This window comes from Pithys albifrons, chromosome 11, assembly GCF_047495875.1.
Source record: "Pithys albifrons albifrons isolate INPA30051 chromosome 11, PitAlb_v1, whole genome shotgun sequence".
Lineage (NCBI taxonomy): Eukaryota > Metazoa > Chordata > Aves > Passeriformes > Thamnophilidae > Pithys > Pithys albifrons.
The window spans coordinates 26811004-26951650 of NC_092468.1; the positions used below are offsets into that span (position 1 = coordinate 26811004).

At 45.5% G+C, this 140647-nt stretch overlaps 5 protein-coding genes across 21 annotated transcripts; 2 read left to right on the forward strand and 3 right to left on the reverse strand.

Moving 5' to 3' along the window:
* Nucleotides 1-2073: 2073 nt before the first annotated feature.
* CP (ceruloplasmin) lies at nucleotides 2074-23069 on the forward strand. Of its 3 annotated transcripts, XM_071566201.1 has the most exons (20): nucleotides 2074-2133; nucleotides 2221-2390; nucleotides 3998-4242; nucleotides 5410-5622; nucleotides 6132-6305; nucleotides 6886-7140; nucleotides 8319-8484; nucleotides 9848-9987; nucleotides 10542-10682; nucleotides 11461-11672; nucleotides 12166-12316; nucleotides 13239-13451; nucleotides 13810-14017; nucleotides 15226-15365; nucleotides 15838-15966; nucleotides 16510-16616; nucleotides 17378-17594; nucleotides 18175-18314; nucleotides 18772-18934; nucleotides 19954-23069. In XM_071566201.1, exons 2-20 carry the CDS (start codon nucleotides 2236-2238, stop codon nucleotides 20022-20024), a joined length of 3240 nt encoding a protein of 1079 aa, XP_071422302.1. In that variant the 5' UTR covers nucleotides 2074-2133; nucleotides 2221-2235; the 3' UTR covers nucleotides 20025-23069. The 3 variants fall into 3 exon arrangements, with proteins under 3 accessions (XP_071422302.1, XP_071422301.1, XP_071422303.1); XM_071566200.1 differs by lacking the exon at nucleotides 2074-2133 and having other exon boundaries at nucleotides 2142-2390; XM_071566202.1 differs by lacking the exons at nucleotides 2074-2133; nucleotides 18175-18314; nucleotides 18772-18934; nucleotides 19954-23069 and having other exon boundaries at nucleotides 2142-2390; nucleotides 17422-17534.
* Nucleotides 21400-40990, reverse strand: HPS3 (HPS3 biogenesis of lysosomal organelles complex 2 subunit 1). Of its 2 annotated transcripts, XM_071566204.1 has the most exons (17): nucleotides 40634-40989; nucleotides 39091-39585; nucleotides 37713-37899; nucleotides 36640-36725; nucleotides 34732-34924; nucleotides 34396-34477; nucleotides 32490-32644; nucleotides 30925-31033; nucleotides 30535-30716; nucleotides 30025-30202; nucleotides 29172-29402; nucleotides 27277-27462; nucleotides 25958-26146; nucleotides 25324-25425; nucleotides 24753-24959; nucleotides 23415-23505; nucleotides 21400-22308 (listed from the first exon to the last, which is right to left on the reverse strand). In XM_071566204.1, exons 1-17 carry the CDS (start codon nucleotides 40854-40856, stop codon nucleotides 22181-22183), a joined length of 3024 nt encoding a protein of 1007 aa, XP_071422305.1. In that variant the 5' UTR covers nucleotides 40857-40989; the 3' UTR covers nucleotides 21400-22180. The 2 variants fall into 2 exon arrangements, with proteins under 2 accessions (XP_071422305.1, XP_071422306.1); XM_071566205.1 differs by lacking the exons at nucleotides 21400-22308; nucleotides 23415-23505 and having other exon boundaries at nucleotides 24877-24959; nucleotides 25313-25425; nucleotides 40634-40990.
* An 866-nt stretch (nucleotides 40991-41856) lies between these two features.
* On the reverse strand, nucleotides 41857-46837 carry LOC139677205 (tubulin alpha-3 chain). Of its 3 annotated transcripts, none has more exons than XM_071566986.1 (5): nucleotides 46103-46152; nucleotides 44193-44415; nucleotides 43517-43665; nucleotides 42522-43202; nucleotides 41857-42292 (listed from the first exon to the last, which is right to left on the reverse strand). In XM_071566986.1, the coding sequence occupies exons 2-5, from the start codon at nucleotides 44293-44295 to the stop codon at nucleotides 41996-41998; spliced, it is 1230 nt and encodes a 409-aa protein (XP_071423087.1). In that variant the 5' UTR covers nucleotides 44296-44415; nucleotides 46103-46152; the 3' UTR covers nucleotides 41857-41995. The 3 variants fall into 3 exon arrangements, with proteins under 3 accessions (XP_071423087.1, XP_071423086.1, XP_071423085.1); XM_071566985.1 differs by lacking the exon at nucleotides 46103-46152 and adding an exon at nucleotides 46021-46099; XM_071566984.1 differs by lacking the exons at nucleotides 44193-44415; nucleotides 46103-46152 and adding an exon at nucleotides 46312-46837.
* Nucleotides 45295-79305, forward strand: HLTF (helicase like transcription factor). Of its 8 annotated transcripts, none has more exons than XM_071566976.1 (26): nucleotides 47615-47758; nucleotides 48296-48656; nucleotides 52864-53074; nucleotides 53653-53819; nucleotides 54264-54397; nucleotides 55386-55486; nucleotides 56186-56260; nucleotides 56463-56654; nucleotides 56772-56867; nucleotides 57852-57891; nucleotides 59907-59994; nucleotides 60688-60767; nucleotides 61668-61754; nucleotides 61951-62048; nucleotides 63351-63494; nucleotides 64278-64416; nucleotides 66335-66470; nucleotides 66783-66962; nucleotides 67407-67528; nucleotides 68761-68939; nucleotides 72595-72723; nucleotides 74101-74213; nucleotides 74400-74580; nucleotides 77418-77498; nucleotides 78136-78309; nucleotides 79163-79305. In XM_071566976.1, exons 1-25 carry the CDS (start codon nucleotides 47704-47706, stop codon nucleotides 78286-78288), a joined length of 3342 nt encoding a protein of 1113 aa, XP_071423077.1. In that variant the 5' UTR covers nucleotides 47615-47703; the 3' UTR covers nucleotides 78289-78309; nucleotides 79163-79305. The 8 variants fall into 8 exon arrangements, with proteins under 8 accessions (XP_071423083.1, XP_071423082.1, XP_071423077.1 ...); XM_071566978.1 differs by having other exon boundaries at nucleotides 48296-48355; nucleotides 48479-48656; nucleotides 78136-79305; XM_071566982.1 differs by lacking the exon at nucleotides 47615-47758 and adding an exon at nucleotides 45295-45390 and having other exon boundaries at nucleotides 48479-48656; nucleotides 78136-79305.
* Nucleotides 79306-82345: 3040 nt separating this feature from the next.
* GYG1 (glycogenin 1) lies at nucleotides 82346-97151 on the reverse strand. 5 transcript variants are annotated; one of them, XM_071566990.1, is made up of 10 exons: nucleotides 97047-97117; nucleotides 96313-96516; nucleotides 96046-96175; nucleotides 93820-93955; nucleotides 91770-91944; nucleotides 91274-91436; nucleotides 87440-87566; nucleotides 84068-84287; nucleotides 83363-83413; nucleotides 82346-83138 (listed from the first exon to the last, which is right to left on the reverse strand). In XM_071566990.1, exons 4-10 carry the CDS (start codon nucleotides 93822-93824, stop codon nucleotides 82977-82979), a joined length of 903 nt encoding a protein of 300 aa, XP_071423091.1. In that variant the 5' UTR covers nucleotides 93825-93955; nucleotides 96046-96175; nucleotides 96313-96516; nucleotides 97047-97117; the 3' UTR covers nucleotides 82346-82976. The 5 variants fall into 5 exon arrangements, with proteins under 5 accessions (XP_071423091.1, XP_071423088.1, XP_071423089.1 ...); XM_071566987.1 differs by lacking the exon at nucleotides 96046-96175 and having other exon boundaries at nucleotides 97047-97118; XM_071566988.1 differs by lacking the exons at nucleotides 96046-96175; nucleotides 96313-96516 and having other exon boundaries at nucleotides 97047-97151.
* Nucleotides 97152-140647: the final 43496 nt, after the last annotated feature.

Sequence of the window (140647 nt, forward strand, 5' to 3'; positions counted from 1 at the left end):
AACCAATTAAATTGGGTCTTTTTAAGTCCTGTCTATGAGAGGAGAGAGATTCCTGCTCTTCAGACACCCTCTGAAGATAATACAGGCTTGGAAAACTCAGGGCCTTTGATCAGGATTTTGAATTCCTTAAGAAAAAGATAATAGGAGTGTGCTTGTGCACACATATCTGAAAGCTTGGGGGAGGCTGATTAAAAGCGGGAATGGGGAAATCCTGCCTTTCAGAAGTTTCTGTTATATTTTAAATAAGAACACCGTGCAGTTCTTTTGCAAACCAGGCAACAGTAATTTAGAGGACTCAAGGGTCTGAGGCAAGGAAATGCTCATATTTTTACCCTGAAATAAATGTGGAGATTTCAAGGGTATTGCTCATGTGCTTTTTTCTTTTCTTCAATCTAATGGAAATCTGAACAGAAATAAGCCAAAGAGCCCACCTAGGCATGAACAACTCTGTTACCTGAGAACTGACTAATGACTTTGAATTTAAGTAGTGTACCATGAGGTGAGCATTTTCTCATTTTTACTTCAGTTAATTTACAGGTGGGTCGCATGCAACTGGGATAAGCTGATTTTCCACTGCACCACTGGCCTTCATCCATGGCAAAGAAAAAGCATTCCTACATAAATCATTTTGAGCATGTGTCACCAACCCGAAAAACTCCAGAATTTCATCATAGATTTGGTCAGATTTCAAAATCTTGGCTTTGACCACAGTAATTTAGGCAGAAACAGTGTCCTCCATTTAGTGCAGATATGTAGAAGGTTCCAAAAGGTGAGATTATGAAATTCAGTATTCTGACAGTGCCTGATCTTTTTAATATGACTAAAATTGGTAATTTACCTCTATACCACAGTCCTGTAAATAAGGCTTAGATTTGTGTGTCATGAAAGGAAAATTCTGTAGTTATGTTCTGAAGCTTAGTCTTCTATCCAAAACCATCATAGTTTTTCTGACCAGTATTAGAATATCTTCAAAGAAAATTGTGGTTATTACAGATATTTTAAAGTTGCCGTACAAAGGAAAATGTAGTTTAGAATGAGGGATTGTCAGTGCTCAGAGCACTGGCAAGACTTTTTTAAGAATTCCCAAGTGACTGAAAATAAGTATTTTTTAATAGAAGTTTACAGGTGGCTTTGCGTGTGTAAAGATTCAGACACAACCATGTTGTAATGGATATATGCTCAGAAAAAGTGCCACTGCAAATTTTAGTTAGGTGGTTTTTAAACATTCCACATTTAAGGTCCAATTTTGTTCTTATTTTTCAATAAGACTAATGTTTACAGAACTCAAATAAAGCAAAAGAAGCCTCTGCACTGAGTAGTACATTTTGATAATGGTAATAGTTAAGATTATCTGGATCTCACGCTTTTAGTCATTGCAGAATGCGGCTTATCCTGTCTGCAGCAGACTAGGAGGAAGATAACACAGGGAGGTCATTTTGTGGAATTTCTAAGCCTTGTTTGAGGAATACTAAAACTGCTTGGAAAGGGGATGAAAACATTCCCCACCTCCATCCCTGAATAGCTGGTTCTTTTCGTCTCTAGCAACGTGTGTCACACTTTGTGCTGAAATGCCATTTCCAAGGGAACTGTGGTGGGTTGTGGTGCTGCCCCAGGTACGTCCCAGGGACCCCAGTCCTCCCTTGTCTGGCAGTTTGGTGGTGGCTGTGCAGGAGGGAAGAGGCAGATCTGTGGGAGCAACCAAGGGGAACAGACAGATGCAGGCACACTTTGGGCTCCTTGTGTCAATGCAGAGCAGACACACAGTGCAGAGGTGTCTCTTAGAGCTTTTCACAGCATGCTTGAGAAGTGCTCTTGTGCCACATGTCACAGGAATTATTTTCTCAGTAGTATCTCAGCTATAGAGAGAGTAATGAAGATAGTGAAGAATGTAATTAAGCTTAAGTCTGTAAATCCATTGAAATCTACTTTCAATTCAGTGACAAGTTTTACAGTCTATGACAGTGTAAATGGTAATGTGCATGATTGTAGGTTGGCAGAAATTGAAAAAATTCCTTTGAAGATTATCTGAACTGACAAGCTTACCAGAATCTTTTGTTTGCTCTTGACACACAGAGACATTGAGCAATTGGGTTTAGTGTGTTCACCAGAGCAAACAGCAGCAGGGAGGGGGAGGTAAGAAAGTGGGGAGTGGGAGAGACAGGAACATATAAAGGGAAAGGATAGGTCCGTCCAGTGTTTTTATTTCACATTTCCTTCAAGGTTCATGAATACAAAATGAAACTATTTCTCCTAAGCTGGTTGCTGTTTTCTTGCTGCTGCCACGCTGGGGCAGTGAACCGGGAGTACTACGTGGGCATCACAGAGACTGTCTGGAACTACGCCCCCGGCAGTGCCAACGCCATCTCTGGGCAGCCCTTTGCAGAAGAAGAGTAAGTAAAGCAGCTTACGCTGCTTGAGTTTGATTTTACAGTATTGTCTGGTTTAGACATCAGGGCCTCACTGAAAACACGGTGAAGGCAGTGAAATGAGTCGTCTTGGTGTCAGTGGATTTTCTGTCAGACATATAAGGGAATTTTGATTTTTTTCCTGGCTTGGTTGAGAATTTCATTCCAATGTTCTATTAATTAAAAGCATTGGAATATGTAGGGAGGGTGTGAATTTGTTGTAATGAAATATTTACTAAGAAGAGACTAGAAAAAGATCCCGAGTGTCTAATGATGTTAAATTTTGAATGTCTAAGGTGCCAGTGCCAAAGAGATCACTTTTGCTGTTGGTTTTAAATGCAGAAGCTTGACAAATTTAAAACTTTCCTGCTGTGCACAGGTTTCCTTTTTAGCTATTCATTGCTGGCAGGGGTGGTTTTCACTAGTGCAGCAGCACAGCTTGGTCCTTCCACCGCAGTGGACGAGCTGGGTTGCTTGTTACAAGGCAAGGAGAGTCCTGTTCAGGGTGAGAGCAATAAGTAGGCTGAGGATTATTATGATCAGGAGAAGGGGAGCACCCTGAAGGTATGAATAATCAATAAAGAAAACTCAGATATAAAAGGCATTGGAGAAATATTTGAGAGAGAAAAAGTGTTCCTTCTATTTTTTCAGTGCCTTTAAAACTAAATAGCACCATACCAAAATAAAAACAAGAGAAATCTCAAAAATGCAGTTCTCATTTAGTCTGTGGATGAGGAATTAGATGATTTCCTGTGCTTTGTTTTCTCTAGTGAGAGCCAGCTTTCTCAGCCATAATCTGCCACTCCATCAGGTGTGAGATGAAGCAGTCAACTTTATCTTTCTTTCACTCTGGATCTGTGTGAGGTGTAAGACACTGTCAGTGCTTCAGCAGGCCAGTAATTCTGATCAGGGGTGGAAACAGGGCATCTTGTCTGAGAATTCTGGAGCTGTGTTGTACTACAGTGAACCACTGCTGTTTGCTTTCGCTGCTTTGCTCTGCTCTGTGATGACCTGCAGCTTGCTGCATTAATTCCAGTTTTCAATGGTTGTATGCCTGCAATGCAGCTCCCCCCTTTTATTGTACTTTTCATTTTCAGGTTCTTTGATTCCTCTTTTCCTGAGCCCTTTAACTTTGAGGCTGTGCTCATGTGGAGGTTGATGTTCACAGGGGCAGGGAAAAGCACAGTGCAGAAGGAATACTCTTCAACTAAATGGTTGCTTTTTAAACAGTCCAATAAGTATTTGTTTGATTGAGTTTGCAGCTCGAAAACCTCATGCACTCAGACTTCTAGTAACTGTGCCTCTGCAACTGAGTTTATGCTCCCTGAGTTTCAGGGAACCCTGAATTGGCACTTTAATTACATTTCAGGTCTGTGCTTGCCAAGGTACATACAATTCCTTCTCCACATGCTCAAACAAAACTCAGCCTCGTAGAAAATGCTTTGCAATTTTGGGCAGTGTTAGCTCACTTCACGTGGCTTGCTCGTAGTTGTGCACAGAGGCCTGGTCTTTATTTGAGACTGTTAATTTAAACCATTAATATATAAAAAAGTATCTGACACTACAGATGTGTTTCTTTATTTTCTTTACAGGCAGGCTGAAATCTTTCTCAAAAGAGGACCACATAGGATAGGAAGCACTTACAAGAAGGCTGTCTACACTCAGTACACCAATCATTTATATGATGTGATAGTTGACAAACCTTCCTGGCTGGGTTTTTTAGGTCCTATAATTAGGGGAGAAGTTGGCGATTCCATTACTGTCCACTTGAAAAACTTTGCTTCCAGAAACTACACACTACATCCACATGGTGTAAGATACACAAAAGAAAATGAAGGTAAGTTTGATTCCATCCTGTGACAGAATCTAGCAGAAGTTAATCACCCTTGTGAGTGTAAGTGATATTCTCTCATGAGAGAGAACACCGGTCAGGTAAATAAAGATTTAAAATAAGACACAATCAATTTAAAATAGGAGCTAAGAAGCTTGATAATTTTTTCAAGAGTGAAATACAAAACAAAAAGTGGCAGTTTTAGATCAATATTAGATTAATAAATACATAACAGTATTTGTGTTTCAACTGAAATAGGGGAATAAAGGTTTATAAGAGATTCAGGTATGGATATATAAAAGAAAAATTGATGCCGTTGTAGAGAAGATATTAACAGTGATAACATACAGTTCCAAATTCTTAACACTATGTTTGTATATATGGTATGGAAGAGACATAAAAGTCTCTTAAAGTGGAGAAACAGATACTGCTTAGTAATTAATTAATTAATTAGATGAAAATGTTACACACTTTAAGATGTATTTAGAGGTGCCGTCGGGATTAGTGATGGCTTGTCCTTGCAATAGCCAGTCTTGCCACACTCAGGCAATGGGGGATTTTCTGCACTGGATGGCACCAGAATATTGTTCTTGAAAATTCTATTAGTGGACCTTAAGAACTGTGTGAATTGGTGGGAATATCATGTCTCAAAATCAGTCTTTAAAAATATTTCATTAGAAGAATGTATCACCCTAGCTTGTAATGTTTTGTGAACTTTTTCATTATAACTAGCGTGTGTCTTGATATAGACGAACTTGATGGGATCAGAACAGTGTGTTATGTAGCAGTAAGTGCAATTTTGGAACTTTTTTCTGTTGCTATCATTCCAGCAACACCTATATTTCTTCAAGATATATGCAATATTTTAGAACTGTTTCCAAGGTAAGTATTAAACAAATGTTTTGCAAATATGTGAATTGTTATCTTTTTACCAGAAGTACGTAGACCCCTCCCAATAAATTAAGGACTAACTTTACTGTGCCATTAATTGAAGGAAGATTCCTAAAAAGAAAACATCTGCTCACCTGATTTAAAAGCTGTGGATTTTGAACCTGTATTCAGATGTTCAGTCCACTGTACTGCAACATCTAGTGACCCTGAAGCGTGGCAAGTGCTCTCCTGACACTCTGTTGTGAGGATGTTGTGCTGACTGTGGCTCTGTGGCATCTGCAGGGGCTTTTTATCCTGACACCACCAAAGGTTTGCAAAAGAGAGATGATGCTGTGGAGCCTGGAGGCCAGTACACGTACACCTGGGACGTGACAGAAGATCAGGGTCCCTCCTCAGGAGACTCAGACTGCATAACCAGGACTTACCACTCCCACATCGATGCTCCCAGAGATGTGGCCTCAGGGCTTGTTGGGCCTTTGATAATTTGCAGGAAAGGTAAACCATAAATAAGTAAGTGAGTAAATAAAAGCATGTGCAAGGTGATTAATAATGGTCATTGATAAATATCAGTCAAATAGTTTATTGGAAGAGAAGATTACAGTTATTTGAAATAACAGCTTGTGGTCTTCTCAATTAGCTGCTTTCAATGGCATAGGAAGTAGTTTGATTTTGTGTGTGACCGGGAATATAATTTGCAGAATACTTTGTCCACAAATCCATGAGTGAAATATGTTTGTGACAGTAATGCACAAAGAAGTGTAAATACTTAAATAAGAAACAGATTTACATGCAATATTTATTCTCAGTAAAGTTATTTTATAGTATCAAAAGGGATTTTTGTTTCCCGAGTGTGTAAGTTTATGTGTACAGTGGCACTCAAGAAAAGTGGCAAAACATGAAGTAAACAGGGTCCAGCCCTACAGAGACTACAGTTAAAACTGACCAAAAGAATCAGTTACCAAGGACTTGGAATATGAGTTTGAATATACCACTTCCTTTTCCAGGTACAATGAATAGGGACGGTGATGAACACTTTGATGCTGAATTTATCCTTATGTTTTCCGTGATGGATGAAAATCTCAGTTGGTATCTAGAGGATAATATCAGAACATACTGTTCTGAGCCTTCCAAAGTGGATAAAGATGATGAAGACTTCCAGGAAAGCAATAAAATGCACTGTGAGAGAACATGATATTAATGTTGCTTGTCATTGATAGGGTGACGTAATATTTTTATGTCTTGTCTCTTTTAAAGATGAATTGTTGATAATTTTTTTCAATCAAGGCTTTTTCTTGGAGGATTAAGAAAGATACTTTTAAATGAAAACAAAAAAACCCTGAAAGTGATGGCAAGTATTGCACAATCAAACCTTTGGAATTGTGACACAAAATTCTTATGGGCCAAAAAGACTACTACTTCTTTGCCAGTGTAGTTTCCCAGGCACCAGAGTTGTGTTACTTTGTTCTGTTTCATAGTCTTGAACTCTGTACTGTAATATCACAGTTTAGAAAAACAGTTTTTACTGTGAATGTAAACAAATAAGATACTTTTGGCTCTGTCCAATGGAATTCAAGGATCACAGCTGGTAGCTGTGCAAATGAAGTGTGTGTCTGATACTGGCTCACTTTCAAAGGTTAGAGATTTCTTTTAAGCCTCTTTCTATTTTGAAGAATAGAGCAATGGTTGTATGATACCTGCTTTTGGAAAAAAGACCCTAAGACCTGTGAAGTTAACTGTGATAAACAACATTTCTTTTAGCCATCAACGGGTACATGTACGGATACCTGCCAGACCTCACGATGTGTGCAGAAGACAATGTGAAGTGGCATCTTTTTGGCATGGGGAATGAAGCTGATATCCATTCAGCATACTTTCATGGACAGACCTTAATAGAAAGGCATCATCGAGTTGACACCATCAGCCTCTTCCCAGCCACATTCGTCGATGCTGTCATGAGGCCGAGTAGCCCTGGGGAGTGGCTGCTCAGCTGCCAAGTGAATGACCACATCCAAGGTACAGTAAAAGTTTCCATGATCAGAATTTCTTTGGCTTGAGCTGAGAGCTTTCTGACTCACTTTGGTGGGGCTCCTGACCTGGTTATATGCCTGGCAATATTCTCCTCAGGGTAACAAAACTCCCTTAGTAATTGAAATGCCTCCAAGTGCATGAGATGAGCATGTGCCATGAAAATCAAGGGAATTCTTATCTCTAACAGAAGTCATTATCAGCTGGCAGCAATTAGCACAGCTGCCCTTCTGCAAACCTCAGCTTTGGACAAAAAACCAGCACAGTGTTTGCCTCTCACTGAAAATAACTGACCACTATGTTAAAAAAGATGGGGGTCATTCCGTGTTTGGCAAGGGGCACAGGACAGGCAGGCTGACTTTGCTGCTGACAAAGCCATGTTCTGGAAAGGGCAAATAACCCGAGATGTCCTTTTCCTGGTATTTTCAGTTTTTGATAACTATATGAAATACTTAGAAGCTAATTCCATGCTTTTGAATGATCTGTATCACTACAAGGGAGAGAAGTAATTTGTCATGAAAGTGGGAAAGAACATATGACTGAAAATCATTCTCCAAGATTTAAAAATTCTAATATAAAAAGGAGTATGTAACATACAGATTCAACAGCACAGAGGTTATAAGCTTTGAAATAGTTGCCACATCCAGCAACATCCTGGTTGAAGCATCCTGAATCCTGCAAGTTGGCCTAATCTATGTATGTAAAAGGGCTCTCATTACTGTATTATTTGTATCTCCAGCAAGCAGATTTGCTAACAGATGGTTCCCTTAGGGTGCAGAGACCCAGGAGTTTGACAAGTAAGCTGCCGGTTAGATTTAGATGAAAGATGGTCAGTCTGGTAGCATCTCACCTTGACTGAAGTGCTCATTGACAGGACTGTGTCCACCCCACCCTGATCTTCTCTGCCGTGCCAACTGCAACTTTACAAGCAGAGAGCCCTTTACCACACCTGTTTACCTGCTGTAGATACCAAAGCTGGATCTCTCCTAGCTCAGTTGGCCTGTATTCTTTTATAACATTCATCGTTCTCTTTGTTTGTGATTTGCATGTCCATCAATGGTGTGGGAATTCTTCAGGGAAGAGAAGAGCTGTAGGAAGCAGGGAAAGAGAAAACAAAGTGCGGTTCCTTCTCCCTAGGTTTCTCTACCTCCTTTGTTTTTTTCCAGGTGGTATGCAGGCCCTTTTTAAAGTAAAAGATTGTAAGAAATCCACACCAGATCACCTTGAGAGTACAAGGATTAGACAGTACTTCATTGCTGCTGAAGAGATCATCTGGAATTATGGCCCATCTGCAATGAACCATTTTACAGGACAAGAATTAGTTGTTGACAGGTAAATGCTTCTAATTAAAGAAGTTTTATTTTACAAGCAGAATTGATTTAAACATGCTAAATAAGGTAAGCCATATGGGTAGAACTGGCCTGTAAGCTGAATTGCTCCTTGTCCTCACCTCTGCTTAAATATTGTATTGTATTGTATTGTATGTATGGCTCAGCTTCGTGAACGAGAACTGGGGAGGGCTCACCCACATGGTGTGTCCTTGGATCCTGGATTTGGGAAGGACTGTATGCATGAGGGTGTGTTGTTGGAGCTGGGATTTGGGAAGGGCTCACCCACGTGGTGTGTCCTTGGAGCCTGCGGTGGATGTTTCTCGTGAGGCACAGCGTGCACGGAAGTGGCCCCATCCTTTGCTCCTGAGGTTCCTCTGCCATGGCCGAGTGAACTTGGACAGTGACAAGGAAGTCCTCAGAACTAGAACCTACAGCACCCAGTATGGTATTCCCAGGAGGTCTCCCAGCCAGTATTAACCAGGGCTGACCCTGCTCAGCTCCCGAGAGCTGACAGGATCAGGCACCAGGGTGGCATTTAACTGCCTGCTTAAATATTAATGGGAGAATAAATATCAGAACAAATTAAGCCTGTTTCCTTGTAATTTTACTATACATTTTGCTGCTATGTTAGTCATTTCACTGGGATTAACTATTACGTCCTGTGTAGGCAGTGACCTCCAAAGATTCAAGATGGTTGATTATTCCAAGTTAGAGAACAAAGCTAGGAATTCACGATTATGGCCTCAGCTGATGGAAATTATGCAAAGGGCATCTCATGTAGGAAACAACCTGCCCAAGATGGCTTTGCCCTTGCTCTGTGTTAACATATTTAAAACCTGGATCCAATCACTGAATACATTGATTCCTCAAATTTTTTATCTGTGAGTTAAACGTTTACCTCCTCCACAAGGGGACAAAGCACAGTTCAATAGTGCTTGTAAAACATTGAAGGGTCCTTGCTTGAAGAGTACAAGTGTAGACTGAATCTTCTCACTTTGTGTTTAGATGTTACATATTCTTGGTATTTTTATCTGCTGTTGTTGAATCATTTATAACATTTAATTAAACGTAAACTCAAGGTTAGAAAATGTTGACTAGAAATCATTATTAAAGAGTCTCCAAGTGCACTGGCTTTGTAATGGCAACACAACAGAGTGGCTTTTTCTTAAACAGAAGCTAGTGAAGGTTAATGGATTCCTGCACATCATAATGGGACTGCATGTAAGTGTGTGGCCAGACCACTGAAAAGAGACCCAAAAGAAACTCAGCATGTCACATTTCAGAAACCACAGTTGAGGTGCTGGCTGCCTTTGTACACCTGAGCATCATGACTCGAACTGTTTGTTGCAATTTCTTTTACACAGTGAATCTCACATCTTTTTTGAACAAAATGAGACAAGAATTGGTGGCTCTTACAAAAAAGCAATTTACAAAGAATACACAGATGCTTCTTTTACTGAACATAAAAAAAGACTCACAGAGGAAGCACATCTTGGACTCTTAGGTAAGATAGTCTTTCATTTCAAAGATTTATGAGAGTAAACAGTCACTTCCACTAGTTAGTGAGCAGTGCCCTCACCTACAAGGAGGGGCCCTCAGCTGTCCCTGCCTCCTGCAGATGCTGGTGCATGTGGCTTCCCCCAAGAGACACCCCAGGGTGTAAGGAAGCTCTTGAAGACAATGCTGTGGTGGGGCCCAACTTCCCTGTGGGAGCATTCCATGGTCTGCAAAGGTTGGGGTCTGAACTACAAGTCCAGGCTGGGCAGGTCTAGTCCTGTTGATAACCTGGCTGTTTCTGGCAGAGTTGGTGCTCATGTCTGTAAATCCCTTTCCAAAGGGAGAAACTGCCCTGAAAGTTGCTGGGCCTCCACATGAACTGGGAATGGTTGCTCCTGGGCTTCCCTGTGATTCAGACCATGGTCCAAGGACCTGATCAGAGACCCAGGGGCGTCCCCTGCAAGGGGGAGAGCAGCAGCCACCGATTGCCATTAAGTTTGTGGTGACCTGGGCACCACTTTCTAGAGGTGTCCTGTAACTGGCCCATGAGCTCTTTTGCAGGCCCTGTGATCAAGGCTGAGGTGGGGGAGCGCATCAGGGTGACCTTCCGGAACAACGGCAGCCGCCCCTTCAGCATCCAGGCCCACGGGGTGAGCTCCGGCCAGAGCATGGCGGGGACACCGCTTGGCCCCGCACCTGGAGGTGTGACATGGGCTGGGGGGGCTGCAGCACCTGAGCACAGGCTGGAGGGGCTGCAGCAACTGAGCTTGTGCCATGGGCTGGGGGGGCTGTACCACCTGAGCATGTGCCATGGGCTGGGGGGGCTGCAGCACCTGAGCATGTGCCATGGGCTGGGGGGGCTGCAGCACCTGAGCTTGTGCCATGGGCTGGGGGGGCTGCAGCACCTGAGCACAGGCTGGAGGGGCTGCAGCACCTGAGCACAGGCTGGGGGGGCTGCAGCACCTGAGCTTGTGCCATGGGCTGGGGGGGCTGCAGCACCTGAGCTTGTGCCATGGGCTGGGGGGGCTGCAGCACCTGAGCTTGTGCCATGGGCTGGGGGGGCTACAACACGTGAGCTTGTGCCATGGCCTGGGGTCCTGCAGCACCTGAGCATGTGCCATGGGTTGGGGGGGCTGTACCACCTGAGCATGTGCCATGGGCTGGGGGGCTGCAGCACCTGAGCACAGGCTGGAGGGGCTGCAGCACCTGAGCATGGGCCATGGCCTGGGGTCCTGCAGCACCTGAGCATGTGCCATGGGCTGGGGGGGCTGTACCACCTGAGCTTGTGCCATGGGCTGGGGGGCTGCAGCACCTGAGCATGTGCCATGGGCTGGGGGGGCTGTACCACCTGAGCTTGTGCCATGGGCTGGGGGGGCTGCAGCACCTGAGCACGTCCTGTTCCACCTGCCCACACCCACATGGGACAGGGCATAAAATAATGTCCACCTGACATAATTCCCACTGGTGGTTTCTGTAATAGGTACCCCATCTCCAGCCTCGCACGTGAGCCCTGGTGCTACGTTTACGTATGAGTGGAACGTGCCAGAAGATGTGGGTCCCACAGATCAGGACCCAGACTGTTTAACCTGGCTTTATTACTCAGCTGTGGATACAGTCAGAGACACCAATTCTGGCCTTGTGGGTCCTCTCCTGGTGTGCCGAAAAGGAGCTCTTCTTTCTTCTGGGAAACAGGTCAGTCAAAGTAGAAAAATGGAAGCTTTTGCATCATCAACAGCTGTATCTGCTTTCTCCTCCTGAATTGTACCACTTCCCCTCATGTCACAATCTCACCCATGTGCTAAGGGGAATACTCAACATAAAGAAAGGGAGTTTGGTTTTCAGTCTGGCTCCAGATACCGAGTCACTTCGCTGTGAAAACACCATTGTTGTGAGCAGCCACTGGCATTTGAGACTCACCTAGGATGAGAATGTCTAGGAAAATGTAGATTTTAAAGACCAAACTACAAATTCCTTTCCAGAGGTGGTTCCTGCTGATAGAAAGCATTAGCAGCAGAGAGTCACCAGATACAGCAATTACAGAACTTTGAGATTATCAGAATGAAGTACCAATGTATGCATCTACTCTACGTTGTGACTTATAAATTATTTTGAGCATAGAATTTTTTTCCCTGACATTTTTTGTCCACTCATTTTTGTTTTTCTTTGTGCTATTTCTTCTCAACAGAAAAATGTAGATGTGGAGTTTTTTCTACTTGCCACAGTATTTGACGAGAATCTGAGCTGGTACTTGGATGACAATATTTTGATGTTTACATTAAGTCCTGATAAAATTGACAAAGATGATGAAGATTTCCAAGAGTCTAACAAAATGCACTGTAAGAAAACTGTTAGTTAGCCAAATATTGATTTTTACAATAAGGTTTTTGCTTTTATGATTTCATATTTGCTCGTAGAAGAGATGCTTTCTTGTCCTTTTTCCAGCCTTGTGGCCCTTCGTTGCCCTCTCTCCAGTATGTTCAGTCTTCTGTACTGGGGAGCCCAGAAGGCAGCACAGCCCTGTAGATGTGGCTTCAGCAGAGCTGAGTAGAGGGGAGGGATCCCCTCCCTCGACCTGCTGGCTGCACTTTGCCTCAGAATGAAAGGCTTTGCTTCTTTAATAGAGCAGAGTTGAGTTTCACACTGATTGGATATTGGTACTGCAGAAATTTTTTTTATGATTCCTTAAAAAAATTTTTTTTTTACTTCCAAGGCTCAGTTCTGCCAATAAGTTCTACTCTTTAAACACATTTAGTTGAGTGCTTTGTTAAATTTTGCCCTTAGGGCATTCCTACTGTTTACAGACCCTTGGTACTGAGCATCCCGTGGTACCTGTGAGGCCCAGGATTTGAAAGTTTTGCACAGGAGTAGCTAGAAGGGGTTAGTAACTCAAAATCCCTTGTGATTTCCTTAACTGTTATGGCTGGAGAGGGTCACAGGATAAAGATCAGGATGCTTTATGCATCCTGAATACTTGAGAGGTATAAAGTAGGGGAAATTCCAGTTGGTCAAGGCAGCAACCTGAGCTTTAGACATTGGAAAGGGGAACAGTTAGAAATTATTTTTCAATACTGGAGTTTAAAAGTTGTTTTGCTTGAGTTGATTTTCTAGTTTTGTTGATGTGATAAAGTATTTTATCACTGATATTTCTGCCAGCCTAAGGCATCACATTACATCCAAAGTATTTATTAATTCATCTGTATTGCAGAATTGAGTAATATATTAATCAAGGTGGGTTTTGCTTTCTCAAATATTCTACAGCCATTAATGGTTATATGTATGGAAATCAGCCTGGTCTTGAGATGTGCAAAGGAAGTGTGGTTTCTTGGCATTTGATGGGCTTGGGTTCAGAAGCTGATGTCCATGGGATATACTTCTCAGAAAACACATTTGTAACTAAAGGAACAAGAAGGGATACAGCAAATCTGTTTCCACATACAGTTCTTACAGCTATTATGAAGCCTGATTCTGAAGGTAAATATCTTGTTGAAAATCCTGTTAGTAATGCAGAAACTGTTCCCAGTGAATATTTTGTGCTTATAGAGAAGCTTTAAGTAGCTGGTACTTTGATCCTGGTGCTAAAACTGTGCACAGGATGCGTTTGAAAGACAACAAACTGTAAGGACATGTTCTTAATGCTAAAGTGTTCACTTTCTACCTTCTCTGTATGCTGAATTTTATTACTACAAGTAGCCACACTGCACAGATTGTTTAGAACTTATATGAGTAATAGCCTGTGTCTCAGTCTTTAAACACTAAATCAACATTGGTAATACAATCTTAAGGTAACAGGCTTTTGTCCTCAAGTCTTTGTGTCTTGTATGACCTCTAGGAGTTTTTGAAGTGTCCTGCCTGACAACAGACCACTACACTGGGGGCATGAGACAGAACTACAAAGTGAAACAGTGCCACTGGTGGAATGTAGATCTATCCATGTATTTGCATGAAAAGACTTACTACATTGCTGCAGTGGAAGTGGAGTGGGACTATTCTCCTAACAGGACATGGGAATTTGAGCGGCATCAACACTGTGAGGAAAGGTACTTTGAAATACACACAGCAGGAAAAATGCAAAGCAAGCAAGGGAGCAACTCACTTCTCCTCTGAGGCTTTTCCTCCTCCAGATATTTCTAGACATACTTTCTTTTCATATATATTTTTAGGGCTCACTTGAATTTGTGGTCCTTCCCCTGTACTGTTGCCATGTAACTGAGCCAGACAGCATGAGTGATGTTCAGTAGTCCAGCATAGATATTCTGTGGGACAAGTGGATGTTTTCATGCTTCCTGGATAGTGCATGTGCATTTATTATTTACTGATATTGGTAGTCCTTGATGTGGAAAGCTTAAAACTTTCATCATCACTGCATCTATGATGACTATTTTGTCCTGATTATTGATTGCTTACAATCTGTAACAAATCTTTGTCTTATGTTTATTTATAGTCTGAGTAAGGTTCTTTTTTACTCCTCTCAATTTCATGAGCTTACACAAGATATGTCCATGACCAAATCCACCCACTGTGAAGCTTATTGCCTTCGTGTTTGGTTTGTAGTGTTTGAATCTCAGTGAGAACTGATTGGATCAAGTAAGTCATTCCAATTATCAGAAGAGGCTAAATGAGAACTGACGATTTTCTGTGTTCCACCTGAATAACTTCAGTTGAGGTTAAAGTAGCACATTGTAACTGCCAATATTTTGTTATTAACTTAATTGTATTTTCTGTTTTTCCTCAGCTTGATAGCACATTCCTTTGCCCTGCGTGCCACACTGGACTCTGGCATAGTACTAAGCACAAGTAATATGGACTGTGCTGTTATCATACTTTTTTCCTCCCACTGTCTCCAGCCCCCATGATCTCAGCAGAGAATCAGTCCCTCGGATTGCATCTCAACAAGGCACTTAAGCTTTACAAGTTTTAGGCTTCTTTTCAGATTACAGAAGTCATTGAGTGCTCTGTTTTTCAGTATACAAGTTGCTGTGTGACTTCTTGCAATTTGAAATATGTGCCAGGCCAAGCACTCAGCATTCTTTCAAGTACTATGTAGATTTGGTCTGTTTATAGTGAGGTTTTTAACCTTCTAAAGAGAAACCTCCCAGCTTAATAAGAATGTTTTCATGTTGAAGATACCAGCAGTTTATGAGATTACAGTTTCACTGAGCAAGACTCTTGTTTGATAGTTAATTGACATAACTTTAAAAGATGTTTTAAAATACATGAAGAAATGTATTTTTTTTTCTTTTGGCAGCCCTGGCAATCCATTTTTAAATAAACATGACAAATTCATTGGCTCAAAATACAAAAAGGTAGTATATCGTGAGTACACTGATCAGACATTCAGTACTCCCAAAAACAGAACAGAGGAGCAGCAGCACCTGGAAATTCAAGGTAGAGTCATCATAAAATTCAGTTTTGAAAATGTGAAACATGCAGTGACACAAACCAAAAGATACTATTTGAATAACACTGAGTATAGTTCCACCCACACGAAGTGCCTAAACCTACATGGAAAACCTACCTGGAATTGCTACTTTATTACAGTGTTTTCCCTGCAAGATTACACTGCTTGCTCTAAAAGTGAAAAACCCTTTGGGTTTGCTGCCTGACCAAAGGTCCGTATTTCCAGGATAAAACTGAGTAGCAACATCCAAACTGACTTCAGGTACATAGTAGGTGCTCAGACCTTTTGAGACCTAAGAGGCTTAACTTCAGCATCTCAAATTAGCAAGTCACAGTGAACAACACTGTGCATCATTTTCTGTTTGATTATACGCCAACGCTGTGAATTTGAACACAACAAACTGTCTGTTTCCTCTGATCTTTTGTAAAACCAAGTTAATCTTTCTTTTCAATCCAACAGGGCCACTGCTTATGTCAAATATTGGAGATAAAGTTATAATAATTTTCAAGAACTTAGCATCAAGACCTTATTCTATCCATGCCCATGGAGTGAAAACAGACAGTTCTGCTGTTGCTGTAACTAACCCAGGTATCAAACCATCCTTTATTTCTAGCAGGTGATGTCAAAACTTCTAGTGAGGTTTAGCAAGCTTTCATTTTCAGATAGCAGGAAAGACATTTTTGTGTGTTTTATCTCAGGTTCCTAAATTTTTGATGGTGATTATGACAAATATTTCTACAGTTTAAATGACCCTGCTAACTATGGCTATGTATCCTTGTTCTTGACTGATCAGTAATTTTCGGACACAACGTGGCTTTACCTTTCATGAAAGAAAACAGCTTTGGTTACACAGGGAAGGCATAGCTTACACCATTACTTCTGAAGTTTCTCTGTGATCTTTACAAAAGATACAATTGTCTTTATCCAGTATGGTAAACTGGACAAGGAAGACACACAAAAAAACCACATTGTCAATAAGAATCAGGGATCTGCAGAAGGGACCATAAGTAGCCAGTGCAGTAATTGGAAAGGGGAAGTTCAAGACAAATATAAGCTGTAAGTAGAGGTAATAACTGTTTCAGGTCAGCACACTGAAAACTTCTAAAATTCCTTGATACTTATTTAATTCAGGTGAAACAAAAACGTATATCTGGAAAATCCCAGAGAGATCTAGTCCTGAGAGAGGAGATCCACATTGCATTGCGTGGGCGTACCATTCCACAGTGGACATCGTTAAGGTATATCATTAACATCAGTTTAAAGGAGTTTTATGACTTCAACAGGGATATACCTATAGAAAAAGGGAGAAGAGTGTGAAATTCTTCCTGCTTTCTCTGTCAACTTATTTCCCCTATTACCATACCTTTGAATTTAGATACTTCTTGAAGTCAAGTTCCAGGAAAGTCAGAGCATAATTTGAGAGCCACAGCCCTCTGTGTTCTTGCTTCCTGATTCTTGTGCTGCTGGTATATATCACCTCGCTCAGATTTCCTTCCTAAAGCTATCACTTTATAGCTTGCTCAGTATCTAATCAGTCATGTGGGGAAAAACTAACATGCAGCTGTTAAACACAACTCTGCCATTTCTTATCAAGCACGCATTGCCTTAATGACTAATGATTTGTAATGGAAATGAACGTATTCTTGCCTTTGTGTCTCAACAAATACAAATAAAGTGTTAAGAAGTATCTTTTGAATGAAAACCAAACTCAAAATTATAAGATTATAAAAATAGTTTGCTAAAAAAACAAAAGCAAGAAAGTAATATTGAATGAATGTTTAATTCTAGCAAGATATGAAAATGAGGCAGTTAGTCTTCATTGAACTTGCTCCATGGGTACCATGTAACAGGGGAGAAACAACCTTGTTTGCCTGACACTGGCTGCCTTTATTCCCAGCTACTGACAGCTGTAAGGATTGCAAGAGGATTCATGTCTGTCATTAAATGTTCTTCTGCTTAGTTACATCCTGCAGTTACATGATTTTTCATGTCATTTCAGGACACTTACAGTGGATTAATAGGCACACTTGTTGTTTGTCATAGACATTATCTGCCATCATTTCATACTGAAAAGAAAGTTCAATTTGCTCTTCTTTTTATGGTTTTTGATGAAAATGAATCATGGTACTTGGATGAAAACATTAAAACCTATTCTACAAACCCACACCTTGTTGACAAAGAGGATGAGGAATTCCTTGAAAGTAATAAAATGCACGGTATGTTTCCCAGTTTAGTTAATATAGCTCTGTTAATTCTGAAAAATTTTGTATTTGAAATTACTTCACATAAACGTGACTTTCTCACTGTCCTTGAATTTCCAGTTCAAGTACAGAAGGCCTGAAAAGTTTTACTCAAACTGTTTGAAAACACTGTTAATGCTACTGAGTGACTTTTTTCCTCAGAGATTAACAAAAAAAATCTCCAAATAAATACTTGCTCCCGACCCCCTAAATATTCCCATGCTGCACTTTTTTGATGTCAGCAAACAACTGTTCTGGATAAGCTGGGAAGGCTGTGTGCATTCTGAAGGCCCATCCTGGTAAACTTACCCTTTGCAAAGAGCTGCGAGAAATGCAAATGTCTAAGAACTGCAAAGTTAACAATGGTGCACAGCAAAGAAATTGTATTTACTGTGTTATTCTTTCTAGTTAAATGTGGAATATCAAGACATCCGTTGACAATGTGTTGTCCAAAGCCGTTACTTTTGGCTGGCATTCGCTTTCACATCTTGTATTAGAGATCAACAATGCACAAAATTGATTTGTTTTCTCTGTCGTTTTCTTTCCTTCTTTTTAGCCATTAATGGAAAGGTGTTTGGAAATTTGCACGGCCTGAATATGCACGTTGGAGATAAGGTCAGCTGGTACCTGGTGGGAATGGGCAATGAGATAGACATTCACACAGCACACTTCCATGGCCACAGCTTTGACTACAAGGTATCAAGTCTTTTCGTTTATTTCTTGCTGTGTTAAGAATGAGAGATCAATTACCAAGGACTATAATCTGGGGTGAAAAGTCATGTTACAGTATTAAGCAGGGCTTGTAATTTGACCATAATGTTTTCATGCCTCAAACCTTTATTTCATCAACACACAGGAGCCAAAGAATATCTGAATGTAACTTCACAAGTTGCTTTAACAAGATAGCTATGAACTTTTCATGACTGTTACAAGACAAGAGCTGTAGTTGTCCTTCATTTCCACTTAGCTGATAGTTTATTAAATTTGGAGCATGAAATAGATGTACAAAGTGATGCTTCTGTAGAAATGACATACACAAGGTGTCTTTTCATTTAACTGTGACTAAGCTGTTTGGTTGGTAAAGAGATAAAGCTTAAGTTACTGCTATCTGGTAATGCCACAGTCTAACCTGTTGCTTCTTTTTGTCCTGAAGCAAACTGGGGTTCACCGGGCAGATGTCTTTGATCTGTTCCCTGGGACATTTCAAACAGTGGAAATGACTCCCCAGAACCCTGGGACGTGGCTCCTGCACTGTCACGTCACTGACCACATCCATGCAGGCATGGAAGCCACCTACACCGTGCTCCCACGGGAAGGTAAGAGCTCTCAGGAACAGTTGCTGTGTTTGAAGGTGCACTGTGGGACTCAGGCAGTGTACTCAGAACCAGTGCAGGCAACCAGAGATATTCCATGTCCATGCCTGGTCATACTTCCCTCAGGGCTGCTCAGGAAACTGAAGTAACTAAAGGACTGGACATTACCTAACTGCTTCAGCTTCCCATCCATGAAATTAAAGTGACAGATTTTTATTTAAAAAAGAATTCTTCATGAAACACTACTTCTGTACCCAGGAATTGCCAGTATTGTCAGAGTCCATCTCAAGCTTCATTTAAAACAATAAGAAGAGTTGGTAAATAAAGCTGAATTTATCATTCCTACACAGCTGAAGTACTGAAAAACTAAAATAGAGTGAGTTTTAGCTTTACAGACACTATTTCCTTGCTCTAGCAGTATTACCTGTAAAAATCTTGAATCTTGAAGAATTTTGAAAGTTCTTGTTTCTACAAAATTCATACAATTTTTAAAAGCAACTCTTTCCAGTACTCAAAAGACAGAGCACAGCAGGTATTCCTTGTAACTGACAGAAAGAGAATAGGAATATCTCAAAGTATGTGTCTGTATATGCATATACAACTATACGATGTCTGTTTGTATCTGTACTAAAAATAAGAGACTGGAATGTTAAACAGAATCTAATTCTATTTTATAAGCCACTGGAATGTGAAACACAGTCTAGTTCTATTTTATAAACCATACTGATGTACATTGTGCCAAACCTGCACAGACAACAAAAAGGCTGATTTGACAGTACACAGAAAGAGACGTAGAAAGAGACCATAACTTGTAGCAGCAGTATGTTGGTTTTTTCATCATTAGCCATCTAAAGTGCATCAAAACATACCCCATTCAGTGACTCTTAAAGCTGTTTTTATATCTAACTCACAATGTCCAGTTGCCAGGATCCACTGTGCTCAGTTTTGGACCCTGTGGGCCACATGAACAGACTATTCTTTTGATGAAATGTGTGTAAAAAAAGCTATTTTTCCCCTTACAGATAAACGGCCTTTGTTCCCAAGATTATTCAATCAGTTCAAGTGCAAAGGCATGGCAGGCACACAAGAATGATGAAAGCATTCTCAAACAGTGATTCTCCAAGGTCTATCTTCAGTGAAGCATTTCTTGGAAAATACTCTCTTCTGGGCAACTCCTCGCCATGTATGGTTTGGAAGAGTTCATGGATTTCATGCAGTGGCCACAGATACCAAAAGGGCCATAGACTAAGATGGATGATTGAATATAACAGCTTATAAATATATTTTTCTTCAAAAAATTGTATCTTGCAAGCTTAACATATTCTACATGATGCCTAATACATGTTATTTAACAGCTGAGGAACGTGGACAAGTGTAATCAAATACCTTTTTTTTAAAAAAGTTTGCACATAATCCTGTGCAACAGTAAAATTTGTTTTGCCCATCTGCCATGGCTTGTCACATTTTACTAGGCAGATATGGTTGTAGTTATTGCTTAGAAAATAGGAATTTGGTTATCACTTTATCTGTAAGTTCACACTGAAAATATATATTGTATAATTGAACAGTTAACAAAGTAGTTCTACTATTTCTGTTGAATTATTTTATAATTTTATCCAGTAGCATCTTTCAGGATGGTACATTTAAAAGATGTGATGAATGAAGGGTCATGGTTGCACAAGATGTTTTTAATTTTTCTGTTATGAAAATAACTCTAAAGCAGACAAAGCTATGCTGAAATAATGGAACGAGACAGTGAAGGGCAAAATTTGCTGACATCTACACTGAAGAGCTTTGCTCTGACCACTCGTAAGTAACTCCTGCAGTGGAATCATTTTGGTGTTAGTTATGTTGCACAGCCCTTGGCAAAGGAAAAGGAAAGTGTTCCCAGCCAGGTGGAAGCAGCAGGATTTTAGTGCATGGCTGATACTGGTTAAAAATGAAAGCAGGAAGAGCAGATATGGTCATGCCATCCAGTTGTTTTGACAGCCAAACTCCATGCACATGAGCCCTGTGCCAAACAAAAGGGAAGGACGGATGGCACAGGCAGGCAAAGCAAAACATCTGGTCTTTACACCTCTCAGAACAAAGGAAGTTGCTTTGCTGTAACAAACCTAAATTGTTTTGGCCTTTTCTTAAGGTAGAGAGATTATACTGAAACCCGTATAATACCTACCCGTAAATCAGATCATTGGTTTTAGCTGTAGCAGGGATGCTACATGGGTAACTTAAGTTACTTTCAACTTATCTTCTTTTTGTTGTTAGTGTATTTTAGCTGAAATATAGATGACTTTTTCTGACTGGCTTCTACAGTTTTAAGTAACGTTATAACTTCAGTGAAAACATTTAATAGAGTCAGTGTCAGCTAATTAGGACTTTAGATGATTGAGATGGTTATGGGTTCATGGGAGTCATTGTATCTTTGGTAGATTTCAAAAATCCCAAACTACATTCATAAGAAAGTCATAAACATTGTGACTGTTTATTAAACTGAATTCCAGCTCTGAAGGAACAGAAAGATGCGTTCTGCTCACGAGACACACAAACATCAGTACACACACACACATGTACCCGAGATGCTCACCAAAACCCCTAGAAGGAATAAGAGTTTTCAGCTGGATTTATGGCCCAGTCATCTTCAAATGCTTGTCTACTGACTGAATACAGCAGAACAATGAGAACAAAACCCAGCAAGCAAGCAGTAGTCTGTATCTTCCGTCTCTGTTTCTCTGACTTATGACCTTTCCTTGTGAGTTGCTAAATGAAAACATTTTCAGTGTAACACTTGCATGGGTATATACTTAGGACGACAGAGCAGCTGATTGTGACAGCTGGAATTCAAGGGAATGTCTGTGTTGCAGAATGAAGGTAGTAGGGCCCAATTCCACTTGGAAGAGTAAGGTACTTTTACTCATACAGTTAGACACATGCCTGAGCTTGAACTCCCCAGGGTCAGTGATCCAACTAATACAGATTTTAGACTGACTTCCTGCTTTCCTTTCAGTCCAGTTGTACTGTACAGTCTGTATTTTCTAGCTGCCTTGACACCACAAGTAGCTTCAGAGCAGATGCTTTGCCTCAGACAACAGTTGCCCTTCAATAGTTGAGATAAGATTTCAGTGGAGAAGTAAGATGATTTATGTCAGGGTAGTCCCGCAGTACCTTAACGTGCAGCTATACTGTTCTTTTCATTTGCTGTTTTATTCCAGCACATTCTTTGGATTTGAGTGGATAGTAGACTTCACTGGTTTAGGTCAGCAGCTTCCTCTGGCTGCAGTGAAGAAGATGTGGCAGGAAAAATGCTGCAGTTCCATCATCTGGTAGAAGACTGACGAAATCCCTTAGTTCCAGTTCCATTGCAACAACTGATAAAGTTTCTGCTCAGACCCAGGGAGAAAAATCTTGGTTAGTTTTTTTGAGTTTAGGACAAAGAAACAAAAAAAGGTCATTAACAATGTAATTACTAACTGAAGTAATCAAATCATCTAAATACTGCAACTGGAAGGAAATTTGAGACATACCCTTTTGGATGTAAATACAACTGTAGGAAACTTTAAAAGTATCTGAAATTATAACTTAACTTAGATTAAAACCATACCTCTATCTTGACTCATCGGGTCTACACATGGCACTAATGCTAATGAAAGTCTGATCTAGTACTTCACATGTTTTGTATGAAATGCAAAGGAAGCCTGGAAATATTAGTACCCTAACTCAGCACTTTCTGTAAAATTGGATGTTTTGCAAGCAGCTTCTCAGACCAAGCTGTTTAACATTATGTTCTTAAGCGATTACAGGACAATTAATACATGAAAAAAATTCCAAGAAAAACTGCTGGCATCAGAAACTAGAACTTTATGATAGAGCACAGCAACCTGTGCAGCCCAATGCAACCCCAAGAGGCTGATTTTCTCAGGCATTCCATTGCCATACTTTTAACAGTACGTGTGCTTTATTCAGTACCATTAATTTGTCAAAATAAACACACTGGCCCTCACCTATACACAGTATTATTAACTTCCTACAAACATGTAACAATAGAACTATGTAACTACTAAGGTGGATTTCTCTACTTCTAGTAATAACACACTGTGTTTTTTCAGTCTATGACCTAATAATAAATACATACTTAAGCCTCCCCTGTGTTATCAATAACAGCCCAGAAAAAACCCACACCAATCACATTTAGCTCTGTTTAGTAAATTTTTTTACTGGTGTCTATCCCTGATCCCTACAGAAACAGTATGATGACTACGATTAACAGAACAAATGCCATGACTTTTAGAGAAGGGCACCCTGCATACATTGCAGAATCCTCTGCTAATGACCAGAAAGACTCCTAAACTGTATTAACTTTAACTGGAGAAAAAGGTCCCCTTATCTTCCAAATTATCATATCAGTTGTCCTTAGTCTGAACAGTTATTAAGAATGTTCACTGACAAACAAAGGCTTCTGAAGTTGAGTTGCAACCAACTGATTTACCTTTGAGTGATGAAATGAGAACAGGGCAGTCACTTCCAGTAAGTCTAGTTCTCTTGCAAAGTTCTGGAAGCAGCTTGTTCCACCACAGAGCCTAAATCCACAAAAACCCACAGCAAAAGTGTAAATCAACAAGGACTGCAATTAAGAGTATGAAAGAGCTGCTAAAAATACACTGAACTAAGCTCGCATATGTACAAATACAGGTCAGTTACGACAAACTCTATTTATATAATGCTCTGAAATGCAGTCATTTGCATGTATTGTATTTTTCAATCTTCAGTACAACCTTTTTCTGCTAAAAAATCTTATCAAAGTGCCTTTTGTACCTCTATAGACAAAAGTTTAGGAGACAGAAGTCACTAAAGTCAGAGAATTGATTTTTTTCCCTCAAAACAGCTCCATGCAAAGTGGTGACCAGCATTACTATAAGAACATTGCTTCGTCCCCTGACCTCATGTCTACTCCCAACAGCTATAATAGTGAAAGAGGTTTTGTGTACAATTGTGTTGGGAAGAATGGAGGAAAGGGAAGGATTTCTTTCCTCCTTCTTTAAACTTGGTAACTTTTCTTTCACCTCTGTTCAGAGTCAGTACTGCAATCTCACATTCAGCTCTAATGTGGAAGCAATCAAAGAAACTATTTTCAGAGCTGAATAAAAAGTTCAAAAGTGGTTTTGAACAGAGTTCCAGTAAATCTGCCTAGTAAGGGATCACCTCTGCTGACTGCGGTCAGTAAGGCTGTGTACAATTAATTGAGTGGCTGTGATGGGCAGTGGAAGTAAATTCCTGTAGTCCTGGAACACTGGAATAATGCCAGTTTGAACATTAAAACTGCATAGAGGGAAAATGGGACATGAAGACAATCTTTCCACTAATGCATCAGTACCAGTCTGATGTTATCAGATCAGAAGATGTCACTAGAAGACAGGAAAATGGTATTTAAGTGCGATTTTACTGAAGGACCATGTTTTTCTTATCAGTTAGCTTGTTGCTAAGATTTCACCTATACACACTGTCACTTTAGAACACCAGTTACTGAGAAACTAGGTAATTCTTCATTTACAGTGGAAAAAACAATACTCTCCCTTTTCTGAGGCACTGCCATCTGGAAAGACTATGCTTTAAATTTACTATCATGAATACTGTGACAGAAGAAACTGGAGGGAAAAAGTTTGCATTGAAATTTAAAATACCAAACAGAAGGTTCACTGCAAGCTAAGCAGTTTACTTTGTCTGAAAGCTGGGCTGTGTAACCCACCCAGATGCATCTGTACACAACAGCAGTGCAGTCAGGGAAAAGCCCCAAAGACAGCGAGCAGCTCTACTGAGAGGAGCACACCTGCTTGTCCCCCTGCAGCTCGTGCTGCGCGAAGGGCACGGCTGCCCCAGGACACCCGGAGAGCAGCTGGTCAATGGCCGCCTCCCACTGGCCCAGGCGCGTCTGGCACAGCACACGGACGGAGAGGCCCACACTGCCCCCCTCCGGCAGGGGCTCCAGCGCTGGCAGGGCCGAGGCTACGTTGACTGACTGACTACATAAGAGAGACTGAAGACAAGAACAAAAAGTATTGTTTGGATTTAAGACAAACTTTGCAAAAAATGCTAACTCTAACCTTAGAACAGAAGGCCTTACTTGTTGGTATAATTCTGAAATAATACTTCTCTTAAAAAATGTTGCTGAAAATTAAGAAAGCAAGTTTAGAGAGGATGTGAATGTAAATATCACGGTTACCAATCGATCTCTTCAGTACTTTTTTCATCCATCATTTCAACTGGCCTTTTATTTCAACTTGGCTAACTCAGGAGGGAAGGAGGAGAAGAGTCTGCTGGAGAAAACTGTTCATACCTACACAAACATTTGCAGAATGACTCTAAGTTGTAAGCACTAAGATTTAATACCTGTTTCATACCTGTAGTCTTGAGATGTCTTCACGGTAATCAGATGAACACTCCACTGACATTATGGAAGATACCCATGGGAAAATCAACCCAAAATGATTACAGGAGTTTATCTATACAAGAATCAAGTTGCAATAAAAGAAACATTTCTGTTAGTGACAGTTCCATGTGAAACTCACTGCAAGTGAAGAAAATTTTGATCTCTAATAGTATAACTTAGAAGAGCAACAAATCTTTCTTCTGGTTCATACTCGTTTACAAATGAACTGGAAACTTTTATTTAGTTCTGTATTTCTGCTTTCCCATTCATAATTCTTTAAAAGTCATCATTCACACAATTTTCTCATTCATTAAGCTCTGTAAGATTGCAAACACTCCACCTGACACATTCTCATTGTTTCATTTTAGCCCTTATTTCTATCCGGAGTTGAAATTCCTGTTGGAAGTATATCTGCAAATGTCCCCAAGGGGTAGGACTGCCCAGAGCCAGCAATACCACTCTGGAAAGCACACTGCCTTATTTGCTTTCAGTCTTGCTTCTTTTAACAGATAAACTGTCCAGAATTAAAATACGAAGGATGGGATTTGGATAGATTTTGGAGGAACACTGCAGACCTATAAAATCCTGAGTGGTTTACAACTTACAAGATCCTCTGTTGTTTTCAATGGCTTAGTCTCAGGAAGTTGCTTTTTTGATATCCTCCAAACATACTGAGAAATAACCCTCAATAGGAGCTTCTCAAGTATTTCTTCCTGAGAGCAGACTACAAGAAGAGCTTCCCAGAAATCCACCAAGAGCTGAGGAACAGCGTTTTCACCATTACTGCACAACATCTAAGAACAAAAACGACAGAAGACAGCAAGTTAGCACAGACTGTGGTGATTATTAATATTAGAAATTAGAAGAGACAGGAGGAACAGTCTTTCATTAGAAGCAGAATTCTGATTCCTTTTTTTGTCCTGTGATGCTATGTAATGTACTGCTGAGCAAAGTAAAAAGTTCATGGAATGATTTTAAGGTAATCAGTTCTAAACAAGAGATTTGATTTCTTCTTCAGGATTCCCTGTACTGCCAGAAATGTCACCACTGCTGTCAGCAAGTATTTACAGACTGCCAGTTTGGAGAATTTTGATATATGCCAGCAGCCAAGCAGGTGTCTAGAGAAGAAGACTAGAGGCCACGATGAGAGATGCTGTGTGGCTCAGCTGGGTGTCACAGCAGGACCCACAAGAGAGATGTGCCAGCCAAAAGGAATTTTACTTGGTTTCCAAATGGTTTTAAACAATAACACCTGTTCTAATTTGGACTTTATGACTTGCTATTTTTGATACAGATCTTTCAGTTAACAGGTACAGTAAGACTGCAACATACCTACATAACCCAAGTAAGTTATTCATTGTAAAGAAAAGAAAAAAAGGTTTGTCTATTCCCAATCAAAAGAAAGAAAACTTCAGGGATGCTAGAAAAACTATTCTATTAATATTGCTTCTCATAAACTGCAGATACACTTTCCTGTAAGGAATTTATACAGAACATCAGAACATTATATACCTTTATATTTAAGTCCCATTCTTTAGAAGTATGTTTTAATCCCAGTGATTTCTTCAAAAGGAGCTTATGGAATTAATTTATCTAAATTCTGTTACATTTCAATAGCCTTATGAAGCTCATTCACTCGGAAGTCACTGAAAGACCACTGAAATCAGGGTATTCTCTATTCAAATGACAGGGTAACAACAAAGAATCTAATGGATTTTTTTTTATTTTGCTTCACTTAACCAGTATTTTTTTCCAGACGGTCCAGTTTTTGACTCTGTCATCATCCATCATGATTGGAATATCTCCAACTCTCTTTCTGAAGAAACGTTGCAATGTGAGTGAAGGAGTAGCCGAGTTTGCTTTTCTTACCCATAACAACATCACTATGAAAAAACATAGAAGCAAAAAATAATCACAGGCCAACCTTGAAAAAGGTATCTGCTTCTTCCAGTTCAATTTTGCTGTTCTCATGTAAAGCTACAGTGGCAGCCACCAGTAAACCAGGCTGCATCTCCTTCAGGTGAACAGCAAACTCAGTTGGCATAACAATTCCTCCCTTATGCTGCCTCAGGAGTCGTGGTTGCCCAGTGAAGCCACAAGCCAGCGTTGTCTACAAACATAATCAGATATAAATCAGGTAAAGAATTCAATACATACATGATTCAACCCAATAAACTCAGTATTTCCTCAGGCAGTGGAGTTTAGATGGAAGAAATGAAGGAAAGTCAGGGGAAGAAAATAAATCCTTTCTACAATTCATAGAGCAGCTCTTCAGACACCAAGCTCCAAACTGCATGAACACTCCTGAAAATCAGGCCTGGTGCCTGAACACTGAAAGCAACATGCTGTGGAAAGCTGGATTTCGTGAAGAAATCCATGACATTTGATGCACATGGTGCTTTGAAAAATCACTGGCTGAATTTCCAATAGATTAGTTTGCTGAAGTATGATTTTTATTTTGAAAATACACCTGAAACAACGATCAAAATGTGCTGCACTTTGTGTAACACTAAGTTGTTTCCAGGTATGTGAGTGCTTTTGAAGGCAAACATAACAAGGTGCTACTCCCACTTTAAAGGCAGTGGAGAAATTATGCCCAAAGAAATTAATTGAATTACACAAATATGCAGACCTAGGAGGAAAAATCAGATTTCACCCCACCATGCATACAAATTATTTTTCCTTTCTTTAGCTTTCTAAAAGTGTTACTTTTTTCTACTTTGACATAAAATATTTTTTAGAGGTGAAGTGCAATAGAACATATTTAATAGATCAGATTTAAAAAAAAGAAAACCCAACCAAAAAACCCAACACGCAAACCTCAGCCACCTTCTATAAATAAATTCCATTCTATTCTATTTTCTTCTGTTCTGTTCTATTCTATAAATAACATCCATGCAATGGAATGTGTATGTTTGCTCACAACATGGCAATTTCACTTGATCATCCTGCAAAAGCAGGTGGTGCTGAATATAATTTTTGAAACAGGTCCCCACAGTTCCCACCTTGCAATTCAAAAACTGCTTATTGTAAAAGCTCTCCAGGACTTCTTCCACCAAAGCAGGACAACGAACTTTGGAACAGCTATCTATTTACTTCAAAAGTTTTTAGACTTCCAATATATCACTCTAAGAAAAAGTCTGTTTTTCAACCTCTGTCACCTTTGAATATTCCAGTCCTGATCAACTTTAACAAGAAGTAATTTACAGATTGGTCTCAGTCTAAAATCCCATGTGAACATCTATGGGAGAGACAGCTCCACTAACACTTTCCCCCCAGTTCACAAGGATTTCTTACTGTGATGGCACTGAAGTAGATTCTGATCTGATCTAAATAAGGGTTAAGTGCTGTGATTCCACCTAAGAAAGATGTGACAATGTATACACAGATTTCAGTTTGCGTGGACAGTGGATGAATATCCTGCTTCAAGAGCAATTTTATAACAACTCTTTACATACAAATGCTTTTTTCATGGGCATATCACATATTAATTTCAGGTGGAGGGGTGTAGAAACACTACCATACAACCCTCCCAGGCAGCTGAAGAGCACTGGCAACCAGCACTTAATTCATCAAGAATTAAAAGCTTAAAAACTTTGACTTATTTGGTAAGGCTTTGCCAAGACAAGATGTCCCCACCTGCAGGTAAACCGCACAGTCCCAGTGTAGCCAGCCCTCCACTCTGCTGTCACTGCGCCCGTTCAGTGGAGCCACCACAGCACGTTGGGAGGAAAAGGAGTTGCAAAATGCAACCACAAGTCGAACTACTGACCTGGACTTTGCAAAGCATGAATAGCTCATGCTCCTGGCATACTTTACCTCCTTATAGGAGTGCATTTCATGTTCATACATTATCAGGTCTCCCATTTTCAGAGCCAAGAAAGCCTTAGTAAGTGTCAGGAGCACTGATGGCATCATCTTTTCTACTTTCTGAAGGTACTTCACAGCTGTCAGAGGACACACGTTTCTCATGCAGGGGCTGCAAAGAATATGAGGCAGCTGCACAGGGTCAGCGAGATGGAATATCTCAAGAATTTTATTTCCTGATTCCTATTGAAATAAAAGCCATTTGACAGTTTAGACCTTTTCAGATATACAGTCTTCTACGGCATATGAAAGTAGTGTACTTTGGTTTTTGTGTTTGTTTTTTTAAACAGACAAGTACAGCTTTGCTCTCAAATCACCGTGCCTGTCCTGTCTCTCCCCTACCTACTGGTAAAAATAAAGGATCACTAACTGCTAGTGATTCAACCCATATTCTGGAGTGCTGGGAGAACCCAACAGTGAATTGTTTTTACCAACCTCTACAATTTGGCAGTGTTCAAAGAAACTGTTCATTTTGCTACAGAAATGGGAGGTGAAAGAAATGTGAGGCAGAGCTTTCCTAAAACAGAAGTGTCTCTGTGTACAAGTGGGAACCAGATCACTAGAAGTATGCATCATGATAGCCAAACCCATCACGTGTTGCTTGAAAGCAGCCCAACGCATCACAGGTGCTGCTTGCTATTTTTGAATTGAAAATGTGAAAGTAAAAATAATGTGAAAAAGAATAACTGCAAAACTAAATAAGCAGCTCAGCATTTTCAGTGGGAATTTGATTTAAAATTAGATACACAGTTCTTAAAATCAGAACTAAATCAACAGATTACAAAAAAACCCAACTTGTCTCTACCTTGCTTAATTCTTCATTCAGGTCTTCATTAAGGGAGTGAGTTAAGTAAAATATAAGTCCTCTCTCATATGTCTGTATTTCATCACCTTCTGAAACTAGTCTCTCTAAAACTTCAGTCATGGATAAACCTGACATTCTGTAGTATGGCAAAGCAAGGTGGTAATCCTTTGTATCAAACCTGAAGGCAACAGAGAAGGAAAAAGAATAACATAACAACTAAGGGCAACAATTCTGCCATCCCTCTTGCTAAGAACTAAAACAACATGTCAAACAGAGTCACAGACACATCAGTAATCTGCACATACACAGTTCACATGCACATAATGTGGCATTCTGTGTTTAATGACAATAAAGACACACAGATACTGAAGAGATGACCAGATTAAGCTGTTTTCATAAAACACATACATAATACTAATGTAAAACAGCAAAGAATTATGGATTTTCATTTTTAAGGTGACATTATTGAAAACACAGCTCACCTATACCACTTTGACATCTAAAGCATACCTGCTGTAGCAGTCTCCTAAGAATGCACAACTTTCTCTGAATGCTCTTAGAAGTTCTTCTCTCTCATCTGATTTAAGGGAATGAGGGTCCATTATAGCTGCTCTGACCAGTAAGTGAGCCTCACTTAGAAGATGGATGCAGCTCTCCGTTTTAACATTTTTGTAAGTTCTACTGTAATCTACCTAGGACAGACAAATGATACACACTTGAGCTACTGACAAAAACTAAGAATATATATAACAATTCTAATGAGGAAAGTAGCCATATGAAATAGTACTGTGGGCTATTCATGAGAAATACGTAACATATTCAGCAATGGCAAGCATTGGAGATTAATTAACAGTACTTATTTTTAGTTAGCAAACAACAAAAGGAGGGGTTGGGCAATACCATTTCTCTGTAAAGCTGAATGGTTGAAACAGTGTTTATAATATATAAATTCCAACCAGGCTCTGGCTCAGAATTTGTTCTGGATTTGATGCTGTCAGCCTTTCTGGAACTGGAGAGGAGAAAAAGAGTTGAGTTGTCAGTAATGAAATAAACACTATGCAGCCAAAACCCCATTGTTCATTTCATAATTCAAATGCATAAATAGGTATGTTTGCAAACCAATAAATGCTGGAGAGTTAAGCTGTTAATTTGTCGTAACAGCCAATACCAAAAGAGGCATAGCCATGGTTCATACACCAGAACGTCATCAGAACTGTGTACTGCACCTTCTCCAGTGCTTAACACCAGGTAGTACCAGCTACTTAGAGGAATCATTGAATCATCAAATGGCTTGGCCTGGAAGGTACCTCAAAGGTCACCTAGTTCCAACCTCCCTGTCATGAGCATGGGATGCCACCACTGGCTGCCCAGGGCCCCATCCAACCTGACCCTGAGAATTTAAGTACTTTAAAATAGTTAAGATCTTTACTTGCCTTCTGTAATGATTTACTGCACATTTGCCCCTGCAGCTCTATGAATATGTTTGCCAAGACATGGCTTGAAGAAATATCAGAATGCTTTTACTCACACATTGGCTAGACCTGTAATGCCATTAAAACACTGCAGGAAAACACAGACTCTTTTTGTTTTGCTTTTTGGTTTTAACAGTTCTGAGATATTTACATCTTTATTTTCAAATTACAGTGCTAAGTAGCTTAATATTCGTTCAACTTATGTCCTTTACAGAACGCAAAAAGAGTATCTTCCTCAAATGCCAATTAGAGAACTTGAAGCAACAAAACTGGCAGAGGAAAACTACAGTATTTTGAATAGGCATTCTACCTGATGGGCTTATCCTTATCTTCTGAATGTCGGCTGCAGGCTTTAAGAAATACTGGTTCAAGTAACTGCTTCAATCAACTACAGCTGTCCCACTCTTGTTAATTAACTTGAACTAACTTTAATAAATGTAGTTTCTGAATAGCTGTTTAGAACAGTTCCTTAGCTGTTTTATGAAAAGCCCTCAGAAAGGACGGGGAATAGCAGTTCCCATGGAAATCGATAAAAAGTCACATATACCTCTGGCTACATATACACTACAAGAGTAACTTGGGCCAGTCTTATCCAGCTTTGGTCATGGATAACTACAGTGATGTCCATAACATTTCTTGGAAAGAGCCCCAAAGATAAGACATTTTCATTTTATGCTACAGCATATTTTGTCACTTGTAGCTTTGGTACTCTGTATACTTTTGTTTCTTGAGATAAATATTTTTTCTTCTCCAGATAAGTTCTTAGTAATGTTAACATTTTGTTGATTTCAAGCATTTTTGATCCTACTCTCATTTCTTCTGCATCAGTTAATACTCAAAAAACAAACTTGGGTTCTGTAATCATTCACTAAGAACAGAATTACTTCCAATCAGTTTTTCCACAGATGAACCACTCCTACTACAACACCCACAAACTCAGGACTGTACACAAGAGCTGTAAGTACCATCTCCCTAAAAGACACAAAGCCTTACAGCATCCTTCTTGTAGGCTTTCTTCTTTCAGTAATATCTTCTGTGTCTGCCTTAGTCAAAAGAATTATATGGTTTTTGAAATGACAGATAGCTCTTGGTCCTATAAAAAGCTGCATTCTTAATGTACAGACATCCAGTGTCACAGGTGGACAAGCCTACAAAGGAAAGGGACTGTTTTGTCATTTCAGTTAGAATGTACATTGAGTCTTTAGATAAATCAGGAAAAAGTAACCTTTGTACAATGATCTGATATTAAAAACATTCATGGGCTTTCCTAACTTTGAGTGCTTCACTTAAGTAACAACAGAAACACTCATAAAAGCATGACAAGAAACACTGAATGAGTTAAAAAAAATCACTTCCCTCTTCAAAGCAACTACAGTTTTTGCTGTGTGTCTTAAAATAATGGAGCCTGAGGCAGATCCCTTACACAGAAGACTTAATCCCAAATAGTCTGAATTTGGCCAAGTTGTAAAAAACTGCCTGGTTATAAAAGTCTTGATTTCAGTTGCTTATAAAATGCAATTACAGATACAACTATTATATTTGCTTGCCTATTGTTACATTATATCCCCCATGTTATAGCCCCGATTTGTTCAATGTGCGCCTCTCAAGTAAAGCTTACCCTGTGGTCTGTACTGGACTGAAAACTGAAAAATGCAACTTCATTTGCAAGGAAATATTCTGAAGTTACAGCTTTGAAAAGGTAAAATACTATATTTACAAATTAACATACACAGTGGGGCAAGGCAACACAGCATTGTGTGTGTAACCTGCTTATTGAAGACACCTCAACATTTCTTGTAAGAGGCAGAGGCCTGCAGGGGTCACCTGGAGGCAGAACCAGGCACCGCTAAAACTGGTGTTAAAAAAAACAGCAGAAAAAATAGTAACAGCAAATAATAAAAATAATCATCCTCATCCTCACACTTCAAACTCCCCACCTGGGCAGGGCAACCCCTGGGGGAACGTGGCCCATGGAGTACTCAGAGCAGTGCAGGGCCTGGAACCCAGGGAGGATGTGCAGCCTGTGCACAGCAAGCTGCAGCACGCACATCTCTGTGGGGTGCAGCTTGCACACCGTTCCAAACCTCTTCTGGAGGCAGGAGGCAGCCTTTGGCTGACTGGAGACATTCTGATGGACCTGAATGTAACCCACAGTGACAACACAGAAAGCTGAGACTGGAGAACGGACAGTCACGTTTGTATCAGTTATCTAGTACCTTGATGGAGAGCAGAGAATAAGTGTTTGGTCTTGAAAATTTTATAAAACTTCAACTGTCCTGTGGTATCTTTACATCTGCCGTCTGCAAGCTCAAAAGAAATCCTTGAGTGCTAACTTAAAATACACCTCAGTCTATCTTTCCTGCTACGTTCATTAACGTGTATCACCTTTACAATTCAACAGATTTTTACTGATAAGCAACTTAAGGAAGGGGAAAAGTTTACACCTCCAAGGATCAAAAGCCCTCCTCCTGAAAAGCATGCCCTGAGTATCTGGTAGCAGACTTGTTCAATTATCTACACTCCTCCTACAAAAACTGTTTATTCAAGGACAGTTGAGAGAAACATCATCAGCTACAATAAGGGGAAACTCTGCACCCTTCATTCAGTTTTATACAGAAAAGCATGCAATTGAGTTTGAAACCAAATTGATTTTATAGCTTTTGGTATTTTTGAAAACATTCTACTAATGGTCTAGAATTTAAAATGGCAATAATGGATCGTTTCATTAAAACATCTGCAGACCACTGCAATACAATATGCCATAGATTGAAGTAAAATACTAATTTTGGAGGTTGGCGGTTCAGCCAACAGAAACTAACAGGATTTCAGAAGGAAATGTAAGTCAGCTAAGAGCCATACCACTACCCCCCCAGTTTCAGTGAGATAACGAGAGGTGCACCTTAACCGCCGTGTCAATACAGGGATCCTCGTCACGAGCTGCTGCCGCGCTGCATCGCACTGTGAAACACTGCAGGTTCTCACTAAAGAGAAAAACGCAAAAGTGAAGGAAAGAAATTAAGACTTGCAAAAATCAAGTAGCCAAAACTACACAGAATCAACTCTTTTTGAAGAAATGGGCTTTGAAGCCTAAGCAAGGGGGCCTGCTGGTCTCACACGTGAGCCTCCCCAGAGATTTCCAGGAGATTACGAAGGAAGGACCCGTCAGAGGGGGCAGGGAAAGGGCAGGAGAACAGAGAAACATAGTAATATATCAACAAAATCATAAACTTAGTACCTTGTAATGACGTGCAGGAACTGTGGAGTGAGGACTGCCTGCTCTGACTTCTCTGAATATTGGTAAGTAGAAATTAGTTCTACCAACTTTCCAATAGAGTAGAGATATCCAACATGAGGTAAAGAGAAAAAGCAAAAGAGACTCAGTAGTTCTCTCTTGGTCTCAGTTTCCTCATAGGCTGTTGCAGAACTTCCTAGATGTAACAATGAGAAAGGCATTTTACATACTTTATAAATCCAAACCTGGCAATTCCATTACAAGCCTGATGACTAAGATGCTATCAAACCCGCCCAAGTTGCAGACTGGTTTTGTTAGTAGCTAGTAAAAAGAACCATATGACACTCAGTGCACAGGTCAGCAAGTTATGCTACATTATCTCATTTGGAGGCATTTTCACAAAAGTAAGGAGATACCATTGAGTGAAGAAATTCTATAGATTTAATAGTATTGGACTGCCCTGGCAAATACACCACAGCTAAGCATCCATGGCTGGAAAGATCAGCCTGATCTTAGAATTACCTATAGGTTCCAACGAATGCTCACCTAGAACTGCAGCTCACCAAAATACAGGTCCTCACTTAAGGGAAAGAAAGGCTGGCAATGGCAGAATTTATTTAGAAAGCCACTTTAGCAGGTAACAGCTGTGTTCATTTTCTACAGACCCTCTTGTCAGAGCCTGTAAATCACAGGAGAGCATAAGATACTTGGAGTTAAATGGCAAGTACCTCATTCTTTCCAGTCCACTGCAAGTTAAATGAGGCTTTGCTACTGAGCAGACAGAAAACCACCTCAAACTGGGTGAGCAATCAGTAAAGCCAAAAGGGCCAATCACATCCTGGCACGCACCAGACACAGCGTTGCCAGCCAGGAGAGGGAGGGGATTGTCTCACTCTGCTCTGCACTGGGGTGGCCTCACCTCGAGTTCTGGGGGCAGTTTGGGGCATCACAATGTAAGGAGGATACAAATCTATTAGAGAAAGACCAAGGGAAGGCTACAAGGGTGGTAAAGGGCCTAGAAAGGAAGCCATATGAAGAGTTTCTGAGGTCACTTGCTTTGTTGAGCTTGGAAAAGAGGAGTCTGAGGGGAGACCTAATAGCAGTCTGTATGCAATTCCTGAGGGAATGACAGGAAGCTCTCTCAGGGGAGGTTTAGGTTGGACATCAGGAAAAGGTTCTTCCCCCAGAGGGTGGTGGGCACTGAACAGGCTCCCCAGGGCAGGGGTCATGGCCCCATGGCTGCCAGAGTTCAAGGAGTGTTTGGACAACGGGACAGGGACAGTGTGGGATTGTTCGGGTGTCCTGGGCAAGGCCAGGGGTTGGACTGGATGATCCTTGTGAGTCCCTTCCAACTTAGCATATTCTATGATTCTATGAAATCTGACTACTAACATACAGCATTAAATTCTTCCGTGGGTCTTTTGGGGCTTGAGCTAGTGAATCCCTAAAATCTGCATTCATCTCTTTCTTTTCCAGTTTTTATTAAAGCCTGTCAGAAAGGTAACCTGTATCTTCCTGACTATTACAATTTACTACCCCGATTTCCTCTTTGGACTAGTGAGCAGCAGTCTTATAACACTGACAATAATTTTATTAATGCAGTGTAAAGAGTGACTGTTATGCAACACAAAATTAATCAGCAGAAAACTGATAAAAGCTGATTTAGTCTTCCTCTCTTGGAGTGATAAATTGGTATTTTAGTTTAAGGCTTATGTGGAACTTGGAGAAATTTAAAGGCTTTTCTGTTAATAGCAGCTCAGCTTAAATCATGGAAAAGGGAGGAAAGATCTCGATTTGAAAAACAAATCATACAGAAGCAGTGTACAAAACAGGATACACAAAGAAGCTCCTTCCTTTCACAGTCTCCTATGATGCCACCAGCCCATTGTGCCTTCACACATATCCTTATACCTGTCTGGTATACAGGCAGCAGTTGAACAGAGTGCAACTTTGTCTCTTCACAAAACCCAAAAGGTGACTGGTCAGGTGTAAAACGTCTAGAGAAAAAAATCCAAAACAACAACATGGGACCTCAAGGGAGAGATCATGATGATCTACAAGTAAATAGCACTGGCTGTATCAGGCACACCTCATGCTTTAACACACAGCAACAGTTCACATTCCTACAACCAATGCCATTAGCACAGTGATGCCAAAAAGCACATGGCACAGCTAGAAACAACCATCTGGAATTCCTGCAACCAAAATCCTCCTTCTTTCCTTGTCTACAAGATGCACGTCAAACTTTGAGATCACTGGAAGACATGTTGCAATTGATTTGGACCTCAATTTAACCTTCTTTTGTCCCTCTCTTTTTATTCCACTGAGCTGTATGTAACATCATGCCACCTCCAATCCTACCTTTCTTTCCTATTATGTCTCATCCCTTTGCCTGCTTTGCTTTGGAATTTGCTGCTGGACTGTGACATCAATTCTTCCTCCATCTATGACAAAAATTTTAATAAAAGAGGAAGACTAAATTAGCTGCCTATTCAGGGGACCTGGAGAGGGAAATGCTGAGCACTTCTCCCCGTGATCATCGACAGGACACGTGGGAAGAGCTCCAAGCTGCATCAGGGCAGTTTCAGGCTTGACATGAGGAAACATTTTCTTCCTGAGAGAGTGGTGAAACACTGGAACAGGCTTCCTAGAGAGGCAGTCAATGCCCCACGCCTGTGACTGTTTACAAGGCATTTGTACTGTGCCTCCAGTACTACGCTTTAACAGTAGCTCAGTTCAGAAGTGGTCAGGCAGATGGAGTAGATGACTGTTGCAGATCCCTTCCACATGAAATACTCCAATATACTAAAAAAGGGCTTTCTTTGGTATCCCATTATTTCCTCAGTTCAAAAGAACCCGAACCCTTACAAAAATCCCGAAAGTCAAATTATCAGTTTTCTATCAAAAAGACCACACAACAATCCACAACTCATTTTGGTTTCTTGCAGTAAATTAGCCCATAAAGGGGAAAACATTTGTAATACCTGAAAAGCAGATACTGCACTTGGAAGTGCTTTGTGTCTTCTGTAGGTAACTCTGTGAATTCCAGTGTGATGGGTATCTCACACAGTTTACTTTCTTCCCCAAGCAGTTCCACTGGCTTCTGACATATGATGAACTCATCTAATTCAAGCTGCGAAGTATGTGCTGAAGGGCTTTCATCTTTCACACCTGAACAATGAAAATGTTATCTTAATTGTTCCAACCATTCCATTCTGCAGCAAGAAACTGGTATGACAATTAAATACTCCAATTACAGCTACTAGAAGATAGGCACAATTCCTTATTTAAGCCTCAACAACCTGAATACCTAACAGTCAAGACTGCAGGGAAATAACTCATGTACTGTTCATAAGAAAGTGAGTCCAAGACAACTTGTGCTGCAAGTGGTTGGTCATCAAAAAATGCTGTCTTTTGGCTGGAGAGGTTTTGAGAAGGAAAAGGCAGCAATCACAGAAAGTGGTGTTATATTACACTCACTGAAGTTCTGGAAAGCAACTCCTAACAACACTCAGAGAGAAACTGTAACTTTTCTATTTAGTTTTTAGTAATAAAACCCACTAGGGGCAGGAAGCCATTATCTGAGAAAAGATCCATCTTCACTCAGCCAAGAACATTCCATTTATATTTTCCCTATCTGACAAGTTTTCTTTACATCTTTTTCTAGGTGCAGTCAGTTTCCATTTCTAAAAGACTGTCCTTTTATTTAATTATAAGGGAAGGACTTGCTGCAACTTTGTTGGTGTTCATCTGATACGTGTACTTTTGGAAAGGTGCGAATTGATAATTGATTACATGGGGATTGATTTCTTGCAATACACAGAAACAAAACCTACTGAGTACATCCGTTCCTGGGATTTCTAGGACTCTAAGGCAAGCCCTTGATTAAGATAAAGGGCTGACAAACGAGAATTTGCTTGATTACACGGGTTCTGAGCCTACTAACAGTTACAAAAGTACACAGGCATCGCCACAGAAATATTCTTAAATGTTTAAGGCAGTTACTTAGGCAGAGACACTGAGAGAATATTTCTGAACGTAGCACAATGAACTACTACCACTTTAGTTTGGCCCATGGGGGCAGGTTGAAAACAGGGACCTAAATCTCTGTCTGTAGAGGCTGCATTATCCTGAAGGTGTGCAGAATGATGGCATATTCCTTTGAGGTGTTACCTTCAAATCAAACGCAGGTTGGTACAATTCTTTATGTCCTAGAACATTCAGCTGACAGTCATAGGACGATCTAGAAATATTTTCTGAAGGGCAAAGACCTTGTTTGAGGCTACTTTCAGAATAACAGGAATCAGAGAGCAGATTCTTAGAGATTAAAAAAAATAATAAAAAATTTATTTCTGCACTTACCTCCATCCACAGTCTTCTCTAATGCACTAACTCCCTGAGCACATTGCTGTGTTCTGTCTGCACTTGGCTGGACCAGTTCCAGTTTCAGGATTAGAACTTCCAGATCTGTTGTTATGGCTATATGTCTGGCACAAAATGCAACTTCAGCAGGAATGAGGTTATCAATGTGCAAAATTAAGGAGCGTTCAAAATCTAACACAGTCAAATTCTGGTTTATGACCAGGTATTTCAAACAGAATATGACTAGTTTATTCTTGCAGCCCACAAGAAGATCTCCATTTATGGGACAACATGAAATGCACAGTGGAGGGTCTGAAAGTGGCATTTCAACAACTGACATCTGTTCTTTCAACGTTTCACTGTATGACTCTTCCATCTTGTGACCAACCATCCGAACACACACACGAGAACTCCCCGCAGACATGCATCTCCAGTTCACATATGCTCTTAGGAAAGTTGCTTTGCTTTTTTCTTCAATTGTCACCAGATAGTCTCCTTAAAAGAAAGCAGTGCTACTGATAAATCATTAAAGAACAGATGACACTTTTTGAGCTCTTTACCTCCTGTAGTTCATTACAAAGAACATCCTAAAGTCTCAACTCGTACAGAAAATTCCAAAAAGCAGTTTTCACTAATTTTTCTCCAATTAAATACAAAGTCCAAGTTTCTTTGCTGAGTGGCAAAAAGGACTTAAGACATCTAGGTCCAGAATAACTCCTAAGTGAATCCACTTTCTGAGTTGTGTTTGCAGACGGTTTTCCGCCCCCGCAACCCCGGTCTTTATAGTCTAAAGACCAGGGAAAGCAATAGATCAACAGACTCACGGACACTTGCGGGATTGGCAGGACCACCCGCCCCGTGCTCTGAAAACAAAATCCCAATGAAACAAAGGCAGAGAGGGAGCACTGACCCCAGTCTGGGCGGAGGCAGAAAGCAAACCAAGGGAGATGCGGCCTGCGCCCCCCGAGGCGCCCGAGCCGACCCAGGCCCGGGGGGAGCCTGAGGAGGGGGAGCCCGAGGGAGGGCCGGGGGCAGCCTGAGGAGGGGGAGCCCGAGGGAGGGCCGGGGGCAGCCTGAGGAGGGGGAGCCCGAGGGAGGGCCGGGGGCAGCCTGAGGAGGGGGAGCCCGAGGGAGGGCCGGGGGCAGCCTGAGGAGGGGGAGCCCGAGGGAGGGCGGGGGGCAGCCTGAGGAGGGGGAGCCCGAGGGAGGGCGGGGGGCAGCCTGAGGAGGGGGAGCCCGAGGGAGGGCGGGGGACAGCCTGAGGAGGGGGAGCCCGAGGGAGGGCGGGGGACAGCCTGAGGAGGGGGAGCCCGAGGGAGGGCGGGGGACAGCCTGAGGAGGGGGAGCCCGAGGGAGGGCCGGGGGCAATGCCAGGCCTCCCGCGGCGAGGCCCGGGCGCTGCGCCGGCCGGTCACCCTCCCCCCACCCCGGGCCCGGCCGCCCCGGCCAGGCGAGGCCCACAGGGCCTCTCCCCGCACTCGAGCAGGGCACTGCCCGGCCTCCTCAGCCGAGCCCTCCCGGAGCGGGGGCCGCCGGGACTGACCTGCCGAGCTGTGCGCCATGCGCAGCACGGGCCCCAGCGTGGCGAAGGAGCCCAGGGGCTCACAGCACCCCTGGTCGCGCAGGGCGAACACCTCCACCCTGCAGCTCGCCGCCGCGCTGGCCACGAACAGCACGTCCTGGCCGCAGCAAAAGTGCGCCGGCTGCTGCTGGCAGGGCACTACCCGCTGCGACCCGAAGGGGTGCAAGTTGTAAAGCTGCACCATGGCTCCGGAACAGCGGCGTGAGCAGCGGCGAGCTCTCGGGGCGCCGCCTGCACTTCCGCGGGCAGAGCCAGAGCCACCTCCCCCGGAGGGGCGCGGGCGGGAAGTGCGGGGCCGACAGAGCCACCTCCCCCGGCGGGGCACGGGCGGGAAGTGCGGGGCCGACAGAGCCACCTCCCCCGGAGGGGCGCGGGCGGGAAGTGCGGGGCCGACAGAGCCACCTCCCCCGGAGGGGCGGGGTGTGCGGGCGGGTTAGTGTGACTCCGTTGCGGTGTTAGCACTCCTGGGCATGCTCTGCGGGACCTCCCTAAGTGGCAGGGTAAATTGGAAGTGATCGTTAGGTGAGACGGAACTGGGAAACAGTGGCTCAGAAACAGAAGACGTCGCAGTCGAGTGTTTGGGTCGGACGTGCGTGTGCGGAGCAGATTTCCCTTGGGCGCGGCTCAGAGCTCAGCTCAGGCTGCTGAGACACCTGGGATCCTCCAGTCTCCCAGATAAAAACGCAGACTTTTTTGTGTTTAAATACAGCAATTCTTTCTTCACAATTCCATATGCTGGGTGTACACTGCATGCTCCACAGATAAAAATACTTCTGAAAAAAAATCATTTCTGTCAATCTGTAACAGGTGTTGCCCCTTTTCTTGCTCCTGGTTTTATGTAGAACATGTAGAAAAGAACCAAAACGAACCACCCACAAAAAAACCTCAAACAAAATCTTTAAGTTTCATCCCCTTTTCTGGATTCAGGAGTGAAGAAAATGCATTTCACAGAACATTCCGAGTTGGAGGGGACCCATAAGGATCCTAACTCCTTAATACGGAGATCAAACCCGCAACCTTGGTGTTAACTGGGTTTTTTTTTCCTAGGCCAATGTAAGAATGTAAAAATTACAATGCACTTTTAAAGCAGGTAACACATCTGCTACCAAAACCTGTAATCTCAAATGGTCCTTCCTTAGTGAATGCACACATTAATAGTGAAGAAGAAAAAACCAGAGACAATAGAATCTTTAGAACTCTATTTGAAAACACATTTGAAAACTTTCTTTAAAAACAAACAAGTGAACAGGGTTCTGCAACTGTTTGGGTTTTTTTGTAAAAACAGGCTTTAGGGTTTTTCTGTAAAAACAGGCTTTAGTTTTCTCAATATTCATCTCCTTCTTCAGCCTCTGCTTCTACTGAGTCTAGGCCAACTTCTTCATAATCTTTCTCAAGGGCAGCCAGGTCTTCTCGGGCTTCAGAAAATTCTCCTTCCTCCATTCCTTCCCCAACATACCAATGCACAAAGGCACGCTTAGTATACATGAGATCAAATTTGTGGTCCAGCCGAGCCCACGCTTCAGCAATAGCAGTTGTGTTACTCAGCATACACACAGCGCGCTGCACCTTGGCAAGGTCAGCACCTGGCACCACAGTTGGAGGCTGGTAGTTAATGCCCACCTTTGAGAAAACAAATGGGAAATTTTCTTTTGCAGTACTAAGGTTAAAAGACTAATTTCTGTTAAAAATCAAAAATCACCACAGTTACAAATAAAATAGCTTAGTTATTTTGCCCTTTATCAAAATATTTAACAGTGACATTACAATATTTTAACCTGACTGCTACATCTAAAAACTACACAATTCCTAATCATTCAGATATCAAGCACTTAATTAAAAAGCTACATACCTTGAATCCAGTTGGGCACCAATCCACAAACTGAATGGTACGTTTAGTCTTGATAGTGGCAATGGCTGCATTGACATCTTTGGGCACGACATCACCTCTGTACAACATGCAGCAGGCCATGTACTTGCCATGGCGAGGGTCACATTTGACCATCTGGTTGGCTGGTTCAAAGCAAGAGTGAGTAATTTCAGCCACGGATAACTGCTCATGATACGCTTTTTCAGCAGAGATGATGGGGGCATACGTTACCAAGGGGAAATGAATTCGTGGGTATGGAACCAGGTTAGTTTGAAATTCTGTCAGATCTACGTTAAGGGCTCCATCAAAACGCAGTGAGGCTGTGATGGATGAAACAATTTGCCCTATTAATCGGTTTAAATTTGTGTAAGTAGGACGGCCAATATCCAGGTTACGTCGACATATATCATAAATGGCTTCATTATCTACCATGAAGGCACAGTCTGAATGCTCTAATGTTGTGTGGGTAGTTAGAATTGAGTTGTAGGGTTCCACTACAGCAGTGGAAACTTGTGGTGCTGGATAAATTGCAAACTCCAGTTTAGATTTTTTGCCATAGTCAACAGAGAGCCTTTCCATGAGCAGTGATGCGAATCCCGAACCAGTGCCTCCTCCAAAACTATGAAAAATAAGGAAACCTTGCAGCCCTGTGCACAGATCAGCCTATAATGGGGTGGGAAAAAATGGGAGAGAAAAAAAGTTATTGATGGTTTTGGAGATATCAGTATTAAAATAATAATTCCAAAGCATTTCTGTCATAAGTTTGTTAATTTTACATTGTTATAATAAAAACTGAATTTTTATTTAAAGGGCAGTGGGGCATGCAGGGAAATAAAAGGCTTATTTTGTTTTGGTTTAAACAATTAAGGATACACAAAATTCTTAGTGAAAAAACCCAAACCAAAAGCCCATCAACAAACACAGCTATACAGCTGTATCAATTATTTTAAATACTAACTTGCAGCATGAATTCTTACCAGTTTGCGAATGCGGTCTAGCACAAGATCAACAATCTCTTTTCCAATGGTATAATGGCCTCTGGCATAATTATTGGCTGCATCTTCTTTCCCAGTAATGAGCTGCTCAGGATGGAATAACTGCCTGTATGTGCCTGTACGTACTTCATCTACAAAAAAATCCAAAACACATCATAAATTTGATCTCTTCCGTTCTGTGTGTGCAGCCTACTGCCTACACACAGTGTAGTTCTGACATGGGTCAGAAGAGCGTAGGCAGCATCTCTGACTAAACACAGCTTGTCTGACCAGTCTAACAAGTTGGCACAACTTCAGCCCCTTCGTTTAGGGGTAACTGTCAGGCACACACATAGCAGTATTTGTACTCGAGTAACACAGAGTTCACTCATACAGGTACAGACAAGATACTTGACGGCAATCAAAGAAAACTCTGGATGCAGTGCAGCAGTCTGGAAAGATTATCCAGATCGTAGAAAAGTTCTATCTTTTTCCAAATAGTTACCTCTAGACCATTATTTAATTTCTTTCAAATAACAATAACCTCAAATGTCAAAACAGCATCCAGACACACATCTTTTAAAATCTACAGTGTTCTTAACAGACAAAAAAAAGACAGTAAGGAATGCATACAGGGTGCTCACTTTTCCACTGAAGACCTTTAATGCTGGGTACATACCAACTACGGTTGGCTCCAAGTCCACAAACACTGCTCTCGGAACATGTTTACCAGCTCCTGTCTCACTGAAGAAAGTATTAAATGAATCATCTCCACGTCCCATAGTATTATCACTAGGCACTTGGCCATCAGGCTGGATCCCATGTTCAAGACAATACAATTCCCAACATGCATTGCCAATCTGAACACCAGCCTGACCAACGTGGATGGAAATGCATTCACGCTGCAAAGTTAAAACAGAACAATAATAAAACATGGAGCTACCTGCTTCTAGATTTTATTCTCATACTTAGCTATCTGTGAGTTGTATCTTTCCATGATCTTTCTCTGCTGCAATACTCCCTAGTTGCTCTTGAGTTACAATCGAAGAAAACAATTTTGTCTGTTGCTGGCAATACACCACTCACCCTACGGACCTGCACTGACTTTGAGAATATTGGAAGATCCTAAAGGCACCCTAGTCCCTATGAACACACAGGGTGAATAAAGATTTGTCATCCCTTGCGATGCCACACATGGATCTTTAATATTCAGCCTACTCCCTTTTTCACCTTCTTTTAGCTTTTGGCAGACTTTTTAATATAATATTCCAAAATTTCCTTAACTTGTTGCCAAAGCACGTACTGAGTAACTGTTGTAAGAATTTTTCTTGCACAGGACCACTCAGTATGTTTTCCTTTATAATAATCATAGTTGTATCTAGCCTCTGACAATTCATATGTAATTTTTTTCGTACACACTTTTATGTGAAATCGTTTGAGACTCCAAATCAAATGCCATCTGCCCATTTCTAGCCAGCTCCTTTGATTCTAAGCAACTGTGCCATGTGTGTTCCATCTCCCAGTACCTCAATTTTGTCTTATATCCGAGATAGAAATCAGCCGCATTTCGAGTTTACTGTTACAGTGTATCTAGGGAAAAGCTGGGCTGGAAAAGCAAAAGCAAGGAGTTCGGGCTGCTCCTTCCCATTTCTTTGACAGCCGCCCCGCACTCCCCGCTCCTGCAGCGCCGCCGCCAGGCCTGGGCCCCGCCCCGCCCCGCCCCGCGATTGGCTGCGCCCCGCGCGCCGCGCTCGGCACGCGCTCCCTCAGGGCCGCGGCTCCGCGCACGCGCCGCCCCGCGCGCCAAGGCAGCCCGGAGGCGGCGCCAAGGGTGGGCCCGGGAGCGCCCTGCGCTGTCCCGCTCTCTGCGCATCCTGGTGCGTATTTCATTTGCCTCTCGCCTCTCCCCGCGGCCAGTGCCTACTACGAACAGCCTTCCCTTGCACTTCCACATATCCCTTAATAGCTACGGGCCACCTTCTATGTCTCGCCTTCCCTGAACTATTCATCTTTACGCCGATTTGCCTCCTCCTCCCCAGCCGGCCACAGTGCTACCGCGGGGACTTCAAGCAGAGACTGCCCGCAGGCCCTGCGGCAGCACGTGCACGCACAGCCTCCCGTGACTGCCGCAGCAGAGCCCCCTCCCAAGCGGCCGTCCTCCCCCGCAGCCTCGAGGATCCCGTTCCCCACCATGGTGCCTGGCTAAGCTGACGAACTCCGCTGCGCCACCGCACGTCCTGCACCGCGCCCCGCCCGGCCCGGACTGCGGCCGTTAAACCGCCTCGCACCCCTCGCGCCAGGCGCTGGCTCCCCATTGGCCCGTACGCGCGCGGAGTGCGCGCGAGCGCGCCCCGCTGATTGGCCGTGCGCGTTCTCCCAACACGTGCAGGCGCGTGTCCGGCTGAGGGGGGAGCAGCTCGAGGCGGGAGAGCGCGCGGGGCGACCCTCGGCGGCGGGCGGGCCCCTTCGGGCGGAGCGGGGCCCCCTTCGGGCGGAGCGGGGCGAACCTCGGCGGCGGGCGGGCCCCTTCGGGCGGAGCGGGGCGAACCTCGGCGGCGGGCGGGCCCCTTCGGGCGGAGCGGGGCGAACCTCGGCGGCGGGCGGGCCCCCTTCGGGCGGAGCGGGGCCCCCTTCGGGCGGAGCGGGGCGAACCTCGGCGGCGGGCGGGCCCCTTCGGGCGGAGCGGGGCCCCCTTCGGGCGGAGCGGGGCCCGACCCTCGGCGGCGGGCGGGCCCCTTCGGGCGGAGCGGGGCGAACCTCGGCGGCGGGCGGGCCCCTTCGGGCGGAGCGGGGCGAACCTCGGCGGCGGGCGGGCCCCCTTCGGGCGGAGCGGGGCGAACCTCGGCGGCGGGCGGGCCCCCTTCGGGCGGAGCGGGGCCCCCTTCGGGCGGAGCGGGGCGAACCTCGGCGGCGGGCGGGCCCCTTCGGGCGGAGCGGGGCGAACCTCGGCGGCGGGAGGGCCCCCTTCGGGCGGAGCGGGGCCCCCTTCGGGCGGAGCGGGGCGAACCTCGGCGGCGGGCGGGCCCCCTTCGGGCGGAGCGGGGCGAACCTCGGCGGCGGGCGGGCCCCCTTCGGGCGGAGCGGGGCCGACCCTCGGCGGCGGGCGGGCCCCCTTCGGGCGGAGCGGGGCCCCCTTCGGGCGGAGCGGGGCGAACCTCGGCGGCGGGCGGGCCCCTTCGGGCGGAGCGGGGCCGACCCTCGGCGGCGGGCGGGCCCCCTTCGGGCGGAGCGGGGCCGACCCTCGGCGGCGGGCGGGCCCCCTTCGGGCGGAGCGGGGCGAACCTCGGCGGCGGGAGGGCCCCCTTCGGGCGGAGCGGGGCCGACCCTCGGCGGCGGGCGGGCCCCCTTCGGGCGGAGCGGGGCGAACCTCGGCGGCGGGAGGGCCCCCTTCGGGCGGAGCGGGGCCGACCCTCGGCGGCGGGCGGGCCCCCTTCGGGCGGAGCGGGGCCGACCCTCGGCGGCGGGCGGGCCCCCTTCGGGCGGAGCGGGGCCGACCCTCGGCGGCGGGAGGGGGGCCCGGCGGGCGGAGAAGGGGTGGCGGCTGGACAGGCGCCGCTGGTTGTCCAGGCTGGATGTCCAGAGTTGAAGTGAGCAAACTCGTTTTCTCGATTAGCAGCCATGCCACCTGTAGGGGTTTTCCCCTTCCTTTCTGTCCTCTTTCCCCCCCTTCTCTCCTGTCTCCTCAGAGAAAAGGAAATGACAGATTTGCAATTAATAATGAGAACTGGTAAAAATAAAAATTACGAAATTGCTATTAATTATAATAGACAAGATCTTTTGTGTCTCTCATAATGCACTTTTTCCCCTTAACACTGCCCAACTGAAGCTTATCAAATTTATTTCTGATGTACTTCTGTGTTTAGAATTCTGCACAGAATTGTATTCTGTTCTATGGCCAAAACTTTTGTTGGGCTATTAATTCTACTGTCTGCTGGAAAGAGTTGTGTATACATAGGCCAAGATAGCTTTTGAATGATAAATTATCCTTTTACCACTAACTGGCTTGACTGTGTTCAAGTACTAACCTTTTATATGTGTCAAACTTGTTTATATAGTCTTTGTAACTAAATTTCTTGTATACCTTAACCATTCTAGCCTGATAGGTCATATGAAGTCAGGAAGATTTTTTTGCCTTGACTCTTCATGGACATAAATCTTTATTGAAAGGGTGTTGACCTACACCTAAAGCAATGACTGGCCCACAGAAGAGAAAAAAAGAGGCCTCTGCAGCATTGCCAGCTTATGGTAAAAATGGAAAAAAAATATTGAGCATCAACAAAGGGAGAAGGGAGAGGAGGTGTCATTGTAGACCACTTCTTTCACTTTACAAAATGAGTCTTAAGAAAGTAAGTTCTCAAAGCTATAATTTTTAAGTGCAGACCTTCTAAGAGAGACTGTGTATTCAGCCTTTCTCATGTATTCTTCAAAAAGAAATTACCATAGAAAAAGAAGTCCCTTAAAAAATTCTAAAAGGATTCAATATTCCATCACTGTCAGATATTTTGTTTGTTGTGGTGGGCAGACCCTGGCTAGATGCCAGGTGCCCACAAAAGCTACTCCATCATTCTCCTACATGGGACAGGGAAGAGAAAATACAACGAAAGGCTTGTAGGTCGAGATAAGGGCAGGGAAAGATCATGCAGCAATGACCATCACAGGCAAACCAGGTTTGAATTGGGAAATTAGCTTAATTTATTACCCAAGAGATCAGAGTAAAGTAAGGGGAAATAAAACCAAAATCTTGAACCATCTTCCTTTCACTCCTCCCTCTCTTCTTCCTAGGCTTTGCTTTACACCTGAGTTCTCTACCTCTCCCTGCCCCAGTGACACAGATTATCACAGGTTCTCTTGTCTCTACTGCTCCCTCCTCAAGGGGAGGACTTCTCACACTTCTGCTCCAGCATGGGGTCCCTCCCACAGGCTGGAGCTCTTCACAAACTTTGCCAACATGGGTCTCTTCCATAGGCTCAGTCCTTCAGCAACTGGCTGTTCCAGTGTGGCTTCTGTGGGGGTCACAGGTCCTACCAGCAAACCTGCTCCAGCCTGGACTGCTCTCTCCTGTTCCAACGTGGACTTCCCACGGGGTCATGGCCTCCTTTGGGCCCCCACCTGCTCTGGCAATGGGCTCCTCCATGGGCTGCAGGTCAGTCTCTGCTCCCCTCTGGTGCTTCTGGGCTGCAGGGGCACAGCTGCCTCCCCATGGGCTGCTCCCTGGGCTGCAGAGGAGTCTCTGCTCTCATGCCTGGAGCACGTTCTCCCTGGCCTATGGCAGGTCTCTTGGAGCCAGCTGGTGTTGGCTCTGTCGGGCATGGGGGAAGCTTGCAGCAGGTTCTCACACAAGGCACCCCTGTAGCCCACGCCCCCAAAACCTGTTCACGCAAATAGCCATATTGATCATGTCAGATTGGAAAATAACCAGACTGGAATATGCTGTTATTTTATAGATGACTTAAGTCTGTGTTTCTGGTATATTCCAGAGAAGGTAACAAAAATCTTGCAAGCTTTGTATGAAAGAAGAAAAATTACTGGAGTGAGAGGTGTTAAAGAAACAGTATGGGGATAATAAACAGTATAAATGAATGAGAAAAAGTGTTTGTTTCTGAAAGGATTTTGATATTTAAAATTGTTCCTGTTCAAATGTGCAGCAATCTTGAAGTGATATGTAAAAGGAAAAGCAGTGAACTGTACCAGTCTTAGCATTTCTGACAGCAAGACATTCTCTGTTGTAAGTTTTCATGAAACTGTGGATGTTGGAAGCTCAGTGTTAGACTCCATTTCCCAGGTCTCCTGGCTGGCCCACGAGTAATATTCCCTTTGGTCTTCCATATGCATTGCTTAATAGTTAGGAAGAAGTCCAATTTGAGGAAGAGCTTCTGTTAGAAAATTACTATAAATGAACTCTTTGTGATTCTTGGTTTTGATGAATGTGCAAGTCCTTATGGGAGAATGATCTATCTATTTTATCCTCAAAAAAATATCTCATAGTTTTCCAGAATCCTGCCTTATTATAGCTTTCCCTATAAGTGTATAGCTTTAATTGTAAAATCTAGAGCAGAAGTTTTATTTCAGTATTTGTGACCTGTAAATTTGCACTGACTAAAACGGGTACATGGACAGATTTTAAGCTCCATCTTGAACCACTGAATCTGTAAGAAAGTGTCAGTAATCGAATGAAAAACAGTCTTGCATAGAAAACTGCACTTCTCTTTGAGAGATCTTTATAGACCAAAATTACAATTGGCTTATAAAAGATGGAATAAGGACCTTAAACCATCTAAGACCATAACAATATCCATATAAGTTTAAAGAGAAGCAATTATGTATTCACATAGAATTTGGTCAAAAATCAACCTGACAGAGTTGGTCTGGCAAATCTACTATTAAACTAGACTAATTTCATCAGACTTTATATATCAGATACGTTAGATTTTAATGCTGGAACAGTTTGCCCTAATGATAATCTATACAAAATTTATTTGCATACTTTGAAGGATGAGTTAGTGAAAAGCTGGGATTTTGGTTTTTTTTGACATCAACCTGCATCTTTAGATAAAACTGTATCATTTTCTTTTATCTAGCATCCAAGTTCATCCAAAAAGACTGCTACATAAATGTGTGTTTTGCAAAACATTTATTTCAGTGAATAGTAGTGTCTGCCTCAACGAATTTGTGAAAGAATTTCAGTTATTTAACGGAATGGAATGGTACCCTGGAATGCTGGGTGAAAGTATTCAGTTTTTAGAAGAAGAAGCTTTTAAAACTCACCCTCTTTTTTCTTTTTTTCCTTCTTTCTTTTTTTTTAACATTAGCCCAGCAAAGAAGAAAAATTCTGTTTCACTCATCTGTTATTGGTTATGGCAAGTATCTGTTTGATTTTAATTGCAGGTGACTCTTACAATTTTTGGGAAAAGCTGTAGGAGACTTCAGAGTGGTTTCAGTTGTGACATGAAAATACTGCCTCCAAAGGCTCTATTCTGCAAGGTTATAAATGTTTTTGATTATCACTGACCGTGACGATCATGGATGAGCTCATAGATGCTTCAATGATTGTTAACATTACTATTTGTGCCTAAATTAGTGTACCATATGCTTTTTACCTATAGTGTGGCTGAGATGCTGCTTCCTAAGTCAGATTTTTATTACAACATAACCCTTCAGAAAATCACATTCTAACAACCTCATGCTTTGCCCTTTGCATCCTCGTTCATTTTCTTGGCATCTTTGCAAACTCGTGGACATTCTGTCTGTAAGTGACAGCTGATTGCACGCGTTCTTTGCCACTGTACAGGTTCTTTTACCACTAGCACTTCTCGGGTAAAGCGCGTGGCACGGCCCGGTACCCCCGAGAGGGGCTCGGTACCCCCGAGCGGGGCCGCTCCCTCCGCCAGCACAGCCCTGAGCGCGGGCTGAGGGGCGCGGAGGCGCCGCCTCTTCCCGCCTGCGGAGTTCATTGGGCAGCGCCCGGAGGCCCCGCGGGATCCGGGCCGCGGCAGCGCCGGGGGAGGCCATGGCGTGGAGCGGGCCCGGGTGAGCCGGTGGCGGAGCCGGGCCGGGGCGGGGCGGGGCAGGCCGTGCGGGCCCCCGGGGCCCGGGGTCGCGGGGCAGGCCGTGTGGGGCCCGGGGTCGCGGGGCCGCTCCCCTCGGGACCCCCGAGCGCGTCTCCGCCAGGCAGGGGCATCCGTGGCTCCTGAATAACCCCTCGCGGGCGCATTTGCAATGAGCTTGTTATAGGTAAAATTGACCGAATTATTGAGTCGAAGTCGTTTTGAGTAAAATTTGAAAGTATTTTATTAATAGGCAACTAAGCAAAGTCACAGCGCTGGGCTCAGTAGGGAGAAACTTCCCTTTTTCTCCCTGACTGGCAAAGATTTGGCAGCTTGCAGTCACAAGTTATAGTCCTTTTACTTCCTCTTTTCAGCTGGGGTCTTTTTCCATAACCGATTTCTTCCACAACATCTGCCTTGTGACTGGGGTCTTCTTTTCCTCTTCGGAAGATCGTATAGTGGTCTTGTGATGTTTTCAGATACGAAAATGGGATGGACAGTCTGGCTGCACGTGGTTTTAGGACACGCGGGGTCCACGCTATCCACCCATCCCCGATAAATGTTGTTTTATATTTAAACCTTACACCTTTTATGGAAATCACAAGGTACATTACAAAATACATTTGAGGACGTTCCCAAATAGTGTACAGTCCCATAGGATACATGAAGCAAAAGTATTTCAATCCTATTTTTGCAGTTCAGCCTTAGTTCCTCAAAACCAGGTAAGCTTTATAAATTTAACTTTATTAGATAGCCACAAAGCTTCTATCCCATAACAATAAGCTTTATTATTATTCCTTTTAATTGGTTTCGATGAGCAAATTTACTTCAGGTGTTCATTACAAGCTGAGTGCAAAGCCTTTTAAATGGTTGATTTTTTTTTCTGTCAAATAGAATGCTGATAATACGGTAATTTTAGGTGTAATTCGGAGAAAAATCCCAAAGTTTGCTGTGCAAGGCTCTGAATAGTATGGGGGAGCATTTTAATTGATTTTACTCTTAAAGTAATCCAGCAGCACAGTAGGATAGTTTTGAAATCTACCAAAAGTCGTTACTGTTACATACTGAGCTTTCACTGTTATGTATTACTTGATTGAAGCAGTCCATTAGCGTTTCAATCTTTGCTCACACATTGGTTACTGAGCAGGAACGTGTCCATCTCTTGGTAGCCAGTGATGTGAATTTCCAGGTGTATCCCTTCCCCAAAAGCATCTGCCCTGGCAGGAGTTTGTATGAGACATGCGTAGGTGTAATTACCCCGGTTAGGCTGCAGTAAGGGATTATCTCTAAAGTTTATAATAAAGTTGTAATGGATGTCAAGGTGCACAGGCAAGCTAAGTAAATATGCAGGGAACAGTTGTTTTAGCATTGCAGCATTTGTGGATACAGATGTAAAGTCATACGGAGTTAATCAGTTACAAACGGGTCATTTTAATCTTTTTCTTGGATGAGAAAAAGTTGTGTTAAGAAAATACAAGGAAATTTTGCTGTGCCAGATCTAATTAGAGATACAACTAAATGTGAATTCGTAATGTTCACAAAGATCCTGTGAGTAAAAGTAGGATGGAATGCACAAATACTGCAGTTTGGTCAGTTGTCAGCTCCGTATTATAGTTGGCTTAAATTAATTGTATTTGGGATTAAAAATGGCAGACAAAGTTTTCACCTAATATAAAACTTTTTTAAATGTTTCCAGGTAAGTGTTATGTGAGGAAAGTCATAAAATGAGTTTATAGATAGCCATACATAAAGAGGTAAATGATTACAAGGAAATTATTGTCCAATATGTTGCATTTGTCTTTGCAGAGACTCTTCAGGAGAATGCTCTCAAGATAACACCTGGAGTGGAGAGAGAAATTATTCCTGCTTTTCCTCTTCTGACTTTTGCTCCAGTCTTGGATTGAAAGACTTTGACTCTCTAGGTGACACCTCTGGAACAGAGGAGGATACGGACTCAGCTATCTTATATGGAACTTTGCGAGGAAGTGTTGTTGGATTACGATATTACACAGGGGTTGTAAGTGCTTGATAAATTACAGAGCAAAAGATAAAAGTTGTCAGCTTCAAAAAATAAAATTTAAATAAATTTCGGAAATTCATAAAACTCCTGACCAAGTATAATTCTAAGAGTTGGTGGTTTTTTGCATTTTTTCCCTAACTTACATTCTTAAAGAGAAGTTCTTAATCTGAAAACTTTTGTTCAAAATTTAATTAAGATAGCAAGCTTTCAAATCTAGTTGTTTTGTAGCTCTGCTCACTCACATAATGCTAATGAAAGTGACTGAAACCAAGAAATTAGGTTTTTAAACTGTTTACATGAGCAAAAAAAGGATGTTTATTACCTTTTACAACATGTTAGCTGTTGAAGGTAGTTCTTGCTCTCAGGAATACTTTTAAACTCACTGACATTTATCAGGGAACTCTTCTGTAATGTGTTTGGTATTTTGAGGAAGTAGTAGTTTATTAGGTTGACTGAACAGAGTGCTCTGGCAAAATAGTCTTTTAAGCTTCATGCTGTTTAGGTTTGTTATATTTCTTTAACTAATTTGCAATTAAATGAATGTATTTGGGTCTTTGTTTGTTTTGCCTTCTTAGGTTAATAATAATGAAATGGTTGCACTTCAGAGGGAGCCAAATAATCCTTATGATAAAAATGCAGTGAAAGTAAACAATGTGAATGGAGACCAGGTAGGCCATATCAAGAAAGAACTTGCAGCAGCATTGGCAGGGATCATGGACAACAAACTAGCAGTAGTTGAAGGGTAAGTGTGAATATGATGCTCTTGGTTCCATGAATATATGGAAACATTTTTGTTGCTACACTAGCAAATTCTGAAAACTATTTGTAAGTGTTCTCTTTTGACAGAAATTACAGCTCTTAGTAATGTGAGCAAAGCTTCATTTTTTCAGATTCTTTATTCTGTTGAACTATTTGAATACAGTTCATTCTTTCCCATATATGAGAAAATGTAGAGACACTAGTGAGAGCAAATTCCTAAAAGGGTTGTTGTGAAACACTTAATGGCATATTGTGATTTGTGTAAAAGGTTTACACAGTGTGAATACTATCACCTTATGTGGAACATTCTGTGTTTTGATGAAAATAAGCACTTTTGAGTACCTCTTGGTGAAGAAAGGTTTACTATAAAGAAATTTAAACAATCGAAAGATTGCTCCTGTGGGTTTTTTTTCCTGCTCTTTATCAGGGTTGTCCCTTATGGAGCAAAAAATTCCTTCACCATGCCTGTGCAAATGAGCTTTTGGGGAAGAGAAGAAAACAAGGAAGCAGTGCTAGCTCATCTAAAAAGACACGGATATAATTTAGCTCTTCCTCTGAAAGGTAAGCTTTTAAGTTTTGGGCTATTTTCATTTAAAGATATTTTGACTGAACTTGACACTGATTGGAAGAAATGTTTATAAGGTCTTAATGTTCATGCTAGACTTGTCATTCATAGAATGGATTTTTAACTTACTTGGGGCATTATGCAGAACTCACAGCTATTACTTTCGAACTTCATAAGAAGTATACTTTTGTATCCTGCCTTATATGTTACCTGCCAGCAATTAGAGAGGCACTTGAGCATCCTCAGAAATACACTAGCTTATATGAGTTCCTTAAAAATCCACAATGATCCCCTGCATCTTTCTAGATTTGTAAAAAAAAAAAAGTAAGAAACAGGTTAGACTCTTTCAGGGTGAGGGTTTCAAGGAAAGTGCTGGTTTTAGCAGAATCCTAGGACGTGCCAGGACTAGTGAGAAATGAGCGAACATTCAGTTTATTTGAGATGAGATGTCTCTGAACAAGTGAGTGTAGCAGACCTGATGCTTTGCAGAGTGAGCCTGACACAAAAAAACACCTGTGGCTCCTGGAACTAGACTTTGTTGAAGCTGTGGTAGTCAGGAGTAAGGATGCTGCAGAAAGAAATGTAGTGAGGGATAGATGTGTTTTACATAGAGCAAGATTTGAATTTTTACCTTGTAGATTCTACTCTGCATTGTTAAGAGAGAAAGAGTTTGGAGTGAAAAATTGTTTAGTGTCATCATACTGTCACCAAGCCAAATTTCACGTGATAACAATTTTTAAGAAACATGGTTGCCATCTGGAAGGATCCCAAGCCACAACTCATTGGCTGTGAGTCTTAATAAGCTTTGTGGAAAGCCTTTGTTGCCATGGAAGGTCAAGGATAAACTGAGGTTAAAAGGCAGATGGTGAAAAATACTTTATAGCCCACAATCTGACCAGCGTTGCTGCTCATGAACTAGAGAGTGTGGGGATTGGGAAGTTATCATATTCTGGTATTTTGAAATACTGTCTTTTAAATGGCAAGTAGGTTCAGAACATGGTTTTGGATCCAAGTGGATTTCTGGGAGAGCTGGTCCAAGCTACAGCGCCCCGGTTCATGCTGCTGTGCAATTGACAACTGAACAGGTTTGCATTTCACACTTACTCAGTTGAAAGATCTTTCATTAGTAAGATAGTGCTTATGAAGTGAAAATCTGTTGGTTTTTTATTTCTTTTCTTACCACAGATGTTCTTTGAGGTTACCTTGAGCTTTTGAACTTTTTTCATTTTTTATACTGTAAGCACACATTTTAGCTATGACAGCCTTGAGTCCTATGTAATTTTGGAAGGTTTTGGTTGTTCAGTAATTTTTTTTAATTGTTGTTGTGGCATGTTTTCTTTTCTCTGTCCTAATGCTTTACCAGCTAACAAGTACATTCAGTTCTCAAAATAAAGTCAGACTTGCATATTTTGCCTTCAGATTTGGCCGAGGTTGATAAGTGAAGGGTTTGGTGGTGCTTTGGTTTTGCTTTTTGTTTACTCTTTCAAACTAGAGTGAAATAGTTTCTTTAGTGAGTGTTGGACAAGGATATGAATATATTTAGCAGTTCCTTCTGAAGCTCTTGCTTATATTGGCCTGTGTTTTTCTCAGTAAAACTGAACTTAATTTTTATTTGGCTGTAGTGTAGCTGACAGATTCCAGCAAATCAGATCTAAAATGGTAGACCTCTATTTACTGATTTCCATATGTCAGGTAATTGTAATTTACTACACTCATTGTTTATTTAGTGAGGTTATTTTTAATTGCAATACTTCTAATTGCAGTTTTTGTGTTCATTTATGCAGCTTAAAGGTGAATTTGACAAATTGTTTGAGGACCTAAAGGAAGATGATAAAACTTCTGAAATGGAAGCAGTAGAGGTATTTTTTAAGCTAGAAACTGTTTTCTTTAAAAATACAGTTACTTAAGGATCTAGATGTATATTTACCTTTGTCTGAATACAGGACATATTTGAATCAGAAAAAAATCTAGTAGATCAGAGGACTTTAAAAAAAGTCTCTGGAAAACAGAATGTCGTATTTAATCTGACAATAATACATAATGTACCTCTTGGGTTTGCAGGCTGTTGGTACACTTCTGCTTCCCCATCAGAAGCAGGCTTTGGGCTGGATGGTTTCACGTGAGAACAATCATGATTTGCCACCGTTCTGGGAAGAGAGAAATAACTTCTATTACAATACACTGACAAATTTTGCAGAAAAGAAACAGCCCAAAAATGTTCTTGGAGGAATACTGGCTGATGATATGGGACTGGTAATACTTGCCCAGCTTGAATTCTTTCTAACAGAACGTATATGCATGCTTCTTGGCAGTCGGTCATTTGGTTTGGTTTTGTCTGTGGAAAAGATGATGTTCTTTTCTATTATGCAGGGTAAAACACTTACTACTATTGCATTGATTCTCACAAATTTTGAAGATGGGAAACCCCTTCCTGTTGAAAAGATCGCAAGTGATAAGTTTTATGAGGTGAGATGAAAGAAGAAGATTGTTTTAATGGTTGATAGAACAGTTAAAAATACCTCTGCCTAGCAAACTTCTTATTGTGAAATTTTTATATGTTCTGTAGAAAAAGTTATTCAAGTAAGTGAGATAAGAGGAGCTTGGGTACATTAGTTGAAGATGGGGGACTGTGCTACTTTAGAGTGTATAATTGAGCTGTAGACTGTGTTATTCCAGGAGTGTATGCTTAAGTATACTCTGAGAATTTATGAAGACATAAATGTCTTCATTCTTAAGTTTTTAGACATTCAGAATTTTCTTACAGATTTCTCCTATAGGCAAGTTGTGGCTGCACAAATAGAAGTGATGTTATTTCTGGGAATATGCTTGTGTAATTCCTGTGTGCTTTGGAGGAGGTACCTGAAACAGCCCAAGCAGCAAGCAGAGGGTCTTGATATAAAGTAAATAAATAAATCTCAGTTTATATTTTTGCCAAATATTTGAAAGGAGGAGAGGAAACTAAAGTTGGCGAACTATGACCAATGTACAAACTCTTCTTAGGTATTGTAGTTCAAGTGCTTTTTGCTTTCATTATGACGTAATTTGCAAGATGGTGAAGTAAGCTAAATGTTAGAATTAGTTGATGTTATGTGCAACATTCCCTGATAGCGTGAAGGCTGGGGGGTTTGTTTTGTTTTGCCATACTTGTCTAACTTGAACAAAATAATGCTTTGTGTTTGGCCTCAGAATGTTAATTGGGAAATGTTATTAGTGTGTTTTCTTTCTGGGACAGCTATGTAGGCTGAGTTTCCTCTGCTACTCCAGAGTTTCATTTGAACTCTATATGTGGCTGCTAAAAAAAAAGTTATCAGCACCTTTAAATGAGTGACTGACTTGGCACTGGGCAAGCCTTTCATGTTTCAGAGCAGTAATTAATCAATGGTCAGATTAGTATAATAATGTTGGCATTTCTTCCAGCCGTTACACTAAAAAGTTTGTGTTTCTCAATAGGAACGTGATACGAACAGCGTTGGACACAAACTGTGTAAAGGTGACAGCAAACTCATCTACTGGTCTAGTAATGTTTGCATGATAATTAATGTTATTACCTGGGGCGTTATTCATCTCGTCAGTGCTAGTCTTCACAAACTCTTGACAAACTATCTTGAAGAAGTAAATAAAAGGTGCCTTTAAAAGTATTTCAGTTGACACATGAGAAGATAAAGTGCCTTGTGATAGAGTTGCACCCTTCTAGGAAAGTTACCATGTTCAGGATTCTGAGATCTCTGCTTTCCTTTTTCATTCCTTGCAGTAAAACAGGAGTGCTTATGCTTCTGTTAGAATCTTATTTATTTAAACAGTAAACTTTAGTAGTTAAATTGTAATTAGGTTCTGTATTAAGTCACTTTTTTTGGAAATACTTTAAAGTAATGAGGAAATTGCAGGTATTTAGAAGGATTTTATCCCACCTGCAGTTTTCAGGTTGTATTAGGAGAATTTGTAGATGTATATATGTGGTAGTTTTGGCTTTAGGCCTCAGCTGGGCCTAGATTTAGCAGGCCCAAAGGATGTGACATAGATCAGAAGGGACAAGCGTCACCTGACTTAAGCAACCAAAGAGGTATTTCATATCATCTGACATCATCAAGAAGTGTCAAGAAGTATAAAAAGAAAGAGAGGAGGAGCTCCTGTCTCTTTTGGTCTTTGCCTCAATCCCATAAAGATGCCCTGCCCTGCCAAGATCAGGCCTCGCTGCCATCCCCGCTGGGTTATCCAGGGAGGGGACATTTGCTTGTTCATTTCCCTCCTCTCTTGCTGGGAGTTTTCTCTGGAAGAGTTTTTGAAAGGTTTTGTGGGGTTTGGGTTGTTGGAATCTGTGTTAGTTGGTTGGGTGACTCCGTAGTTATTGTTGTTATTCTGGTTTGAAGTTTTCTTGCAGTAACATTTGCTCACTGTCCTCCCATGCAAGGAGTTTTAATATGAACGGTCTGACTGGAAGCAGATGAGAAATAGAACAGGCCAATAAGGAGAGAGCACATTCCTATGAACTGCCTCTGTGACAGTTTTGTCCATACTTTGGAAGGGAGAAAATGCATACTTTCATGGGGGTCAATACAATCTTTACCAAAGCTGAAATGCCTAACAGCATCCAAGATGATTTTTTTTCCACAGCATCGAGCATTTTAACACATTACTGTTAATAGCAGTGAGGGAAGAGCCTGTTTCTACTATTATTTAATCTGTAAAAGTGGTGATAATGTCTTTCAAAGCCTTAAGCCCTCCTGCCCTCATTTCGCATTCTATTGGACATTAAATTGATATCTATTTCTTGAATCTTTGCAAATTTTGCCGTCTTCAGGATTGTATTAAACTTTCTTTTAATTCTGCAAATACATATATATTTACTGAAGTATAAATCTGGAATTCAAGCATGAATATGAATTTACTTAGCTGAGTGACAACGAAACTATTTCTGCAAGCAATACTGCTTTCAGTTTTAATATCAACTCTGTTCTAATACCTTTTTTTTGTTTCCTTCTGATACACTGTTTTTGTCAGGGTGCAGAGGTGACTTTTTGTTCACTTTCTAATAGAAGACCTTAAAAAACCCTCAACAAAATGAAATAACTTCTCCCCTGCAATCTGTGATGTTTTCACATTGTTTTCTGTTGACATTGCTGTTGTTAGTTTAGGCAATATAGGTATCATTATTGGTATTCACAGGTTTGACCTGTAAAAAACCTTTACAATTTAGTGTTATTCAAAACTTTACTCTTACTGTTAATGGCACAATGCTTACGTTTGCTTTTTCGTATTTTCTCAACAGTTTGCTTTTGACTACCTGCAAACTCAGTACGCATTGTATTACTTTGTAAATATCTAAGACTGTTTTAAAGGTATTTTTCATTTGTGATCATAGTATCAGTGTGGAGTAACAAGTATCATTAAACAGCTGAAGATTGTTTCAGTAGAAGTTTGTCCTTGATCCAGTTATGCTGAAGTTGGTTTAGTAACTAAGCTAAAAACTGTATATTTTTCATAAGTACCAATTTCTTCTTTATGAAGACTCTACCAGTGTGATGGAGCCTGATGTTTCTAATGTGGAAGAGTTTGGAACTACTCCGTTGAAATACTTGAGTTGTCCTCCTATGAGGTATATAGCTGGAATACTCTTTTTGTTGGTTTGCTACATAGGTTTTGAGTAAAAATAAAGTGGTACTTGGTTACGATTAACCTTAGTCTAAAATGTGTACCTTCCTCTTCCTCATCTTTCAGCATGCTATGCTTCTGCTTACATTTATCATGTGTTCTGTATTTGAGTTGCACTTTGAAATATATTAAAAAAGCATTAACCCATTCTGTGTGGCTTGTGTCACTGCATGCTTGGATATCTCTTTCAGAAGTGAAGGTGCCTGGTAACATCTGTGTGTGGCATCTGAAAAGCTGGCTATGAAGTAATCTTCTTCTGGTATCAGTTGGGTATTTAAGTGATTAAGAAATTCTTTGCAGGCATGCTTCTGACAGAGACAGCTTTGATCTGATGAAGTTGTGAAACTTCTTGTGTCTGAACCTTCCCACCACAATAGCCCCTTCTAATTGGTGTGAACTTTGGTGATAATCTGGAGCAAGTTTTATGAGTGCTGTTCACCCTGCAGCTCTGTGTTCTGTGCTTTCCCTTTTTCTAGCCCTTCTATAGAGAAAATTTTCAAATCATGGTATCTTACTTGCAATATGAAATTAATTTGCTTTCTGCTCATGAGATTTAATGTGTAAATTCAAGCAGTAGTAACTTGTGTGTTTACTTTGTTCTGTTTTCATTTTTTCTTTCTTAATAATCTTGTGTTAGAAATCAAGCCAAGAAACCCAGATATTTGGGAAGCAGTGATTTGAACGAGTCTGAACAATGCCTGCTGCAACAACCAGAAAGTAAGTTGCAAAAATGCTTTTGTGTTCTTTGTAACTGGTTACAGTTACACCTGGTGTCTTCCTTTTGGAGATAAACTGAAAAAGATTTCTAATTAACTGGAGAAGGAATGAACTGAACTACTTGGGGGTTTTTTGTTCTTGGTTGGTTGGTTTGGGGTATTTTTATTTTTGTTTTTCATTTAACCAGAACTTTAAGCAGCAAACTGTAGAAATTGCTGAATGGGAAAACAATATTTCAGTCCTAAGTGTTGTAGTTTCTGTCCTTAGCCTGAAGGAGCAGTGGTGTAACAAGGTATGAGCAGGGTCAAATGGACAATGAAAACCAGAATTGCTAAGATTTTTAGAATTTGACATAAGACTTGTTGTGAGGGCAGTAGGGTTGGAAAAAAACCTTTTGTCCATCATTTTTGGCAAATACCTGAAATGTGATCATGAAGAGGTGATAATGTGTCATTTGTTGAACTAAGTATCTTGCATGGAAAGAAATACTAAGGTCTGCAGGTACTCTGGAGTAAGTACAGTTTAGGCTTAAAGCACTTGAAGTGAAACCTGTGCTAAACTATGTATTTTTAGTGATTGGTAAACTGCATTCCTCTGAAGATTTATAACATAAAATAGATGTATAATATACACTGTTCCTGCATACATGCATGTCCGAGGTCAAGGAATGTCTGGAGGACAGTTGTAGCCATGTGGTTTAGTTTAGGTAGCTGTTCCTGTGAGGAGCAGTGAGTTGGACATGTTGATCTTTATGGGCTCTTTCCAACACAAGAGACTCTATGTAACTATATTGGAGAGGTGAAGTAGTTTGGCTAACAAGTTTGACTTTGAAATGTGTCATAAAAATAAATGTAGGCATATGCTCTGCATGGTGTGAAAAATCTGTTTGGCTTTTTACAGCAACTTCTTGTGTTATCCAAGATCCAGGTTTTTCATCTGTTCCTCTACCTTCATCTGGTCGTTTAAAAAGACAAACAAAGAGAAAAGGTAATGAAGGGATAAATAGATAATAGCAATTTCTGAGGTTTTTTATGCTAAAATGAGTTAATAAATGAAGCTTATCTCTTTTTTAATTGCTTTAATGCTCTTCAAGTGAAGAACTTCAGGGATCTATAAGTTCCTTGAACTTCTACTTTGCTTTAGAGTGAACTGTTTTGCTACTAAATGGCTTCTGTTTTCTCAGGTACTGCCTGTGTTCAGTCAGTTGAGAAGAAATATTCTGATAATGGCCCCAGAGCAACACTGATTGTATGTCCACTATCTGTCCTAAGCAACTGGATTGTAAGTGCTAAGCTGTTTTAATATGTAAATGTAATCTATATTGATTATGATGATGTAGAAATAATACTCCCTTTAGTCTCTCATGATAATAAAAGGTCGTGGTTTTCCTTTTTATGAAACAAAGCTGCTTTCACAAGGGAGATTGATTTGATAGAAATACAAAACTAGACTAGTATAGTAACAAGAGTGCAATTCCATGCTTTTGACTAGGCAGATTCACTTTGGCACTTTTGGAACTTATGTGATTTAACTCCTTAAACGAGCTGAGGAAGGGGGAGGAAGGAGGCAGTTCCTTTTTCTTACATGCTCAGAATCAAATATTAGTGTACTTCACTGATAATGCTTGTGACAGTTCATTTACTAGAGAGTTGAGTACTTTGGTGGTACTGGTGGTGATTTGTGGGAGTAAGTCTGGTGAGGTGAACAGGCTGAAGGACCCTTCTCAGCTCAGTCTCTGCATTAGTTAACTTTGTTTTTCATGACATTTTGAATATAAATACTGAGATATCTTTAACTTTCAAGTTATATTTCATTTGGAAGATTTTGCTGTCTGTGGTTCGAACATTAGTTTAATCTTTGTAAGTAAAGCATGAAAGTCATTTAATTGAGCAACATCAAATAGTGTAAATAAAGTACTTTTTGTCAATTCAAGATGAATTAAGTATTTTGAAAGAAAACTTGAGTCTAGTATTTCAGAAATAAAATTGTTGATTTTTATTGTCTGTCAAGATTACTATATGCTGAGTCTTTCACAGAGCAAATGTAGGGAATATAAACACTGATTTCACAATTAATAATTGAAATTTTCTAAGTCAATTTTATGTTAAAAAAAACATGAGGTGGTTGACCCAGTAAGTAGAAGAAGCAGTAAAAAAAGCAGTGAAAGAATAAACAAAGAAATGTTGAATGTAGAAAGTTAAAAAGAACACCAAAGCTCTTCCATTACAGTTTGTAAGGAACAGTGCATTTTGAAGTGCATATACCATCAGGATGTAAACCAATACAGTGCAAGAAGTAAAGCTAGAGTTACCAGAACGTGATACTGTGTCTGTTACTAGTGATTGAGGTGACTGCTTCTGGTCCCTCTTCACACCTGGGTGGAGAGGTAAAAAGCAACCCAAATTCAAATTGCTTTTTTATGTAAGTGGATGTAGAATGTCACAGAGCTAGGGGAAGTGGGTTTTGGGTAAGGCAACTTAGAAGAATAATGTTACTAATAATAAAACTTACAAGAAGAATAATTCTAGCAATTATGTAGAAACACAATATGGTTTTGATGACTTTTGACAACTTTTCTTTCAGGACCAGTTTGGACAACATATCCGCCGAGATTTTAATGTAAAGATTTATGTTTATTATGGTTCTGACCGTAGCAAAGACGCGTCGGTTCTTTCAGAACAAGACATTGTCTTGACAACATACAACGTCTTAGCTACTGACTACGGAGTAAGTAAATGAGAATATGTTTGAAGGTTTCTTGCTGTTTAAGACTTGCAGTGTTTGGGCTAATGATGGCAGTATATTCAAGTGTTATTCTGGTAGGCAGCCAAAAGATTATAGCTGTGGTTTTGCTTTACATACTTTCTTATGTGTTCATTGTGGTAACAGAATGAGGTTTTTATTAACTGGTCCTGTAGAGAAAATTATTTGATTGCAATTATGACAGCTTGAGGAAAAGACTTTTTCAGGATAGAAAAGAGTAGCAAGTATGCAAATCTCCCCAGATCTTGATGGTACAGAGCTCCCATTTCTGCTTTCCCCTATCAAATTCAAAGCATATGGAGCATATAAAAGTATGATTTCATAGTTTTTATTGCACATGGGTTTCAACTAAGTAGCTCATTGCCTGAGACGTATTTGCAAAGTCATGTTTTCATAGAAATTACAACCATTTTTAAAAGCCTGAAGAGTACGTCTTTTAATAGGATAAAAACTTTTCATTTGCTCTATGATCCATTTTCCATATTGAAACGCTTCTTTTCAGCCTTAGCTTATTTTTGCTGTAGCTCAAGTATGAGGAGATCAGTAACACTTTCCAGGAATCATTAAATCTAAAAGCAGGAAGGCCTTACTCTTAGTTTTGCCTCTCTGTGCTAATAAGTAAACAAGATGCAGATAAATACTATCCATTTTTACTTGTGGAATTGTTGTATTAATATGTTGCTTAATCCAAAATGCAAAAAAGGTATTTTAATTTGAGTCAAATACTAAAAAAATACTGTTTTTCAGATCAAAGGTGATAGCCCTTTACACAAAGTCAAGTGGCTGAGAATTGTGTTGGATGAGGGGCACACTATACGAAACCCAAATGCTCAGCAAACTAAAGCTGCCTTGAATCTGGAGGGACAGAGAAGATGGGTACTCACAGGTGAAATATTTGCGTCCAGAGGAAATGCAGTGCAAATTACCTTAGTATAACACCATCTTGTGTTTCCCACATATTGTTTCCATTTTGCCTTTTTTGGAAATAGTTAATGTCTGTCTATCTCAAATTCATTTGGAATGTTATCTTTGAACACTGATTCAGTTTTGTCTTCATTTAGTGGTTTTTGATTTTGTTTGCTTGGTGGGTTTTTGGTTTTTTGTGGGTTTCTGGTTTGGTTTTGTTTATTTGTTTGTTTGGGGCTTTGGGGGGCGGGGGTGCAAGTTTATTTTTTTGGTTTTTTCGGTTATTAAAATGGATGGAGAACTTTCTGAACAGCAGATCCTAGTGAGTCGTAATCAGTGGCACGGGGTCTAGTTGAAGGCCCATCACTGGTTTTGTGCCCCAGGGTTCAATACTGGGCCCAGTGTTGTTTAACTTGTTTGTGATTTGGATGAAGGGGAAGATGCCTCCTCAGCAAGTTCTCTGATGACACAAAGCTGGAGGAGTGGTTGATTCCCCAGCACTGTTCTATCCTTCAGAGTGACCTCAGCTTGGAGAGATCACGGAATCACAGACTGTTCTGAGTTGGAAGGGACTCGCAAGGATCATCAAGTCCAACTCTTAAATCAATGGCCCATACAGGGGATTGAACCCATGACCTTGGCATTATTACAATCAGGATTTAACCAAGTGAGCTAATCTCAGTGATGGGCAGGGAAGAACCCCAAAAATTCAACAAGGCCGAGTGCAGAGTCCTGCACCTGGGGAAGAATAACCCCATACACTGACACAGACTGGAGGTGACCTGCTGAGAGCAGCTCTGTGGAGAAGGACCTGGGAGTGCTGGTGGACAACCAGCAGCTGTCCATGAGCCAGCAGTGTATCCTGGGGTTCAAGAAGGCCAACGGGATCTTGCTTGCATTTGCAAGAGCATTGCCCATGGGTCAGGGAAGTGATCCTGCCCCTCTGTTCAGCCCTAGTGAGGCAGAGCTGCAATGCTGTGTCCAGCTCTGGCTCCTCAGCACAGCAGGGACATGGAGCTCCTGGAGTGGGTCCAATGGAGGCTGCAGAGACGCTGAAGGGACTGAAGCATCTCTGTGATGAGGAAAGGCTGAGGCAGCTGGGTCTGTCCAGCTTCAAAAAGAAAGGGCTGAGAGGGGACCTCATCATCCATGTCTGTCAGTGTCTGCACGGAGAGGTGTAGGATGGACCAGGCTCTGCAGAGGGATGCCCAGCAATGAGACAAAAAGGAATGGTCAGAAACTGATGCGCAAGAAGTTCCACCTGAACATGGGGAAGAACTTCTTTCTTGTGCAGTGACTGAGCACTGGAACGGAGACCACAAAGGGTGTGGAGTCTCCTTCATGGACATATTCCAGAACTCTGGACACAATCTGGGGTGACTCTGCTTGAGCAGGGAGGTGGGCCCAGAAGACCTGCTGTGGTCCCTTCTAGCTTGACGTCTTCAGTGATGACAGAGAAAACTCAAAATAACAAGTTTGGTGGAAGCACAAGTGAAAATGGACCTATTTATGAACTTAGCAAATTACGTCTGGATAGAAGCTCACACCAATACATACTTATCCAAACCTCACTAGCTTTGTGAAATGTAATGGGCATCATAAAAACTGCCAGAGACCATGCAAGCATATGATTCTTGAATGTAATTTAAAGATCAGGACCACTCTTGGTGAAGCTGAAATGGAAAGATTAATATCAAGGTATTCCTAACACTGAGTGCTGCAGTTTGCTCAGTGTTAGGTATTTAAGTGTATTGTAATATTTTCCTTAAAAAAAAAAATGCGTTAATTACCTGTCAGCCTAGTTTTGAGATTAGGAGAACACTCGCAACTTGCACTTCGGCTAAAAATCTGTGAGTTTTAGTTTCTTTGTGGTATTACAGTCTTTGTTTTCTGTTTAGGCACTCCTATTCAGAATTCTGTAAAAGATTTGTGGTCTCTTATTTCCTTCTTAAAACTGAAACCTTTTACTGATCGAGAGTGGTGGTACAGAACAATTCAACGTCCAGTCACAATGGGAGATCCAGGAGGACTTAGGTATGAAGTGTTCCCAAAGGGTTTGTGAATGACTATGACTGGCAGTGCTTGGGAAAAGTGACAAATTAGTGTTTCACATTTCAATTTCAAATGAATGTGTCATCAGTTCTTATGTCAATTTTTTTTGTTCAAATTTAATAACTATTAAATAATTCAAATTATTTAATATTTCAGATTAATGACTTATATTGTACTACTGGGCTTGGAATTTGTACAGAACATGGATTTATGCAATAAAGTGGAGGGAAAAAAAACGCCAACAAACAAGCCAACCCCAGCTGAGCAGTATATTGTCTCTGTATGTATTTTTAGGCGTTTACGGTCTCTGATGAGGAGTATTACCCTGAGAAGATCTAAAACAAGTCAAGTTAAAGGAAAACCCATTTTGGAGTTACCAGAACGTAAAGTACTTATTCAGTATGTTACGCTTACAGAGGAAGAGAGACAAATCTACCAGTCTGTAAAGAATGAGGGCAAAGCTACTATTAGCAGGTAAGTCAGAGGCTTTCTTTATCCTGAAGGTCAAAATTCGATAACACAGACTTACATTTCAGAAGTTTTATGTTAGCTCTAGTAGCCAAGTGTGTCAGTTTAAATACTGTAAGCCAATAATCGCAAATTAACTTGGCATCTGCTCAGCTCTGAAGAGTGAAGCAGCGAGTGTTAGAGAACTCTATATTAGAAGTTCCGTCTTGTGAGAACGGAAAAGAGATGCCACATATGTAAAGAATAGCATTAAAACTTTTTTTCACCATGCATTAACATTTCTTCTAGTAGAACATTTTGTCCCTTGTTTAAGAAGAGGATATGAGAAGATGTAGTCTGAAGGAAAAATAAAGAATCAGAACGTTATTGTAACATCTAAACTCTATCATGTAGTATCATCTGTTAGTTTGGGCTATAGTATTTCACACTAACAATAAAATTCTTACTCAGATTTTTCAGTGAAGGGAACGTACTAGATCGCTATGCTGACGTCCTTGGTGTTCTGCTCAGATTGAGACAGATTTGCTGTCATCCCCATCTTTGTATGAATACCTCGTCTAGTTTTTCAGCTGGTAAGTGAATACTTTTGGCTCATTTGTTTTTAAGAACAAGAGCTGACACTTTTTAGTCAAGAACAGAAATATTTGTGTTTTCCAAGCTTTCTAGCTTGAGCCATGCTCTTCAGCGTGGATTATTGAACTTCCGGCTTCCTTCAGTTACCTTTATTTTTTTGTACTGTAATAGGTTTGAATATGTTTGAGGAGGGGATACTTGAGCACATACTCACATATGAACGAAGTAATGAAGTATGAGTAGTTATGAAGGCCAGAAGCAGGAGTTAATAAGCTTTAACAGCCCATACAGAAATAACCAAAGAGGATCTCTGCATAACCAAATGCAGAAGGCTTGTTAAAAAGCAACATGTCTGTTATTGTAATAATTTACAAAAGTGCTTTTGCGGCAGATTTTTTTCTTTGCCTCAGGAGAGAAGATGTAGAGATTTGAGAAATGGCTTGTAGTTTGGTAGCTGTGTCAGCAGAACCACTGCCTTTTCAGCAGAATAGGACACTGTTGACTTTGTCATGCCTGTAAGGAAGGGTGAACACAGAGCACTGAAAGGAGAGTAAAATTTTATTTTTGACAAGCCAGAACTGTACAGCTGCTCAGTGTTACAAATTTGTGTGCATTTCTTTCAGAAGCAAGTATAATCTGTTGGAAATACTCTAAATTTGAGAATTCACAAATTTAATATTTAGAAAAAGCCAATTTTGAGATGTTCTTGGTGTATAGGTGGGATTTTTCAGGAAACTGAAAGACCAATGAGTTATGGTCAGAACCATTTTTAGAAAGTTGCTGTTTATCTTCCTTAAAATTATAGGATGGAGAAATTATTTCATAATTGCTCAGTAATTATTTAGAAATTAATCAGTAACTAGTAAGTATGACTTGAATTTCTTTACTGAAGAAAGCAGTCTTAACTAGAAATAGTGTCATATTCATAAGACTGTTGCTACTTGAACAGCTTCCATATGAAAATTGCTTCTTCCCATTAGCATACAGTTGAGGGTCTTTGAATTCTAATTACTGTTTTTCCAAGTAAGATTACTCTTAATGTGTTTTGAAATAATAGGTCAGAATTTTCTGTATTATGAAGCAGCCTGTGTTTTTGTACATTGTAGGCTACATCCTCGTGAATAAACTGTTCTAACTGCATTTTGATCAGTGGAACTGTTTTGATGCATGAGAGCTCAGAGTGTTTCCTGTAGGCAAATCTCTGGGTTTAAGTTTGTTTCTCTATTTGCAGATAATAAAACCCCTGAAGAACTGCGTGAGACATTAGTGAGTAAAATGAAGTTGGTTCTGAGCTCTGGTTCAGATGAAGAATGTGCAGTTTGCTTGGAATCATTGACTCTTCCTGTGATAACACACTGTGCACATGTGTTTTGTAAGCCATGTATTCTTGAAGTCCTCAGAAATGAACAGGTTGGTTGTTCTATGTTTACAATTAATTGTAATAGCTATTCAAAAGCAATGAACTGGTATCACCAGAAGGCCATCTAGCTATTGTTCTTCTAAATCATGGCGAACTAGTTATCAGCTGGCTTATAAAAGCTATTGGCCTGAAGTCAAACTATGGAGAGTGTAGCTGTCAAACTAAACAGTGGTAAGGTCCATCAGTATGTTCAAAGACTATTCTGTAGTTCTCACCTTACTTTGTCCCTGGCGTCAAAGTGTGCAGCACTGTACACCTCCTATGCTGGATGCTTCTTCAGTGCTTGTATGGGATGTAATGTATGTGTATGTTGTTGTGCTTAAAAGAGACTAAAGCTGTGTATTGGAAGTTGACTGTTGAACTGAAATTATGTCCACACTCCATCTTGCAACCTGATAAACTTCTGCAGTGAAATAACTGCCTTGTTAGAGGGCCATCTTCTCTGGACGGTATCCAGAATAAGCTTATGGATGGGCATCTTTTGACTGCTTTTTTGGAAACCGCACTATTTGTTTTCTTGTATGCTTCTAAGCCATACTTTTCCTTCTCTTTTGCCCTTCTTTCTGGAGCAATATAACAGTATGGTAGTCTTACCATCTGTAACCAGTGCTGCTGCACTTACTCTCGGGAATTGTTCTGCCTCCTCCTAACCAGAGAAGAGCTGCAAGTGCCAGCCTAAACCTGGGTGGTGTTCCTTATTAGGAGGCAGCAGGGGTCAGATTAGTCCATGCTTGCGCATAATCAGTCAACAAGACAGAGGTTGGAAGTGTTGTCTGGCTTGTAGATTGACTTTTTTCCATTTCCAGATACACAAGGTTCTGATGCAGATATCCCACTCCAGAGTTTCTGAGAAATTTGAGGGAAACTAGTGATTGGAAATTATTCTCTGAGGAAAGAGCACTTGTGCTTATTTCCAGTGCAAAGGTTCTTGATATGTCTGTGGCAGAATCAGTGCCCTTATTGAACCTTCAGGTGTTATTAATGTGCAGAGAAATAAATTGCGATATGATATGATGGAATTATTATAGTATATTACTTGACTGTAAAGTCAAGTTCCTTATTATGTTTTGCCTAGAAAGGACTGTGGAATCTCCAGAACCAGTGCCTTTGCCCAGTCCTGTGTTGTTCCATAGATTACTTTCATTGTAGTGAAGTTTAAACAGAGGTGGGTGTAAATTCTGCTCTTTTGAATTATTTCTGTTCACTGTTTCTAAAACAGTGAATTAATAAGCCTTTCTTACCTTCAAAATTATTTCTGATTTATATCAATTCCCAAGGAAGTATTTGCAGCTTCCAGCCAAAACACTGACTGTATTGAACACTGACCGAATGGGTTGAAGGCAGAAGATTTGACAAGGAGGTGTTTTTCTTTGGTTGTTTTTGCTCAAGATACCTTTGCAGCTGAGAGTGCAAGAGTAGTGTTTCAATGTGGGAATTTTCATTTTCATACCCTGTGTTTCCTTTGGATTGTTTTCTGTCTGTTGAAAGAAATGGAATTCTCTCAAGGAAGATAACAGAATATTGTTAAAGACATAAGAGCATTCTTTCCCTCTGGCCTGACGGGAAGGGAAATAAAGAGTTCAGAATTGAGAAAACACAGGCTGAAGACTCTTTTGCATATGCATTAGGCTTTGGTACGCAAGTAGGGCAAGGCTGAAGCCTTCCTGGTGCCTTTTGCCCCTGCCGAGTTTGGACTTCGTGTATGTGTGTTCCTGCAAATGATGGAATAAATCTATCTTCACACTTCAGTTGTGAGTGGTGGCTGTCTTGTTAACCTGGGTCTGTCAGTGTCAACACCGGCACACATGGAAATTCCAAAGGCAGGGGAATTCAGTGTTTCCACATGGTAGGTATTTTTGCTAGTACTGCATCTCAGATGGTTAATTGTGTGCCTGAATGGTTATAAAACAAATCTCTCCTAGTAAATAGCTCGGGGAAGTACTTTCAGGTGTCACCTTAAAAGCAGAGGAAACCAGCAAAGTGCATACCCTCTCCCCAAAACAGCTTGAGTTCAACCAGGATTCTTCCAGGCAAGATGCCTGTGGTTTTCATTATGGATACAAATGACAGTGTGAAGCCCTCAGTGAGGAATGAAATGTGAAGCTGCAAACACAAATCTGCTGAGGGAAAATTTAGCCTTTCATTGCATTGTGAACTTTGAGACCGTTTTGTCTTTCTAATGTTAACCTAAAAGTATTTACTGAAATTGGAAAAACTTCTTAGTAGTTAACAGCTAGAGAGTTAATACCGCCTTCCTATCAGTGTTCTGCTGACGCTAACTTCAGACTTGTGCAAATAAGTAAAGATTCTATGCAGAAGTCCCAATAAAGCTCTTACATCTCTACAGTAATCTAATGCCTTTGTGTATTAACTGCATTCTTGTAAAAGCTTGCCACATACGCATTAAAACATTTTTTCATCTTGTAGCTGTTGATCATGACACATTTTTTGTCATTTTCATATGCTTTTACTACAAGTGTTCAATGTCTGTGTTGGCATTGTTCAACATTGTTTTGTGTTTCATTTGTAATTGCAATACTGAAGTGGAGAAGGGATGCAGAAAGATGTGTGTCTTTTTTATTTAAAAAAAGGCTCTATGTGCATTGTTAGGATTTTTTTTCCCATAAAACTTTTTACAGATTTAACAGAGTTAATTTATTTTGTGTTGTCACTGAAGGATTTCTGGATTGGTGCCAGATCAGGAATGGTTCATTGGTCCACTACATTTGGGAGACTGTTATTTCAGATTTGTTTGTATTAAGATTCTGTCTCTTGAAAGGATTGCTGTAATAAAATTAATGTATTTAGACTGTGACTGCCGGCCTCTTTCATTGGCTGGCGCTTCATTCCAGATCAGCAGCCCCCAGGATTCCCGTGCTTCGTGAGGTCTGTTTTGCAGCCTACTAAAGATGCCTCGGGTCTGTGGCCAGGTTGCTATATAAACAGAACTAGCTAATTTTAAAGGGTTGCTCTGCTAGGCAAGGTTTTTCATGTCTGTCATTTTTGCTTGGCAAAGTTGTGTATTTGTACAGTGCACACAGTCTTTTTTTAAATTTTGTGAGTAGTCCTGTGAAAGTGCTATTATATAAATTTTGCTTTATCCTGGAGTACGCTACAGAGAAAAAAAAAAACTTTTGGTGTTAAATTATGTCTCATTTCTCATGTCTGCTGGGGAAAAAGAGAAGATACTCTGTGTCTGGTCCTGACAAAGCAGGTTTCATCAGACTATTATTTCTGTGCAGGCTTTGAAGAAAAAGGGTAAAAGGTCATTCTTTGTTTGTAACTAAGAAAGATACTGGTTTTGAAAGATGGTTTATTTTTTTGATATTTTAAATAGTCTGCCCTCCGTAGCCCAAGCATTTGCTTGCTGTAAAATACTGAACTACTAATTTCAGAAAGAAGACCACTTTTAAGGAAAGCTGAGTGTTTTTAAAACATAGAGTGTTTTATGTCATGTTAATGTTGCCACAAAATATTGTGACTGTCCTGTCAGAAATGACAGTGTGTTACAAGAATGAATCTGAGGAATTTTTAAAAGAATCTCAGCAATTTCTTGAGAGGTGCTTTGTAAAGGTGTTCTTTAGTATTCACTATAAATAATTTGACTTAATGTTTCTTGTAATGTTGGTTTGGGTTTTTTTGTAGCCAAATGCCAAATGCCCTCTCTGTAGGAATAAACTTCAAGTAGAGCACTTGGTGGAATGTCCCCTGGAAGAGAAAATAGACTCCAGTAGTGGGAAGAAGCCTGATCAGGAGTGGATATCCAGCTCAAAGGTACATTCCATTGTGTTTTATTTGGCTTTCATTATGGTTTTATAGGGCATACTCTGTTGCTCTTACGTAAATATGCTGAACACATTATACATGCGGGTAACATACTTTAAATTATTATTTAAAAGTCTGCCCAGCATGTGTAGCCAGCACAGAAGAGAATGTGCAATAAAATCACACTACAAACAAATTTTGCAGCAGGGAAACAAGACAAAAGGAAGACTAATTGTATTCGATGCTGGTTCTTGTTCAGTGTATAGATGTGTATTAATTAAACAAACTTCAGTAAAGGGCTTTGTCTTTTGTTTCAGTTTCTAAAGGTAGAGCAGTTTTGTAACCACTTACCCAGATCTTAATTTACTTCTGGAAAAAAATCCAAATAAATCCTTATTTCTTAAATCTTGTATAAAGCATATATATTCTGCTGTAGAGCAGAAAGTTAAACGGGCATCATATGTCCAATATAACACTTGCCAGGTAAACTAGTGAGATATTGTTGTTTTACTTTGCAGACATGTTTGTCAAGTCTGCTACATCATTTTTTTGCCTCACTCTCATCGTGAGCACTTGCTGCTAGAAATTAAATCTTCCTTCTTGTAGTTTGACCTTTTTGTTTTGAGATTGCTTTTCAGCAAGTTACTTTTTATGAAGTAATTGTTCTTTCAAATGCTGGTTCAAATTTATTCCCTAAAAATCTTTCTGTGAAGACCTAAGAACTAATTTAGGAAATTTTGCTCTAGAATAAGTAAAGATTTTTTTTTGTTGATTTGTTCCCTAGTGCTGTCACTTGCATTTTCTAGTTAGTGATTCTTTACCTCGTTATAGCTAAACCTGACATGAGAAAACTGGTAGTGTTATGCTGCCTCTGATCCAGTTCTTGTTACTTTTGTTCTCGTGCTGGTTCAAGAGTGCTTCTGGTGCCTCCTTTTTACCTTCACCCTCAGCCGAGGGTCTTGCATAGCTTATTTGCCTGAGGGTTTCTGGGGGAAGCCTTTCCCACTTCCTGAGTATTGCTATAGTAGAGCACTTGCCTTGTGGCTGTCCATTGCTTAAGCCTTAGTTTTTGGAGTTCCCGTACTTTGTTCCTATCTCCCATATACCCTGGAGATGGGGGACTTACTTGCTCCTGTCAGTGGGAATTATGTCCTCGTCCCCAAAGCACCCTCCATCGCCCTGTAGTTTGCGACCATTAAAAATGCTCAGCCCTTAGTTTCCTATGGAAATTGAAAGAAACCCTACCCAAAGAATTCAGGGGTAGTCCATTTAAAAGGTATTACTGAACAGGGATTTCTTTCAATTGATATGAACTATATGGAAGCCACCTGTAGGAGTGGAATCTAAGTTCATTTCATTTTGGATAAATGCTTCATTTAATTTCAGATAAATGCTCTTATGCATGCTTTGATAAAACTACGGAGGGATAATCCAGCTGCTAAATGTCTGGTTGTTTCTCAGTTCACAACTTTCCTGTCACTGATAGAAAATCCTTTAAAGTAAGTAGAACTGCTGTTCTTTTTCATAAACGTGTTATTTTTAATAAACAGTGTTTTAGAAAGATCTCTCAAAGAAAAAAAAATTTAAATATACATTTCAATGTAGAGATCAGGATTTTAATGTATTTATTTCCTGTTGTTGCAGAAGGTAGATTGTTAAAATGAACATTTTTACTTTCTCTTTAGAGAATCAGGATTTGCCTTTACTCGTTTGGATGGATCAATGGCACAGAAGAAAAGAGTGGAAGCAATTCAGTGTTTCCAAAGCAACCAAGCAGGGTCCCCAACGGTAATGCTTTTGTCTCTGAAAGCAGGTGGAGTTGGATTAAATCTGACAGCAGCTTCCCGAGTGTTTTTAATGGATCCTGTGAGTAATGGGTTGTTCATAATGATCTGGCTTAATGTAGGTGAAACTCCTTTGGTGTTTTCCTAAGAGGTAGAAGGAAAGCCCCTCTAGGAATGAATTACTCTGATGAGTTGCTTTAAAGGGCAAGTAGGACTTTTCTTCGTTTCCCTGGCATCTTTTTGTTTCAACACTGTATTTTTGTGCTGTCCACTTATTTACTGTGAATGAAAAGAATGTTAGCAGCAGTACTACTAACAGAGTGCTGTGACACCTTACGGTGTAGCATATGCTGTCTGTTCCTTTTTTATTTCTTTTTCTTTCTGGTATTTTTGAATGTGGTTTTCTGTTTGTTGTTTAATAACTTCTAAAGCCATGAAGTGGAATTTCAGGAACAGTATATATTTAATGTAGTGCTTGTCTGCTCCAGTCTCTTTGGTTATTATTGTGACTTTATTTATAAAGACATTAGTTGGAGGTTACTTTTTGTGGCCTTAAGAGACTGCTAATATTTAAACTTAGGATGTTTTTTTCCTTTCATTAAAGCATTCGGGAACACAAAATTATTTGTAAGGAATAAGAATGTAAATTATATTTATTGATAGCAAAATGGTATTCTTAACAAAATTGGTTCATGTGTTGTGTCATTGTACAAAATCAAACGTTTTCTGTTCACGTCCTCCCTTCACCATTGATGTCCTACTTTTTTGGCAGTTGGGAGCTGAGACAAATTCTGCACTCAAAGACAAAACCAAAGTGAATGAAAATAATGGTGTAGCTTTGGACTTGGGCATCTGTTAACACTGATAGGAAAGAAAAAGTACTAGTCTGGACATCAGATTAGTGATACTAACAGCATGAAGACAAAAGCTACTTATTTAATGAACTAAAGGAATTTGAATAAGAATATGGAGATTTTTCCTGAATCACAATGCATCTTCACCCACATTGTTTGTGTGTGTGTGTTGCATTGATGGGTTCAGCTGGAAGGGACCTACATGACCACAACGCCATCTGGTCCAACCACTGCCCTTTGCTTTTAACAATTCTCTGAATATTGGTGGAAACTGCAGGAGCATTTTGATTTTTTGTGAAGATAATGAATGAGGTATAATGCCTTGAGTATTGCAGCAAGCAGTTTTAAGAAAGTATGCTAAGCCGTGTTAACACTGAGACATCTACAGTACATAGTTCTACCTAACAAACCAGAGCCCAATATAATTGCAGCCTTTTTACACCACTGAACAGCATATTCTCATTCTGCTGGTAACCATCTAGGGATGGTAACCATCCCAAGTGGCAGTGTTTGAATACTTGTATTTGATGGAGGGGTAGTTGGGACCACATGAGCCTTTATGATCTCACTTTTGAATAGTCAGTGCTGAATGAGATCCAATCATACATTAGCATTCCTTGAAGTGCATTAGCAGCCATAATAGGATTTAAGAAGCAGAAATAGCTTGAGCCAATGAAGTAACCAGTTTTTCAAATTCTGTGGATTTGTTCTAGCACTGTAGCTTAGAGGTCTGCATTCCCTCTCTGAGAGGTGTAATAGCATAGTGCAAGGAAGGAACATTTATCCAACCATAGATTATTTCACAACTCCCCCTTTTTAAATTACTTTTTCCTTATTTAAATACAATCATACCTGCTGAATTCTCACCTTTAGAAAGAAATAGAAACCTTTAATGTGAAAGTATCACAAGTATACAGGTGCTTCTCTGAGGCTCAAGTTTCTTTATATTTTCCCATGTAAAACACAGTGTCCTTTGTATGAGATAATTGCAGAAAGGGATAGAAGTACTGCAATTCAGTTTTCCTTTGCAGGACTGATGAGAGAAGAGTAAAAGTAGTACATTCTGGTCTTCCTCAACTACAGTAAACATAGAGTGGAATGTGCTCCTGCATGTTTGGGCCAGGTCTGTCCTTCAGACATCATCTTGTTCGTACAGTGAGATTAATATTAGAATGGTTTGCCATACATAGCTCACCAGGAATGTTCATCTTGCAGTGACAAATACAGAATTTGTTACACTTTTGATCACTACCATAGATTGGAGAAACAAGACTTGATGGCTCTTACCTTGCAACTTTGATGTCTGAGTGCATATAGGTATCAGAGGTTCTTAGAATCTAAAACGAGTCATTAAGAGTTCTCAGATGACTTGCAGTATGTAGGTGACATGACAAGGTGAGCCCACTGAATGAGACTTGCTAATCAGAGACAGAACATTATTAAAGTTTATATAGATCTAATGATCTGTTCTGTGAGAACTAGTAGTACTGTACCTTTAGATAGAAAAAACATGCTGGAAAAATGCACAGACTAGGCATTTCACAAACACTTAGTGTTACATCCTAAGCTAAGTTGGAACAGCTACACTGTCATTTTGTGTTCGACCAAGTTTCTTGTTTATGTAACATGGTTATTATTGTATATACTGATGAAAGTATAAGTGGGTTTTCTTAACAGTTGAGGGACTTGGTTTACTGCTGAGTAACTGCCTGTGTTCAGCTGGTTTAGATTTTGCTACCAGGAAAACAATACTCAAGCAGTTAAGTATATGAAGTGTTTATGTCAGAATTGAAAGAACGGGATTGTTTCGATGTCTCAGACTCCTGACAAAGTTTGGTTTTAAAGCATTTTCTTGACGTTCTTGCTTGTTATGAATATATAACTGGAAGTTCTCAAAGCTTTCTTTCTAGCAGGATACTTAAGGAGTGAGACATTAGGCTGGGAGTAATTAATCTGCTAGCAATATTTATTGAAGAGGTGATGGTGCAATATCTGCTTTGTGATTCCATGTTATTAGGTACTTTGAAGGGAGGTTAGTTAACTTGTTCATTGCTGCTACTGCTAGGCTTGGAATCCTGCTGCCGAGGACCAGTGCTTTGACAGGTGCCACAGGCTGGGGCAGAAGCAGAATGTTGTTATTACTAAGGTGAGTGGAGAGATAATCCCCAGAGTTCTCTGGCTATGAATAAATATTTTCACAAAAGCTTTAATGTATTATAAAAATAATTGTGACATCATAGTCACACCAGTAAACATAAATTATGTTGTGACTGTTGAAGGGTGGGCTTCAAATTTTAAGATTTTAATATTAGAAGTTAGATGTCCCTGTTGAGCTATTTGGAGTGACTCTTACTTAGCCTGGCCATCACCGTTCGTGACGTTCAAGGTACGGGGAACACTTGCCGTGATTGTAGCAGCTTACTAAGCTGTGGAAGAGCAGCTGGTCTGTCTTGTTAATATGCAGTCACAAAAGTAGTATTTCAAAAATTGAAGACAGTTTCTCTTCTAATATAGGTAGCAAAGAAGACATAGATATCCTGACAATGAATTTAAAAAAAAAAAGTGAAGAAATTAAAATGACAAACCTTTTCCTTCAACTGCTTTACAACCGTTTTCTTTGGGTTTTCTTTACAAAGTAATGACTAAATAATGTAACTGTCCTTTAGGCTGCTCAGCTTCTTAGCATTTTTTTCAAAATACCTAGGTTTCTCATTCTAAACTTTTATTTAAAAAAAAATCTTTATTTCAGTGCATTTTTGTTTGCTTGTTTGTTTTTATTTCAGTTCATTGTGAAGGATTCAGTGGAAGAAAATATTCTGAAGATTCAGAACAAGAAGAGGGAACTTGCAGCAGGAGCCTTTGCTACCAAAAAGCCTTCAGCAAGTGAAGTGAAACAAAACAAAATGAATGAAATTAAGGCTCTGATTGATTTATAGCTTGATCCTGTGATATTTTCAGTAAATAATATATTTAATATTTTAGATAATACTACTTTTCTAGTTACATGTCCCATGCTAAATTTCAGTTTTGCTCTTTGTGCTCAAAACATAAATGCTTCAAATAAGTTATAAAAACTAATTTGCACCTAAATGTTAATTTAGAAGCACATGAAGTCCTGAGATTTTTCCAGTGTTCATTTCTTTAAAAGGGTCATTTCTTGAAAAGGTTGCTTGTTATGTACAATGCTTAGTACATAAAAATCCCTCAAAACAGAAATGCGTATTCGTGCATTCTGACTTGCAAGCATTTAATCTCTTTTTAGAGGTGAAAAAGTAATAAACGGTAAATAGTGTGTGTAAATTGGTTTTATGTTTGTCTCAGTGTTGCCTGATAAACAAACAGATAAACTGGATTCTTTGTTTCAGAATAGATGGTCAGTGACACTGTAAGGAGTTCTTATTTTGCAGGCTATGTCCAAAGGTGGTATTTAATTACAAATGTAAGAATATTTTTAACTGTTTGTGAATAATACACAGATGCAGCAGGGAGCTGCTCTGTTGATTACTTCCCTGGAGTTAGTCAAAGGAGGTACTTAAACGTGTAAAACTTCTCTTAACAGAATAGCATTTATTTTTGTAAAAGTGAAGGGGGTTTTGTTCAGATAAAATGCTGGAATCATAGGCATGTATTGATAACATGCTGTCTGGTAATTTCAGTAGACAGTTTGAACAGTAAGACTGTGCTAGATTCAAAGTAGATTATAACCTACTCACATGTGAGGGAATCAGTCCACATACAATGATTTAAACAAATTATTTTAACAGCTGCCAGTTTTCTAACAGTTTTCTTGTACTTCTTTTGCACTTGTAGTGGGAAAACTATGTGTTCTTAACTTCCAGACACATGTCTTCGTGGAGTGCTGACCTGCATGCAGCATGATTTATTGAGGAGGAATTTGGTAAACTACTCATGTTCATGTACCACAAACTAATAAATAGCATGGAAGAATCTCAGTTGAGTATTAGTTGAATATTCTTGTCTGTTCCTTTCTTTCTTTCTTTTTAATTCTGCGCTTCTGATAAGTGTTTACCTAACATTATGCTGCCTTCACCATAGTTCAGACCTCAGATTGGAGGCAGAGGTTGCTATGTCGAGGTTCTGTTTAGATTTGGGAAGCATATTCGGCATCGGAGAAATGGAATCTGATTTGCTTGTAATGCCTTTCACCTCTTCTTAAGTCTTAAGAATACTGGCCAGCTGATTGTAAGATGAATTGCAAACATAGGAAAGGGAAAAGGACTGAGAAATAAAGGGAAGATGTATCCTGTTTGGAGGAACAGTGAGCTAATGAAAGGAGTGAGAAAGGAATTAAAAATATGGAACCTAACAAGCTGATGCAGTTTTTGGGGAACCAACATCTTAGCTAGGGAGATAAGTGTGGTTTAAATCTGTTAGAGAAAGAATCAAAAGGGCATGAATGATGGAAGACAGTGTGAACCCCACTGCCTGGTTGTCACTGGAAAGCTGACAAAAGATCAAGAAAAAGAGGTAAACCTGATTGAAGTTGGGGTTTGGGGATTTTTGAGGTGTTTTTTTGCATACAGTTTTTCTGGTTCAGATTCTAATATTTAGAGATAAGCTGGAGAAATAATTTATGATTATGAAGGAAAAAATTGTCTTTGTTTCATTGTTTCTATTTTCTAAGTTAAAATTGCACAGGAAAAAGACCCATTTCTTTGGCTAGACAAACTACATCATTACTTCTGTGAAAATTTGCTGACATTTTGCAGAATGGCTTAGTTACGTGTATGAAAACCCTAATAGAGTATCTTTTTCCTCTATTAGATAATGGCTTCCATGTTCCGAAGGCAAATAAAAACCTACTGAAGGTAGTGCTCAACTATACTGTCTCTGCTAAGAAAGCCATTAATGTATCTGAGAGAACAGAGAGAGGTCAAAGCTGAGAACAGAAAAGTCCTATCTGATTTGATGGAGCTTTTCCTTTACTCGAGTGGTTAAAAACCCCAGGGTTCTGGTTGTTTGGAGTTTATTTCTTCTGCTTTTCGTGATCTTGATGCAGTCTTTGGCTATTGGCATTCTCTTTTGTGGTTTGACCAGTATGTTCTAGGAATGGGCTTCTGGAATTATTTTTAATTCCAATGACTGAGTTAGTATCTGTCATTCTGATTTTTTAGGGTCTTTTTTTACCCTGTACATAAAATAAAGATATAAATGGAAAAAATCTTCTAAATTTATAAGAGTTGTTCAGAGTTGTCACCATCTAAGGAACACCTTAGATTTTATGCTTTATAAGGGCAAACAGAGTTCCAATACTTGAGTTGCAGTCTAAGCAGGGCTATGAATCTTCTGAATAGAGATGTTTTGAGTATAGTGCTTGGATTCAGTTACTGCTTTGAGTTCCTTCAGTTTAGAGCAGAAAATTGCTTGATGAATGAAGTGATACTATTGCAAGGGAGGAAAAGGGATCTCTGCTTTTCTGTAAATGCTGCCTGCAGGAATTATGAAGGGAATACTGGCAGATAATGACACAAAGGTCATGTTATTGAGAATAGGCTGCATAGAATTTAGTATAGATACTGTTCACCTTCCTGAGACTGTTGGTAAACATTTGACCATAGTGTGAGTTACAGAGGCTAAGACAGAATGATTTTTACAGGTTTTCTTTCTTTACTAACTGTATTTGTTAACTCAAAATATTCAGGTTTTCATCTTATTCAGCATCTGTCCTTATCTTACTGTATTAGTGTAACAAAACTTAGATGCTAAACCAAATTTTCAGGCAGGTAGTAAGTCACATACATTTACTTTCTTGGTTCTCTCCAACTAAGCTTAAAAAGAAGCAATGTGCCTATTCTCTAGTATGAATACAGACAAGAGGAGGAAAATTAGAACTGCTTAGCTGTCTTTTAAAAGAGTACTTTACTATTTTCCGTAGACCATTCTGTGAGCGTGCAGAACTCCAGCACTTGTTTGATAAAGTGTACTTTTGTCATTACAGACTGTAACTAGTAATTCCTCCTGCTTTCACACAACTTCAGATTTATCTGTTTAAAAACAAAACAACCAAAACAAAACAAAAACAAAACAAAAAAATCAAACCCCGACCCCCCCCAAAACACAGCAAAATAAAAACCCACACAGGAAAGGGCTAGTTACAATTGGGAGTTCAGATACTATGTACTTCTAAATAGCTACAAGCTGCTTTTGTTTGGACCTCATCTTTTAGCATTTTTCCTAAACGACTAACTGATCTTAGAGCAATTAAATAGTGAAAACAAGTTAAAACAGTCTAACTCTCATATTATGTCTTCGGCTTTACCAGCAAATGGTGAGAGCTTGTTGATTATTCATTTTATCTCTAAGTTAAAAGTTTAACACCCTCACTAGGTTCCAGCCAAAATCCTCCTCTATTCTGGACTAGTACAGGTATACCTGTCAAAGAACTAATTTTGTTCTGTTTAGACTTTTGGCTAAAGGATAGATCTGAACCTTAGTACAGATATCAGTCAATCTCTGCCCATCAGCATGCTTTATTTTTACTGCTTTTCCACGTGTCTTGGAGTATGTGTAGCCTGAGAGTGGCAAAAAGCACTTTTACTCTTTGCACACATGGAAAGAGTAGTTTTTCTAATCAGAGTAGGTACTTAAGCAGCTGTGTAATGTTTCTTTGCCAAAATAGCATCACCGTTTTAAGACTCAGTGTACAGGGCTTCCATTAGAGTTGATGGTTTTTTAGTCACTTGAGAGAACAATGCCCTCTTCCCAAACTAATGCGAGGAGCTTCGGCAGATACTTTCTCCACTGCCCTGTCCTATACTTAGGGGAAGCTAATAAGGAGATTGGCCCTGAACAGCTCCCTGGCAAATTACTATCTACTCTGTAAATAATTACTGAACTAAAAGCTCGACATTTGCTAATGCGAGCTTGAGGAGCATTAGCAAAGCTTAAGGCTTATACTTCCTGAATATTTTAGTTAGACTGCTTTGGAGCTCCCTTTTTCTTAATTGCTCAAGAGTTTATGGAAGACAGAAATGCATGACAACTTTTTATTTTTGTATCAAGTGCAACATTGCAAGGAACAGATAAAACTCAGTTTACTAGTCCCATAGTATACAGAACTGAAAAATGCTTTCTGCCATGCTGTAGACACTGTGCGTAAGAACCTGGTCAAAATTTCAGTGCAATTGTGACTGGAAGAGCAAAGCAGTGCTATTACTGTTTCAACTGTGTGTATCCCAGTGTCATTAATACATTTATGGTAAAGCAGAATGGCTACCACTCCAGTGTATGAGCAATCCCATGAATTAGATTTTACATCTAAAACAGCAAGCAAAGGAATCAATGCTAATCACCTTAATGAGGTGAGGTAACAAACCCGGTTTCAGGAATATGTTGAGCCAATTGATCACAACGGAAGAAATGTTAAGCTGAAAATACCTGGTTTTATCTAGTAGGGAGATTTGGAAATGGGGCAGTAATAGGTGGCCCAAGGAATTCTGCTTCCTAGCTTTTGCTCTTTCTTCATCTGTAGCACTGCAGAGGCTTTCAGCCAAGAAGTACTTCATCAAGCTACTAGCAAGTGTAACTGACCACCATCTAATACCTTTCTAGCTGTTAGTTCTGGAACAAGTCCTTGCATCACCACTGTTTGAGACAGGCATTTCTACTGAAGGTAGGTATCAAGTTTCTTCTTGATGTTGTCAAAGGAATCCACTCCCATATAGTCAGCTTGGCCCTGTTCCCACCGTTCCTTGCGTTCTTCTGAAGATTCAGTTGGTAATACTGGTGATACTGATAAGTGGGACACTGCCTCTGTAACCTCTGCCTAAAAGGAAAGGCAGAGTAAAAATATGGAAATACTGTGCATGGCTAAAGTGAGCAAGAGGCCACAGAATGGGACAATGAAGTAGATGTTCTCATGTGCAGTAGCAAGCATTGCCAATGGGCAGGGATTGTGCAGCCTTGATAGCAAAACAAAGCAGAGTTACAGATGGTAGCAAGGGGAAAATTAAAAAAAAAAGAAAAAAGTAAAGTTTAAGTTCTTCATACCTCTCTACAGAAGCCACAAGAGAAAGCCAGAGTATAGACCAAGCCCGATAGCTGCAAATAGTTTGTTAGAAAGATGCAAAATTACCAAGAGAAAGCACATCTTAAGAGATCATTAACTTTAGTCTTAGAAAGGCTGAGAACTTAAACTGGCCCATGTACAATGCTAAAACTAAGAAGTCTGCAGTCAGATGCAAGCTACTAAATTCTGAATGAGAGTTAGAATCATTACTTTGGCTTTAGTAAGTGTTGGGATTATCACTACCATTTTATGTAAGTATTAATTTTCTTGTTATCCTAGGCTTACCTAAATTTGTTTCACCATGCATGATCTGTATGTACATATTTGCATGCTGAACTCAGGTTCTTCTGCTTGAGAACCTTATTAGCTGCAACACATTAAGAGTTAGGGCCCTTGTCTATATATCAAAAAAGTTACTATGATATAATGTCTGGTGCAAGGTTAGCTACTTGTATAGTTTGTTTTAGGCAAGCATACAGCTATGTTCAAGACCACTATAGCATGTTTTTCTTCTGTAGTGGTTTTTTTCCAAGCTTAAAAGAACAAAACCAAAATACCCTGCATCTCACAAACTAAAGCACACCCATGCTTTGAGAGTTGGACAGAGGGAAGGGAAATGGCTGCAATGGTTAATAACCCATCATCCATACTTGGGTATGGACATACAAGATTATTAAAGTACGTACCATGTTTACACCTGTAGTAATTTCTTTAACAATTCCATGCTGTTCTAGTAATGGTAAAACATCAGTTATGTAGGTATCCCACCACATGTTGAGGAATTCTGGGTGAACTATTTTAGGGTCGTCCATGTTGCCTGTTATGCTTTTTGTTCTGGAGTCATATGTGTAGTTCCATGGCTTTGTGCTTCCCAGGAAATGCACCACTTTAGTATTTGCACCAAACCTGTTGGACAGAAAAGTTTTAGAAGCCATTTTGTACATGTGTCTAGACAATGAGGTTTGTCTGGCAGACAGTTTTTTTAACCTGCAGTTTCCGTATTTGTCCAGAAAACATAAATATGAATATCTTTAAGAGACTAAATGCTAAATGATCAAACTGCCCATGCCTACTGGGACTGAAAGCATTGCTATGAACAGAAAAAATACAAACTGAATTCTACAATACACTAGTCAGAATACAGCCAAAACCTAAGGGTCTGGACTATTTAAATACTTACAGCCAACTCAAGTCTTTAGAGTGATGTCCATGGCTCAGCAGAGAACAGTCTCCAGCAGCCGTTGCAATCGGAACTGGTTTTAGAAGTGAAAAGGATTCTAATCCAAAGTCAGCAAGCCAGAGAGTTAGGCATTACGGGCATTATGTGGAGAAGGGTCAGCGTTAAGAGTTACCCTTTAGGTTTACAGCACTGTGGAAAAGGATCATTGGAAGGCCATGCTGCAGGAAGATCATGTCCCTGCAAAATAATGGCTTTGTGTGACCTAGGCATGTCAAAGGACTCCTGATCTCAGTGCAGCAGGGCCTTGCTTGTTTTGTAAATAACCTTAAGTTTAGCCATGGGTGAATTTGGTCATGGGTTGTTTTTGTTTCTTTTAAAAAACCATTTTAACTCAGTTTTCAATATGGACTTCTAGCCTTATCCCAAATGTTACCAGTGTATTCTTTTGCATTGAAAGTGTAAATGAGGTGCACCTCTTCTCAAGTAAAGAACTTAACACTAGCAGAGACGACAGTCATTTTATTCTTCTACAATTCCAGAACTAGATTTCAGTTTGAGTCAATTTTGTGAACAAGCAATATTAGCCTCTCTAGTAACAGCAATTATTTCACCTAGTTTAGTTTATATCACGTTAGGATTTCTTCTCAGCATAATATGACTGAAATGGATAATAATGCCAAAGCAGTTTGACATTTTATTAAGCATGTGCTTGTCATTTTGACCAGGACTTGGTTGTTTAAGGAGTTTTACACATGGAGACAATACGGGTGTGTTTCCAAAGCTGTGGAATGTTCAAACTAAGACAGTATGCATTGGAGTGGGAGGGGGGTTCCATACTATTCTAAGATCCTTGACTATATTTCAATATTCATATTCAATGTTTTGGACACAACTGATCTTATTACAGAATGAAGACCTATGTGTGTGTAAAACAAGCCCAAGTATTTGCAGTAACTGCAAGGGGAAAAAAAGTTTCTTTGAGATGTCAGTTGCTGGGCTTTAACTTTAAACTCTGCATGTCAAGATTTTGTCTAAGAGGACTACATTAGTTTTATTAGCTGCTACAGTACTAAACAACCTGAATTTTCTTCATCTTAGGCTGCTGCTGTTCTGAAGAATCCTGTCATTGTTCAAAAATCAAGGCTATTTAAGCAAGGGAATGCCTAAGAAGTGTTATGTTACACTTGCTGCAAACAGAGAAGTGTACTCTTAGTATTCTGTCCACTTAGAGCCAGAACAACAGTTGACAGATGCCAAGCTTCTCTGATGTTTTCAGTATCTGCTTTCTAGATACTTTCTGGATCTGCAATACTTTATTTTGACATTTAAGTTCAACTGTTAGGAAGCATTATGTCCACTCTGGCTTCAGTAACTAATCTGTCTTTCCCCATCTCCCAGAAAAGTCCTTCATCAATGTTTTGAAGTTAGAGAGCATTTGTCATGAATTGGCATTTTCCTTTGGAAAAAGGATTACTGAGACTGCTGTGAAATCTAGTCTCGCTATACAAAGCTGCAACAAAACTTAGCTATTGATGTCAGTAGGTTTAAATTTCAGTATATTCCAACTGCTGATTATTGAGAGTGTAGGTTCTGATCTAACCAAGGGAAATTGTTCCACCCGTCCTTGAACAGAGAATTTTACTTAAAAGGGCTGTACTTCCAGCATTCTGTGTTTGAAGGTCTGCTGAATTCTGTTAGGCAACTGATTCAACCAGTTAAATGCAATTCTTATCAGGAGCCCCCAGATCCAACTAGTGTTTGATGGCAATAAGGTAATTTGTAAAATTAAGGTCATGTGACTAACAGCCAGCCAAGGAAAGAGGACATACCTTACAATAGATGTTGGTTTATCAAATGCTATCCAGCCCCTTAGTCATTCTGAGGCTTGCATGTATTTCTTTAAATAAGTGTTCCTCTTTTAGCGTGACAGGATTCCAGATGGTATTCTGATCACAAGACATAGTTTGATCTTGAGCCAGCAACAGTCCTGCTTATGCTAGCTGCTGCTTCAGACACTAGTAACCTGATGTCATTCAGAGATCAGATTGTTTTTATGCAATTGGTACTTTCCCACCCCTTGCCCTCAGCTTCTGCAACTCTTAACAGATAAAAGAGTTTCTGCGTAACATTTCAGCTTCCCTTGCTTGCCTCCTCCTTCCTCCTGTGTTACAGCACTTTGACCCTGTCTCTGACATACCATTTACTCACATGACAAGTCTAATAAGGCTAGCTAGGGAGGATACAGTTTTCCTCACAGAGGAAATATGCAATGGTATGTGGTTGGCTGTAGACTTTGTTTCATAATGCTGTTACTTAAAGAACTGACAGAGATCTAGAAAGACTGTTGGGAGAGAATTCTAGCTTTCTACAAGTCTTTATTCACCATATTTATTTGAATCGTATAGGCTGATTAGATTAACTACTGGTTATTAAATACTCTTAAGTAGTTTGATTGAGAAAAGGACAAGTTACCTCAGTGGGAACAATACCACCAGTGACATGCTGAAGTTCAGCTCAAGCTGATTCAAGAGCCTACTGCCATTGGTTAGAACTGTACTAGACTGTATCCCATACTGGAGGAGCGGTTCTTCCGTTTACAAGTGACCTGCCAAAGCTGCTTACTCTAAACTTCAGTGTTACAACCAGGGAGGAGTGGTTTAAGCTACAGCTACAGAGCTCTCTGCAGTTATCTTGAGATGACTAATTTGCCTTACATTAATTCAAGGGTTTTTTTTTAAGGCAGAAACTATTATATATTCGATGACAATAACAGTCTCCTTGAAGAAAACCTATGTAAGCTCACATCATGCCTGTTCATTCAGTTACAAGAAAATAGTTTATATAAGCTCTGAAAATCTTCTTAAAATTTTGAACTTACGCTTTAAATGCTGGAAGGTAGGAATATATAGAAGTGCTGCTCAAATTATAAAGAAATGGTAGATGTTTGCTCATGTCTGTTGTTGCCCAGCTGCTGAAGAAGGTGTTTAATAACCCCTGATCTGCACCTAAAAGAGAAAGCATTAATAGGCTACAAGCATCAGATAGGTGTTTAAGGATCTTTTTCAGTCACTTCAGTAAGTAAGAACTGGTAATGCAGTTGTCATGTCCAGTAGAAGTTTGGCACAAAGGACTAAATTTCTATTTGTGAACAATCCTCTAAACCTTGCAGCCTTTGAAAATAAAAAAAAAAACAGAGAATGACATGTGGGGTTACTTTTGCTAAAAGATGGCAAGCTGCTCACAAACTCTGCCAATTCAGTTTCTTTTAGAGCCTAAGTTCAAGCTGTATAAGGCAGGGGAAAAAAATTGACCAGGACAACTGAGTCCTGTTCACCTTCAGGAAAGCTGTAGCTCAGAAGATCAAGTGGCAACAATTAGTTTTATTACTTATGCTTACAGATGCATAACCAAGATCTCACTGCCAGTTAGGGTATCAGTGGCCTGTTAGACCTGCAATCCCAGATGCATCTACCTCCACAATGATCAGATTAAAAAAGCACCGTTCAGTCTTGGTGACCATTCTAGTAAAACTTCATCAAACCCCATAACAGACAAGAGGTGTTCCTAGTTCTGTACTAAAAAGCTGCTAACTGATAAGTGAGGATAATAATCTGGGTCGGGAGGGGCCACCTTGGTTTGCAAGTAGAGGTTGTAACAAGGTTAAGTGAGTCCATTTGGTATCGCAGTAGTAGAGTAGCTAAAAAACCCCTCAAAAATAAGTAAAGCCTCCGGGCCCAAAGCTTCTAGGCAGCTACTGCAGAGCAAACCCCTATTTATTAATATCGATTTCTTGTTTATTGCAGTGAATATAATTAGTTTTTAAGTGGTAATAGTTCCCCCTATCTATGAGATTGAAGGTAGTGCCTCAACTTTCTGTATTCCTTTCACCTGTAACTGCATTCACAAGTATTACTAAAGAGTAGATAAATGGATAGCTTCCTTAGTAGTTTATTTTAATCTTTAATTTTCTCAAGCACTCAGTCTCTGCTGACTCAGAAAGGGGTTTTTATTGGGTGTAATTAGAGTTAGAGCAGTGTTAAGGTTTACACTACCAGTGCTGTTTGAGCAGAATTTGCTTTTTGCAACTGAAGTATCTCAACGCTGGGCACAAACTTAGATGTCCAGACAGTACACTGACAAATATAAATTCTAGGTATCCTGTTACAGCTGTCAGCATACATAGAGATTGCAGAGTGAGAAACTGCCTGAGGACTCAGTCCAGTAATTTCAAAACTCTGACTTGCCTCTCAGCCCCTAAAGGAAGGAAAGCACTTTTGAAGGAGTTATGTCTATCACAAGAGAACTGAAGGGGCAGCAACAGTGTATTTAACTTAGTCTACAGGACTTTCTCTCACTCAGATTCTTTTACATACTCAGCTGCTTTTTTTTTCAGATTGCATGTGTTTGTGCTAAAGCAGACAATGAAAGCAGCATTTAGCTGTCCTGGTCCAGACTTCAACAGCAGTCTTGTTACATAAACTGGATCTTACACATAAGGTAAAAGAACCAGGCAGTACTTGTACTAACTACATATTTACAGACACATAGAAAGATACGATACAGCAAGACTGTAAAAGCAATTATTTTGGATCCCAGGCTAAAGAGCCAGAGGATTTTCAAAACAACAGCAACATTCTTAAAATACCAGTACTATTAGATTTCTTTCAAAACCTTTTCCCTTCCCTCCACTACTTTTAGATGGTATCTAGAGTTAGTTGCATGACATATTCCTTTGTATCTAGAAAGGTGCAGTTCAGATAGACAAACTGGTTGTCTATTTAAGTAGCCATTACTCTGCCATTTCTAGACAACAGCATTACATAAAAAGCACCAATCTGCTGTTATAAACATGAAATACTCCCGAAAGTCTTGCAGTCCCCTGCTTACTACTACTGCAGAGGAGGTACTTGCAGCTTGACTTCAACTACACATAGCTTGGTAGCTTAAGTTTGGATCCCTGTTAAAAGCAGTGACCCTTCACAGGTTTGCTCTTATTGAAAGTTTTCTAGAACCTTTTATTACTGGCTAGGTCAATATAAGTTTCAATTCCCTTTCTCCCCACCAAGTTCCTGAGCTCAGCAGTAGCCTAAGTTGGCCTAAGTCTCTGTGGTCTCATTACTCAGATCAGTGTTATCACTTAATGAAAACTAAATTAATTTTAAAGCTGAAGTACAAATTACAGTTCTAGAAATTTGGTGCATTAACTATTAACCCACTATTTTTGCCGTTAAGTGCTGCAACAATTACTTTGCCTTTAGGACATTGAAGAACTTTCACCATTGCATAGCTTTAGCTTTCATGTCAGTGAGTGTATTGTGGAAGCAGTTCTACTCTTTTAAAGGACAGGGTCCTTCAACCTAGAAGACCCTGGGGTCTGCTAGCAGTCAAGCACAAAGCTTGAAGAAGACAACCACCGGGTCTCACACATTCCTGGAGCTACTCAGGAGTCGGTTCGCATAAAGATGTGGGTTTGTTCAAGGAGTTTTTGGTTGATTGGTTGGTTGATTGGATGGATGGATGGGTTGGGGTTTTTTTGGGAGGGGGAGAGGATTGTCTTTTTGTGGATTTTTTGGGTTTCTTTTGGTTTCAATGCAACGATTCAGAACTGTGCTAGAGATTTTGCCATAGCTGGTGATCAGTTTGCACCCAGCATCTGAAAGTGCTCACAAAGCTACGAACTGCTACCTTGTCAGTAGTGAGGTACAGACCCTTCACTACATGGCCGTACTCATATTCATTAGAGCTTATTCATATGGTAGGTAGCATTAAGCATCCAGCTGTGACTAATGTTCTTTAGAAGACCACACACAGGAATCCACACAGTAACAGGGATTATTCTGCAGACTAAGAGTGAGTAGTGAATTTTTACTTTTTGAAAAGTACTGAAAGGTACGTCAACAGGCTGACTAATTACATTCTACCCAAGAGCTCCATTTTATGGTCTTATTTATGTAGCGTTCTGTCATTTTTTAAGTTAGACTTTGTTTTGTACCACAGTAGTTATATAATGAAATTTAGTGACAGGAGACAGGGATATTCATAAGCCTTTAACTATAGCAGTCTGCAAACAAAAGGGGTTTTTACTGCAATGGTAATAGATACAGTAGACTTGCAGGACAGCAGAACTTGGCTTCTCGAGCTTAAATCAGGTACAGTGGCCAATCCCAAGTGACCTATATTGGGAAGCAGCGCAGGCTACATGCACTTGATATTGGGAGAGACAGCCATCAGCCTATAATGATAGGAAGCCATCATATGGCATAGGAAGAGATATTTGTATCTTCAAATATCTGATTCTCTGAAGCTATGCTAAAGTTGACCAGTGTTATTTTTTTCTGCATCAACCTGAGTAAGCACAGAACATTCAAGCCTCGAGTGTTAGGAATGCACGAAGCATAGTAGTGCAGTTTCATTTGCTGATGCATGCACTGTGCTTGCTACATCTTCAGATTTCTTGTTATATGATTTTACACTGTTAATGCTTACAACTGCTAGTTTGGAGGCCAAACTCAGGTTTATTTCATGAAGTCTGAAAAAGGTAGTTTCCCTACATATTGTAATGATAGCCTCTATTTCTGAGAAGGATACAATTTTTGTGTAGTTACACTGAATTGAACACAGAGTCCTCATGATATGCCTGTAGTTACTGAGCCATCCCAACTACTGTTACCATTTTGGTCTAACTTATATTGAAATACAAATTAATACGTACCATCAAAGCTGCCTTTCTCTGTGGCAAACTGTAACAGCTGATTGTATGTTTCAATGGAAGGTCGGTAAACAAAAACTCCTGAATTAAAACAGTCAGGCCAGCCTGGATCTGGTGCTGCAGACAGCTCTTCTCTCTCAAAAAGCTCATCAATATTTGATAAAGCCTAATTGTAAAGGGGTGAAAAAAAATGGGTTTAGATTGTGAATTGTGGTATCATGTTTTCATGGATTATGACATCAACCTTAAGACATGAAAGAGAGTTCTTTTATTGATGCTCTTGTCTTAGGGAATAGCATACTTTATGGAAATAGTCCCCGCAGACTTCATTACAATTAATTTAGATTAAAAGGCACACACATTCTTACAGCTACTAGTCCAACTCATAAAAGGCTTTTATGACCCCTCCTCTTAAACAATAAACCAACATAACCAACAGAAAAAAATCCAAAAACCTCCATACTGGGTCATTAAGAGGTAGCAGGAGACAGCCACTTACCATTGTGTCTGCATCCATGAAAACACACTTCGAAAACTGTGTCAGTTCCCAGCAGTGAAGCTTTGTTAGTGTGACACCCAACTCAGGTCTTTTCATTAATGCCAAATGTGCTGAATCCCCACTATCCAAGACGTTCACCAGTATGACTTCATCGAAGACCTTCTCCAGCACTCTCCTGGTGAAGAGTCAAGATTTAGTTCTATTGTTACTCCAGCACCAGACCACGTGAAAGATTCCATAAGAGAAGTGTAACAGGGAACCTGGCAGCATTTCTTATTTCACCAGTAAGAGCTGACTGCATATGCTGGAATGCACAAATCCATCTGTCTGCCTCAAAGTTTCTAGTTTGTAATGGGCAGATCTTGAGGAAGAAAGAAGTTTGGGTTTTTTGTTCTTCCACAAACAGGGCATCGCTACCAAGTCCAGTAAGTCATGGCTATGTACTACAAACTTTCCACAAAGCTTTTTTTCATGCAGACTGATTTTTGGCAACTTAATCTACTTTGCAATTAAGGCAATTAAGAAATGGGAAGCTATTACAGTAGCCCGAGCAGGACAATAGCTGAATCCTAAACAGCTCAAACAGAAGTTTATGCAATAGTTAAAACAACACTCTTCTGTATTTCTGACATCTGACTAGACCCAATTGCTAAAACTTTCTTTATCCCATAAAGTTTTTTCAAAGCTGACTTAGTCATGGCTGTGGGTAGAGAAATGTTTTGAACCAGTATCATGTTCACTAAAGAGTGACAACCTTTCAGGCAGTGTAGTGAAATTATGTGGCGGATACCCAACCTTTGCTTTACCATCAATAAAGCATTGGCATTAGTTCAAGAGAGATTAAGGTGTTCCTGCTCTTTAAAAAAGCAAACGTCTGTAAAGTCTTGGTATTTTACAGTGTGTCTTGAATGCTCAGCAATTACCAGTGCAATTTGAGCCACAGAGCTTGTAAATGAGTTTTGGAACTCTGCCTTGCAAGGCTGTCTTTATACTGAGAGTTTAGTGTGGATAGTTGGTTCTGAACTTCAGGCATACCTTGTTGGTGGAGACAGGATGAGAAAGGCAAGTTCTTGTTACACCACTAGGTAGGTGGGTATCAGTCTAAGGGCACAGTACTAGCTGGCTTGCGCTAGCACATAAAGCATATTTAGGATTGATTCATCTTAAAAGAGCACACTCGCCTGATAGGCTGGAATGGATGTTCCTGTATGTAACATCTTAACATTGATATGGCCATTTAGCTGCCAGGAGATTGCAGCGGGAGTTAGTCCTCTTTTTATTGAGTCACCTCTCTACTGTCTCTAAATATTGACAAGTCTTTTCTGAAGAACTTTCCCATGTAGAGAATCTAGACCCATCATCTGTAATTTTACATACTATTAACTGTTTTGGGGATTTTCCCTCCTCTTACGTAAAAGTCGAAAGAGAACTCAGTCTACTCCATACTGAGACTATTCTAGAGGGGCTGTAGGAAGCAGTTGCCTGTGAATTTCCTTTGTTGTACTGTGGTGACCTTGTTAGATGCCTGTTTGAGGTACTGATTTGATGTACTTCATGCTACTTTAGTTCTTGTTCTCTTATGATAAAATTTGATTTGAAGTGTCTGCTAGATTTCAAGAGAGTTCGTGTTACATTATCTCAATCAGGAACACTTCTGCAAAACAAATGAACACCAATCCCCTGTTGCCCCCTCCACAGCAAACACACAACACTAACGAACATACAGGCAATATAATATTATTGGACAATTCTAAGTAGGTCTATGAAAAAGCAAAGATCTAGCTGAATTATCAGTATCAAGTCACAGTTTAGTAACTACAGAGTATTTATTTAACTCATCATAGGAAAAAAAAAGCCCACCAAAACATAGCAGTTTCATGTTTGAAGAATTTACCGAATCCCAGATAGTATAGATAAGTTGAATTCTGTTAAAATTAGGTGTTTAAATTCCAGAGTTTTGAAAGGTTACTATCAAGGAATTTAACTTGTATTTTTCAACCTGCACATCAGCAGGAATTGTAGCAGTTTGAAGTACATAAAGTAACCTTACCTCATAAGATCTGAGACCTGAGGAGTTATGAGTGCAGTCAGCTTCCTTGTTGTTCTGTATTGTTGCAAAGACGAACCAAGTACCAGTGCTCCTTTCACATAGGAGTCATTTGTGGCTAGAGTCACAAAGGATTGGTCTGGAAGAAATGAACTTGGTCAAGTTAGCACGATCCACTACTTTATTGTGAGACAAGTATACTGGAAATCCAGTATCCTTAGGTAATCATGCTGTGATACCTCCGAGACATGCCTTTTAACTCTGTGTATAGCTGATAACCCTAATTAACATGGGTGAATGGAGCAGATTATACTTGCATAGCCATACTTGCTGTCAGTCACTTGACACATGGCAAAACACAGTAAAACACCTTAAAAAATCGACCATTACAAGAGAAAACCAGCTCAAATTTGCCCCCAGGTTAAATCAGTCATGCCAAATGTAGAGACAATCCAAAAAAGTCTAAAGAGCATTACTTTGGCCATGAATATGCTATTTTAAGTAAAAGTGTTTGGAGTCTGTGGGCTTGCATTAGGCCTAAAGTTAGGAGGGTGTTGTAGAGTTACTGTAGGTTTAGCTCTCAACCCTGAAGCTACAGCAGTGTAAAACTTCCATTTCATTTTCAAATGAGAGTAAACATTGAACTAGATCTTGGACAACAGTTCTAAGTTTCACCAGCTCAGGATTTTGCAGATGAGTTGTTCTGCAACCCATGGTTGCAGCTCTATCACAAAATGCAAGATTTAAATGGGACATAACTAGCAATACAAAAAGCGATTTAAAACTTGTGGCAACAGTTTTTACTCTTCAAGCAAAAAAGAGGTAAGTTTGGATTGTTTAAGTATGAAGTATAATCTGTTCCAACAGTATCTCAGAAATAGATTAAGGTGTATTGTTTCACCATATATGCTTATTGAGGCCTTATAATGCAAGCTTTGCATCCTTTCAATTGTTATGTTGTTTTAAACTCTCAGGGTGGGACTGACAAAGGCAAAGAAGTAACTCATAAAAGTTCTTCAGTTCACTGTTAATTATCGTAGACCTCCTTTGCAAGCTACAGCCCTTTGTAAGGTATGCTCTTTTCTACCAATTCATTTTCAACAGTATCAATGAAATAGTTTCTTCCTAAGAATTTCAAGAGTAGATTTTCAGATGCAAATTCATTTTAGCAACTGTGATTTTTTTCTTTACATCACAGTGAGGATTCTGGGTACTTAAAGGCTTACTATCAAGGCAAGTAGTAAGATTAAAATACTGACTTCTTTGGGGGAGACTGTTGTTTGGCACAACTCCTAAATTCATGCAGCAGTCATCATTAATATCAATTTAATTTAATAACACCTTAACAGTTGGCGACAGAAAGTCATGTGCCATAATTGTCTATAACCTCTGCAAACCTGGTTTGCAAGATCTATAGACCAGCTGAAAAATCTTGTTTTGCTTAGCAAAAAAACCAACTAGTCCCAAGGGATTTAGATTATGGTGGTCAATCACAAAGATAAAAAAACCTTCTGTAATGCTAGGAATAAAGATATTTTGTTTCAATTCACTTTTGGCTGCCTATTTGTACTAGGTTATATTCAGCAAGTCCACAGAACAACTTTATGTTTCTTTGAAAGGGCAAGTGTGTAACATTTTAAGTGGTGTGAGCAGCCTCCAAAAAGCATGGGGGTTTTCAGTAGCTACTTTGCATGTTACTACTCAATACACAGAAGTCCAATGCTTTATGCTCTCAGATAACTCACTAAAAATCCAGGGTAGACAAAGCGGGATTGTGCCCAACATTCATCTCAGTGTTGCCTTTTTTTCCCCCCAGCCAGTGTAAGACTAATTCTTAAAGTGACCTTGCCATTGAAAGACTAGACTTTGTGCATTGACCTGTTAGCAGGTATACTTCTACCATGTCTTCTCGTCTCACTGAAGCTGAATATTCCCTCACAAAGGTCTGTCCTAGAGAAATAAAGTCTATTCAATGATGAAGCAAAGGCTAAGAAGCCCCCTATTACATCCCAACACCAGTAGAAGACTTTTCAGCTGCTTGACAGGAGGTGAAAATTGCCAATTTGTAGACCATCCACGTCCGCACAGCTTTCCAAAGTTTTGAATAAACTGTGTTCTATTTCATATCTTCTCTACATACATAGGTACGTGAGTCCATGCTACAATTTGGGCAAGACTAGTTCCTGATTATTATGGAAGTTAGATCTGCAAGAGACTAGTCCATTCTACCTCTACCACAGGTATTTCAGCTGTTTGGGTCTCCCGTCTCAATTCTCTGTAAATATTTCCTCCACAGTATCTTATGTTTACACAGCCGCCACTATTGCTCCTGATAGATAATGAACTGTTGGTAGCATGTCTGCAAAAACAAAGAGAATGAAAGACAGTTGCACAGCTTCATAATTTGTTTATCCTGACAAAACCACAATACTTGAGAGGCATCTTTGGCTGCACGGTTACCCCTTTGTCAGGGTCTTCGCGCCAGCCCTTACACACCCAAGAGCATCCTGGAAGCTCGAGCTAGAAGCAATCTTTCATTTGACGGCATGCACAAGGTGATTGGCGTGCTTGTCCCAGATCTTTTCAAAATTCCCCTGGAAGCTTTTTCGTAAGCATAGCCAGAGTTCACAGGTGCTTGCCTTTTCCCCTGTTCTTTGAGTTAGTTACTTGTACATCTGAATGTTTTTGGGTACGGGATTCCTGGAGACAAGAGCATCTAATTAGGACACGCATCGGGAGGCGGGCATCCTGCAGGCTTCCAGATCTGAAAATGAAGCCGACTCCACTGACAGCTTCAGGAAGAAGAATCGGGGGAAAAAGAAAAACAACGGAAGAAAGAAGCCAAACGGACTGAAAGAGGCGGTGAGGAACTACTCAGTGTAAAGTATTAAAGTCACCGAAGTCACCCGCTCTCTTTGGCGTTTCAAGAGAGAGTTGGGTTTGCCCTGTGAGCCGCTGAGGCCCCACAGTGGCCCTTCTCTCCCGTCCCGCTCCGCTCCACGCCGGCACATCCCCCGCTCGGGGCCGAGGCGGGCACCCAGGCCGCGTCCTCTCGGACCGCGCGGCCGGGCCCGGCGGGACGGCCCGACCCCCCGCGGGCAGTCCCTGCTCCCACCGGCCGCAGCCCTCTCGCCACCGGGACGGTCGCCTAAAAGTAGGAGCGGCAGCCCCTCTCCCTCTCCCGCTCCCGCTCCCCTCGCTCCCGCGGCGCGTGCCCGGCGCGCACTGACCTGCCATGGTGCCCGGAGCGGCTCCGTGCGGGACAGGCGGCGGCCGCGCTCGGGGCCGCGCCGAGGCCACCCCTTATATAGGGGCGGGGCCACGAGCGCCGTGGCCGCGGCCGCGGGCGGAGCCCCCGCCCCGAGGGATCCCCGCGGCGCCCGGGCGGGGTGCCCGCCATGGTCTCCTGCGGCGGCCGCACGTCACCAGCTCCTTCGGTCGGGCCGGGCCGGGCCGGGCCGGGCCGGGACCCTCAGACCCGCGCACCCCGAGCGCCTCTCGGGTAAAGCGGAGCTTGAAAATGCTCCTCTGCGCGAATAGAGGGTAGGACCGTTTCAGGGAGCTGTGGCTCAGGCTGGCAGCGGCGGAGGCTGCCAAGGCCTGAGAGACGACGGACCAAACCCAGGCCCGGCCCAAAGGCGCCCACAGCTGCAGGGAGCGGTTTGCAGTGTCCGCACGTGCCAGACACCCCCAGTCCTCCAGCCATGTCAGGGCCCTGTGGCAGCTGCTGAGCAGCCTGTGCCTGTGCTTGGCCACCCTGGCAGTGACAGCATCTCCTGATGTTTGCAGGAAGCCTCCTGTGTGGCACTTGCTGCCCGTGGCCTCTGGCCCAGCCCTGGGCACCACTGAGAAGAGCCTGGCTCTGTCCTCTTGGCACCCTCCCTGCACGTGTTTGTACAGGTGGATGAGATCCCCTGAGCTGCCTCTTCTCCAGGCTGAGTGGTCCCTGCTCTCTCAGCCTTTGCTCGTAGAAGAGATGCTTTCTTGTCCTTTTTCCAGCCTTGTGGCCCTTCGTTGCCCTCTCTCCAGTATGTTCAGTTTTCCATACTGGGGAGCCCAGAAGGCAGCACAGCCCTGCAGATGTGGCTTCAGCAGAGCTGAGCAGAGGGGAGGGATCCCCTCCCTCGACCTGCTGGCTGCACTTTGCCTTGCGCAGCTCGGGATAGCGTTTCCCTTTTCAGCAAGGGCACACAGCTGCCTCATGTTCAATTCAGTGTCCTCGGGACACCCAGGACCTTTTCTGCAATCCATTGTCTTCTTCAAGACAATGACCTATACCTGCTTTTTAGCCACAATAAACTGAGGGAAGTCTGTCAGGAAGAGGATTTCTTTCTAACTTGAAATGGCAAGTGAGCTTTGTCATGAAAGGATTTTTAAAAAACACAAATCTCAAATGCAAACAGATGAACAAAGAAAACGCCAAATTTCCTCAGCATGGGAAATTATGTTTGAGCTGAGACAATTTTTGTAGACCTATTTTAAAATCAAATTTCTTACTTTTCAAAAAAGGAAGCGCTCCTTTGTCTAACCACAAAAAGACCCAAAACAAAACATGTTTTTAGAGCGTACCATTAATTTATAAAACATCACATAACAATGTGCAAATCATAATTGTAGGCAATGCTGGTTATGTTGTACATTTACAGGAATTACTAATATTTTCTGGTATGCAACCCTTTGTCAGGTATCCAAGGCTTTGACAAACTTTCTCTGTGATGGTGTTAGGCATGGTTTGTGTCTGTCTCAGATGAAAGTTTTGAGACATTTTCAGCCAGCACATTTCAGCTGTGTCTAGCTTGTTGCTTTGCCAAGTTTTTGAGAGAAAACAATAGAATAGCCGCTGTTGGTGACTGCCCTCCCCCTGTCCCCTGGTTTCTTTGTATTATGTTAGAGTGGAGCAAAAGAGCACAATTCCTTCTGGTTTCCATGTTAAACAATCAGAACAAAAAACCTAGGATTGTTGGTGTTTAGCTTGAAAGTATGACAGAAGTGCTCCCCCCGCCGATGCACACACCTGTTTACACATGCCTGTTTGAGATTTTTCTGATGTTTGTGGTCGAGCAAGCTGTAAATTCTGTGGTTCCCTTGTGTGACTCCACTGCATGTACATCTGTGCCTTTTACTGACTGGCTACACTCTTTTCTCCACAACCTGAAGGGAAAAGCCAGAGGAAGAACCTGAGAGGTAGGAAGGTATCCCACTGGCTTCCAGTACAATGGAAGAAAAGATCATGTGACATGAGGATAGCAGGAAAAAAAGCCCCCCCAAAAGAGAAGAATGCTTGGGTTAAGCTCTTGTGATAGGAGGGCTTGGATGGGAAAATATCTAAGCCTAGACCAAGCTGAGCAAAAAAACTAGCTAGGCCTCAGTTTTGATGGAAGGGAATAAATTTAAGACTCAGTGAAAGATAAGTACATGAGGATGGGAACCAGCCAGAGAAACTGTTACTTGTCAGCATACAATAGGACTTAATAAAAACCTGGTGAGGAGGAAGAAGACATAGGTTTTGCTAGATAAAGAGACAGCATTCAGAAAGAACAGACAAAGTGCTGCGTAGCAGCTCATTAGGGAATACCAGTGCACTGAACATGGTGCAAGTCCTATGGAAAATGAACCTGTGATCATGCAATTAAAAAATTGCATCACCATGCATGCCACAGAAGTCAAATTACACATTATAGAATTTTCTATTTTTTATGACTAATAGTGTTCTTTTAATAGGAACTTATTTATAATGTAATTTAAAAGGTGTTTCACAACACCAAGTGCTAAGAAGGAGTTTTGAAATGTAGTTAGGATTTACACAGCAGTAACAGAAACTACTATCCCTGTAACTAGACCTTATTTAGTGTAAACTTCTAAAGCATTTAATTTGCCATTTACACTTGAGCTAATTAATAATTTTGCAAATGTGCACAGTGAGTCCAACCATTAAACTAATAAAAAACATCGTAGAGAAAGTTTCATAATAAAACATTATTTCTGCCTCTGCAAAATCTGAGGAAAAAAACCAAAAAACAACCCAGAAGAGTTGATTCCATGTATTCTGCTCAAGTTTAAAGTACTTAATGGAATTCACTCTTTACAACACTTCACTGAAAAGGTAATCTATCTAGTTAGGAAATAGACTTGAAGGGTCTGAAGTGCATAGCTGGATAGATGGAAAGAATATAACCTGATTCAAGACTGTTGAGAGGTTTGAGTCCATTTTTGTCCTGCCATCTCTGTCTTGCCCTGAACTTGTCCCAGACTTCTCTGATGACAAAAGCTGTTCTGGATCATCCCCTTTACTTTTGGAAACTCTTCTGACCTTGACCTTACAGTGAAGCTGGACTGGACTTCTATTTTTTGACACCTTATGAGTAGTCTGCATAGAATTTTAAAATTTGGCACAAATTTTTTCTAGTGCTAGGATTACAGTGTAATGTAACTTATTACAATAGGACTGTAAAGGCCTTTGTGTTTCTATTTGAATAATCAAATTAATATGTTGTCGCTCCAACTTATTTCAAGTCTTTGCATTCTCCTTTCCCAATGGACATTCTCTTTGCCCATCCCAGAGCCTTGTTTTCTTAGAAAAAAAAGCACCTGTTACATAAATGTGATGGTCTTCTAAAAGGCCATCATTTGCTTGGTGCCTGTTACTGAATACATGACAGCAAGCACATGTTTAGTGGATTAAGGAATCCTTTCGATTTCTTATAACTAACATGAGAAGCATTCCTATAAGCAGTGAAGCAAGTAGGCCTCAGTTTCTTTTGTTTTATTTTTGGTTTGATTTTCAGTGGTCTACAATACAGGCTACATTAGAAGCTTTTCTCCTGGTTGCATTAATAACCTGGGATCTGTTAAGAAGTAAATTGATGGTGAGGCTTTTTTTAACTCATGGGAGAAGTAGTTACCTCTCTCACCAATCTTTACAAAACTGTTAAAAAGTTGAAATGCTGAGACCTCTCTCTGCTTCCTTAAACTTAATGAAAAGGTTTAAATATTAATGGTGAACACAGAACAGATTTATAAGACTCTTTTCGTTTTGCAAATAGTCCAAACAAGGCACACACACGTGTTTTTCTCCTAACTTGGCCTCTGCTTTATCTCTCTCTGCTCCCCTTTTCTAATCATTTTTCGGGGATGGGAGGCCACAAGACCTACTGATTAGGACATGTAGCTGGGAGCAGAAAGCAGGGATTTGTCACCAATTTGAGTCCTCATTTGCCTGCAATAAGTGCAGGCAGTGCAGCTATTTACTTCTCTTTTCTCTCTCTATCACTTGACTAAAATCAGTAAAGTCATCTCTTGCTCTATATTTGTGCAGAAGAGTCCGTGTCATGTATCCAAATTGCAGCTGCTACTGCTTCAGTAGGTAACAATAAATCTTACAGTTTCTTGCCTCCACAGATGTGCTGACCAGAGTTTTAAACTCTCTCAAAATAGAAAAATTCTAGTATCTCATCTGAACATGCATTTTCTTCCTTACTACAGGAAGTGCTAAAACTCTTAAAGTAGCAGATTATAAAATTCCTGGAGATGCAAAGTTCTTGATGTGCAGAAATTCTAGCAGAGATTTGGGAAGAAGCAGTGGTAATACTTCCACCAAGTTACTCAAACTTACAACAGTGCTCTAGTTCCATGCTACACTTGTGCTGAATTTCAGCCTATTTCTTCGTCCAGTATAGGCCGTGTCATTAATTTCAGTCACATGCAAAAATAAGTTATAAAAAAACCCATCAGGGTCATATACTTGGAATGATATTTATGATTAACATGAAGCGAATTCAATTACTCTGTTCTGAAAAACCTTAGTATCGTTAAGGTGAGATGCTTCAACCCCTTTCCTAGCTAAAGAAGTATAATAGCTTCAGGAATAGAATAGTTCATTTGGAAGGGACCAACAATAACCATCTAATCCAACTGCCTGACCACTTTTGGACTGACCCAGTGTTAAAGCATATTATTAAGGGTACAGTCCAAATGACTCTGAAACACTGACCGGCCTGAGGCAAAAAAAACACCTCTCTAGGAAGCCTGTTCCAGTGTTTCACCACCCTCTTGGTCAAGAAATGCATTCCAATAATGCCCAGTCTGAATCTCTCTGGGAACAGCTTGGAGCCATTCCCAGGCATCATGTCCCTGGATCCCAGGGAGAAGAGCTCAGCACCTTCCTTTCCACATCCGCTTCTCAGGAACCTACAGGAAGCAACAAAGTCACTCCTCAACCTCCTTGTCTTTGAACTAGACAAAGCCAGAGTCTTCATGTAGGATTAGAATATTGCTGCAAGAATGATATACTAACAACAATAATGCTTATCAGTTATAGTTGTCAAAAATCTATATAACCATTCATTTCCCATCTCTGAACTGTTAATCATTACATCCATTTTTACTAAGAGATTATAGGACTCATTATAGGACTCATGAGGACTATCTTCAATGGGAAGATAGTTTGCAGTTTCTGCTAGCATAAAGCAATAGCACTATTTCTTGGGAGGTCATTTTAATTGACCTCAAAGGAACTGTTTTGGCATGACACCGTCAGTTCAGGCAACACTGGTGTTTCTTACATGACTTCCTCAGGACTGCACAGAACATCAGCCGTACAGGTCTGTGGTGTAACAGCTGCCACACCTGACCTCAGTGGCAAGGTCTTCTGTTCATCAGCTGAATGATGTGAGCCAAGAGGAATGCATTCCTGGGTTCTTGGCCAGGTGTGCCCGTGTGCTCAAGGGCTAATTAGTAAGGCCTTCCTTAAGTGGAGTTTTATCTTGAGATGTACAGGTTTGCATTAGGAAAAGGTCATTAGGTAAGGTTAAAAGATGATGATCAGAAGTCCTTTTTGTCAAACCCATCACGGCTCAGAGTGGTCTATAGGTGTTACACCCCATCTCTGTGCTAAATCCAGCATCGTACATGCTGAAGGACAGAGATCTTGTCACAGTGCTGAGAATTACTTGGGTTGGACCTAAACAAATGTATCTGGTGAACAGTTAAAGGAATGCAAACTTGATCAGTCTTATGAATTTCTCATTCACGCTGATGGTGTGCTGTAATGCTGCAAATTCCACTTAAGAGATCAATAACTGTTTTTCTGTTGAAAGTCTGCAGAAAACAACTTCTTGGTCTGTCAAATTTACAATATCCATATTGGCTACGCTGAGTACCCTTGCTGTCTCAGGTGTATCATTCCAAGTAAATGTGTCTACATTAAAAAAATCTTTAATTTTACACTCTATAATAGTTACAATAGCTGTTAAATGTAGCTACCCTGCAGTATATGCCCTATGAAGTGGGTTTTGTAAAAATATTTTGGGACTGTATTAGGAGGCTGGACATAATTAGTTTGACAATACCTTTTCTTATTAATTGGTCCATGTATATCAGGCCTGGCTCAATGATGACTTTCTAGCTCCATAGTTCACACAGACCATAGCATTATTTATCCTGTGCAAACATTGAAACAACACTCATGCTTCTCTCACTGTACAGTCTGGTTATTTTTCATTGTCTTTTATCAGGATTTTCATCAAAGTTTCCCCACAGCTTCCAGATTGTTCACAATGCAGATGCAGCAGTTCTGTTCTCTGGGCTGGGCAACAGCAATCACGTTATCCATGCCCTGCATTCTTTACATTAGTTGCTCATAGGAAGACAAACTTAGTTATAGCTAGTACTAATTGGGTATGGATGGACACTTGGTTGATTGTTTTAAAATCCATTACTAACAGAGTAAGAAGGCCTAAGCTCCATTTTCTCCTTTCTGATGCTTTTGCCCGGTGACTGTTTATATTTTGATGCAGCCCGTTGCTTGTGAAGGTCAGTTTGTTGTAGCAGTTTACACTGATATAGCTCTTGTGGCTGACACTGATCTGAAGCATGTGGGTTTGAGTGTATTTCGAGCCTTAAGAGTTTTTCAGTACTATTTTTGTGGTTGGATTTGTATTTCCCATTAATGTTTAAATAATTTGAAAGCCCTGCAATGCTTCTGACTATAACATCTTATGTATGAAGTGAACTTCACTGGTTAACTTTAACATTTTGTCAATGCTAAGTCTAGGCTACAGATCCTTCCCACTCTGTTCCCTGGGAATTTTTAGTATTTCAGGAAAAGGTTTAAGGCATCTTTTCTGTTATTTGAGGGATCCTATATGTTCTTCTAATAACTATATCAAGAGATGCTCTGAATATTTTAGATCACATAATGTTGACTACCACAAAGTTTCTGGATTTTATTCCCGTATTCTCTGCTACCAAGGACATAAAAATTTTGTAGGTAGGAATTCCCAGCCAGTGTTTTTCATCTAAATGTATATTTTATAGCTTTTTTAAAAGCTATAGTACAGAATTGTTTGTAACATGATTTCGTCTTTGGAAAAAACCAAAACCTAAGAACAAACATCTCACTTGTACATAAGTTGAAAACTGTTTTACTTAAATGTTTAATGGGTATAATGGTCCAGCTGAGAGAGCTTGGAGTTATTACGCACTTACCATTGATAAAGCTTATGTTCAAGAGGCCCATTTGGATAAAGCACTTATGTCAATATATGTTGAGGAAATGTGTTTCATTTAGAAAAAGGTACAGCAAAGAGTAAACCTCTCTTTAAGAAACCAGTAACAATTATGAAAAGCATAGTAGAAAATATTTTGGTTCCAGTGTCTTCTTCATTCCTGGCACATTTAATGTCTATAGCTTCACTTGAATTAATGTGTTCTTAATTTCTAGCATTTTGGGTATATTTAGAGCCACGGGTAATCTTCAAATATTATATACAAACCTTTAATGTGACCCTTTTGTGATTACTTGTATTAGACATGGCAGAATTTTGTTCTGAAATAATGAAAATGAAGGAGAGAACATTTGCATTTTCCTAATAATTACTCTTTATATGTTGTTTTTCTGTTCAGATTCGTATTGCTTCTTAACTGAACTTGAAGACTTAAGACAGATCAAAGCTGTGCATTGGTCAGGAGGGCAAGAAATGAGGTGGCAGCAGGAGTGGCTATTTGGGGCAGCTGCGATAGATGAAAGGCTTGGGAGATGCCAGATAATCATTCAGAGAGCTCTTAGGCACTGCAGAGTCATGCTGAAGGATGTGGACATCAAACTGTAAGGAAGAGAGACAATAAGGGACAGGACCAAAAGAGAGATATCACAGTAGCATTCTTTAAATTTTTAATCTAGTTTTGAAGAGCTGCTCATATTAAACAACTCTGATCGCGAAGTCTGTATAATGTTTGTCTTGTAACTACTCATCACATCTTTCCAATACCTGTGTCCAGATATATCTTCAGAGCTAATTGTGGTTGGTATGAAGAGAGTTCTAGTGCTGGTTGCAGTGCACAGAAGAGTGAGCTGTGGAATTCCACTTACTTAAATATGATGTCTGTGACAGTGAACCATGACCATGGACAATAAAGGAGGACATAAGAAACAGAAATTGTAGATAGAGGTCTTTTACTAGATCAGCTGGTTTAGCAGAAGAAAGTAAACAAACTTTTGGACACATGAGACCTTCTTATGTCTCAAATAAAACCATGGTCTCAGTAGCCTTACTAGTTTTATGACATATATTATACCTCCTCATTAGCTTCTCTGTTAATGAGGTAAACTGCCTGTTTCTCTTCATTAACATTGTCTCCAGTGTTGTACCCTTAATAACATCTTTTTTACTTCAAAGCTGTCAGCAATCTTTTCTTTCAGAGATGATGTGACTGATACATACTTAACTAAACTCTGAGCAATTGCCTTCTAATTGTACATAGCTCATCAAATTTTTTTAGATCTGCCACATCATTTTTGGACCTGATGAAGGCCTCTGAGTATCTTAAAAACCTTGGGGGTTTTTTTGGTTGTTTTGTTGTTGTTGTTGTTGTGGTTGGTTTTTGTTTGTTTGTTTTGTTTTGTTCTTTATTTTGGTTTGGGGGTTTTGTGTGTGTGTGTGTTTGTAGCTATTGGTTTAATGCAGCATAATACTTCTTTCCCCATCCCTGGCAAGTGTTCAAGGCCAGGTTGGATGGGGCTCTAAGCAACCTGATCTAGTGAGTGGCATCCCTGTCCATGGTGGAGTCAGGGCACGGTTTGGAACCAGATGATCTGTAAGATCCCTTCCACCCAAGTCATTCTATGATTGTCTGCCAATCTAACAATTAACATTGAGGGATGAAGTAATTAATGAAACAAAACTTAAATGCATGCTGGACACACTAGACTGAAAACAGCAGTGACATCAGTTTTACTTATTTAAGAACTATTAAGTTTTACCTTTGTCTTCAAGCCTTACAGGTCCTTACCACATAAGGAAGCAGCCCAGAAATGCTGATCTTCATAATCCTGATATAGGAATCTCTTACTCTGCACATTGAGAAGTCAAAAACTTTCTGGGGCCATGTAAGTTTTGTGATAGATCTTGGTATAATTTTCTGGTACGTGCTTGTCACCTTTTTCTTGTCTTCTTAGGCATATTCATTAATACTTAGACTTTTGGCTGTATGCTGGTGTGCTTGTGGGACAGAAACTTGTATTTTTTTCCTTCCAGCTTGCAGTCTTATGAAATGTGCTGTGATATAGTGGGAGTAATTTGTGCAACTTGTACAGCTTTGCTTGTCTCCTTTGCAACTACAAGGTTACTGACCACAGGAGGTTTCCTAAAGCTAAATACTGTTTTTTCAGTCACATTATTTATAGGAGTAAATCTCCTGTAAAACAACAAACCTTCATCCCGTTTGACCCAGGAGGCTGTCCATATTTGTACAGATCCTGTTACCACCTTCTGGCAGCAAATAGGTGACCCTATTTCAGTTCTTAACTAGGCTATGAATAAGCCTGGACAAGCAAACATGCATGCTCAGGTAAGGGCCACCAATGAAGTGTTCCCAGCCATTCTTTTTTCAAGACCTTTAGTATTACATCAAACCAGTATAATGATATCCCACCGTCACCTTGGGGTGAATCTTTAAAGGGCTTAAATCGTACACATTTCCAATGGTGTTTTTCTTTTCTTTGCTTTTCTCAACTTTCCATGAGACTCCACTGCAGCACTTGTATTTCTTTGAAAATACATTTCACTTGGCTCAGTCTGCTAAGAATATATTCAGTGACAAACACTTAATGATAAGTGTGTCCTTTATAATATCAAAACAGAAGTGTTTCAATATTTTGAGCCTTCTCAGCATCTGTATATTGCTGCATTGCAGTCTTTGAATGACTCAGAATGTTAGGACATTGCAACAGGAACACTTTTATTATTGGTTTAAAGGTGGCCCCATTTTTAATTACAGAGAGACGTAAATCTTGTTCTATCTTTTGCCTCAAAGTACCAGCTGAAACTGTCTATTTAGATTTCTCAGTGTTCCTTTTCAGAAAAGACAGAGAACAAACACAACAGATAATAATTTCTGTAGGCTGTGACCTGACTTCTTTTGTTATGGAATGGAAGAGAGTAGCCAGGCCAAATAATGATGGAGCTCAGCTGAACTGAATAGGCCCAAGAGTCACTTAGTTGCTGGGATTGCAGTGGAATCAAAACCAATTTCCCTGTATCCATTTAGTGAGAGTGAGTGCAGGAAAAGCTGTAAAGGAAAAGTTGTAAAAGAAAGGAAAGGCTGAGAGAAAAATGGGAGAGGGCATAGGATAAATAAAAATAAGTGAAATTGAGAGACAAGAAAGGCTGAAAAGAATTTCATCTCTAAGGAGTTTTCAGAATGGGAAAAGGAAGAAACCGGTAAGAATAAAAATAGTGTTTCTTCTGTGTTCTTGGTGAGGAGATGACAATGATATAGTGAAGAGGGGAGAGATAAAATTGGGGCCTTAAGGTAGTGTTAGGTCCTAGGTTGGAGTTGATGACCTCAGAGGTCTTTTCCAACTAGCTGATTCTGTGACTCTGTGACTTTGGCTGGGACACTAAGTGAGGTGAATTTTTAAAAGGCTTCGGTGCTGAGACTAAGAGAATAAGGAAGCTAAAGAATTATATGGGAGAGAGTCTGAAGACATGTTGGAATGCTTTCTTAGGTAGGGATATTTGGCAGTATCTTTTGAAACCATTGCCCTGAATGACTTGTGGAAAATAAGAGCCAAGCCTCTTTATAGCAAGACATTGCTAGGAAACCAGTGGATTGTGATATGTAAGAGAGAGATGCAGTCAGCAGTTCTCCTTGGGCTGGCATACAGCTACTAATGCTTTGTAATACTTTACATCCCACTCTGCTTCAATCAGATTTTTTCTGCTCCCTCTTTCCTTAACACAGCTACTCCTCTGTTCACTTTCCAGTGAAGGAATGCCATTAGGTGAAACAGTTCCTGGTGGGCCCATATGCAGCATAGGTTTCAATGTCTTACGCTGCACTTGCATTTGGTATGATGCTAAAACACCTCAATACTTAGATAAAATTATTCATCTGATGCTAATGGCTGAATAGCAAGAAGTAAGTATGCCTCTTATCTGTCTCTAAATAAATTTTTTAAAATCTGAAAATTTTACTTAAATTTTTCTAAGTGTTCATTTTCTCTGCCAGGCTAAGCATCTGAAAACTGACATAGACATAGTCACTCCTAAAATTGTGCTTTATTGAGGACTGAATCTTTCCTTTTTCATTTTGTCGAAGAGCTGTCCTGTGTCAATAACAGTGGTGCCTGCAGAACAATAAGAATTCAGGAAAGAAGTACTTTCAAGCCACCCAGAGAGTATAAAATGTATCCCATAGGGAAGGGTAATTTCTGTCCATCAGTGTGGAGGTGAAGGAGGACATCCAAATCTGGACAGCACATTTAACCACTCTAGAAATTCCCCAGCCATTGCTCATTTTAGGAATTGAATAATCTCTCAAAGCACGTTTTAATTCCTGTAAGGAGCAATGGCTGGGGAAGTTCTATCATGTGCTTTGAGAGATTTAGAATTTGACTCTTTGCCTTGACTTTAATCCATCTGTATTGGATTTGGTGTATAATGTCAATAGATTTCATTAGCTAGGCTCAGATGACAGAGGTTGTCAGAGCTTCATTTACATTGAAGCTCCTGTATGATTTTGATGCTGGGTCTGTACAGTCAGTCTCTCCTCATGAATCTCATTTCATGAGCAAAGATTTAAGTGCAGATGTGTTTAAGAATGGATGGGGAAAGCACTGATAACAAAGATGAGATATCTTTGGAATCTCTCTATGTTGCTGTGTGATGCTTTTGTCAGAAAAAAGGTTTGCATTTTGCCTTGAAGATCATTCAGTTGTTCTTGCTTTTCTGACCACTGTAATTTATTTATTGTGTAAGGTTTGGTTAAAGTGTCTGATATGACTTAAGGATGTTACATTTGGTTAAAATATTTCACAGAAGAGCAACTGCTAAAGCCACATGCTGTTGTGTATTTTCAGTTCTTGTTTCTGTGCCTAGTATTAAGGTTTGTGGGGAAAAATGTAACTCAATTCAAAGTAGCATATTTGTCAAACTTCTCTTCATGGTTTATGCAGTTAAGCTGCATGTGCTATATTCAAACTGACAAGTAGGAGACAGAGGAGGCCACCTTAATCCTCAAGAAATCTTGCATGAGACAGAAAAAAACCAAAAAAGATAAAAAGAAACTCGAGGTCTCAATTTACCTCACGATGCCTGGGGCATGCTCTTCTCTTTGATTTGCAGCTGTGGAGGACCAGACCTTAGCATGTTTTGTCTCAAATATTCTGAGTATTGCTACAGAGAAGGTGATAGGAGGAGACAGTCCCATGGCAGTGTGTTCTGAGCCAAATCCCTGTTCCACCATGGGACTTGTGCTCAGTCCCCCCCCGAACTCACTGCCTGGAGGAGGCTCAAAGGGGCTGTGCATGAGTGAACAAAACAGCATGAAAAATCTAGTTCTACATAAGAGACATGCACCACGATAACCATAACAGGGAGCAGATCAGGGCCCTTTAGTCCTTTTCTCTCTCCCCCCAAACCCCCTTTTTCTTTAGCTTTCTTTGTCTCACGACCCCAGCTCTGGATCATCCTCGTGGCAGAACCAACACAGGATCTGAAGATTGCTAATTTTCTTTGTTTTCTTCCCTTGCTTTGCCTGAGCAAAGCACAGCTATCATTCTCTGCTCTGTACTCCGTACTTTGTTTTGGGAGTGGGGCTTGTGCAAGTGTGTTGTAGCTTGCTACCCAGCACCTTTGCATAGTGATGTTGTGGTTTATGTGCCAGCATCTTTGATTTTGTGTGATGGCTTGTGAGCCAGCACCTTTGAGGAGTTTGTTGTGGGAGTTGAGAACTTATTGAAATGTACTGTATAAATTTAAGGGCTTGTTAGCCAGAGTTTAAGATACAGAGATATGGCAGCTGTACAGTAAAAGCATAAGAATTCCCTGACATGTGTCTGGTGTCCTTGTTCAGCCTGAGGGGAATTTATCATTACAGCCTCTACTGATGAGTTGTGACAGTGGGCAGTGCGTGTGTGCTGCCTGAGAGTGGCATGGCAAAGGGCAGGGCCTCTTTCCCTGTAGAAGGGACAGGTGAGGGGCAGGGACAACAGTAAGGTGAGCAAGGCCTTTGACAGTCACTCCTGCCCACGGTGGAAGCCTGGAAGTGAAGGTGTGGGTTGGGGACACCTTGGCCTAACCCGCTCACTGTAGGGAGCTGAGAGCACAGACCTGACCTTCCCATCCCTTGTCCTGACTTTAGGGCCCTGGTTCCTTCCAGCCCCAGCCAGTCCGTGCTGTTGGCCCTGTGGACATGGACAGCCAGGAGGCGTGGGGTGGAAGGCAGGCGCTGGAGCAGGATGTCGACATGGGAGTCTGGTGGGTGGGTGGTCCCTGCCTGTGAGTGCTGGTAAGTGACAAGATAGTTTAAAACTGCCTGGTGGTTTTTAGTGGATCATGGAGCTGAAGAGACTGAAAATACTGTTAATTGTCTCTAATGAAGATAAGATGGTGCTTGTGGTAATACCAGTAGATTCAGTAGAAGTGCAGGTTACAGCAGTAGTCTGGATCGACTCGTGTATATTGAGGCTAAAACAGACCTATACAGCATCTGCATCAAATTTCTGGTATGTATGCTCCTGTTCTGCTACAGTTCTGAAGGAAGCAGAAACTTTAAAAGCTGTAGGCAAAAATTCCTCAGCTTCTTCTACTGTTTTCCTGCTTTTATGTGTTGTGGTGCATATTGTTTTAAACTGAGGGGTCCGTCACTCATGTTCTGTCAATTTTCAGAGTTCATTGTTTACAGTTTTTCACTCAAGGGTTATGGTTTATGACATTATTCTGTGGGACTGTCTATCAGTCAGATTTAGAGTTTACTTACTGACTGCTCAGGGGATGGGTTTTAAAATCTATCCTCATACATAAGCTGTAAAGCACCAACAATCCTTTGTGTTCCAAGAGATGTAGTTTAACACTGAAAGTTCAGGGTTTACAGCTTAGTGTTACGTGAAAAGGTCCAAATCCTTAGATAATAAATTTGTAAGCCCTGAACTCTAAACAGTAGGCTGTGAACCGTTTGGAGGAGTTCATTTGTTTTCCCTGGTGCCAGCCAGCATTCAGCAATGTGGTTAATCTGAGGCAATGAGCGAGAAGGAACCAGGCAAGTGTTTGAAGAAGTGAATCTGCTTGTGCATTACTGAATTGAAAGAGGAGTGTGGCATGAGTATGCCAAAAATGCAGACACAGGAAGTTCCTGAAAGATTAACCTTGCAGAAAACCTAAATGTTGTAGCAGTGTTCAAAATAGGGGTGGAGGGGCAGTGGTTGTGACTTGTGTATTCTCCTTTACCACTTTTGTGTGAATTAGATTAATGCTTAGGTTTATATACTACATTTGTGTTCTTGTGCTTTTCTGCAGGGTTTTCAGGTTTTGCACTGCTTTATGCTTTGATAGGATGATGCCTTTTACTACAGGACCATAAATACTAATTGCCTATAGTGCAGATTTAGTGCTCGCTGTGTGTTGCAGGTGAGTTTAATGGCAGTGCAGCTTAGTACAGTGGATGAATCTACAGATTGATTCTTAGGTATGGTCATATGAATGGCAGCTGAAATCAAGCCTGTCAGCAGCAATTGCGAGCATTTCTGGTGTGTGTTCCATCCTGCTGCCTTTGCAAATGAAAACTTGTAAAGCTAGAGGCAAAAATTCTCATCTTTTTACTTGTCTCTACCATTTTCCTGCTCTCATAGTCCGTTTGCATTTCTTTCTGCAAACTGAGCATTCAGAGTTCTTCACTTACAATTTATTGTTTAGAGTTTGTGGTTTTCACTGGTTTCTTACTTGGGAGTCACAGTTTATTACTTTATTTTGTAAGGCTCTGTATTTATTATGATTCACTGTTTACTCATTTATTGATCAGGGCACTGGATGTAAAAATCTAATCTCATCCATAAACTCTAAATCCCCAGTGATTGTTTGGCTTCCGAGATTTGTATTTTATCAGTTTAGGGCTTACTATGCAAAATGGAAAAGTTGAAGTCCTTGGATAATTAACTGTAAGCTCTGAAACTTAAACAGTAGGCTCTGTGATACCACTAAGAAATGCACTCAGACTCTGTAAATTATTGATCAAAAATCCATTTATTGAATCTATGAGCAGGAAAAAGAGCATAAGAGTATAATCTTACATACCTTCAGATGCTGGAAACGGCCTTCTGCAGAGTTGAAGAGACCCCTAACTGAGGTACAGCCCACAGTGCAGCTCCTGTGTTCTGTTGATACCTTGGTCTTTGGAGCTCTTATGGGATTTTCTTGTAAGAAAATAATTCCATTTCCCCTTTTACTGTCAAACAAGAGAGTGTTCACTTGAGAACCTGCTGCTGTGCTTTCCAATCTGAGGTCATGGTTTGACCTTGTGCAGGCATGACCCACTGGATGAGTTGAGAGCTGTAGGCTACATGTAGGGCAGAAGTACAGACAGGTGAAATCAAGTTTTTCCTTGAATAACAGCACTGAGTCCTGTCCTTGAAGGAAAAGCAGGCTGACAGTTATGCCTCCTGATGAACCTCTGGAGGTTCTTGTCAGCCCGTTTCTCTGGCTTGTCCAGGACTCTCTAGACAGCAGCATGATACTCTGGCTTGCCAGCCGCTCCTCCCAGTTTTGTGTCACTGCGGGCTTGCTGAGGCTGCTCCCTCTCATCCTCACTGGTTTGTTATGTACTTCAGGGTCCTATGTTTGCCTTCCCATATAGCCCAGGGCTCTCCCTTTGCCTTCCACCCCGGAATGTGTTTGCGCTCATCGTCTCCGGGCGGCGGGAGACGCTCTCTCTGCTGCCGCCCGGCGAGGCACTGCAGGCGGAGCCAGCGGGCGCGACGGGCGGGGCCGCCCTGCACGGCTTGTAATGGTAATAAGGGAATAAAATAAATAAAATAAAAAAATAAAATTAAAAAATATGAGGAAAACGACATGAAAAATGGATGAGTCTCAAAAACGTCGGTGGAACCCAGAAGGTTTTGCGGCGCCTCGTTTTATTTTGCAGGCTTTGTAAAATAAAAAATACAGAAGGCTACGCAACCCAAATACATGAAAAAAGGAAGTCCCTGTAGATCCCTGGGGCTGTTTGGCGATCTTGGGGGTCCACGAGTGTCACAGGAGGGTTCCGGGGGATGGTGGGAGTCCCTGGGGGTCTCCTGGGGGTGTTGGGGGTCCTTGAGAGTTCCTATAGGACCCTGGAGGTACCTGGAGGTGTCGGGGGGTCGCTTTAAGTCCCTGGGAGAACCGTGCCGGTCCCCGGGAGGTGCTGGGTGTCCCCAGGTCTTCGGGGCCGGCAGAGTCCAGCTGTGCTCTGCAGAGAAGAAATGGAGAGCTGGGGGAGGCCCGAGCAACTTGGAATGTGACGCTGCCCCGGGGGGGTCCTTGGCCGGGCCCGCCGCCTCCAGCTCCCTTCGCTTCCCGGGGCGCCGGGCCAGGGCCGCGCCGCTGGGGCTGCGGGGCCGCTCGGACGGCGTGAGGCGGACGGGGATCGTGCCGGCAGCGGGCAGGGAGGGCAGAGGGGCGGGGCGGGAGGCGGCACAGGCCCCGCCGCGGGCCGAGCGGGAGCGGCGAGCGCGGAGCCCGGAAGGAGGGCGCGGAGACACCGGCAGCGCCCGCCGGGTCCACATTGGCTGCCTCGGCGGCCGCATCGCTCCTAAACTGCCGGCACCGACTCTGGCACCGCCTTCCCGCCGGCAGAACGGCAGCCCATTAGAGCGTGTGTCTGCCAGTCCCGGCAGATCCCGCCCTCAGCCTGCCCCGCCTTTTTCAGTGCTTATCTAGCGGTGAGTCACTGTGACCGGGACGTGCTCCGCGTGAGCTTGACCTGCTGCCTCTGTGGGTGTTCTCAGCACTCGGGGAAGGGTTAAAATTTGGCGTGATTTCCCGCGTGGGAAGGGCCGCGGTGTGTGCCACACTCAAGCTGGCGGCGCGGCCTGGAACTCGGTGGTTCCGTTTTGCTCTCTATGGTCTTGGAGGTCTGGGCCGTCACCTCCGGACTACACTCAAGATGGCCGCCCGGACCACAATCAAGATGGCGTCCGTAGGCCCCCTTCGGCTCTGATAGGCGGTTTCCCACCTGCCTGATCCCGAACCCTCCCGCTCGCAGCGCCATCGCCCCGCGGGGCTTCCCGCCGTGGGGGCCCGGCGGCGGCGGCGGCGGCGACGGCGGCGGCGGCGGCGGCGGCGGCGGAGGAGGAGGATCGCGGGCGGCAGGCAGGCACCGGCGACGACAGCCCCGGGGGCCGCGGCGCGCGGCGGGCACCACCAGGACCCCGCGCTGGGAGCGCGCAGCTTCAGTTCGGCCCCGCCGTGCGCGCGTTGTCGGCGCGGTATCGGCGCGGTATCGGCGCGGTATCGGCGCGGTATCGGCGCGGTATCGGCGCGGTATCGGCGCGGTATCGGCGCGCTCCCCCCCCGAGCGGCACATGGCGACAGAGCCGATCCCCCGCCAGAGCGGCACATGGCGACAGAGCCGATACCCCGCCAGAGCGGCACATCGCGGCAGAGGCCGGGCGGGCCCTCGAGGAGGTCCCGGCAGCGACGGCAGGGGCGGGACCCGAGAAACAGTTTTGCTGCTCCTGGGAAGAGTCAGGTCCCGAGGAAGTAAATCCTGAGTTGCCTGTTGAGCCTGGCAGAGACGCGGGGGCCGGGACAGTGCGGGGAGGCGGCGCTGACTGCGGGGTCTGGAGGGAGAAGCGGCTGAAGCTGCGCGGGCTGTGCTTGTTCCCCGCCGTCCCCTCCGGCTCCCCGGGACTGCAGGGAATCCCCTTGGCTTTCCAGGGTCTTTGCTGCGCGGTTTCAGGATGGGCCAGTGAGGTGTTGTGTAGCTGGAACTTATTTCTGTTTCAGTCAGTGTGTTTCCCCCTGCGGTCTGTGATTTAACCCTTGCCACGGCAAGGCGGTTTCAGTGGAAGAAAGCAAAGCAAGCACAGAGCCTGGAGTGGGATGCCTCAGGCCTCTGCCAGGCGCAGAGGTCGCTGCTGGGTGGTGTGGAGGGGAAGTCGCGGCTCTAGAGAAAGAGACGACCCCCGACTGGGCGGGGGGTGCTGGAGTGCGCTGCAGTTGCCGGCAGTGTCCGCCAGGCGGCGCCGGCGAGGCAGAGGGCGCGGCCGAGGGCGGGATTCGAACCGGCGTTTGGGCACGGAGCTGCGCCCCAGGCGGGCGCCTTGACCGCTCGCCCAGCGGGGCGGGGCCGTGGCCAGCGGGGCGGGGCCGTGGCCAGCGGGGCGGGGCCGTGACCAGCGGGGCGGGGCCGTGGCCAGCGGCCGCGGCAGACCGGGCAGCCCTGCGCGGCCCGTAATGGCAATAATAAAGAAATAAAATAAATAAAAATAAAATTTAAAAAAATATGAGGAAAACGATATGAAAAAGGAATGAGTCTCGGAAGCGTCGGTGGAACCCAGACGGTTTTGCGGCGCCGCGTTTTATTTTACAGGCTTTGTAAAATAAAAAATACAGGAAGCTGTGCAACCCAAATACATGAAAAAAGGAAGGGCCGAGCTAATGTGACTGCCCAGGTCCCTCTCCTTTTGTGGTTCATTTCTTTCTCGAGCAAATTTTTCTGATTTTCTGCCCACAGTTCTTCACGGATAGTTGAAGTTACTGATCTCCTAAGCAGGTCATAAAAGGGAAGGATTGCTGTCTCTAGTTTTTATCCTTTGTAAAAAGTTTGTATGTGCAAACATCTATGTAAGAGGGCAGCAATTGTTAAGAAACAAATTGTCTTGTGTTCTCTGTTTCCTGGTGCTTTGTGTGGTTTCTCCTTTTCTTTGGTCACCATAGGGTGATAAATCATTCTAAGACATTTTCTCTAACTGTCATACTAACAAGTTTGGAATGGTTTTGCAGAAAATGATGATTCCTGAAATCCAGAAAGAGTCTGGGACAAGTTGAAAAGCAGATCCGTGCTGTTGGCATCACCAAGACATTAACAGAATGTCCTCCCGTGATGGACACTGAGTACCCCAAGCCGTGGTAGGTGCCACACTTCTTCAGGGTCTGCTGCTGATGCTGTTGGAGGTCTGGAAAGTAGGAGCTTTCACCAGAATAGGCCCCTCCAATAAACTCCTTTGGCATTTCTTCAGGCCCACTGTTGTGGTGAGACTCAGCTTGAGGCTTTTCATACCTTTTCATCCTTCACTGCACAAAGGGAAGTGTGTTTTCAAAGCAAATGGCAGAGCTGGTTTGAGATGTGTTTGAGCCTGGATTTGGCTGAGTAGAGCTCCACTGAAGGGAATTAGGCTACTGTCAGCTTGCATTCCTTCTGGAAAGCTGGGCCCACTTTTGACTTGTAACTGTCATAGTCAGGAGGCCTGAGAATACTCACAACCTGACAGGCTGTAGTGTCTTAGCCTGAAAGTGGAATCTGGGGGAAAGCTCTGGAGACTGAAAGGCAGTCCAGCAGTCTGGGGGCTCAGGTAGCCTGAACTGAATGACAGTAACCGGATCCAGGACTAGAACTCTTTTTGAATGTACTTAGAGAAAAACTGTAATCTGGAAAAGAATTGCTATTCTTGGGTTTGTATCACAGCAATTTGAGCTGCTAAAAAATGAGTGCATTGCTGATGCTGTTAATATGAGCAGCTGCATTGTGCCTGGAGAGGACCCAGACCCACAGTCCTAGTGCAGCTTCCCTGGGACAGGGACAGTGCCAGGAGTTAAGCAAGTCCCTGCAAAGGATGGAGTAAATCTGCTCCTTGCATCTGTAAGGAAAGACTGAGTAGTAGGGAAGGGGAGCATTTATGTGCTGTATTGAGATTTCCATCTGATCCCACGTGCAGCAGTGATGGGGTGGCTGGGTTTGGTCTGGGCCTGTGAGGATCAGCCCTAAACAACCCCACCTCACCAGAGGGCCCTGAACCCTCAAGGGAAATGTCCAGTAGGAACCAGACCAGTCGATAGTTATTGCAGAGGAAAAACCATGCAAAAGAAAAGGTACTTCTGTTCTTCGTGGCAATCCTGTAATGCCTTGTGCAGTCTCTGTGTGCTGTTCTTGGAGTGACCACCCCGTGTGTGTCTAACAAAACCTGTTAGAAAGGTAGTCAGGGATTGGAATTGGGGTCTGATCCCTACAGACTCTTGCAAAGCCTGAAGGACTGCAGTGATGAGTGTGCTCAACAAAGGAGGTTTCTCAGTATCTGCTCAGATTTCCCTCAGCTCTGGGGGCCTGGTGGCCAGCTGGAGGTGGCGGGGACACACATGGGACCCCTTGAGCTTTGTGGGAGGAGCTGGGGGTTGGCACGGTGCGATTTTTTGTTCTTTGGGTTTTTTTCCTGGTTTTCTGATTTCCTTTTTGAGCTCTGTGGTGCTAGGGAGAAAAATCTGGAAACAAATCAAACTGAAGGGATTTGCTGAGTTGCTTTGCAGAGAAGTGCCACCTTCAGAGGATGCACAAATCCACCAGGAAGTCAACGAAGGAGCTGTGGCAAGTGCAGCAGAGTGCAGGGAGCAGCCACTGTCCCAGCTCCCTGGTTTTGGGGGCATTAGTCCACCTACGGAAAGGAAAAAAGCCTCCCCGTCTTGTTTTCAGCCCTGCAGAGGAATGTCGTGTTCCAGAATTTCGGAGGGATTTGTGTGTGTCCTGTGCTGGCAGCTGCGTGTCTTGGGAGGCCATGGAGTGACATACATTGGGGGGACATGGGGGGACAAGGGGAGGACATGGGGGAGGACACGGGGAGGACATGGGGGGGGACATCAGGGGGACATGGGGGTACATCGAGGGGACATGGGGAGGACATGAGGGATGCAGGGGACATGGAGGAAACATGGGGGGAACATTGGGGACATGGGAAGGCTATGGGGGGACATGCAGGGGACATGGGACGTCCAGGGAAGTCCGAGAGGGCCCAGGGGGGTCCAGAGGGGTCCAAAGCGTTTTGGGGGGTCCAGGAGAGTTCAAGTTGGTCCAGGAGGGTCCAGGGGTTTTCCCTGGGGGTATAAGGGGGGGGGGGTCCATGGGGGCCCTAGGAGGATTCAAGGTGGTCCAGGAATGTTCAGGAAGGTTCAGGGGGTTTTAAGGGAGTGGAAGGGGGTTTCACAGGGGTCCAAGGGGGTCCAGGAGAGATTCGGAGGGTCCAGGGGGTTTTGGGGGGGGTCCAGGAGTGTCCAGGGGAGTCTCAGAGGTGTCCAGAAAGGTTCGAAGGGGTCCAGAAGGGTCTAAGGAGGGTTCAAGGGGTCCCAGGCAGGTTTGAGAGGGGTTCAGGGGGTTTGGAGGGGTCCAGGGGAGTCCAAGTGTGATTCAAGAGGGTCCAAGGTTTTTGAGAGTGTCAAGGGGGGCTGGGGAGTGGTGCAAGGTGGTCCAAGAGAGTTGAGGAAAGTCCAAGGGGGATTCAGGGGGGTCCAGGGGAGTTCAGGAGGGTCCAAAGCGATCCAGGAGAAGTCAGAGAGAAAGGAGGGGGGTCTCACAGTGGATCGTGGGTCTCAGAGGAGTCACAGGCAGGTAAGGGGAGGTAAGAGTGGTCAGGGGGTGCCTGGGGAACTCAGGGACCCCCATTGCCCACAGCCCAGCAATGTCGGCCCTCGGGAACCTCCCTTGGGGACCCCGGGTGCCCGAAATGTCGTCCCTCGGGAACCCCCCCTTCGAGGAGCCCCAGCGCCCGAGGTGTCGCCCCTCGGCAACACCCCCTTGGGGAACCCCGGCGCCCAAGGTGTCGCCCCATGGACAACCTCCTTGGGTACCCCAGAGACCCACCCAGGGACCCCCCAGGGAACCCCAGAGACCCCAGAGATTCCCAGACACTCCCAGGGACCCCCAGGGTCCCCCAGGAAGCTACAGAGATCTCCCAGAGAACCCCCAGTTTCCCCCAGAGACGCCCCAGAGTCTGTCAGAGACCCCCAGACACCCCAGGGACCTCCATAGACTCCCCCGACACCCCCAAGGGACTCCCAGACGCCCCCACGGACCCCCAGGGCCCCCCCAGGTAGCCCCCAGAGACCCCCAGAGACTCTCAGAGACCCCCCAAGGACCCCCAGAGAGCCCACTGGGACTCCCCAGGGACCTCACAGAGACTCCCCATAGATCACCAGTGACCACCCAAGGACCCCCGCAGACCCCCAGAGACTCCCAGGGGCCCCCAGAAACTCCCAGAGATCCCTCAGGGACCCGCAGAGACCTCTGAGGGACCCCCAGAGACTTCCAGACACCCCAGAGACTCCCAGAAACCCTCAGAGACCCCCCAGGGACCTCCAGAGAACCCAGAGACTCCAAGAGACCCCCAGAGACCCCCACGGACCCCCCAGGGACCACCAGAAAGCCCCAGAGACCCCCCAGGGACCACCAGAGACCCCACAGAGATTCTCAGAGACCTCCAGGGACTCCCAGACACCCGCCGAGACCCCCCAGGGACCCCCAGAGACCCTCCATAGATCACCAGGGACCGCCCAAGGACCCCCACAGACCCCCAGACACCCCCAGAGACTCCCAGGGGCCCCCAGAAACTCCCAGAGACCCCTCAGGGACCCGCAGAGACCCCTCAGGGACCCCAGAGACTCCCAGACACCCGCCAGGAACCCTCAGATGCCCCCAGAGACCCCCAGAGACCCCCAGAGACCCCCAGAGACCCGCAGGGACCCCCAGAGACCCCTCAGAGACTCTCAGAGACCTCCAGGGACTCCCAGACACACGCCGAGACCCCCCAGGGACCCCCAGACACCTGCCAGGGACCCTCAGATGACCCCAGAGACCCCCAGAGATCCCCAGAGACCCCCAGACCCCTCCAGACACCCCCAGACACTGTCAGAGACCCCCAGAGACCCCCAGGGACCCCCAGAGACCCTCCAGAGACCCCCAGAGACTCTCAGAGATCCTGCAGGGATCCCACAGGGACCCCCAAGGACCCCCTAGGGACCCCCACAGATCCACCAGAGACGCCCCCTGTGACCCCCAAAGAACTCCCCTGGGGATCCCCTCGGACTCCCCAGAAATCCCCAGACACCCCCAGAGACTCCCAGAGACCCCTAGACACCCCCAGAGACTCCCAGAGACCCCCAGAGACCCTCAGGGACCCCCCAGGGACCCCCATAGACTGCCCAGAGATCACGAGATGCCCCCCAGGGACCTCCAGAGACCCCTCCAGAGATCACGAGAAACCCCTCCGAGACCCCCAGGGACCTCCAGAGAACCCCAGAGACCACAAGAGATGCTCCAGAGACACCCCAGAGACCCCCACAGAGATCCCCGGTGCCCAAAATGTCGTCCCTCGGACAACGCCCTTGGGGACCCCCGGTGCCCAAAATGTCGTCCGTCGGGGAACCCCCTTGGGGACCCCCGGTGCCCAAAATGTCGTCCCACGGAGAACCCCCTTGGGGACCCCCGGTGCCCGAAATGTCGTCCGTCGGGAACCCCCCTTGGGGACCCCCGGTGCCCAAAATGTCGTCCCTCGGAGAACCCCCTTGGGGACCCCCGGTGCCCAAAATGTCGTCCGTCGGGAACCCCCCTTGGGGACCCCCGGTGCCCAAAATGTCGTCCCTCGGGGAACCCCCTTGGGGACCCCCGGTGCCCAAAATGTCGTCCCTCGGGGAACCCCCTTGGGGACCCCCGGTGCCCGAAATGTCGTCCCTCGGGGAACCCCCTTGGGGAGCCCCGGTGCCCAAAATGTCGTCCCTCGGGGAACCCCCCTTGGGGACCCCCGGCGCCCGAGGTGTCGCCCCTCGGCAACGCCCCCCTTCGGGGACTTCCGGCGCCCGAAATGTCGCCCCTTGGCAACCTCCCATTTGGGGACCCCCGGAGCCCGAGGTGTCGCCCCTCGGCAACCACCCCGTGGGGAGCCCCGGTGCCCGAAATGTCGTCCCTCGGACAACCCCTTTGGGGACCCCCGGTGCCCGAAATGCCGTCCCTCGCCCAACCTCCTTGGGGACCCCAGAGACCCCCAGAGGACCCCCCCAGGGACTCCACAGGGACCCCCAGAGACCCCAGAAACCCCCAGACACCCCCAGAGACTCCCAGAGACCCCCCCAGGGACCCCCAGGACGCTACAGAGATCTCCCAGAGAACCCCCAGTTTCCCCCAGAGACCCCCCCAGAGACTGTCAGAGACCCCCAGACACCCCCAGACACCCCAGGGACCCCCCTAGACCTCCAGACACCCCGCAGGGACTCCCAGACGCCCCCACGGACCCCCAGGGTCCCCCCAGGGACTCTCAGAGACCCCCAGAGAGCCCAGTGGGACTCCCCAGGGACCCCCAGAGACTCCCCATAGATCACCAGGGACCGCCCAAGGACCCCCGCAGACCCCCAGACACCCCCAGAGACTCCCAGGGGCCCCCAGAAACTCCAAGAGATCCCTCAGGGACCCGCAGAGACCCCTCAGGGACCCCCAGAGACTTCCAGACACCCCAGAGACTCCCAGAAACCCTCAGAGACCCCCCAGGGACCTCCAGAGACCCCAGAGACTCCAAGAGACCCCCACGGACCCCCCAGAGACCACGAGAAAGCCCCAGAGACCCCCCAGGGACCACCAGAGACCCCACAGAGATTCTCAGAGACCTCCAGGGACTGCCAGACACCCGCCGAGACCCCCCAGGGATCCCCAGAGACCCTCCATAGATCACCAGGGACCGCCCAAGGACCCCTCACAGACCCCCAGAGACTCCCAGGGGCCCCCACAAACTCCCAGAGACCCCTCAGGGACCCGCAGAGACCCCTCAGGGACCCCAGAGACTCCCAGACACCCGCCAGGAACCCTCAGATGCCCCCAGAGACCCCCAGAGACTCCCAGACCCCTCCAGACACCCCCAGAGACGCCCAGAGACCCGCAGGGACCCCCAGACACCCCCCAGAGACTCTCAGAGACCTCCAGGGACTCCCAGACACACGCCGAGACCCCCCAGGGACCCCCAGACACCCCCAGACACCTGCCAGGGACCCTCAGATGACCCCAGAGACCCCCAGAGATCCCCAGAGCCCTTCAGACACCCCCAGACACCGTCAGAGACCCCCAGGGACCCCCAGAGACCCTCCAGAGACCCCCAGAGACTCTCAGAGATCCCCCAGGGATCCCACAGGGACCCCCAAGGACCCCCTAGGGACCCCCACAGATCCCCAGAGACCCCCCCTGTGACCCCAAAAACAGTCCCCTGGGGATCTCCTGGGACCCCCCAGAAACCCCCCGACACCCCCAGAGACTCCCAGAGACCCCCCAGGGACCCTCAGACACCCCTAGAGACTCATAGATACCCCCAGAGAACCCCAGAGACTCTCAGAGATCCCCCAGGGACCCACAGGAACCCCTCAAAGATCCACCAGAGACCCCCCAGGGACCCCCAAAGAACTCCTTTGGGGATTCCCTCAGACCCCCCAGAAATCCCCAGACATCCCCAGAGACTCCCAGAGACCCCCCAGGGACCCTCAGACACCCCCAGAGACTCCCAGAGACCCCCAGAGACCCTCAGGCCCCCCCCCAGGGACCCCCATAGACTGCCCAGAGATCACGAGATGGCCCCCAGGGACCTCCAGAGACCCCTCCAGAGATCACGAGAAACCCCTCCGAGACCCCCAGGGACCTCCAGAGACCCCCAGGGACCCATCTTGGGACCCCAAGAGGACCCCAGGGACCCACAGGAACCCCTCATAGATCCACCAGAGACCCCCATAGGTCCCACAGAGACCTCCAGAGAACCCCAGAGACCACCAGAGATGCTGCAGAGACACCCCAGAGACCCCCACAGAGATCCCCGGTGCCCAAAATGTCGTCCCTCGGACAACCCCCTTGGGGACCCCCGGTGCCCGAAATGTCGTCCCTCGGACAACCCCCTTGGGGACCCCAGAGACCCCCAGAGGACCCCCCCAGGGACTCCACAGGGACCCCCAGGGACCCCAGAGATTCCCAGACACTCCCAGGGACACCCAGGGACCACCCAGGGACCCCCAGGACGCTACAGAGATCTCCCAGAGAACCCCCAGTTTCCCCCAGAGACCCCCCAGAGACTGTCAGAGACGCCCAGACACCCCCAGACACCCCAGGGACCCCCCTAGACCTCCAGACACCCCCCAGGGACTCCCAGACGCCCCCAGGGCCCCCCAGGGCCCCCCCAGGGACCCCCCAGAGATCCCCAGAGACTCTCAGAGACCCCCCAAGGACCCCCAGAGAGCCCACTGGGACTCCCCAGGGACCCCCAGAGACTCCCCATAGATCACCAGGGACCGCCCAAGGACCCCGGCAGACCCCCAGACACCCCCAGAGACTCCCAGGGCCCCCCAGAAACTCCAAGAGATCCTTCAGGGACACGCAGAGACCCCTCAGGGACCCCCAGAGACTTCCAGACACCCCAGAGACTCCCAGAAACACTCAGAGACCCCCCAGGGACCTCCAGAGAACCCAGAGACTCCAAGACACCCCCAGAGACCCCCACGGACACCCCCAGGGACCACCAGAAAGCCCCAGAGACCCCCCAGGGACCACCAGACACCCCCCAGAGATTCTCAGAGACCTCCAGGGACTCCCAGACACCCGCTGAGACCCCCCAGGGACCCCCAGAGACCCCCAGGGACCCCCAGAGACTCCAAGAGACCCCACGGAGACCCCCAGGGACCACCAGAAAGCCCCAGAGACCCCCAGGGACTACCAGAGACCCCCCAGAGATTCTCAGAGACCTCCAGGGACTCCCAGACACCCGCCGAGACCCCCCAGGGACCCCCAGAGACCCTCCATAGATCACCAGGGACCGCCAAAGGACCCTCACAGACCCCCAGACACTCCCAGAGACTCCCAGGGGCCCCCGAAACTCCAAGAGATCCCTCAGGGACCCGCAGAGACCCCTCAGGGACCCCCAGAGACTTCCAGACACCCCAGAGACTCCCAGAGATCGCTCAGAGACCCTCCAGGGACCTCCAGAGACCCCAGAGACTCCAAGAGACCCCCAGAGACGCCCACGGAGACCCCCAGGGACCACTAGAAAGCCCCAGAGACCCCCCAGGGACCACCAGAGACCCCCCAGAGATTCTCAGAGACCTCCAGGGACTCCCAGACACACGCCGACACCCTCGAGGGACCCCCAGAGACCCCCAGGGACCTCCAGAGACCCCAGAGACTCCGAGACACCCCCAGAGACCCCCACGGAGACCCCCAGGGACCACCAGAAAGCCCCAGAGACCCCCCAGAGACCCCCCAGGGACCACCAGAGACCCCCCAGTGATTCTCAGAGACCTCCAGGGACTCCCAGACACACGCCGAGACCCCCCAGGGACCCCCAGAGACCCCCAGGGACCCCCAGAGACCCTCCAGAGACCCCCAGAGACTCTCAGAGATCCCCCAGAGACCCCACAGGGACCCCCAAGGACCCCCTAGGGACCCCCACAGATCCCCAGAGACCCCCCCCGTGACCCCCAAAGAACTCCCCTGGGGATCTCCTGGGACCCCCCAGAAACCCCCAGACACCCCCAGAGACTCCCAGAGACCCCCCCAGGGACCCTCAGTCACCCCCAGAGACTCATAGAGACCCCCAGAGAACCCCAGAGACTCTCAGAGATCCCCCAGGGACCCACAGGAACCCCTCAAAGATCCACCAGAGACCCCCCAGGGACCCCCAAAGAACTCCCCTGGGGATCCCCTCGGACCCCCCAGAAATCCCCAGACACCCCCAGAGACTCCCAGAGACCCCCCAGGGACCCTCAGACACCCCCAGAGACCCCCAGAGACCCCCAGAGACCCTCAGGGACCCACCTTGGGACCCCCAGAGGACCACAGGGACCCACAGGAACCTCTCATAGATCCACCAGAGACCCGCATAGATCCCACAGAGACCTCCAGAGAACCCCAGAGACCACCAGAGATGCTCCAGAGACACCCCAGAGACCCCCACAGAGATCCCCGGTGCCCGAAATGTCGTCCCTCGGACAACCCCCTTGGGGACCACCGGTGCCCGAAATGTCGTCCCTCGGGGAACCCCCCTTGGGGAGCCCCGGCGCCCGAGGTGTCGCCCCTCGGCAGCCCCTCCCTTCGGGGACTTCCGGCGCCCGAAATGTCGCCCCTCGGCAACCACCCCGTGGGGAGCCCCGGTGCCCGAAATGTGGTCCCTCGGACAACCCCCTTGGGGACCCCAGAGACCCCCAGAGGACCTCCCCAGGGACTCCACAGGGACCCCCAGAGACCCCAGAGATTCCCAGACACTCCCAGGGACACCCAGGGACCCCCCAGGGACCCCCAGGACGCTACAGAGATCTCCCAGAGAACCCCCAGTTTCCCCCAGAGACCCCCCCAGAGACTGTCAGAGACCCCCAGACACCCCCAGACATCCCAGGGACCCCCCTAGACCTCCAGACACCCCGCAGGGACTCCCAGACGCCCCCACGGACCCCCAGGGTCCCCCCAGGGACCCCCCAGAGACCCCCAGAGACTCTCAGAGACCCCCCAGGGACCCCCAGAGAGCCCAGTGGGACTCCCCAGGGACCCCCAGAGACTCCCCATAGATCACCAGGGACCGCCCAAGGACCCCCGCAGACCCCCAGACACCCCCAGAGACTCCCAGGGGCCCCCAGAAACTCCAAGAGATCCCTCAGGGACCCGCAGAGACCCCTCAGGGACCCCCAGAGACTTCCAGACACCCCAGAGACTCCCAGAAACCCTCAGAGACCCCCCAGGGACCTCAAGAGACCCCAGAGACTCGAAGACACCGCCAGAGACCCCCACGGAGACCCCCAGGGACCACCAGAAAGCCCCAGAGACCCCCCAGGGACCACCAGAGACCCCCCAGAGATTCTCAGAGACCTCCAGGGACTCCCAGACACACGCCGAGACCCCCCAGGGACCCCCAGAGACCCCCAGGGACCCCCAGAGACCCCAGAGACTCCAAGAGACCCCCAGAGACCCCCACGGAGAACCCCAGGGACCACCAGAAAGCCCCAGAGACCCCCCCCAGGGACCACCAGAGACCCCCCAGAGATTCTCAGAGACCTCCAGGGACTCCCATACACCCCCAGAGACCCCCAGGGACCCCCAGAGACCCTCCAGAGACCCCCAGAGACTCTCAGAGATCCCCCAGAGACCCCACAGGGACCCCCAAGGACCCCCTAGGGACCCCCACAGATCCCCAGAGACCCCCCCTGTGACCCCCAAAGAACTCCCCTGGGGATCTCCTGGGACCCCCCAGAAACCCCCAGACACCCCCAGAGACTCCCAGAGACCCCCCAGGGACCCTCAGACACCCGCAGAGACTCATAGAGACCCCCAGAGAACCCCAGAGACTCTCAGAGATCCCCCAGGGACCCACAGGAACCCCTCAAAGATCCACCAGAGACCCCCCAGGGACCCCCAAAGACCTCCCCTGGGGATCCCCTCGGACCCCCCAGAAATCCCCAGACACCCCCAGAGACTCCCAGAGACCCCCCAGGGACCCTCAGACACCCCCAGAGACCCTCAGGGACCCACCTTGGGACCCCAAGAGGACCCCAGGGACCCACAGGAACCTCTCATAGATCCACCAGAGACCCCCATAGATCCCACAGAGACCTCCAGAGAACCCCAGAGACCACCAGAGATGCTCCAGAGACACCCCAGAGACCCCCACAGAGATCCCCGGTGCCCGAGATGTCGTCCCTCGGGGAACCCCCTTGGGGAGCCCCGGCGCCCGAGGTGTCGCCCCTCGGCAGCCCCTCCGTTCGGGGACTTCCGGTGCCCGAAATGTCGCCCCTCGGCAACCACCCCGTGGGGAGCCCCGGTGCCCGAAATGTCGTCCCTCGGACAACCCCCTTGGGGACCCCCGGTGCCCGAAATGTCGTCCCTCGGACAACCCCCTTGGGGACCCCAGAGACCCCCAGAGGACCCCCCCAGGGACTCCACAGGGACCCCCAGAGACCCCAGAGATTCCCAGACACACTCAGGGACACCCAGGGACACCCCAGGGACCCCCAGGACGCTACAGAGATCTCCCAGAGAACCCCCAGTTTCCCCCAGAGACCCCCCAGAGACCCCCAGACACCCCCAGACACCCCAGGGACCCCCCTAGACCTCCAGACACCCCCCAGGGACTCCCAGACGCCCCCACGGACCCCCAGGGCCCCCCCAGGGACCCCCCAGAGACCCCCAGAGACTCTCAGAAACCCCCCAGGGACCCCCAGAGAGCCCAGTGGGACTCCCCAGGGACCCCCAGAGACTCCCCATAGATCACCAGGGACCGCCCAAGGACCCCCGCAGACCCCCAGACACCCCCAGAGACTCCCAGGGGCCCCCAGAAACTCCCAGAGATCGCTCAGGGACCCGCAGAGACCCCTCAGGGACCCCCAGAGACTTCCAGACACCCCAGAGACTCCCAGAAACCCTCAGAGACCCCCCAGGGACCTCCAGAGACCCCCAGGGACCCCCAGAGACCCCCAGGGACCCCCAGAGACCCCAGAGACTCCAAGAGACCCCCAGAGACCCCCACGGAGAACCCCAGGGACCACCAGAAAGCCCCAGAGACCCCCCCCAGGGACCACCAGAGACCCCCCAGAGATTCTCAGAGACCTCCAGGGACTCCCATACACCCCCAGAGACCCCCAGGGACCCCCAGAGACCCTCCAGAGACCCCCAGAGACTCTCAGAGATCCCCCAGAGACCCCACAGGGACCCCCAAGGACCCCCTAGGGACCCCCACAGATCCCCAGAGACCCCCCCTGTGACCCCCAAAGAACTCCCCTGGGGATCTCCTGGGACCCCCCAGAAACCCCCAGAAACCCCCAGAGACTCCCAGAGACCCCCCAGGGACCCTCAGACACCCCCAGAGACTCATAGAGACCCCCAGAGAACCCCAGAGACTCTCAGAGATCCCCCAGGGACCCACAGGAACCCCTCAAAGATCCACCAGAGACCCCCCAGGGACCCCCAAAGAACTCCCCTGGGGATCCCCTCGGACCCCCCAGAAATCCCCAGACACTCCCAGAGACTCCCAGAGACCCCCCAGGGACCCTCAGACACCCCCAGAGACCCCCAGAGACCCTCAGGGACCCACCTTGGGACCCCAAGAGGACCCCAGGGACCCACAGGAACCTCTCATAGATCCACCAGAGACCCGCATAGATCCCACAGAGACCTCCAGAGAACCCCAGAGACCACCAGAGATGCTCCAGAGACACCCCAGAGACCCCCACAGAGATCCCCGGTGCCCGAAATGTCGTCCCTCGGACAACCCCCTTGGGGACCCCCGGTGCCCGAAATGTCGTCCCTCGGGGAACCCCCTTGGGGAGCCCCGGCGCCCGAGGTGTCGCCCCTCGGCAGCCCCTCCCTTCGGGGACTTCCGGCGCCCGAAATGTCGCCCCTCGGCAACCACCCCGTGGGGAGCCCCGGTGCCCGAAATGTCGTCCCTCGGACAACCCCCTTGGGGACCCGCGGTGCTCGAAATGTCGTCCCTCTGACAACCCCCTTGGGGACCCCAGAGACCCCCAGAGGACCCCCCCAGGGACTCCACAGGGACCCCCAGAGACCCCAGAGATTCCCAGACACTCCCAGGGACACCCAGGGACCCCCCAGGGACCCCCAGGACGCTACAGAGATCTCCCAGAGAACCCCCAGTTTCCCCCAGAGACCCCCCAGAGACTGTCAGAGACCCCCAGACACCCCCAGACACCCCAGGGACCCCCCTAGACCTCCAGACACCCCCCAGGGACTCCCAGACGCCCGCACGGACCCCCAGGGCCCCCCCAGGGACCTCCCAGAGACCCCCAGAGACTCTCAGAAACCCCCCAGGGACCTCCAGAGACCCCAGAGACTCCAAGAGACCCCCAGAGACCCCCACGGAGACCCCCAGAGACTCTCAGAGACCCCCCACGGACCCCCAGAGAGCCCAGTGGGACTCCCCAGGGACCCCCAGAGACTCCCCATAGATCACCAGGGACCGCCCAAGGACCCCCGCAGACCCCCAGACACCCCCAGAGACTCCCAGGGGCCCCCAGAAACTCCCAGAGATCGCTCAGGGACCCGCAGAGACCCCTCAGGGACCCCCAGAGACTTCCAGACACCCCAGAGACTCCCAGAAACCCTCAGAGACCCCCCAGGGACCTCCAGAGACCCCAGAGACTCCAAGAGCCCCCCAGAGACCCCCACGGAGACCCCCAGGGACCACCAGAAAGCCTCAGAGACCCCCCAGGGACCACCAGAGACCCCCCAGAGATTCTCAGAGACCTGCAGGGACTCCCATACACCCCCAGAGACCCCCAGGGACCCCCAGAGACCCTCCAGAGACCCCCAGAGACTCTCAGAGATCCCCCAGAGACCCCACAGGGACCCCCAAGGACCCCCTAGGGACCCCCACAGATCCCCAGAGACCCCCCCCGTGACCCCCAAAGAACTCCCCTGGGGATCTCCTGGGACCCCCCAGAAACCCCCAGACACCCCCAGAGACTCCCAGAGACCCCCCAGGGACCCTCAGACACCCCCAGAGACTCATAGAGACCCCCAGAGAACCCCAGAGACTCTCAGAGATCCCCCAGGGACCCACAGGAACCCCTCAAAGATCCACCAGAGACCCCCCAGGGACCCCCAAAGAACTCCCCTGGGGATCCCCTCGGACCCCCCAGAAATCCCCAGACACCCCCAGAGACTCCCAGAGACCCCCCAGGGACCCTCAGACACCCCCAGAGACTCCCAGAGACCCCCCGAGACCCTCAGGGACCCACCTTGGGACCCCCAGAGGACCCCAGGGACCCACAGGAACCTCTCATAGATCCACCAGAGACCCCCATAGATCCCACAGAGACCTTCAGAGAACCCCAGAGACCACCAGAGATGCTGCAGAGACACCCCAGAGACCCCCACAGAGATCCCCGGTGCCCGAAATGTCGTCCCTCGGGGAACCCCCTTGGGGACCCCCGGTGCCCGAAATGTCGTCCCTCGGACAACCCCCTTGGGAACCCCCGGTGCCCGAAATGTCGTCCCTCGGCCAACCCCCACTTGGGGACCCCAGAGACCCCCAGAGGACCTCCCCAGGGACTCCACAGGGACCCCCAGAGACCCCAGAGATTCCCAGACACTCTCAGGGACACCCAGGGACACCCCAGGGACCCCCAGGACGCTACCGAGATCTCCCAGAGAACCCCCAGTTTCCCCCAGAGACCCCCCAGAGACTGTCAGAGACCCCCAGACACCCCCAGACACCCCAGGGACCCCCCTAGACCTCCAGACACCCCCAAGGGACTCCCAGACGCCCCCACGGACCCCCAGGGACCCCCCAGAGACCCCCAGAGACTCTCAGAGACCCCCCAGGGACGCCCAGAGAGCCCACTGGGACTCCCCAGGGACCCCCAGAGACTCCCCATAGATCACCAGGGACCGCCCAAGGACCCCCGCAGACCCCCAGACACCCCCAGAGACTCCCAGGGGCCCCCAGAAACTCCCAGAGATCGCTCAGGGACCCGCAGAGACCCCTCAGGGACCCCCAGAGACTTCCAGACACCCCAGAGACTCCCAGAAACCCTCAGAGACCCCCCCAGGGACCTCCAGAGACCCCAGAGACTCCAAGAGACCCCCAGAGACCCCCACGGAGACCCCCAGGGACCACCAGAAAGCCCCAGAGACCCTCCCAGGGACCACCAGAGACCCCCCAGAGATTCTCAGAGACCTCCAGGGACTCCCAGACACACGCCGAGACCCCCCAGAGACCCCCAGAGACCCCCAGGGACCCCCAGAGACCCCAGAGACCCCACGGAGACCCCCAGAGACTCTCAGAGACCCCCCAGGGACCCCCAGCGAGCCCAGAGGGACGCCCCAGGGACCCCCAGAGACTCCCCATAGATCACCAGGGACCGCCCAAGGACCCCCGCAGACCCCCAGACACCCCCAGAGACTCCCAGGGGCCCCCAGAAACTCCCAGAGATCGCTCAGGGACCCGCAGAGACCCCTCAGGGACCCTCAGACACCCCCAGAGACTCATAGAGACCCCCAGAGAACCCCAGAGACTCTCAGAGATCCCCCAGGGACCCACAGGAACCCCTCAAAGATCCACCAGAGACCCCCCCAGGGACCCCCAAAGAACTCCCCTGGGGATCCCCTCGGACCCCCCAGAAATCCCCAGACACTCCCAGAGACTCCCAGAGACCCCCCAGGGACCCTCAGACACCCCCAGAGACCCCCCGAGACCCTCAGGGACCCACCTTGGGACCCCCAGAGGACCCCAGGGACCCACAGGAACCTCTCATAGATCCACCAGAGACCCGCATAGATCCCACAGAGACCTCCAGAGAACCCCAGAGACCACCAGAGATGCTCCAGAGACACCCCAGAGACCCCCACAGAGATCCCCGGTGCCCGAAATGTCGTCCCTCGGACAACCCCCTTGGGGACCCCCGGTGCCCGAAATGTCGTCCCTCGGGGAACCCCCTTGGGGAGCCCCGGCGCCCGAGGTGTCGCCCCTCGGCAGCCCCTCCCTTCGGGGACTTCCGGCGCCCGAAATGTCGCCCCTCGGCAACCACCCCGTGGGGAGCCCCGGTGCCCGAAATGTCGTCCCTCGGACAACCCCCTTGGGGACCCGCGGTGCTCGAAATGTCGTCCCTCTGACAACCCCCTTGGGGACCCCAGAGACCCCCAGAGGACCCCCCCAGGGACTCCACAGGGACCCCCAGAGACCCCAGAGATTCCCAGACACTCTCAGGGACACCCAGGGACCCCCCAGGGACCCCCAGGACGCTACAGAGATCTCCCAGAGAACCCCCAGTTTCCCCCAGAGACCCCCCAGAGACTGTCAGAGACCCCCAGACACCCCCAGACACCCCAGGGACCCCCCTAGACCTCCAGACACCCCCCAGGGACTCCCAGACGCCCCCACGGACCCCCAGGGCCCCCCCAGGGACCCCCCAGAGACCCCCAGAGACTCTCAGAAACCCCCCAGGGACCCCCAGAGAGCCCAGTGGGACTCCCCAGGGACCCCCAGAGACTCCCCATAGATCACCAGGGACCGCCCAAGGACCCCCGCAGACCCCCAGACACCCCCAGAGACTCCCAGGGGCCCCCAGAAACTCCCAAAGATCGCTCAGTGACCCGCAGAGGCCCCTCTGGGACCCCCAGAGACTTCCAGACACCCCAGAAACTCCCAGAAACCCTCAGAGACCCCCCAGGGACCTCCAGAGACCCCAGAGACTCCAAGAGACCCCCAGAGACCCCCACGGAGACCCCCAGAGACTCTCAGAGACCCCCCAGGGACCCCCAGAGAGCCCACTGGGACTCCCCAGGGACCCCCAGAGACTCCCCATAGATCACCAGGGACCGCCCAAGGACCCCCGCAGACCCCCAGACACCCCCAGAGACTCCCAGGGGCCCCCAGAAACTCCCAGAGATCGCTCAGGGACCCGCAGAGACCCCTCAGGGACCCCCAGAGACTTCCAGACACCCCAGAGACTCCCAGAAACCCTCAGAGACCCCCCAGGGACCTCCAGAGACCCCAGAGACTCCAAGAGACCCCCAGAGACCCCCACGGAGACCCTCAGGGACCACCAGAAAGCCCCAGAGACCCCCCAGAGGCCCCCCCAGGGACCACCAGTGACCCCCCAGAGATTCTCAGAGACCTCCAGGGACTCCCAGACACCCGCTGAGACCCCCCAGGGATCCCCAGAGACCCTCCATAGATCACCAGGGACCGCCCAAGGACCCCCACAGACCCCCAGACACCCCCAGAGACTCCCAGGGGCCCCCAGAAACTCCCAGAGACCCCTCAGGGACCCGCAGAGACCCCTCAGGGACCCCAGAGACTCCCAGACACCCGCCAGGAACCCTCAGATGCCCCCAGAGACCCCCAGAGACCCCCAGACCCCTCCAGACACCCCCAGAGACCCCCAGAGACCCGCAGGGACCCCCAGGGACCCCCAGAGACCCCTCAGAGACTCTCAGAGACCTCCAGGGACTCCCAGACACACGCCGAGACCCCCCAGGGACCCCCAGAGACCCCCAGACACCTGCCAGGGACCCTCAGATGACCCCAGAGACCCCCAGAGATCCCCAGAGACCCCCAGTCCCCTCCAGACACCCCCAGACACCGTCAGAGACCCCCAGGGACCCCCAGAGACCCTCCAGAGACCCTCAGAGACTCTCAGAGATCCTCCAGGGATCCCACAGGGACCCCCAAGGACCCCCTAGGGACCCCCACAGATCCACCAGAGACCCCCCCTGTGACCCCCAAAGAACTCCCCTGGGGATCCCCTCGGACCCCCCAGAAATCCCCAGACACCCCCAGAGACTCCCAGAGACCCCTAGACACCCCCAGAGATCCTCAGGGACCTCCCAGGGACCCCCATAGACTGCCCAGAGATCACGAGATGCCCCCCAGGACCTCCAGAGACCCCTCCAGAGATCACGAGAAACCCCTCCGAGACCCCCAGGGACCTCCAGAGACCCCCAGGGACCCACCTTGGGACCCCAAGAGGACCCCAGGGACCCACAGGAACCCCTCATAGATCCACCAGAGACCCCCATAGGTCCCACAGAGACCTCCAAAGAACCCCAGAGACCACAAGAGATGCTCCAGAGACACCCCAGAGACCCCCACAGAGATCCCCGGTGCCCAAAATGTCGTCCCTCGGACAACCCCCTTGGGGACCCCCGGTGCCCGAAATGTCGTCCCTCGGGGAACCCCCTTGGGGACCCCCGGTGCCCAAAATGTCGTCCGTCGGGAACCCCCCTTGGGGACCCCCGGTGCCCAAAAGGTCGTCCCTCGGAGAACCCCCTTGGGGACCCCCGGTGCCCAAAATGTCGTCCGTCGGGAACCCCCCTTGGGGACCCCCGGTGCCCGAAATGTCGTCCCTCGGGGAACCCCCTTGGGGACCCCCGGTGCCCAAAATGTCGTCCGTCGGGAACCCCCCTTGGGGACCCCCGGTGCCCAAAATGTCGTCCCTCGGAGAACCCCCTTGGGGACCCCCGGTGCCCAAAATGTCGTCCCTCGGGGAACCCCCTTGGGGACCCCCGGTGCCCAAAATGTCGTCCCTCGGACAACCCCCTTGGGGACCCCCGGTGCCCAAAATGTCGTCACTCGGGGAACCCCCTTGGGGACCCGCGGTGCTCGAAAAGTCGTCCCTCGGGGAACCCCCTTGGGGACCACCGGTGCCCGAAATGTCGTCCCTCGGGGAACCCCCTTGGGGAGCCCCGGCGCCCGAAATGCCGTCCCTCGGCCAACCTCCTTGGGGACCCCAGAGACCCCCAGAGGACCCCCCCAGGGACTCCACAGGGACCCCCAGAGACCCCAGAGATTCCCAGACACTCCCAGGGACACCCAGGGACCCCCCAGGGACCCCCAGGAAGCTACAGAGATCTCCCAGAGAACCCCCAGTTTCCCCCAGAGACCCCCCAGAGACTGTCAGAGACCCCCAGACACCCCCAGACACCCCAGGGACCCCCCTAGACCTCCAGACACCCCCCAGGGACTCCCAGACGCCCCCACGAACCCCCAGGGCCCCCCCAGGGACCCCCCAGAGACCCCCAGAGACTCTCAGAGACCCCCCAGGGACCCCCAGAGAGCCCAGTGGGACTCCCCAGGGACCCCCAGAGACTCCCCATAGATCACCAGGGACCGCCCAAGGACCCTCGCAGACCCCCAGGCACCCCCAGAGACTCGCAGGGGCCCCCAGAAACTCCCAGAGATCGCTCAGGGACCCGCAGAGACCCCTGAGGGACCCCCAGAGACTCCCAGACACCCGCCAGAAACCCTCAAATGCCCCCACAGACCCCCAGGGACTCCCCAGAGAACCCCAGACCCCTCCAGGGACCCCCAGACACCCCCAGAGACCCCCAGGGACCCCTAGAGACCCCCCAGAGACTCTCAGAGACCTCCAGGGACTCCCAGACACACGCCGAGACCCCCTAGGGACCCCCAGAGACCCCCAGACACCCGCCAGGGACTTTCAGATGCCCCCAGAGACCCCAGAGATCCCCAGAGACCCCCAGACCCCTCCAGGGACCCTCAGAAACCCCCAGAGACCCCCAGAGATCCTCCAGAGACCCCCAGAGACTCTAAGAGATCCCCCAGAGACTCACAGGGACCCCCAAGGACCCCCTAGGGACCCCCACAGATCCCCAGAGACCCCCCTGTGACCCCCAAAGAACTCCCCTGGGGATCTCCTGGGACCCCCCCAGAAACCCCCAGACAGCCCCAGAGACTCCCAGAGACCCCCCCAGGGACCCTCAGCACCCCCAGAGACTCATAGAGACCCCCAGAGACACCCGAGAGACTCTCAGAGATCCCCCAGGGACCCACAGGAACCCCTCAAAGATCCACCAGAGACCCCCCAGGGACCCCCAAAGAACTCCCCTGGGGATCCCCTCGGACCCCCCAGAAATCCCCAGACACCCCCAGAGACTCCCAGAGACCCCCAGACACCCCCAGAGACTCCCAGAGACCCTCAGGGACCCCCCAGGGACCCCCATAGACTGCCCAGAGATCACGAGATGCCCCCCAGGGACCTCCAGAGACCGCTCCAGAGATCACGAGAAACCCCTCCGAGACCCCCAGGGACCTCCAGAGACCCCCAGGGACCCACCTTGGGACCCCCAGAGGACCCCAGGGACCCACAGGAACCTCTCATAGATTCACCAGAGACCCCCATAGATCCCACAGAGACCTCCAGAGAACCCCAGAGACCACCAGAGATGCTCCAGAGACACCCCAGAGACCCCCACAGAGATCCCCGGTGCCCGAAATGTCGTCCCTCGGGGAACCCCCTTGGGGACCCCCGGTGCCCGAAATGTCGTCCCTCGGGGAACCCCCCTTGGGGAGCCCCGGCGCCCGAGGTGTTGCCCCTCGGCAACGCCCCCCTTCGGGGGCTTCCGGCGCCCGAAATGTCGCCCCTCGGCAACCACCCCGTGGGGAGCCCCGGTGCCCGAAATGTCGTCCCTCGGACAACCCCCTTGGGGACCCGCGGAGCTCGAAATGTCGTCCCTCGGCCAACCTCCTTGGGGACCCCAGAGACCCCTAGAGGACCCCCCCAGGGACTCCACAGGGACCCCCAGAGACCCCAGAGATTCCCAGACACTCCCAGGGACCCCCCAGGGACCCCCAGGACGCTACAGAGATCTCCCAGAGAACCCCCAGTTTCCCCCAGAGACCCCCCAGAGACTGTCAGAGACCCCCAGACACCCCCAGACACCCCAGGGACCTCCAGACACCCCCCAGGGACTCCCAGACGCCCCCACGGACCCCCAGGGCCCCCACAGGGACCCCCCAGAGACCCCCAGAGACTCTCAGAGACCCCCCAAGGACCCCCAGAGAGCCCACTGGGACTCCCCAGGGACCCCCAGAGACTTCCCATAGATCACCAGGGACCGCCCAAGGACCCCCGCAGACCCCCAGACACCCCCAGAGACTCCCAGGGGCCCCCGAAAATCCAAGAGATCCCTCAGGGACCCGCAGAGACCCCTCAGGGACCCCCAGAGACTTCCAGACACCCCAGAGACTCCCAGAAACCCTCAGAGACCCCCCCAGGGACCTCCAGAGACCCCAGAGACTCCAAGAGACCCCCAGGGACCCCCACGGAGACCCCCAGGGACCACCAGAAAGCCCCAGAGACCCCCCCGAGACCCCCCAGGGACCACCAGAGACCCCCCAGAGATTCTCAGAAACCTCCAGGGACCCCCAGAGAGCCCACTGGGACTCCCCAGGGACCCCCAGAGACTCCCCATAGATCACCAGGGACCGCCCAAGGACCCCCGCAGACCCCCAGACACCCCCAGAGACTCCCAGGGGCCCCCAGAAACTCCCAGAGACCCCTCAGGGACCCGCAGAGACCCCTGAGGGACCCCCAGAGACTTCCAGACACCCGCCAGGAACCCTCAGATGCCCCCAGAGACCCCCAGACCCTTCCAGGGACCCCCAGAGACCCCCAGAGACCCGCAGGGACCCCCAGGGACCCCCAGAGACCCCCCGGAGACTCTCAGAGACCTCCAGGGACTCCCAGATACACGCCGAGACTCCCCAGGGACCCGCCGAGAACCCCCAGACACCCGCCAGGGACCCTCAGATGCCCCCAGAGAACCCAAGAGATCCCCAGAGACCCCCAGACCCCTCCAGGGACCCCCAGAGACCCCCAGGGACCCCCAAGGACCCCCTAGCGACCCCCACAGATCCCCAGAGACCCCCCCTGTGACCCCCAAAGAACTCCCCTGGGGATCTCCTGGGACCCCCCAGAAACCCCCAGACACCCCCAGAGACTCCCAGAGACCCCCCAGGGACCCTCAGACACCCCCAGAGACTCATAGAGAACCCCAGAGACCCCCAGAGACTCTCAGAGATCCCCCAGGGACCCACAGGAACCCCTCAAAGATCCACCAGAGACCCCCCAGGGACCCCCAAAGAACTCCCCTGGGGATCCCCTCGGACCCCCCAGAAATCCCCAGACACCCCCAGAGACTCCCAGAGACCCCCCAGGGACCCTCAGACACCCCCAGATACTCCCAGAGACCCCCCGAGACCCTCAGGGACCCACCTTGGGACCCCAGAGGACCCCAGGGACCCACAGGAACCCCTCATAGATTCACCAGAGACCCGCATAGATCCCACAGAGACCTCCAGAGAACCCCAGAGACCACCAGAGATGCTCCAGAGACACCCCAGAGACCCCCACAGAGATCCCCGGTGCCCGAAATGTCGTCCCTCGGGGAACCCCCTTGGGGACCCCCGGTGCCCGAGATGTCGTCCCTCGGGGAACCCCCCTTGGGGAGCCCCGGCGCCCGAGGTGTCGCCCATTGGCAACGCCCCCCTTCGGGGACTTCCGGCGCCCGAAATGTCGCCCCTCGGCAACCACCCCGTGGGGAGCCCCGGTGCCCGAAATGTCGTCCCTCCGACAACCCCCTTGGGGACCCGCGGTGCTCGAAATGTCGTCCCTCGGCCAACCCCCTTGGGGACCCCAGAGACCCCCAGAGGGCCCCCCCCAGGGACTCCACAGGGACCCCCAGAGACCCCAGAGATTCCCAGACACTCCCAGGGACACCCAGGGACCCCCCAGGGACCCCCAGGACGCTACAGAGATCTCCCAGAGAACCCCCAGTTTCCCCCAGAGACCCCCCAGAGACTGTCAGAGACCCCCAGACACCCCCAGACACCCCAGGGACCCCCCTAGACCTCCAGACACCCCCCAGGGACTCCCAGACGCCCACACGGACCCCCAGGGACCCCCCAGAGACCCCCAGAGACTCTCAGAGACCCCCCAGGGACGCCCAGAGAGCCCACTGGGACTCCCCAGGGACCCCCAGAGACTCCCCATAGATCACCAGGGACCGCCCAAGGACCCCCGCAGACCCCCAGACACCCCCAGAGACTCCCAGGGGCCCCCAGAAACTCCCAGAGATCGCTCAGGGACCCGCAGAGACCCCTCAGGGACCCCCAGAGACTTCCAGACACCCCAGAGACTCCCAGAAACCCTCAGAGACCCCCCAGGGACCTCCAGAGACCCCAGAGACTCCAAGAGACCCCCAGAGACCCCCACGGAGACCCCCAGGGACCACCAGAAAGCCCCAGAGACCCCCCAGGGACCACCAGAGACCCCCCAGAGATTCTCAGAGACCTCCAGGGACTCCCAGACACACGCCGAGACCCCCCAGGGACCCCCAGAGACCCCCAGGGACCCCCAGAGACCCCAGAGACTCCAAGAGACCCCCAGAGACCCCCACGGAGAACCCCAGGGACCACCAGAAAGCCCCAGAGACCCCCCAGGGACCACCAGAGACCCCCCAGAGATTCTCAGAGACCTCCAGGGACTCCCATACACCCCCAGAGACCCCCAGGGACCCCCAGAGACCCTCCAGAGACCCCCAGAGACTCTCAGAGATCCCCCAGAGACCCCACAGGGACCCCTAAGGACCCCCTAGGGACCCCCACAGATCCCCAGAGACCCCCCCCGTGACCCCCAAAGAACTCCCCTGGGGATCTCCTGGGACCCCCCAGAAACCCCCAGACACCCCCAGAGACTCCCAGAGACCCCCCAGGGACCCTCAGACACCCCCAGAGACTCATAGAGACCCCCAGAGAACCCCAGAGACTCTCAGAGATCCCCCAGGGACCCACAGGAACCCCTCAAAGATCCACCAGAGACCCCCCAGGGACCCCCAAAGAACTCCCCTGGGGATCCCCTCGGACCCCCCAGAAATCCCCAGAGACTCCCAGAGACTCCCAGAGACCCCCCAGGGACCCTCAGACACCCCCAGAGACCCCCAGAGACCCTCAGGGACCCACCTTGGGACCCCCAGAGGACCCCAGGGACCCACAGGAACCTCTCATAGATCCACCAGAGACCCGCATAGATCCCACAGAGACCTCCAGAGAACCCCAGAGACCACCAGAGATGCTCCAGAGACACCCCAGAGACCCCCACAGAGATCCCCGGTGCCCGAAATGTCGTCCCTCGGACAACCCCCTTGGGGACCCCCGGTGCCCGAAATGTCGTCCCTCGGGGAACCCCCTTGGGGAGCCCCGGCGCCCGAGGTGTCGCCCCTCGGCAGCCCCTCCCTTCGGGGACTTCCGGCGCCCGAAATGTCGCCCCTCGGCAACCACCCCGTGGGGAGCCCCGGTGCCCGAAATGTCGTCCCTCGGACAACCCCCTTGGGGACCCGCGGTGCTCGAAATGTCGTCCCTCTGACAACCCCCTTGGGGACCCCAGAGACCCCCAGAGGACCCCCCCAGGGACTCCACAGGGACCCCCAGAGACCCCAGAGATTCCCAGACACTCTCAGGGACACCCAGGGACCCCCCAGGGACCCCCAGGACGCTACAGAGATCTCCCAGAGAACCCCCAGTTTCCCCCAGAGACCCCCCAGAGACTGTCAGAGACCCCCAGACACCCCCAGACACCCCAGGGACCCCCCTAGACCTCCAGACACCCCCCAGGGACTCCCAGACGCCCCCACGGACCCCCAGGGCCCCCCCAGGGACCCCCCAGAGACCCCCAGAGACTCTCAGAAACCCCCCAGGGACCCCCAGAGAGCCCAGTGGGACTCCCCAGGGACCCCCAGAGACTCCCCATAGATCACCAGGGACCGCCCAAGGACCCCCGCAGACCCCCAGACACCCCCAGAGACTCCCAGGGGCCCCCAGAAACTCCCAAAGATCGCTCAGTGACACGCAGAGGCCCCTCTGGGACCCCCAGAGACTTCCAGACACCCCAGAAACTCCCAGAAACCCTCAGAGACCCCCCAGGGACCTCCAGAGACCCCAGAGACTCCAAGAGACCCCCAGAGACCCCCACGGAGACCCCCAGAGACTCTCAGAGACCCCCCAGGGACCCCCAGAGAGCCCACTGGGACTCCCCAGGGACCCCCAGAGACTCCCCATAGATCACCAGGGACCGCCCAAGGACCCCCGCAGACCCCCAGACACCCCCAGAGACTCCCAGGGGCCCCCAGAAACTCCCAGAGATCGCTCAGGGACCCGCAGAGACCCCTCAGGGACCCCCAGAGACTTCCAGACACCCCAGAGACTCCCAGAAACCCTCAGAGACCACCCAGGGACCTCCAGAGACCCCAGAGACTCCAAGAGACCCCCAGAGAC

What these genes read in the sequence shown, in the direction of transcription:
- CP (XM_071566201.1), top strand. Translation starts at nt 2,236, where the DNA reads ATGAAACTATTTCTCCTAAGCTGGTTGCTGTTTTCTTGCTGCTGCCAC. An exon ending in TTTGATAATTTGCAGGAAAG is followed by an intron (nt 5,623 to 6,131) that starts GTAAACCATAAA and finishes TTCCTTTTCCAG; the next exon opens with GTACAATGAATAGGGACGGT. An exon ending in CAAGAATTAGTTGTTGACAG is followed by an intron (nt 8,485 to 9,847) that starts GTAAATGCTTCT and finishes TCTTTTACACAG; the next exon opens with TGAATCTCACATCTTTTTTG.
- HLTF (XM_071566975.1), top strand. Translation starts at nt 47,704, where the DNA reads ATGACTGGCCCACAGAAGAGAAAAAAAGAGGCCTCTGCAGCATTGCCA. An exon ending in CTGAAATGGAAGCAGTAGAG is followed by an intron (nt 56,261 to 56,462) that starts GTATTTTTTAAG and finishes TTGGGTTTGCAG; the next exon opens with GCTGTTGGTACACTTCTGCT. An exon ending in TCTTAGCTACTGACTACGGA is followed by an intron (nt 63,495 to 64,277) that starts GTAAGTAAATGA and finishes ACTGTTTTTCAG; the next exon opens with ATCAAAGGTGATAGCCCTTT.
- GYG1 (XM_071566987.1), bottom strand. Translation starts at nt 96,364, where the DNA reads ATGCCGTCAAATGAAAGATTGCTTCTAGCTCGAGCTTCCAGGATGCTC. An exon ending in TACCTTCCAGCATTTAAAGC is followed by an intron (nt 84,288 to 87,439) that starts GTAAGTTCAAAA and finishes TCTGTCCAACAG; the next exon opens with GTTTGGTGCAAATACTAAAG. An exon ending in CTTGTGGCTTCTGTAGAGAG is followed by an intron (nt 83,139 to 83,362) that starts GTATGAAGAACT and finishes CTTTCCTTTTAG; the next exon opens with GCAGAGGTTACAGAGGCAGT.
- HPS3 (XM_071566204.1), bottom strand. Translation starts at nt 40,856, where the DNA reads ATGGTGCAGCTTTACAACTTGCACCCCTTCGGGTCGCAGCGGGTAGTG. An exon ending in GCTGCCTGTATACCAGACAG is followed by an intron (nt 34,925 to 36,639) that starts GTATAAGGATAT and finishes TGTTACATCTAG; the next exon opens with GAAGTTCTGCAACAGCCTAT. An exon ending in TTAGGAGACTGCTACAGCAG is followed by an intron (nt 30,203 to 30,534) that starts GTATGCTTTAGA and finishes TGTTGCCTTCAG; the next exon opens with GTTTGATACAAAGGATTACC.
- LOC139677205 (XM_071566986.1), bottom strand. Translation starts at nt 44,295, where the DNA reads ATGGGACGTGGAGATGATTCATTTAATACTTTCTTCAGTGAGACAGGA. An exon ending in CTTGGAGCCAACCGTAGTTG is followed by an intron (nt 43,666 to 44,192) that starts GTATGTACCCAG and finishes ATTTTTTTGTAG; the next exon opens with ATGAAGTACGTACAGGCACA. An exon ending in GGTGCCCAACTGGATTCAAG is followed by an intron (nt 42,293 to 42,521) that starts GTATGTAGCTTT and finishes GTTTTCTCAAAG; the next exon opens with GTGGGCATTAACTACCAGCC.